Genomic DNA, 144179 nt, shown 5'->3' on the forward strand with positions numbered 1-144179 from the left:
TATTTTTTTGATAAAGTTATTGGTGAGAAAAATTCAAAAAGGAGGATTAAATCTCAATATCAAGTTATTATTTAACGTCTTTTGGCTCAGTCACTTGTTTCTATACTATTCTTTTATAAAAATTTGTACAAAATTATGGTCGTTAAGTATTTTTCCCATTTCTTTTAAAAAATAGAAAATGATAGGTCGGTTCTGAAATGTTTAAAACTTCATTTATCTGATTGATTTTTTAAATCCTGTATTTTTTTAGGCCGTAATTATATATATATATATATATATATATATATATATATATATATATATATATATATATATATATATATATATATATATATACTTACTTTTGAAGAATATTCTATTAGAGCAAGAAAAAAAGCTTCTCGCTTCGCATGCAAGTCGGTATTTTCGTTACTAATCAGTCCCTTAAAAATAATCCTTGCGCCGCTGTACCGATCATATGATGTTATCTTATTCCAGTCCCGTGAAAACCTGAAAAGTTGTATGTTGTAAATATAAAAAACATCCGTAAAATATAAAAAACTTCTCCGCCTGTGGTAAAAACTAGATGAGAGACTTAGGAAGTTTTTTCGATCGTAGCGATTTAGGAATAAATTACTTTCGCTGGTAAAATTAACCGAACGTAACGATTAACGTTATCAATTAAATTGTAATTCTGACTAGTAACAATATTAGTTATTTGAAGTTCCGTCTAGTAACTCAATCAGTTTATTCGCAACTTCAAGTAATTTGCTCGAAAGGTCCGTCATAACTAACGAAATCAATTAATTTCCTCGAATTTTCCGCTAAAAACTGCGACAGCCATCATTTAATTTATTACGATCTTTTCCCGTTAAATTTTCAAAAAATTTTGAATTACTTTCAAATATTTGAACTATTTTCAATTTTGATCTCTTTTGGGTCATTATCATTCCAGTTTGTGAAAAGACCCTCTTTGAGCTAGATGATGTGGGCGGAGTGCACAAGAATGCACATACCAGACTAGCAAGCAATGGTAGATGCTTCTCATTTGATATCCACCAGTCCAGAGGGCCAACCCCAAGAAAACTTTTGCAGAATTTTAAATGTAAACTTTAAAAAAGGGGGAAAGCAAGCACATGTTATCACAAGTTTCTGTCTGAAATTAATTTTTATGCTCGAGCGATTATACTATCATCAACAGTTACTGACAAAATGTTATATACTCACGGTGGTTTAATTTTAAGCATTTGTGGACATTTATAATGCGCATGCGTTACTTTAATATTTAAAAAAAAGATGGTTTTAACTTTGTAAAAAAAAAAAATTATTAGTTTATTAGTTTAAACTTTTATAAGTTTAAAAATTTTGTACATTAAATCTTATATATTAGCAATAAAAAAACACCTAAAAATGACTGAGAATCATGAAACAAAACTAAAAACATTATGTGGAACATGTGGAGAAAGTCTAGATAACGGCAGTGTTCTTTTAACGAAACATATTTTTAGAATAGAATTTCAATATTAAGAAATATTGAAAAAGGTTCAAACACTGCACTAAAATTAAGATCTTGGCCTGAAAATTGCAATGTGACTGAATGTGTTTGCTTTAAAGCCAGTATAGAAAGAAAAAGAAAAAGAAAAAGATAAGGTTATTCAAAGTGCCACTTGTTTAGGTGCTTTTTTTTTTTTCATTATTCACGTTATTTTGATTTTATTTGTCAGGCATTTGTCGCAAAATCACATGAATAGTCGTAAACTAAATAATACAATATTGTTTACAATTTATAAATTATAAATAATATTGTATTATATCGTGAACGAATTGAGAAGGGTAAATATATATTTTCTCAGTTGAGAATTAGTGATAAAATATATTAATTTATTTTATCACTATTTCTCAACTGAGAAAATAAATATTTACACTTCTCAATTCGTTCCAGGACTTTTTCATACGCGATATTAATAATGGCAGAAATTCGCTTGAACTGGTGAATTATTGTAATAAAAACTAGACGTCATCGCGTGGTTAAATAAATGTTTACAACATATCCAAATGCATTCTTAAGATTTCATCAATATCCTTTTCTTGGTTTTTTAGCTCAGCATTAACATCGTTGTTCTTGTTGTCAAGGTGATCATGGTAAGCTTTTGTTGAAGTTTATTTTTCAATAATCTTTTTCACCAGTGCATCTCTTTCATTGTTGATGATCATGCTCTTGTCCTCATATTGTTTCTTGAAGTTTGCCTTTTTAGAAATGAACCTCTAAACAGGGGGTCAAATAAGTTTCCCATGGCGTAAGCTTCTGTTTTGATGCCTTCCTCTGGGAATCTCTTGTCAAGGTTCTCTTTGAGAGCATTGCGCCATCGGACAATCAGGATCCGCAATCTTTGCCTGTTCAACCTTTCGTCTAAGGAAGCTGATGTAGAGTTGTATTTTGTGAATACGAACGTTTTTGTCCGTTGAGAGATCCTCTGACTTTTTCCTTAAACATGACAGGACCATTAGCATTTTTTTAGAAGGTTGAACTCATCAGCAATTAGCACATTCTCTCGTCCAAGAGTGCTTTGTTTCAACTGTTTCAGTGGTTCCCGCACCTGTGTGGCTCTAGAGATCATTAACTGATGACTGTTCTAACGGGTATCAGCCAGTACAGGGATAACCATGTATTTGCCTTAAGGAAAAATACTTACTTCAATCAATTTCGTAGTGTTATTTTTTTGTTAAAGTTATCAAACTATTTCAAATAAAAATATAAGAAGAACAAAAATGATTGTGGAAAAAAGTATCCGGACAGTTACTTTCTGCTAATTTTTGGTCAAGATTTTCAATTCAGTTCATGATAAAAGATCTTATAAATATCCAAATAGCTGAGGATAATATAAGTAAAAATGATAAAAACCATAATTTCTAATTCTCTAACATTAAGAATCCATTGACGACTGTTACCATTGTGAAAAGTAAAGAATTGACAGAAGTTGCTAGGAAAGAGATTGAAGTGCTCTCAAAAGAAGGCAAAACGGTTCGAGATATAGCACAACAGCTTGGTATGTCCAAATCAACTGTTCAAGATACTCCGGGGAGAATTAAAAAGCATGGAGTACTCAAACGTTTGCCAAGATCTGGACGAAAACGAAAAACAAATCCACGGATTAATCGAAATTATCGATTAATCGAAAAATCCTCACTTTGGCTGTGAATTCTGTGAGACCAAACGCAACAGACATTGCAAATCAACTCAGAGAACTCGAGTTAGTCAATATCATTCCTCGAACTGTTAGAAACAGGCTGCATGAGTATGATTTACATGGTAGAGCACTTGCCACTACTAGGATTTGGGAGTTCTGGGACAAAACTTTTTTTGAGCATAAATTGAGCATGAAATTTTAAATTGCGTCATAAAGTGGAATTAGAAGTTTTAATTTTTGTAAAGGTAATATTTCTTGCATTTTGTCTTGTTTAATGTTCTTCGTCTTGTTTTTTCTTTTCCTGGATATTTTTTAAGATTTCATTGAAGTTCAAATTTGGTTGTGGTGAATGACGTCTTTTCATTTTGTCTGTGATGAAGAAGACGTGAGTGACCATTTTGTTTAATTGAGGATCAAATTTTTGAATGGAAATAGTTTTTGGTGAGACGGTGCAACAACTCATTGTTTTTAAATGTGCTAAGAATTTCTTTAAGCCAAAATTTTCACAAAATTAAATTTAAAAAGAGGATGCTTGAGAATGGGGAGTTGGGTCCGAAAAGCAATCCGGAGCCCATAGATTAGTATCCTTTTCCGCTTTTTACATAAACTCCATCTCTGACTGAACTTCCTTTCACCCATGGTGTTAAAAACAGTTCGTCACCTCTCAGAGTTTTCATTTTCATTCCATTTCCATATCTTTTGACGTAAACGACGCCTCTTCCTGAAATTTTGTCGATCACAGTGGACCCAATCGAAGAGGAAGCGCCGCCGAGCAAACCAGTGGCAAGTACTGGAGCTGCTTGCGCTGCAAGCATGCCGATTAAAGGCAAAAGAGCTCCAATAAATCCTCCTTCAACTTCCGAATTGTATTCCAACTGAGTTTTGCTCATTTTAATGGTCACTTCAACGCCTTGACGGAGAGCTTTCGCAATTTTTTGATATTGTCTTTCCGTCACAAACAAAACGTCTTTTCCGTTAAAATCTTCTTTTGAAAGCCTGATGCTCACTGGCTTGCCTTCCATCATGGATTTTTTTATTTTGTCGGCTTGTCCCTGAGACACATTTACTTTAACACTGAAATATCTGCTCATTTTATTAACGTCGGAAAAATATTTTTTTCACTTCTCGAATGTGATATCGGGTCGCGATGTCTTCCCCTCGAAAGTCGATTAAATTTCCATTCTGATCAATGATGCGAGGGATCATAGTGGAAATTTCGCTCAATTTGACAGGGAGATAAACCAAATGGGTGGGCCTCTCAATGATTTTAAAACCTGGACCCACGTCTAATTAAAAGGATTAAATGCAATTTAACTGGGAACCATTGATGTATGCCGACCCGATGACGTTGTTGACAATTCTGATTCAGTTTTTACGCTTGAAATTCTGTGGATCCCAAAACTGACGCGATGCTGTTTTCCACGTTCAAGTCCATTAAATAATTCAAACCCAGTTTGATGGTTGATTTTAAAGTTTTTTGATTAGATCCGATTTTGATGTTTTCCGGTGAGTAGCTGATTTTATTTGCAGCGACGTAACTCGCACTTTGAGACGCGTAACTTTTTATTGTGTTTGAGACGGACTTTTGCAAAAAATGGTTAATGTTGATGATGTCGTAACTCCCTTCTGGAATGACGATGTTTTCTCAATTGACTCCATTGTTCATGCTGTACTTGAAAGAATTGTTTTTGCTGGTGATGTTTGGAAAGCTGTTGTACGTCTCCAGACCGAGAAAAGCCATTTCGTAATTTTTCCCTTTTTCAAAGACAAATTGTCCAAAGAATTCGTTATGATTACGTTGAAATTTCCATCCACGTCAATGATTATGCCATACATTTTTAATACGCGCCATTTTTTTTAAAATCATTTTCGGATTCCCAGAAAATTCGAAGAATTTTTAAAATTGTCTCTTTTGGAAAATAAAAAGCGTCAAACCGCTCCGATATTTTCCATCCTCATTTTTGGAGGACAAGTCAATCACCACAAATCCATGAGGTTGAGACCAGCAATGTCTGCAAAACTCTGTAAACTCTTCTTTTTTCATGTCGGTCGAAACATGGTTTGGATAAATGTGAGCATATTTGTGTCCGTTTGAGGAACGACAAAAAGCAAGTTTGTTCCTTCGCATGGGTCATTTCAAAAAGGGGGAGACTTGGTGGAATCGATCAACAAATTTTCCAAAAAAATCAAACTCCCTTGGGCTAAATTCCCAGGAGAAATGCACATTCCAGGCATGAATTTTGCTGGGCCTGGCACAAACTTAGACAAGAGGCTCACTTACACCGACATGTATCAGGAGTGGAGCAAGCCATTCGACAGGATGGACAACGCAGCATACCATCACGACCTTGCTTACAAATATTTCAGCGACAGGCAAAATAGAAATTTGGCAGATTAAATGATGTTTGAAGAAATGAACTCAATTCCAAACCCAACTCAAAAAGAAATTAACGAAAGAAAACTTATCACTCCCATCATCACCGCCAAAGCCAAATTCGGACTGGGTGTTGGGAAAAAAAAAAATTCCAACGATGAACCTGAAATGGACAGATCAGCTTGCAGAGGAAGTTCACAAACCAGTGATTAATCATTTTAAAGGAAGAAAATTTTTTGTGAATGACGTCGATGAAATATGGGCTGCAGACTTAGTCGACATGCGCTCTTTTTCAAAATTCAACAACGAGATAAAATACTTGCTTATGGTCATTGACGTGTTTTCAAAGTATCGATGGATCACGTCTTTAAAAGCAAAACGGGCCTTGATTCGGCTGAAGCTTTCAGTAAAATCTTCGATAAAAGAAAGTGCACCAAAATATGGGTGGACAAATGAAAAGAATTTTACAACAAGCACGTGAATGCGCTGGGCGTGCAATTATATTCCACTGAAAACGAAGAAAAAAGTTTCGTCGTCGAACTATGGAACAGAACGATGAAAGAAAAAATGTTCTAATTCTTTTCAGCAAACAACACCAAAAAATACATTGATGTTTTAGATGAAATGGTAAACAATTACAACAACATAAAACACTCTTCAGTCATAATGACTCCAGTTGAAGCCAGCGATGAAAAGAACAAAAGTAAGGTCTGGATGAACCTGGATGGAAAGGTGCAAACAAAAAGACCCAAACCAAAATTTTCCATTGTCGACAAAGTGAGGATCACAAAAAAGAAGTCTAATTTTGAAAATGGGTACACACCGAGAAGTCATCGACGCCAACGGTGAAGAAATTCAAGGCACTTTTGACATATTCAGAATTGAAAAAATAATTCAAAAAACAAAGAGCAAATCATTAGTCAAGTTGCAAGGATATCCAGACTCGTTCAACTCGTGTGTGGACCATAAAGAATTGATCCGTTTGAAAAAATGATTAAAAAAAAAATTTTTTTTATAAAAAGATGAATTTTGTTATGATTGAAAATTTTGACGAGAGCAAATCATCGGTTAGAGAAATTTTTTCAGCAACAAAACCAATTCAGTACCAAAAGATTCCGCTATTTTATGATTACCCCTCTGGAAAAGGTCCTGTCATTTTGAGGACTCCCGTTTTGTTTTCGCTGGATGCGTTTGAAAGTCGCAGTTTTGAAACGAAAGAACTGAATGGTTATTCCATATCTTTTCTTGGTTTTAACGAAAGAAATGGAATGAACGAAGAAGAAAGAAAGTCCATCGAAGTAACTGAAAAAATATCAAAATTTCTTCGAAAACAAGTCAAGGAAATGATGCCCACTTTGAAAAATGGAGGAAGAGCAAAAAAAAGTCATGACGGAAGATTTGTCTATTTTGAAAAACAAATCTGAAAATCCAAACTCAGCTCCAATTTTTTTCGGAAAGTCGTTTACAAAGAAAAACGGAAAAAACATTGAAGTGACTTCTTCGTTTTTCAAAAAGAAAACAAAAAACGAAAAGTGAGTCAATGAAAATAAAATGCCCGTGAAAACAAATCCTTTGGAATACATTCAACAAAAGTGCTTCGCCATCGCTTCTTTGAAAATTGAAGGTGTTTTTATCGGAGCGCAGATCGAGTCCATCCAAGTCAAACTTCCAGAAGTTTTCATCACAAAAACTGCACCTTCTTTTCAAAGCATCATGGGTGACAATTTGGATATGGGGGAAGTGGAATCTGACTTGTGAAATTACATAAAATTCATGAAAATAAAATGATTTAATGAATTTTCTTTTCATATAAAAAATGTACGCCCCTCCTAAGTTGTTTAAAAACAGCGCCTCAGCAGAAGTCCACAGCTTGGATTTGCATTTGGAACATTTGGAGGAAAGAATTATAGAGTTGGAACGAAAAAATCCGAAAAACATTGTGGTCAATAAAAAATTGAATCATCCCACCTATTTCAATGTCAACGGACAGCAATCTCATGCTGTCCAACAAGACATTAAATTTCTTCCTTTATCACACAAGCAGATATCGTTGTCAAACGGACTGAATTTGGAAAAGGTAATTGCTGTCGTCACTTTGATGAACAAAACTAGTGATCACTTAAATTATTTCAAAAACGATGTTATTCTTTCAGAGTCTGTGGATGACGTTGTCATGGTTATACACAATTACAGCAACCAAGACGTCGTAGTCAAAAAAGGTGAAAAACTTTGTAAAATTAATCATATTAATTCGGATTAAAAAAAACATGACTTGTTTAAAAAGATGGAAATATTAAAAAACACGGAAAAAATTTACCCAGTTCTTCTAAAAACACCGTTGGATAAAGGACACAATAATCGACTTCAGAAGATCAGCGAGATCCAAAAAGAAATTGAATTGGAAAAGGAGAAAAGGATGTCGCTCAGTAAAAAGTACCATCGAGCAGCGAAGATTATTCATTACACATATGATGGATTGCAAGCAGCGTGTCTTGCTCTTGGTGCAGTCGGAGTTGGGTTCTTGTCAACCATCGCGGCCGCTCCCGTGGCGATTGTGTGTCAGAGCGTCGCTTTGGGAGCAGGTTTTTTATCGATCGTTGGAGGGCAAGTCAACAAAAAACTGATACTAAAGTCTGAAAAGCACGAGAAATTGAAAGTTCTTGCAGAGTCAAAATTAAACGACACTAGTGACTACATTTCAAAAGCTTTAATGGACGGTGTTATAAGTGATTCCGAGTACGAGTTTATTTTAAAAGAGCGTCTAAAGTTCAAGTCCCCTGGAAAACAAAATCAGAACAAAGATCAAAACAAGCATTGATGAAATCACAAAAGAGTCGTTGATAAACGAAGGAAGGAAAAAAAATTGATTTTCCTCTCAACACAAACGCAAACGAGTTTGTGTTTTTGTTTAAGATTTTTTTCTACGTATTTTAAAAATGTCTTTTTTTAAAATACAAGACCCGAAAAAGAGGGACGAGATTGTTAAAAACTACATGGCTAACAGAGAAAAGCTTTACAATGACAGCATCAACAACAACATTTCAGATACAAATTATAAGGCTGTTTTGAGCAAGTTTTTCAAGCCTCTGATCGAAAGCAATGAAAAGGTGAAAAACGAGCTGAAGAGCATTGCTTACAGAGCGGTTGAAAACAATCCACTGGCTTTAACTTATCCAGAAAGCGAGACGTCTTTTAAAAGTTAAGAGACTTCTGAAAAGCCTCCTGAAAAAAAATGAATGTTGGAAATATTGCTATGTACTATTTGTCCAATTACGCGTCCGACCGATTTTCTTCAGACAGAGTGTTTGGAAATCACGCAAAAGATGGAAAAATGTACATTAGAAAAGAAGAAATTCAGAGCGATCACTTTTGAGATTGATTGTCAGTCTGTGCAGACACTTTCGTCAGAGGCTTACGTCGTTGTCGAAGGAGTCTTAAAAAAAGTGACAGAACTGCTTACACAGCAACAGACAGCATTGCCTACGTGAACAACGCGATAATGCATTTGTTCAGCGACATCTTTTATGACTCATTAGGACACAAGTGGAAAGAGTCATGTATCCAGGTCAAGGAACAACCATGCTTGGAATGTTGAAATACCCTTATGGTTTTCAGTTTTCAGATGGTTTGAAGCAAATGTGTTACAAAGACACTTCAAACGCTACTGAAAATTCAGGATTCAACGTCAGATGAGACCACTTGTTTGCAAACACAAATTCCATTGGAGCTTTTTCGTTTAGGATACCTTTAAAGCACATTTTTGGTTTTTGTGAAACTTATGACAAAGTTGTTTATGGATTCAGACACACCATCAACTTTACAAAGAAAGAATATGACGACGCTATTTATAGATCGGGATTAAAGCTGCAGGAATGATCGACCTTAAAAAGTTCATGCTTTTTATCCCAAGAAGTGCTCTAGATGTTTTGAGGAAAGCCGATTTCACGAGTTTCATGACGAAAAGATTTTCCGTTCTTGTGGCATATAAGGCAAACTAAGTCGAAAGGCAAGCCATTCCAGCTGGTATTATAGAACTTACCTGGACTCTCGGAAGAGTCACGGACAAAAGCGTTCCGAGATATGTCATATTCGGACATCAGACAAATAGACCTTCCAGTCAAACTGCAACTTCGTCCATATTCGATCATTGCGATATTAACAATTTTTACATGACCGTCAATGGAATAAAGTATCCAAACTACAATTACGACGTGAATCTTGGAGAAAAGAAAATTGTCATGGCTCATTCTTGTTTGACAAAAAATATTACGGCACAAACGAGCTTGTTTGTCAATCTGGTTTGTCTCTGCTTGAAGATAAAAATTTGTATCCATTGTTCTTTTTTGACATCAGCAAGCAAAAAGAAAGAGTTGTTTCGGAAACGGCTGAATTGTTTGTGAACCTTAAATTCCGAACAGCAACGCTAGAGAACACCGTTATATTCGCAGTGATCACTTCCGACAAAATGATTAAATTTGTTTCAGACGGAATCAACATGAATGCTGTTTATTAAGATCCGCATGAATAAATCTTGACAAAAATGAATTAAACAAAATTTTTTACTTTTCAAAATAAAAACATGAGATTCACAAAAAAATTTTCTGAAATAATTGTTGAGAGAAAATGGAGTCACAAAAACTTCAAACAATTTGTTGACTTTGATGATGATTGCGGTTGAGAACAATCTGATCAGCAAAGATTTGCTTTTGGAAGGTGCGAAAGAAGACAGACCTGTAGGTCGACCAAAAAAAGAGGGAAAGAGTGAAAAGGTAAAGACGAAAAAAGTGAAGCCAGAAAAGGTGAAAAAACCGATCGACCCAAACTACGAGCGACTTGGTTTGATTTTAAAAAAACTGAACTTGTGAGTGCTCTTCAACCTGTCGTTGCAAGACCAGTGTCTGCTCCGCGTCAAATTGTTCAAAAACCTGTCATCGCGCCGAAACCGTCCACAATTCCACCGAGACCTGTCATCGCATCAAGGCAATCTCTCATGTGGAAACCAGCTCTTGCTCCAAAGCCGGTCCACTTGCAAAATCCTGTCATAGCGACGAGATCTGTTCCAGAGCCATCGCATCACCTCATTGACGTTCCTGTTCCAGATTCGTCTCCTGCGTTAACTCCTGGACTGTTTTCAAGGTTGACGACGGCTGTGAGAAATGTGGTTGCCAACAGCTTTAACAGCGTGATTGCGTCCATTGATCCGTACGTTCCAGATGTTGTGAAAAAAAGATTAAAAAATACAAAAAGAGAATTAAAAAAATAATATTGTCTCTCGAATCACTCGTGTTCGAAAGACCGCAAACTAATCTTCAATTGGCCGATCACGCGCTGAGACTTGTTGCCAAACAATTTTCGCATCAAGTCGAAGGAATTCATCATGACGCTTTTGCCTTTTTAGACTTGGCAAATGACGTTGCGATGAAAATATTTCAAGAAAATAAAAATAAAAAAGCGTACATTGTTTTAACGTGCGAGATGATGTGCGTGAGCATTACGACCGGAGAGGAGACAACTCGAACTGTTCTTTTTTCGTCGCACTCTGAAATTGTTTTGGAGCCGACTGATTTGGAAGAATTTTACGACACAGCAAAAGAGGAAATCCTGGAAAACATGACCAAGTACAACAAGATGGGTTCAAATTGCAGAGTGTCTGCCATTTTGAGGATGGACATCAACTTGATTGATTACAATCCAATCAGCGCAAAGTCGTACCTTTCTCTCAATGATTTTCTGGCGAGCAAAAAAGCAATCATCAACATGGTCAACGAAGACAACGAATGATTCAAATGGTGCGTATCCAGGGCGTTAAACATGAAGGAAAAACACGGTGAAAGAATTGACAAAGGCTTGATTGAAAAATTGAAAGAGTTTAATTGGGAAGGGATTGAATTTCCAGTCAAACTCGATCAAATCAAAAAATTTGAAAAAAGTATTCCAGACATCAGCGTCAACGTTTTTGGATGTGAAAACAAGTCAATTTATCCTTTGAGAATATCCAAATGTTTGAACAGAAAACATGAATTAGATTTGCTGCTCATTTAAGACGAAAAAACAAATCATTATTGTCTGATCAAAAGTCTAAGCCGATTGATCTCCTCGCAATCATCCACGCATCACGGCAAAAAATATTTTTGCAGAAATTGCTTGCAGGGAATGAACAGCGAGGAAGATCTTTCCAAACATTCAACTTATTGCAAAGAGCACAGCTCGGTCCGAATCGAACTTCCCGAAAAAAATTCGTCCATGAAACTTGAGCACAAAGAAAGGTCGATGAGAGTTCCGTTTGTCGTTTACGCAGACTTTGAAAGTTCCATCACGCCGATTAACACTTGCGTCCCTAACACAAAACAGTCTTACACAAAACAGTACCAAAAACACACTCCCAGTTCTTTCTGTTATTTCATCAAATGCTTCGACGAAACCGTTTATGAAAAAAAGCTGGTGACGTTTACCGCGACGAGCGAAACAGACGTTGCAAAAATATTTGTGGAGATGCTTGAAAAAGACATCAAGGAAGTTTGCGAGATGACAAAATTCAAAAAAGAGATTGTCATGACCCATGAAGATAAAAAAAATTTCAATTCTGCAACCGTGTGCCACATTTGCGAGGAAAGTCTCGGAAATGACATAGTGCGCGACCACTGCCATTTGACTAGAAAGTACCCGAGGAGCTGCGCACAACACTTGCAACACAAAATACAAATTTCCAAAATTCTTCCCTGTTTTGTTTACAATTTGTCAGGTTACGACAGCCACTTGTTCATCAAGAAATTGTCCGATGGAAAATTAAGCTGCATTTCAAACAACGAGGAAAAGTACATCAGTTTCACCAAAGAAATCAAAGTGGGAGAATTTGAAAAAGAGCGAAAGGTTGTTGAAATTAAAAAAGAGTTGAGATTTATTGACAGTTTCAAATTCATTTCTTCCAGTTTAGACTCTCTGTCCAAAAATTTGACCAAAGACCAGTGCAAAAACATCGCCAAATATTATTCCGTAAAAAGTTGGATTTGCTTCTCAGAAAAGGTGTTTACCCTTATGATTGGATGGACTCGATCGAAAAGTTTTCTGAAAAGAAATTGCCTCCCAAAGAATCGTTTTTCTCCAAACTCAACGACGATGAAATAAGCGACGAAAATTATTTGCACGCCAAAACGGTTTCGGATGAGTTTCAATACAAAACGTTCAGAGACTACCACGATTTGTACAACGTGTCGGACGTTTTGATGCTGGCGGATGTCTTTGAAAGTTTCAGAGACGTTTGCGTAAAAAATTACAATTTCGACCCTGCTTGGTATTGCACATCCCCCGGATTGGAACTGACTTGGAACCTCAAACAATAAATACATGGGACATTCGTTTAATCGGAGCAAAGAGTCAACCTTCATGCAGTACTTGTACGCCAACAACCTGTACGGATGGGCCATGAGCAAACCTCTTCCCACTAACGGTTTTAAATGGATGACTGACGACGAGCTTTCCGATTGGAAATCGATTCCGTGCATTTTAGAAGTCGATTTGGATTAACCAGAAAACCTCCACGATGAGCACAACGATTACCCTTTGGCGCCGTAAAGAATGACCATTAAAAAAGTAGACAAACTCGTTCCAAAATTGAACGACAAAAAGAATTACGTACTTCACAGAGAAAACCTGAAACTGTATGAACGATTGGGAATTAAAATTGTAAAAGTGCACAGAGGAATCAAATTTGAGGAACGAGATTGATTGAAAGAGTACATTGACCTCAACACCAATTTAAGAACAAAAGCCACAAACGACTTTGAAAAGGATTTTTTCAAGCTGATGAACAATTCGGTTTTTGGAAAAACCATGGAAAACATTGAAAAGCGAGTGGACGTGAGACTTGTGACGAAAAGGGAAGAAGCCGCTAAATTGTTGTCCAAACCCAACTACGATCGACACACGATTTTCGATGAAAATTTGATCGCCGTTCACATGAAAGGAGCAAAACTGGTTTACAACAAACCAATTTTTTGGGAATGTGCATGTTGGATTTAAGCAAGACTTTGATGTTTGAATTCCATTACGACTACATCAAGAAAACGTATTCAGATCGGGCAAAATTGCTGATGACAGACACGGACTTGTTGATTTAAAAAATCAAAACGGACGATTTTTACAAAGACATTGGTGAGGATGTGGAAAGCAAATTCGACACGAGCGAATTTTAGGTTTAAGGTTGGAGCAAACAAAAATGTCATCGGAATGTTCGAAGACGAAATTGCAGGAAATCAGATTGAAGAATTTGTCGGCCTGCGGTCTAAATTGTACTCTTACAAACTCCATGAAAAAGAACACAAAAGATGCAAAGGAGTCAAAAGAAATGTGGTTCAAAAAAGCATCACAAACGAAGACTACAAAAACTGCTTGAAAAACAAAAAAGAAAAGGTAAGTAAAATAAACGTCATCCAATCCCATTTGCACGAAATTTACACGGAAGAAATAAACAAAGTCTCGCTCAGCGCTGACGACGATAAAAAGGTCATTTTGGAAGATGGAATTCGTACGTTGGCTTATGACCAATACAAAAACAGATTTTAAAAATTTAACAAAATAAAAAAATGAGCAACAAAAGAATAAATGTGGAAGAAATTGTTTTGCCAAACGAGGCTTTGACAAATTTTCAATTGATAAAAGCAGCAAAAAAACCAAAAATAAAAAAACTTTAGGGGAGTTTTTGTCAGAGACGAATTGCCAAAAAATCCAAGGAAAAAAGAATGCGGGATTGCCAACACTGGGGATTCGAGCACGGACGGATTTCATTGGGTGTGTTGGTCAAGGACGGTGACAAAAAATTCAGTTTTGACTCTTACGCCCAACCTCCTCTTGTCGAGCTCGTCAAATATTTTAAAAGTTCCGTCTTTTACAACAGCGAAAGAGTTCAAAGTAGTACAAAAATGAGAGTTCTAGCGCATCGGTACTTTTTCCATACTTAAGCATGCTAATTTTGTGATTCGTGCTAATTTTTTGATTCGTGCTAATTTTTATAGAGATGAGAGTTCTGACGCATTGATGTACATTTCCGTATTATTTTAAGGCAACGAATAAATTTTTCAATAATTAGAAAAATTGATTTAAATAAAATAATTTTTAAGATAAAAAAAATGTTTCTAGCGAGAACAAAGCATGCAAGTGAGTTGAAAGCTATATTCGATCTTTTGTTTTATAATATGAAGATGGTGAGTTTGAATATCAGCAAAAAAGGGATTCATTTAAAAGCAAAGACGACTATTAATCTAATGTTTGAAGTTGATCTTTTAGCTGATAAGTTTGAAGAGTACGTGTTTAATTTTGAGGAGCCATTGTATATCGGCATTGAGAGTTACATTAGCAAGGCTTTTAAAACAATGAAAGGTGAGAGCATGGTGACTTTATCGATTTTTAGTCCAGGAAGCTTGACAATTGATGTAAAATCTTCTGAAAATTTTGAGTACAGCATTTAGGTGTTAACAGAGAGTGTTCAAAATGTGTTTTTTCTTGATTGTTTTTCGTATGATGCAGAGTCTAAAAGATGAATTTCATTTTCGAGATTTAGCGACATGTGTAGGATGATTAAGCCTACTTCTGAATTTAGCGTTACAAGGGAAAAAGGGTTGTTTATTTTTTCAATGGACACACAAGATATTTTTTCAGAGAGTTATAAATTTGGACTAGAGGGTTTGTCAGATGAGATGAAAGTTCACAACGTGTATCGTTTAGAGCAGTTGTATCGAATTTCAAAGATTGTTTTATTTTCGAGCGTGTTGGATGTTTTTGTGGAGAAGGATAATCCGCTTATGCTTTTGTCTACTGGTAAAATTGGAGTAGTAAAAGTGTATTTTCATTAAAAACGTTAAAAAACGTTTTAAAAGAAGTTTATAAAATTGCTCCTAAGAATGTAATGCTTGAGAAGGGTGAATCAAAGCAGCAAACCAGAGCCAATAGGTTCATATCCTTTTCCTTTTTTAATAAAGAGCCCATCTCCGTAAATGGGTTTGTTTTTAGTCCAAGGTCTTAAGTATAAACCAGAACCGGCAGCGGCGAGTTTTACTCCTTTTCCATTTTTGCTCATGTATACAGTTCCTCGTCCTGCAATTTTGTCAACCATAGCTGAACCGGCAGAAGAGCCAACACCTGCAAGCAGACCAGTGGCAAGAACTGGAACAACCCTTGTGGCGATGGTGCTTCCAATCATTCCTAATAAGGGAGTAATGCACCGATAAATCCTCCTTCCACTTTAGAGTTGTATGCAATTTGTCTTTTGCTGAGTTTAAGTGTGACTCCTTTTCCATTGCTGTATGCTTTTTTAATTTTGTTGAGTTGAGATGTTGTAACAGCGAGAACATGATCTCCATTTAAGTCTTGATGAGTGAGTTTAATGCTAGCGTCAGTTTTATCTTGAACAGCTTTTTTAATTTTATCAGCTTGATCCTGTAAGATGTTAATTTTGATATTTTGATAACTGCTCATTTTTTAAAAGAAAAGAAAAAAAAATTCACATGTAAAATTTATCGATCGACAGCGTTGCTTGTATATAGATCTTGCAATACAGAAGATATTCGTTCTCTGACATGAAATCAATGATGTTTTCTCCTCTTAAGTCGATTAAATCTCCATGTTGATCAATAAGTTGCGTTTCCATTCTTGATATTTTGTTTACGACAATGGGCAAGTAGATGAGATGAAAAGGTTTTTTACTGATTTTGTATCCAGGAGGAGCGTCAGGGTAAAAAGAGTAAATATCGTTTGTCGTTTTTCCATCTAAATAGGAAGAGCCGATACTGTCGTTGGTGACTCTAATGACTGCAAGTTCTTCAATTCTTACAATGCTTTCCGATTCGTAGTAGTCAATAACGCTAGTGACTTTATCAGGGTCAGCAGGATCTTCTTTTTTCTCAACGTAAGTGTATTCTTTTTTATCAAATCCAAGAAGTGAGGCTAAGCTGTTATTAATGTTAAAGTCGACCCAATATTGAGTGTTCGCTCCAGGTTTTCCAAAAGTGAGAGTAGATCTTGAAGTAGTATTGCTTGTTCCAAGAATGACTCCGTCTGCTCTGTAAAGAGATCCGACTTGTTTTTTCATTTCTTTTTGCAAGTAATCGTTAATTTCATTTATTTCGTAAGCCCCTTCTTCAATATAAATGGTGTAACTGGTTGATCCTAAATTAGGACTATATCTGAAAACGTTATTTTTTGAGGTGATGTTGGGGTAGTTGCGATAAGTTTCTAGCCTGACTAAGGCCATTTCGTATTTTTCGCCATCGCCAAGATCGATGGGTACGTCAAAGTAGGTTCTAATGACACTGCTTTCAACCGTTGAAGTTTCTTTTTTCGATTTAACGATAAAATAAAATCCGGACATCTTGTTATTTACGCAAGAAAATTTTTTAAGCCATTTTAAAAAAATTTTTTTTACGAGCTTGGAAAATAAAAACGCTAAACCCGCTTTGGTATTTTCCCTGGTTCTTTTTAGAAGACAAATCAATGACAGCAAACCCATGAGGTTGAGACCAGCTGTACTTGCAGAAGTCTTGAGGAAAGAGACAAATAAAATCTTTTAGAGTCTTGAGGAAAGAGACAAATAAAATTAGCATTTTCTCTGATGGTTTGTCTAGGGAGCATGAAATAGTTTTGAGCGAGATAAAAGCAGTCAACGTTATAGTGTCTTCCTCGGATGTAATAGTTTTCGCATTTGTTTTGTTTGGTTGCTTGCAAGTCGTCAAAGATCATTAAATTGTTTTTGGTAGAGTCTAAGGATTCAGGTTCAGGAACGTCTTCTTCAGTTTCAAAGAATTGGCATTTAAAGTTTATTTTTCCTTCCCAATTTTTAGAAATTTCTTCAATGACACATTCAGGACTTGAGTTTAATTCTTCAATTTTGTTTTGAATGTTGAAAATTTCGAGTATGATTTCTTTAGGTAATTTTTTTTTTGAAGGACCTTTTGAGTATTTTGTATTCAGGTTGAAAAAGGGATTTTCCAAACACTTGCAATCGGTTGTAATCGAGCCATCCTGGTCTAAGCAATAAACTGAGAAGCAACGTTGTTTTTCCGCATCCAGCCTTTCCAACGATGATACCTCGAATGCTTCTCGGGAAAAGCTTGTTGTTGTTTCTTTTTGTTTTACCGACGTTCCACGATAAGTCAATAACTTCCATTTTTATATATTAAAAAAAAATTTCTTTATATATTTAAAATGTATTGCGTCAAGTGTAAAAGAGAAACAGAAACCATTCACATGAGAAACGAGATGACAAAAAATAATCGAAATATGTTAAAAGGGACCTGCGACTCTTGCGGAACGACCAAATGCAAGTTTATTCCATCGACAACGAAAGGAGGTGATTTGGTAGAGTCGATTAATAAACTGTCAAGCAAAGTCAAACTTCCATGGGCCAAGTTTCCAGGAAAAATGCATATTCCCGGGATGAACTTTGCAGGTCCAGGAACGAATTTAGACAAGAGATTGACTTCCACGGACATGTATCAGGAGTGGAGCAAGCCGGTGGACAGAGTGGACAATGCAGCGTACCATCACGATGTGGTTTATAAATATTTTAGTGACAAATAAAATAGGAATTTGGCAGATCAAATGATGCTTAAGGAGATGGATTCTATACGCAACCGTACTCAAAAAGAAATCAACGAAAGAAAACTGATTACTCCTGTGATTAAAGCAAAAGCTAAATTCGTATTGGTTGTTGGTAAAAAAAAGTTTCCGGAAGAGTCGTCTGAAATGGACAGATCAGCTTTTAGAAGAGCTTCATAAACCGGTAATTCGCCATTTTAAAAGAAGAAGGGTGATTGTGAACGACGTCAATGAAATATGGGCTGCAGATTTGGTAGACATGCAATCGTTTTCAAAATTCAACAATGGTGTAAAAAATTTGCTTATGGTGATTGACGGGTTTTCAAAGTATGGAGGGACTGTTCCTTTAAAAAGCAAATGATGTGGCTGAAGCGTTGAAAAAATATTTAAAGAAAGAAAGTGTTCCAAATTGTGGGTAGACAAACGAAAAGAATTTTATAACAAGCATGTGAAAGCGCTGGGTGTGCAATTGTATTCTACTGAAAAAGAGAAAAGTTGTGTCGTCGAGCGATGGAACAGAACGATGAAAGAGAAAATGTTTAAAAACTTTTCAGCTAACAACACCGATAAAATCATTGACGTTTTAGATGAAATGGTTAAAAATTACAACAGCAGAAACCACTCTTTCATAAAAATGACACCAATTGAAGCCAGCGAAGAAAAGAGCAAGGTTTGGATGAATCTGTATGGAAAGACGCAAACAGAAAGAAAAGATCCAAAATTTATTATGGGTGACAAAGTGCGAATTACTAAAAGGAAGTCTAATTTTGAAAAAGGGTATACGCCGAGATGGACTGAGGAGGTTTTCACAGTGTCAAAAGTTCAGTATGCAGATCCACCTACGTATAAAATCACTGACGCTAATGGTGAAGAAATTCAAGGTACTTTTTATAAGCAGGAAATGCAAAAGACGCATCAAGACATATTTAGAATTGAAAAAATCATTCACAAAACAAAGAGCAAATCACTGGTTAAATGGTTGGGATATCCAGACTCGTTTAACTCATGGCTGGATAATGAAGAATTGATACGTTTGAAAAAATGAGTTAAAGGATTTGGTTTCCTGTATAAAAAATAATTTTGATGAGAGTAAATTATCGGTGGGGGAGATTTGTTCGGCAACAAATCCAGTTCAGTTTCAAAAGATTCCGTTGTATAATGAGTATCCTTTAGGCAAAGGTCCAGTTGTTTTGCGCACTCCTGTTTTGCATTCTCTTGGAGTGTTTAAGAGTTTGAATTTGGAGACTAAGGAGCTGAAAGGTTATTCGATGTCTCTTCTTGGCAAAGAGGAAAGTAAATTTGTAGAGGTGACTGAAAAAATATCGAAATATCTTTGCGAACAGGTCAAGGAGTTGAGTCCTTTGTTGAAAAAAGGTGGAAGATCGAAGAAGATTATAACGGAGGATTTGTCTATTTTAAAATCAAAGCCAAATAGCTCTCCCATTCTTTTTGGTAAATTGTTTACAAAGAAAAACGGAGAAAACATTGAAGTGAGTTCAGTGTTTTATTCAAAGAAGGAAGGTAAAATGGAAGTGGATAAAAACCCTTTGGAGTACGTTCATCAAAATTGTGAGGCGATTGCTTCTTTAAAAATTGAGGGTCTGTTTATTGGTTCAAAGGTAGAGTCTATTTAAGTGAGTGTTCCAGAAGTGCTGATCGTAAAGACTTCTTCTTCTCATTTTAAAAGCGTCATGTCTGATTTAGAAGATTTTTAATTTTTAAACGAATATAATAATGATAAACGTGGAAGGAATTGTTTTACCTAATGAGGCTTTGACCAACTTTCAACTGATAGTCAGCAAAAAAACTAAAAATTAAAAACTTTTGAGGTGTTTTCGTGAGAGACGAGTTGCCGAAAAAGCCAAATAGAAAAGAATGTGGAATTGTGAATACGGGAGATTCGAGCACTGGCGGTTTTCATTTGGTGTGCTGGTACAAAGAAGGTAATAAGAAGTTTAGCTTTGACTCTTATGCTCAGCCTCCTCTTGTGGAGCTTGTGAATTATTTGAAAAGTTCTGTCCTTTATAACAGCGAAAGGGTGCAGTTTAGAGACACGTCTTATTGCGGTCACTTGTGTCTTTACGTTTTAAAAAATTTGGATGAAGGGTTAGACTTTCAAAGCGTCGTCAATACTTTGTGGTGATGAAGCTGCAAGAAAAAAAAAATCTACAGTTAATTGGGGAAGTATTTATAGACAGAATTGGGGAAGTATTTATATAACCCTTATTTGGTGACATCAAGTGAGCTCTATGTCAGAACAGATAGAAATAGCACCATCACTGCAGACATTGATTTTGACTCTCAAAAAATCATTAATCTGGCAGAACCAACCAACTCACACGACGCCGCTACGAAAAACTAGGTGGACACGCATTTGTCGGGAGGAACTTCAGTGGGAACAGCGGACTTGGATTTAAATTTTCACAAAGCGATCAATTTGAACGAACCAACAAATCTTCATTACGCAGCTACAAAAAATTACGTGGACGTCAGCTCGAGCATACGCATCAAAACGGACGGGTCAAGCACGATCACTGGAGACTTGGGTTTAAATTCTCACAAATTGCTCAACGTTACTGATCCGACTACTCTTCACGACGCTGCGACAAAAGGGTATGTGGACACTCGAGTGGCATACGCCAATATCTTTTACACAGATATTAAAATGACGTCGCACAAATTGACTAATCTGGCCGAGCCCACTTCAGCCTCAGATTCAGCCACAAAAAATTATGTGGAAACGCATGCTTCACCTTCGGTGGGAACTGCAGACTTGGATTTAAATTCCCATAAATTGATCAATATGTTTGATCCGTCAAACGCGCAAGACGCTGCAACAAAAAGTTATGTGGATGCTTCATTGCAAAAATCTAACTTTTTAGGACTTGTTCCAAATTCAAGCTTTTCATCCTTGGGGTTAAAGTCACAAACTGTGGCAGGATTGACCACCGCACCAGTCATTAGCTATTCAGACGGTTCTAGAGTTCTGAGAAGTTTATGGCTGGCTCTTAATGGAAACGGAACAAGCTTTCTTGGACAAGTCTTTCTTCGGATATTGGCAGACGGAGAAATTAGAGTTGGGAATTATTCAACAACCACTGAAGGATTAGGAGTGGACGCCACTGCCCTTGCTTGCGACTTGCTCTTTTCCCCTTTCGGAGGAACGTTTTACGCCAACTCTTTGCAAAGATGCAACGTTTACAGCTCCACTTCCTTGGGAGGATATTTTACCGTCGACTTGCCGTTTAAAGCAAACTTAACCATCCAGTTGGTCAGTAATTATGCTGCAGCAATCACTTACTGGATTCAACCCTTCATTTCCACATTCACCTCTATCCCTCCTCTTCTATCCTCCGTTAAATTGTACGCTAGGACGTTCAGATATCTCAACACAACTTATGGAAACGAATATGTTTTGCTAAACACCAATGGAAAAGGAAATGGTGTTTTTCGGAAATACATTAGAATGCACGTCATTGGCTCTTCTGGAAACTGGTGGGAGTCTAGAGTCAGAATGTACGATGGAAATTTACCTCCAGGCAACGGCACTGTCCTCAGCCCCTGGACCTCTTACAGTGCAAACAATTACAACACTTTTCCTGGGTATGACGGCGACAGCAAATGCATCTTTTTCTCGTCTGGAATGGAAGATTTTTACTTGTCTTTGTGAAACGGATCAAACTTAACCTCGTTTAACAACAAATCGTCAGGGCTGTTGTACCAATCCACCGCCTCCATCGGCTCCACCACCACTATTTCCTTTTACAGAAATTTTGCAGAGGCGGACTCCATGCCCAGCGTCGCAGCTGGCAGAAGACTCGTTGTCACGCTCAACTCTGGCGACGCGCAAGTCGGTAAATCCGGAAGCTTTTACCTTCTCGGACAAGCGTATTATTACGCCTAATTCTTATGGTGCATTGAAGAGATCTCGCCAGAAAAAATGCAAAAAAAAAAAAATTTTTTTAAAACAAAAAGATGCAGTGTGTAAGAAGGGTTCATTACGATCGAAAGAAAGAGTGGAAAAAATGCACTATTATTTTTGACAAGTATTTAAAGCATCCTCCGTTAAAAGTGGGTGATAGATTTGAGATATTTGCTCAGAGAGATATTCATTTGCTTCGTCTGTCTAAACAAAAGATTCTTTTCATGTTTGGAATTGAGAAGGGGATAGCGTTGGTAAATTTGAGACATGGTCTTAATGTAAAGTTGAATTATTTTAATCACACTATGATGATTTCAGAGCCTGTAGATCAGATCTTTATGGATGTTTACAACAAAAGCGACAAGGACGTCATTATTAAAAAAGGCGAAAGTTTGTGCTTGGTAAATTTTCTTTAAAAAATAAATTTTTTTAAATTTATTTTTTTGTCTTAATAAAAATGGATTACAAAAGTTATAAAGAAATACATCCGAATCTTCCTACGGCTCCAATCGAAGAAGAAGGTCACGCTAACCGACTTCAGAAAATAAGCGAGATTCAAAAAGAGATGGACAACGAAAGGAAAAAGAGAGTTCATCTAAGCAAAAAGTATCATCGCGCTTTCAGAATTATATCCAATGTAGACAATACTATGCAAGTTTTATGCATTGCTTTAGGAACTGTTAAAATTAGTCTTTTGAGCACGATTGTTGCCAATCCTGCGGCGATTGCGTGTGAAGCCGTGGCTATTGGAATGGGTTTTTTATCTATTGTTGGAGGTCAAGTGAACAAAAAGCTAACGTTAAAAGCGGAGAAGCATGAAAAGATAAAAGTTTTAGCAGAGTTTAAAATGAATACGATCAGCGACCACATTTCGAAAGCGTTGACGGATGGAAATATAAGCAATTCTGAGTTTCAATTGGTTTTGGAGGAGATTCAAAAGTTTAAAGCCATGACGGAGGAGATAAGATCGAAAGCTAAAAGCGGAATAGATTAATTGACTAAAGAGTCTTTGATCCAAAAAGGCTGAGAAGACGCGATTCAAGCGTTTAACAACCTATTTAAAAAGAATTGAAAATTTTTTTCCACGTATTTTAAAAAAATGATCTTTTATAAAATACAAGACCCGAATAAACGGGATGTCGAGAAGAAATAAAATTTATCAAGATAGTGCGAATGAAAACATGATGGATTCTCAATTTCAGACAGATGTGAGCAAACTGTTTAAACCGATCATCGAGAGCAATAAAAAAGTGATTAATAGTATTCAGTCTGAGATTAAATCTGAGCTTAAATCTGAACCAGTGATCGAGTCTATGTTTGAGGAGAATCCTTTGGGCAATATGTCGGTAACGTATTTGATTCTTCAGAATAAGGTCAAAAAAGGAAAGAGAAATTTTAAGAACAAGTTTGAATTGAGTAGAAACGATGGTCAATATACGATTGGAAAAATGAGTGTTTTGTTTGAAGGAGATGACATAATTGTAGGTGGTGAAAAGTATGAAGGAACAAGAGGTCTTTGGGAGCTGATGGCCAATCCAAGCATTTCGAAGAACTTTGACGTGACGGAAGAAGATGTGGCTAATTACTCGAAAATTTTATCAGAGAGTGGAGCTTTAAAGCCAGATATAAGAATGAACAAACCCAAACCTGCAGAGGTTGAGAAATACAATCAATTCATCATACCTATTGAAAACGCTCTTAAAGGAAAAAAAGGTCATGGATTAATCGTTCTTCCGAGCGATCCGAATGCGTTGGTGGAAAAGTTTTAATTGAGTATTGCTTCTTGTCATGCTGAAAACACGGCTTCAAGAAACGAGGCTGTTGCTATTTGCGACGAGCTGCTCAGACAAAAGGTAATTAGCAAAGACGAGTACAAATCGATTCAGAGATGCATTGCAAAATAACTTTTTTGCTTATAAAAAATGATCGTTTACAGAAAAAGATATGTGAAAAAACACATTATTGGTGGAAGCGGTAAATTTGACACGTTTAAAAACGTCATGCAAAGAGCGGCCGCGTCAAGCGCCTCGAGAGCAGCATCGACTTTGGCTCAGAAAATGGCGAGAAGCGAATTGGGACGAGAGGCGATCACAGCTGCAAAATTAGCAGGTAAAGAGCTAGCTTCTTCGGCGATTGCAACTGCTAAAGACGTGGCTATTGATAAAGGCAAGAAAGCGATTGAAAAGGTGTATGTCAAGACTGGAACACCAAAGCCGACAATGGCTTAGAAAAGCAAAGACATTATTTCAGAGCTGGTTAAATCTCCAGCCTCATCAGGTTTTGTGGAAGAATATTCTATGATGGGCGGTTCTTTGAATCGGAAAAACGCCATTCGAATCCAAGACCTTGTTAAAATGGGTAATGGTGTTAAAATAATCTGAACTTTGGAACTTCGGAACTTCGGAGCCCCCAAAAATTTTTTTTTATTTATAAAAAAATGGCAAATTCTGAGATTTTAAATTTTACAGAAGAAACATGGGTTGATGAAGGAATCGAAAGATTTGAATTTCATGAGTATGAACCCGTGAGCACCAATTTAAACAACACTGGAGAAATAAGAATCAACATTGAGCAGCAGGACTTGTTTACTCTTCCATGCGAATCTTACCTTTTGGTCGAAGGAAGTCTGACAAAAGCAGACGGTGCGGCTCATGCAAGCACAGATGTGGTTACTTTTGCAAACAATGTTATCATGCATCTGTTTAGCCAAATTTCTTATTATTTGTCGAATCAAGAGGTGGAAACCATATATAGTCCTGGTCAATCCAACACTATGTTTGGTTATCTTAAATATCCGGTAGAGTTTCAAATATCTGAGGGAATGAATCAACTGTGGCAGCGAGACACGACCGTGGATGCTGATCTTGCTAATAACACTGGATTTATCAACAGACACGCTTACATCATCAAGCAGCCCGCTGATAAAGGAATCTTTTCGTTCTGCATTCCTTTGAAGCACATTTTTGGTTTTTGCGACGATTATGACAAAGTTCTTTATGGTTTTAAGCACACCGTTACCCTTGTGAGAAAGAGCGACACCGATGCGATTTTTAAAGCCAATGCAACAGGCACAGGAAAATTCGATTGGACTAAACTGTCTTTGTTTATGCCTCATGTCACTCCCTCTCTTTTGGAGAGCAATAATCTTTACAAAATCATCGAGTCCAAAGTAGACGTTCCCTTAGCGTTCAAGTCTAGACAGTGCGACACCATTTCCGTTCCCGTGGCAAACACATTCAGTTGGAGACTGAGTGCGAGATCTGCTAGCGAAAGACCGAGGTACGTAGTGGTTGGATTCCAGACCAACAGAGACGGAAGTCAAGACCGAAATCCATCCATCTTTGATCACTGCGACATTAAAAACATGTACGTCACCTTAAACAGCGAAAGGTACCCTGCTGTGGATTACAACTTGGACTTTAAAAACAACACATTCTCAAGGGCTTACAGAGATGCGTGCAAGTTTGACAATAGGCTTTACGGAATCGACGACATTGTGGCTCAGCCTAATATGACCGGCTTGAATTACAGATACATTTGCCCGCTTTTTGTTTTTGATGTGAGCAAGCAGGCGGAGAGGTTAAAATCGACAGTGCTCGAAGTTCAAATCAAGGCCACCTTTAATGCAAACGTTCCTGCAGGCACTCAAGCCTTTGCCGTGGTGATCTCTGACAAAATGCTCAGGATTAAATCCGACGGGAAAAGCGCTGTTTATTGATAAATAATATTTACGCGTTAAAAAATGAGGTATACGAAAAAGGATTTGAAAAAGCTGCTGAGAGATAACAGAATTACTCAAACGTCGAAAAGCAAAATTTCTTTGTTGATGCTGGCGGTGGAGAACCATCTGATTGACAAAAGCGAATGGATGAAAGACGTTATGGAAGAAAGACTTGTAGGACGACCTAAAAAAGATTCTGGAGAGTTATGAAAAAATTAAATTTGAGTTAAACAAAATATTTCATATTAAAAAATGGAGGATTATAATTCGTTGGAAGAAACAATTAGGATAATTATTAGATCAAGTGAAGAAAGATTGATAAGATTAAGAGAAAACAGGAGACTGAGTGAAGAAAAATTGATAAGATTGAGAGAAGGAAGGAGATTGAAGGGTTTGTTGGACTTCGACCTAAGCTCTACTCTTACAAGATCCTTGAAGAAAAAGAGCACAAAAAGTGCAAAGGGGTAAAGAAAAGCGTTGTTGATAAAAAAAAATAGAGCATCGAGACTACAAAGACTGCTTAATGAATAAAAAATAAAAGTTTGCTAAAACAAACATTATCCGATCTCATAAGCACGATATTTACACGGAAGAGATTAACAAAGTTGCACTCAGCGCTGAAGATGATAAAAGAAAAATTTTGGAAGACGGAATTCGCACTCTGGCTGTAGGACATTATAAAAACAGATTTAGTTTGATCAACTACTGGAAGTTTTTCGGTCCGGATGATAAGGGTTCATCTGATCTGTAGACTTTTATATAGTAGCTTATGATCATTATAAAGCAATTAATAAACATGAATATCACTTCATTAAACGAAAAAATTTTAAAGCAGTTTGACATTGAAGCTGCAAAAGACACGGAAAACTTTAAAAAAGTAAAAACTGAAAAAGCTTTCTTTATTGCAAAAACTATTCATCTTGTTCAAAGGTATGAAGACATTTTACAAACAAAACTTCCCTTTGAAGAAATTTAAAAATTTAATGTAGAAAAAGAAGACATTCAAAGACAATACTTTCAAACAGCGTCAAACCTTGCCGACTCTAAAAAGTGGACTCATTAAAATTGAGCAAAAACCAATCTACTTGTACAAATGTAAATACTGCTCAAATGAAAACCTCAACAACTTTGAAATGGATCAGTGCGGAAAAATTTTTGCATAAAATGTTCTTGCCAACAAGAAACTCTAGAAATTAAAATAGGTTACTATCACTTCAACACAAACAACAAAATACAACGGAAAACAAAAATGCAAAGTTCAAAAGGAGATCTTTGAAAAACTAAAAAGCAAATTTCAAGCTTCAAACCTTCTCGTCAACTCCATCAACATTCCAACAGCATCAAATATTCCAAAATTACCAAAGAACATATACTCATCTTCTTAAAGCAACTTGGGTTTACCAATCACTATGAAAATGCTAACTACATTTGTTTCGTGCTGACTGGAAAAAGAATAGATGACATTGAATACTTGGAAGAACAGCTCATCAAGGACTATATAGAATTCTCTTCTCTCTATGACATTTATTACGGAAGAGACAAGTCGAAAGAAATTAAAAGGAAAAGCTTCATTAACGCGCAGTATATTTTGTTTCAACTTTTAAGGAACAGAAATTATCCATGCAAAATTGAAAACTTTTCTTTTCTAAAAACGATTGATAAAAAAAAGCTGCATGATGAAATTTGCTCTCACCTATTTCAAAAACTTGGATGGACTTTTACACCCACTTTCTAACTATTGAAAAATTTAGTCGTTGCCTTAAAATAAGACGGAAATGTACATTAATGTCCTAGAACTCTCATTTTCCTAAAAGGTAACACGAATATCAAAAATTAGCACGAATCAAAAAATTATACTCAATTTTAAACGAAAAAGTCGTTTTGTCTCAGAACCGGCATTTTCCTACTACTTACATTTAAAGTGAACGAAATCTTAGTTTTCTAAGAAATTTTTACACACTTGTGTTTCCGATCTGCATGTCTTGTATTTTTTAATGTTTTCATATTTGATTTGTCTGATAACGTAATGAACTTTAAGATCTCTGTCTAAATATGTTTGGTTAAAACCAAGTAGCTTCGTATGCTGCTATATCTTAGTGAATGTTTCTTTTGGATTTTCTTCACGAGCTTACGTTTCATACTCATACTTGTTTCATATTCATAAAGGACAAATCAAAGAATGAGCCCTTTTTCTCCTCTTTATGAAGGTTTTATGAAAAAAACCGCTACTCCGAAAAAACCGCTACTCCGAAACAGTAGAACTATTTTTAAAGATTTTTTTTTCTAATATTGTAATCATTATAATTTTTTTTTTTAATTTCAAAGGAAATTTTAGTAGATTAATGCTGTTCAAAGTAAATTTTAGTAATTAATGATTTACTGATGCTAAAACAAAGCCTCGCTTTTGTGAATTTGTTTGAAAACGAGGTAACAAGTATGTAAACACTAAAACAGATCAACAAATGATTTTTTCAAAGCATATTTATGTCATAAAGACATTTTCCATTCAATTATGAATGCTTTCTGGCATGCAAAATATTATATAAACCTTTGTCCGCAAAAAGTTGTCCTGGTGGAATTTGACCTCAAAAGTCGCTCAAGATTTAACTGAAAATAACACGTGGCGTGGTTTATGAAAAGGTACCCAGCGGTGAAAATGGAGTTAACAGTTTTTGTTTTTGTTTTGTCAATAAACTGAGGAGTTTAGTAGGTAAATAAAAATTGCGAAAAATATCTGCAGTTGTTGCAAAAAAAATCATTTTCCTTCGCAGGAGTTTGAATTTCATCATTTTTATGAGAGTACTTTCTTACCCTTACTGCTTGATGACGTCAGAAACTGAATATAAAGACTTTTAGAAGTGGTTAAAAAATGCTAAACCGTAGAATTTGTAAAACTGTAGAATAGTAGGTTGTTTTTATAGTTTATATAACATACGTTTTTATAGTTTATATAATATTACTGAATTGCAGTACAGCGATCCGTTTTATTAAAAGAGTTTTCTTAAATATGTTATAAAAAGTATTATCAATTCTAGAAGCCGAAGTCACCCCGTGAAATATTTCTGGATTTCCAAACCAAAAGTACAACAAACCTTTTAAAGTTTTGACAATTTTTAGACTGATGTTTGTTTTCATTAATTTCCTTTTAATAGATAGTTATAGTTAATATTTAATCTTACTTAGAAATAGTTTCTTAAAGAAAATGATTATCTATTGATATATAAAAATTCTAACATTCTACTTTTTCGCCTTCTCCCCCCCCCCCCACCCACCCACCCCCACCCCCACCCACCCGTGAAGTAACGTCTGAAGAATTATAAAGTGTGAAGAATTTTGCATAATGATTGAGAGTGAGAATTTTTCTCTGCGCGAAATAAAAGAAAACACAGCCGCTATAAAACTACCTACACCTACTATAAAACCCCAAATTATTAATGTAAAGGATGATCAGTTTGTCAAAGTCAATTACCAACGCAGTCCCTTTTAAAAGCCTCAAAAGCAACATTTAAAAGACTAATGTTAACTAAAAATGTTAACAAAAATAAAATAAATCTTTTCCTAAACATCTGAGATACGTTTTTTACATTTCGGTTGATTTTTTTCGTTTTTTTTTTTACCCAAAAAATTCATCTTTTGACGCCTGAAATTTTAATTCCAAAAATACTCAATTATCATTTATTATTACAACTATTGTCTGTCACAATCCCTCTTTCTCCTTTGACATCAGTCGAGTAAGATAAACAGCTTATAGGTTGCTTTTGTCACTGCAGTTAAAAAATTTCTTTTTTGAAGTTTATTAAAGGTTCTAGACTTTGTTGCACTATGGACATCCTCAGGTCCAAGAAGCAATCTCTGATTACAAAGGATTAAATAAGAGCTAATGTTTCAAGGCGCAAAAGATTCATGGATTCCTTTGGGACTAGTCTTGCCTTAAAGATTACTGCAATTGAGCATTGTTTTAGTTTACAGCTAGATTTATAGTCTTAATGCATATTTTATTCTTATCAAAAAAAATTATGAGTTTATCTTCATTAATCATTCAAAAATTTTCATTCCATTTTTTCAAAGAAATTTCCTTGAAAAACTCTTGAGGTTACCAAGATTTAGCCACAACGCTGAAGTCATTAAACTTTGTTTTGTTTAAAAAATTTCATCCCTCCAAAAGCTTAAAAATAAACAAAAAGAATATATTTGAAAATTGCGAATGTCCGGTGGCCAAATCGTCCGTTGTTCGGAACAACGCAGCATAATTCACGACAATACGTCCGGGTTCAAATTCACTTACGGCATGATTCACGACCGTACGTTCGTGTTCATTTTTCGCCACAAACCAGCTTTGGGACATTACTATTCATCAAGTAAATTAGCAATAAAAATTACAGAGTTCAACAATAAAGAATAACTCATTTATAAGAAGTAATCGATTTTTCAGAATATCTTCGAATATAACTTCACACAATTTAATTAGATAATAAAATCGTTTAATACTCAATCAACCTTGATATATTTTGATATTCGTCACGAAGCTTAAAACTTTTTCATCGCAGTGAACAATAAGATTAACTTAAAAATAATCACAAAAAAAATCCCTTGATAATTGGTTAATAAAAAAGCAAAAGTGAGAAAATTAACTTTAACTTGTAATCATTCTGTTAGCCACTGTCTAAATTAGTATCTTACGCGAAGCAAATCAACCCCCTGAGAGAAGTTAAAATTCTTTTATCTTAATGGTTCAGTTCGAAGTTTAATGGAAACGATTTGTTTAATTCCAAGAACCAAATATTTTCCGTCTTTTGAAAGAAAGCGAAGCGAAGGAAGTGCAAAGAGAAAAGGAAACGAGAATCAGGTGAGCAAACGTTTGTTAAACTTGTGAAAATCTGTTTTTAATTTTCTAATGATTGTTAATGATAATTTATAATATTGAACATTACAAACATAAAAAGGTATGTTTTGCTAACTTCCTTAGAAAAACAAGCTTCTTAGAAAAAAGCTTTCCTGACAAATTGAAGCAACAACAAATCATATCTATAACAATTTTAACTGATCGATATTCTAAAATATTGGTGTTTACACTTGTCTAAGGGGGTCAAGGAAACACGGGCATGGTACTAAACAGATTAGAAATGTAATATTTATCATATGCTTTTTTGTATTTTGTATCATATGCTATTTTGTATTTACTTTTAAATGTAAAAACTTAAAAAATTTCGAACCTTATTAATGTGAATACTGCAAAAAAAAACAAACCAAAAACAAACAAGCAAATAATAGACAGCAACAACCGATAAAAAGTTTTCAAATGACCCTCAATAATTTCGGCTGAGCTCGACACGGTGCGGTGAAATGGAGTTTATTCACATGTAACTTAATAGTTTTTCGTCACGGAGTTCATTTTTATGAAAATCAAACTAAGGTTCGGAGAAAACTTTAAACCACAATGATTTAAAAATTTTAGACATACATTGAGAAGTAACAAATATATAATTGTAAGCATTTGTTAAATTTGCTCATTATTATTTGCCTATTATATTTCAATCAAGTTTAATCTACCCCCTAAAACTAATAAAAACTTCAGCCAATGAAAATTCGCACAACGTTTCAGTTCTAAGAACTTTACGCAAACTCAAATAATTTTTGAAGTTTTAATTAGCGTAGAAAGACGAAGAAGAAGAAAAGAAAGTGAGTAAATTTGTAAAAATCATTTTCTAACTTTTGATGAACGAAGGTATCTTCCTTAAATATTCACATGCAAGTTCCAAATAATTTTCTAACACCTTCTTAGTGAACACTCTAAATATTTGAAATTTCAATAACATATCGAGATTGCATAACCTCGTTTTCAAGCATTGATAAACATGTGATAAACATTTTTTATCTTCGACTCACATCTTTATAAATTATTGGTTTTAAAAAAACAAAAAACAACATCAACAGTTTTAAAAAAGAAATCATCAAAAAGTAAAGTTTGCTAAAATTGTTAACCGCTTAGAATGCGTTGGTTCAACAACATAAAACTATGGCCCTGCTGAAATTAGAACTAAAAAAATACATTTTAAAAGTACTAACTTAATAATCGTACCAAGTACTGACAACATACTGTCATAAACACGATATGCATGATCACTATATCTGCTAAATTCTTAAATCAAACTTCAAATTTAAACTTAATTACTTACGTCCCATGATAAAATAATTTAATACAATGACGTTTTTCGTTTTGGTAATCAGGGACCAATGCTATAAACATAAAAAACGAAGTTTTTTCCGTAAAACACGAAGTTTTCACCGTAAAAAGCGAAGAAAAAAAAAGTCTATTGCTATAAACATTCAAAAAATTCCGTTTTTATGATAAAAACTTTGCTATTAAATCCAATGCTATGAACCAGGGAATCGCCTTTTCAGATAAAAAAAAAAATGTGTTTTTTCGAAAAAAACTTCAGAAAAATTTTTGATCTAAATTTTAAATATTTTCTTCGTGATTTTTAGCGGCCATTTTCGGAACAACGTTAGCGCTTCAAAATCATTGAACATTCTTTGTTTGTGTTTTTATGTAGATATTTTGTAGATAAAACTGAAAAGGATTTTGGTAGCTCCATAATAAACTAATTACTTAAAATCTGCATTTAATCGATTATTCAGTTCCTTGTTGTGTTTCGTTAACAATACATGCATGAATTTAACATTTCATGCTTATTTATGTAGGTTTTCGATAGTTATTTTGGTTTAACAAATTTTTCATAGTGTTTGACTAAAGAAAAGTATAAATAGTCGACAAATATGCCATATAATACACAAATACACAACAAAATAAAATGCTGTCTAAAGAACTTAAAATGTTACTAGCAATAAAGATCAGAGAAAACAAAGAGGTTCTTCTTGGGAATCTTAGTACGTTTTAATTAGCAAACTATTTAAATAAAAATATGTATAATTACATGTATGTATATATATATATATGTATATATATATATATATATATATATATATATATATATATATATATATATATATATATATATATATATATATATATATATATATATATATATATATATATATGTATATTAGGCCGGATCATAACTTAAAAAAATTTGGAAAATTTCTTCGGGAATTTCCAGTAATTGGCTCTCAAATACGATGAATGCAATGCTGCAAACCGTTTTTCGCTAGTACTTTGCTATACTTTGTATTTTTACCTTTGAAGTTTTCAAATAAATTAACTTAAAAACACTCATTTGTTACATAATTTATTGATTGAATTTATAATAAAATTCAAATTATTTGAACAGTCAAAACAATATATCATTAGCAAACGTTGATTAGAAAATATACTTAAATGTTCTTAAATTCAGATTTTGTGTCAAAGTGAGGCATCAACTTGCGGCGCTCCAGTTGAACGCAAATATAGCCATCACGATTTTCATGACCATAAACTTTAGATGCTGATTCAGTCACAATTTTAATCACACGTTCAACACTTTGATTGTGACATGGAAATGGCTCAATGTCAATAACTATGTCTTTGTGGGGAATTATTTATACTTTCCCTGAGACACTAAAGAGTCACTTTTTGAACTTGATAATATATTTTACATCTGACTGCGAATCGATTATTTTACAAAATACACACTCTTTTTATACACTTTTACAATCGCGTCATTTTCACACATTTTATGCATTAACAATTAAATACCTTAACACCTAAAAATATTAACACCTTCAAACACGCCTTCACACAAACACACCTTCAAACACGCCTTCACACACCTTCAATTACGTCTTGAAGACTTTATTCACGACACCCTCCCCCGATTAAAGCTGAGACTTCGGCTTTAATCAGCTATCTTCCATCTCGTCTTCCTTGATGTAATTGATCTTTTGTCTTGCATCCAATTTCGCCAGTCTCGTTTCTCTTTTCAAGGTATCCTCTTCGGCTCTGGTTTCCAAATTCTCGTCCGATTCGATTTCGCTTTCTGCCCCACAACTCATTTCCAAGTCACACACCAACTGAATTGGTCGTTCAATTACATAACCATTTCCCAGTCGTATTTTAAAGCCACGAATAACTCCATCTTTCCCTTTAACGTTGTTTTCAATTCGACCGATGTTGAGAAGTGCCTCGTCCTTCACATCGTCTTTAATGAGAACCATGCTTCCAACACCTGGGAGTTTTGCATTACCTCTCTTTTCCTTTGCTTGTTGTCGTTCTTCCATTGCGTGCACGTACTCGTTCATCCATCTTTTCCTTAAGTGATTCTTACAAGTTTTCACAAACTTGACTCTCCGGAGTGCACAATCGCCCCTTGTTATTAAATCAATATCTTCTTCAAGCAAGATTGCAGGTCTCCCCCTCATTAATACATTTGGCGTCAATACTTGATTATCGAATTGGTCACCTTGGTAACATAGTGGCCTATTGTTCATAGCACATTCCACATCCAACAATACTTCTTCCAATTCAAAGAAGCTCAGGATGCCTTTACCGATTGTTTTTGACAAACTTTTCTTCATTATTCCAATTAATCTTTCAAACAAACCTCCCCACCACGGCGCTCTTTATAAATTGAACCTCCATTTTATGGCTGTAGTAGCAAGATAGTTTGCAAGATTTTCATCCTTCTTAAGTGTTAGTAACCACTTCCCTGTTGCCACAAATGTCCTTGCGTTATCACTAATCATCATTTGTGGTGGTCCTTTTCTCGCAACAAACTCCTTTAAAATTCTCTGAAATTCTCCTGCCGACAGATCATGACAAAGCCTAAGGTAGACAGCTCTTGTACATGCGCATGTAAAGAGTGCAACATAACATTTTTCAACCAACTTTTGTGGCGTTTTATATTTTAGCGGACCAGCAAAATCAACACCTGTAACCGTAAACGGTTCGATATCTTCAGTTCTAAAGCGTGGCAACATTGCTCTCGTTGGCGGTAAAAGCGGCTTCACTCTATATCTCTTACATAGATTACATTCACGAATGACCTTTTTTACGGCAACTCTCAAATTCGGTATCCAAAATCTTTCTCTTATGCTACTCATTGTATCTCCTACTCCCCCGTGTAGCGTTTTTGCGTGATGATGCTCAATAATTCTTAGAGTTAGTTGGAATCCTTTTGGTACAAATATCGGATTATACCCAGAGACTTTTCCGTGACATCTCCAAAGCTGTTTCTCATCCTGTTTAACTTCCACATCGGACTTTATTGCAACAGCTTCTTGTAGTAACTTAATGTTCATTAACTCCGCTTCCATCATCTCCTCAGCTTTTAGCGGTCCTGTTATTTTTACTTCATTTCGACAATTGTATATAAACCTTTTTATAAAGGATGATATTCTTATGATCTTCCAATACTTGTGTTTACTCAATATTTCTTTAAATATATTATGTCCCTTTATTTCTTAAGTTGCCATACCGACGTTCTCTTTCACACTAATAGTTTCACATGATGCATTCGGCGCTTCGATTATTTCTGGTTGGATTGGCCAATTTTCCTTGTGTTTCAACCATATAGGTCCATTTAGCCACAAGCTTGATAATTTCTCAGGACTCACTCCTCTTGTTCCAAGATCACTTGGGTTTTCTTTTGTTGGGACATATAGCCATTTTACTTCTCCATTCAATAAGATCTGCTGAACTCGGTTCCTGACAAACTGTGACCAACTGCCCCTTTCTTTTAACCAGTAAAGTACCACAGTACTGTCAACCCAATAATATACTTCAATGACATTATACTTGGTTAATGTCTTCCTAACATGATTCATTAACTTGCTCAAGGTGTGCGCTGCTACCAGCTCAAGTCTTGGAATACTATGATCCCTCGGTGCAATCCGTGCTTTTGCTACAAGTAAGTTGCTTGTTTTTGAATATTGATGACTCACTGCAACGTAGACGCATGCACATACTGCTGATTTACTTGCGTCTGAAAATCCATGGAGCTCCATTTCAATGATTCTTCCAGACACGACACTCCGCGGAATTGAAATAGTTCTCTTGATGTTTATTGCCTTGATCCAGGTTTTCCATTCTTCTAAAAGTTCATTTGGAATTTGTTGATCCCAACCGAGTTTTAACAAGCATATTCGACTGTATAGTAATTTTTTAGTGATTAATACAGGTGCACTAAATCCCAATATGTCAAAGACACTATTGAGAGCTGATAGCATTTTCCTTTTTGTTATTGCTCCTTTATTTCCGATAGTGATGCATGCCGTATAGTCGATCGATAGTTGATCCGATTCTTTGTTCCAAGGAATCCCAAGTATTTTTGTTGATTTAGCCTCAGCGTCGCTTTCCAGATTGCTGACGTTGCTATGCCATTTGTGCAGCTGGAACCCAGCTTCCATTAAGATTTGCGTTGATTCATTTTTAAACCTGATAAGTTCTTCTTCTGTTTCTCCACCTGCCTGTATATCATCGACATAAGTATCTTCTTCCAAAGCAAGCACCGTTTTTGGATAAATGTCCTTGTATTTTGACATATGCTTTTTAATCGTGGCGCCAAGAATGTAAGGACTTGAACTTGAACCAAAAATTACCCTTGTAAATCGTAACTCCGTTAATTCCATTTTCTTTAAGTCCTTATACCAAATTAAGCGTTGTGCGTCTCTATCCATTTCGTGTATTCTAATTTGTAGAAACGCCTTCTTCACGTCAGCTAACACGCAGAGTTTATTCATCCGATTTCGTATGAGTATGTCAAATATCAAAGGTTGCAGCGATGGTCCCACTTCTAGACAGTCATTTAATGAAGGTGATTGAGCGTCTTTCCTAGCTGAACAGTCATAAACTATTCTCATTTTCGTTGACTCAGCATTTTCTTTGATTACTGCTTGATGAGGAACGTAGTGAATAATTTCTCCCGTAGGTTTTTCTGGTGCCATTTCCAATATTCCCTCATTGATTTGTTCCATCATTATATCATTATACTGTTCTAGTTTTTTAAGTTTTTTCAATCGAGTTGTTACACTTCCCAATCTTTTAAGAGCCAGATTTCTGTTGTTTGGCAGTTGAACAATACCCTTTTCTACGGCATTCTGGTTTCATAGTAACCTTCGTCGGTTTGATGCAGTTTTTCGCTGAAGTCTTGGTGGAACATTGACTCACTGTTTGTGTCTGATAATCCAAGTACTTCTAAACTACACATTTGCTCAAACTCATCACGACCAGTGTTCAATACGAAACTTTTCTCAATACCAGAACTCAATTGTGTTCGTCTCCCAGAAAGAGTCCATCCCAACATAGTTAATTCTGCTCCTGGATCTTTATCCGGATTTTTTCCGAGAACTACCGGTTCCGTGGTTTTTATACGTTGATAATCAGCAGCACCGAGTATAATTTGAACAGGTTGAAGTTCGTCACTCCCTTCATCATCGCTAAATTTCAGTCTCCTTAGTCTTGCAAAATGCTTCTTAACATCCTTAATCATCGGATTGGGTAAAAAGGTGAGTGTTTCTTTTTCTGCGTTGGTGCATTCAACCTTAATTCGAAATTCCGGTATCGTTGTTGATTCTATCGTAACGTTATAGATTTCCACACGCTTGTCCACCGTTCCATAGAGCTGTTCAATACTTTTATATTCCTTTCGTGTAGGTTTCAGATTTAGTTTCGTAATCAAGTTTGTACATATATAGGAACTTCCAGCACCCGTATCCAACATTATCCTTGCTTTTTCACCATTTACTTTTGCAATCACTGTCGGGTGAATAGTTGTACTTGCATTTAGCACCGCTCCCATGGTTTCTTTTTTGTTTTCCATTTTACCATCCATCGTTGCGTTCCCATCTTGACAAATGGACGTGTGATGTTTTTTGTTGCACTTTCTGCATCCTCTTGATTTACAATTTGCCGCCGAGTGTCCGTAACCAACGCAGTTGTAACATAATCTTTTGCTTGTTAAAATCTCCCTGCGTCTTGCAACAGTTAGCACTTTTGTGCAATCCTCGCTTTTGTGATTTTGTAACCCACAGTAGATACATCCATGCTTACCACTAGTTGCCATGATTTCTTTGTCATAAAGACCGCCATTGTACTGTTTGAATGTAGTGCTTCGATGTTCATAGGACCTTAACTGCACGTTTGTGTTCTTTTTATCGCCCTTTGTTTGTTCGTCGCTTGGGTTAAAAGCTGAGTTCAACGGATTCCTTTTAATGTACTTTTGCAACTTTTCGACAAGTTGCTCCAGTCCCCATTCTTCCCATCCATCATCGTTTTGTGTGAGTATTTCACGAACTGGTCCAAGTTTATCCATCAATGAATACACGAATGATTGAGCCGTTTGAAGTTTCTGCATAGTTTTCAATGTTCGTACAGTTCTCGCAAGCTTGTTGTAAACGTCGTGAACTTCTTTGATTTTGTGCGTGCTGTGTTTAGCCGTCAATCCTTCCAAATCTTTAATCAATGCTTTGTGAACCCAAATATCTTTTCCGTAAGTTTCTTGTAGTATGCGTTTAGCTTCATCGTATCCCTCCAACGAATGTGGTAAACCAAGTATGTCCTCTCTGGGCTTTCCTTCGACGAGTTCCAGTAAGTAATTGAATTTGCTGATGTTTGATATGTTTGAGTTGTCGACTTCTACCGTGAATTGATTCCAAAATCGCAACCAGTCCTTATAATCGCCATTAAATTTTGTGATTGTGTACTTTTGTAGCTTGACGGATTGCTGAGTAGCTTCGTTTTCGTTTCCAAGTGATTTACGCATTGTTTCTTTCATTTTTAGTTTCTTTAGATACCATTCTTCTTCGCTTTGAAGTTTTCTCAATGAGGCTTGTTCTGCTTCTTTTTTAATCGTTAACTGCTGTTCCATGATTTGTTTTTCATACTCGAATTTTCTGACGCATTCGTTTTTGTTTATCGAATCCAACTTGTCCACCATTTTGTTTTTGATTTCAATCACTGCTTCTACTTCCATTACTGGTTTCGAAAGCCATTCTTCTACCGAATCGATGTTTTCGCCGTCGTCGAGCATTTTTCTGGTCAGCTCATCCTTTGCCATTTCAAATCTTCCCAATAAATTCGTTATTTTGTCCAGCGCTAAGATTATGCTTGATTTGTCGCCATTAATCGTGTTGCGTTCTATGCCTTTAATGTTTATTCTTATCATGTTGATTTCTCTCTGGTAAATTTGCTCTTGGTCCATTCTTCGCTAACTCGTAGGTTTCGTTCGTCCTGGCAGTAGTCGCCACCAAATAGTGTGGGGAATTATTTATACTTTCCCTGAGACACTAAAGAGTCACTTTTTGAACTTGATAATATATTTTACATCTGACTGCGAATCGATTATTTTACAAAATACACACTCTTTTTATACACTTTTACAATCACGTCATTTTCACACATTTTATGCATTAATAATTAAATACCTTAACACCTAAAAATATTAACACCTTCAAACACGCCTTCACACAAACACACCTTCAAACACGCCTTCACACAAACACACCTTCAAACACGCCTTCACACACCTTCAATTACGTCTTGAAGACTTTATTCACGACATCTTCAGAAAACTATCGTTTTCAGAAACATCTCGGTTAAAAAAGCAACCATTAAACTAAAATGAAATTGAAAAATAAAACAAAAATATGAAAGCCATGCCAATATTTTTACAGTTGGAATATGTTTTGTCAGAGCAGGTTCCAAGCGGGGCTGTGTTTGCCAGTCAATCAGTAGTCGCTTGAAATCGTATCTCAGGGAGTTGAAATTTTCGATTTGGTATGTCATCTTCACGAGCACGAAGAATTCTCTTCAACGCAAGCTTACGGATCACTTGACGGTTGTCTTTGAGCATAGCCAGAATAATGCTCTCGATATGAGCCGGGTAGCTATTGCGCTTCAAAACTTGCTGAACAATTATTCGATAACGCACAGGAAGAAATCGTGATGTTTCTATCATTTTATAATAGTGTGGAGCAGCATTCCAGCAGTTTGAATGTTTTTTAATGTCAAACCAAACAACCGCATATGAATTCACAATAAATTTAGCAAAAAGTATTAGTTCATTTGATGGATCTTCAGTAGATATATAGAGGTGTAGAACACGGTTTGCTAGTGTCAACCACCTTGCATGGTTTAGTCGCCCAGGTGTTCTAGAATTAAATCTATCTGGTACAACACCTGTCTTCACCGCATTAACAATTTCGAAAAAGTACAGTTGATCACTGCTTAACAACTGCTCATTGCATATAATAGGTTCACCAACAAGTATGGCAAAGCTGACTATGGGTTTCTTAACAGACATTGAAACAGACTTGCCAATTGGTCAATTAAATGAATGGGGTCCAGTTGTTGCACCATCTAAGGAGTGAAAAAGATGTCGCAAAGGAAGCTCGTTCAGATGTAAAAGACAAATGGACCAGTGCAGTGGTCGACCAAGTTCAATTTCCATTCTGCGTATAACTCCATTGTTTAAACCAGTATTAACGTTAGTTGAATCAGAACCAATACAAACAAGGTTCGTGCAGTCAACAGTATCAATTATTGAATCTGCAATGGATTTGGCTGATCCACTTGTTGGCGTACAATGATCAACATACTTTGAATTTGGCTCTGATAAAATGGAAATATGTTCCTCAGAAATCACAGTCTGCCTATCCCCCTCAAGTTTTAAAGTCTGATCTTTCCTTCCATCAAAATACAATCCAGTAATTCTACAATCAGCATTTTTACAGTATGTTCTCAGTAGTTTTCGTTCTCTGCGAATTTTATTCCGATCCACTGGCCCCATATGTTCTATACCAAAATCAACCAGAGTTGCTGATACAATCGCGGCAACTGCTCTATCTGATATGCCAAAACCATCTGCTTGTAGAGCAATATTTTTTAAACAGCGGTTTTTCAGACGAGTAGATGTGACTTCGGTATCGACATCTGATACGGAAGGGGAATAAGTTTCGGTGTCAGAATTGTTGTCTGTTTCATTATCTGATTTATTATCAGATGCTTCAACGACTCTGGCACACTTAACTGCAGTCTCTTCCTTTGATAATGAAACAGATTTTCGTTTTAAACGCCTCTCAGCACGTGCGGATTCCTTCTTGTCGATTCCAGCTATTCTGCCAACACGTATAGTGCGTTGATCAGTTAGGAAGTCATGCTCAATTGCTGGCACCTTCAGAACCATTGGACAGCAACAAGACGAAAGTTCTTTGCATTTACACGAACAAATGTCAAACAATGTGTCAAGATCTTTTTCTATTTCATCTTGTTTGACTGTTGCAGACTTTGATCGAATCATTTTCTGAACATTGCCTATGTACTTCTCCAGCTGTAATTCTATGCCTCGAAGACTTATAGTAGGAACTGATGCTTTAATCCATATCTGAGAAAGTTTCTCTGCTAGTCTCTTACAAACAGACCGTAGTGGTTCAGTTTCATAATTCTTCTCAGACAAGTAAGCTTTGCCTACTTGCTTGTGGGTTGGCAAGCAAAAATTGGGTAATTCACGACCTTCTCCAAAAAGTATATGACGATTCTTTGAAGCTTTAGATCTTGAAATCATTATTGTTTTACAATTTTATAACATATCAGAATTTCAGTTAATTTCTAAAAATACAAGATGAGACGGATAAATTCTGCAATCAGTTGATAAAAGCAGAAATTAATAAACAATCATATAAAAATAGAATAATATAATAATATAAAGTTATAATAGCGTTGGAGTTAATCATATCATTAGGGTTAATTTAGTTAGGTAGGTATAGGTTTGGTTCAATTTCATAACCTTGGGATTATATCTAGTATTAGGGTTAAATGCATGCTTCAGTTAATGCATGTACTAAAGTAAATATACTTAGCATATAAAACCTTAAAACTTAAAAATGCAAAGTATAATCAATTCTTTAGAAATATTTTTTTTGTAAATATTAAACAACACTATATCACGCCACTTTTCACAAATTCTAAAAAAAATTAATTTTTATGATCCAGCCTAATGTATATATATACAAATGTTTTAGTATAAGTATGTAATATATAGTATATATTAACATAATATAAGTATGTAATCAATTAATCATATATTTCTAAATAAAGATTTTACATTCAAGTTTACACACAAATAGTTATAAACTAATGTGAAGTAAACTACTAATAGTGCTAATGATATATAACAAAGGTAATAATAATTGCAATTTAATCATTATATTCAAAAACAGTAGCAACAGCAGAGATATATTACAATATTTAAAATTAACAATGATAAAATGAGGTAATGTATAGTATATATCAATTTTGTGTGTATATATATATATATATATATATATATATACTTTCAATAGTTTTATTAACTTAATACACTAAAATTATATACACTAACATTTTATACACTATACTGTGTATAAAACGATAAATTGTGTTGGTAGAGATTCCATGACAGTCTCTGAGAACATGAAAAAAAACATTTGTGCCGATAAAATGAAGAAAGACCATTATCTGGAAACGTACTGAAATGCTTTTATTTCGCTTAGTATAATGTTGCAAATCATCTTTAAGCCTAGTTTCTTAAAATCTAATAAAACTCTTGGGACTCGATACTGCTCTCGAAAATCGTTTTCAGAAACATCTCGGTTAAAAAAGCAACCATTAAACTAAAATGAAATTGAAAAACAAAACAAAAATATGATTTCTGCGCCTATTTAGTATGATTTCTGATATTGTTCGATAAAAAGTCATTAAAAAAACATCAAAATTTAGCAATTTTAAGTAATGTTTTAAACACCAACCTCTCAAGGCAATCGGTGGCGAAGCTCATTTTCTGCAACTTCGAAATCTAAGTTTTCATCCGAAAAAATTAAATCATGTTCCTATTTTAATTTTAATACTAGAATGTAAAAACATTTATAAAAATAGAATAGGCAGCACAGCCTACTTAATTACTAATAAATTTTATTAAGTAGGCCTACTAAATAAAAATTAAAATAAAAATTGCTATTAATGACGGATAAAAAAGTCCGTGAATTTTAGTGACGTATATGTTTTATGCTTTATAGCTATGGCTGAAAAAAATACAAACACCGATAAATTCTTCGAGTTTACGCATTTTTTTACGAAAAAATAATTTACTTAAAAAATTGCGTTTTTACGAAAGATTTTTTTTCTCGAAAAAAAATTCGAATTGTTTATAGCATTGGCCCCAGGTTTACAATGAACACCGCATGTGTAAAGATGAGTTTCTACTCATCCGTTTTAGCTACGCGAAAGGGAACGGGATGGGAAAAGTAATCACTTGACCATGCGCAGTAATTAATTTTCAAATTAAATTACAAGCTGCGCATGCTCATGTGATTAATTTTCCCATTCCTTTCCCTTTCCCGTACCTAAAACAGATGAGTGGAAACTCACCTTAAAGGAGAAGGTTTTAAAGAAATTAGCTTTTGGTTAATTTTTTTTAAATTAATGTTTTCAGTTAGAATGCAATCCATGGTTCTATTATATAAAGAATAATAGGACATATAGGAATATATATAGAGTGTTGGGATGAATAAAAATGAATAGGCGCAAGAAAAAGATTTAACATTTTGTTGATTGTTTTAAAACTTTTTACAGTAAGACATGTACCAGAAAAAATCTGCGCGGACATTATAAAGGATATTTATCTAATTATTGTATTTCGATATTGAATGTTATGTATAGTTTGAAAGTGCATATACTAATATTTTTAAATTTCACTTAAGAAAGTATATGAAGTTTTGTACGTGAGAACGCACGCACTTTGGGTTTTACACTCGACATCAGCTTTTGCACAATCTTCGGTTGAACTTTCTTAGTAGCTCTCATCCATTTATTTTTGAAGTCTTTAATGTTTTTGGCTTCTTTTATATTGAACCTTAGTTTTCTTTTGACAAGAGCCCAATATCTTTCGATAGGACGTAGTTCGGGACAATTTGGTGGATTGCAGTGTTTTTCAACGAAATCTACTTTATGTTCTCTAAGCCAGTTTAAAGTTGTCCCAGAGTAGTGACATGATGCTAAATCGGGCCAAAATAACGGGCTACCCGTGTGTGTTCTTAAAAACGGCAAAAGACGTTTCTTGAGGCATTCTTTTATGTATATTTTGGTGTTAATTGTTCCCGTAGTCACAAAACAAGAGCTTCTTTTACCAAATTCACAAATTGCTTGCCAAACTAAAAATTTTTTAGCGAATTTTTGCATTCCAATGCATTTATATTTGGAATTCAGTTTCTTGCGATTAATTGCTGAATAATATTGTTGTCTTGGAAGAGATCGGAAATATACAGCACAATAGGTTTCATCTTCAATAATCAAACAAGATTTTTTAGCACATAATTTTTTATAGAGCAGCTTTGAACATCGAATTGCGACATTTTCTTGCTTTTCTTCACGACGAGGAACTTTTTTCTTTTTATAAGATTTATTACAACAATTTCTCTTTACGTTTTGTATAGTGGAAGCACTTGTCTTAAATTTATTCGCTAATGTTCGAACAGAAACCTCTGGTTTTCTGTCTAAGGCATCTTTTACCTTTTTACCAAGATCTCGTCTAACAAAACATTTTTTTCTTCCACTTCCTGATTTTCTTATGATTGTACCAGTGTCCTTAAATCGTTTCACAACGCTCTGCACTGTCCTCAAAGCAATCTGCAGCTCTTTAGAAATTGTTTTGTTTGATACACCAGGATTTTCAACAAGAAAATGCAAAATATTTTCTCGCTTCTTATCTTGATTTGATGACATTTCAATTAAAGCTAATTGTTTTAATAACAGAGTTGTTTAAATTTTGAACAACATTAATACAATCACATTTTAAAACAATTAGCTAGTTTAAATGATGTACGGTTTCCGTAAACACCACATCAGATCACGCGCAGATTTTTTCTGGTAAACGTCTTATTTTTCCTTTTTCAGAATCAACTTGTTTTATAGCATAACCTTGAACAATGGACGATAAAGAACTGGCTGACCTTCTTCAAGGTACATTCACCCTCATTTTATTTTAAAAAAGGAATTTAAAAGAATATGAGTTCTTAAAAAATTTAAAAAACGAGGAAATTTGAAAAAAAAAAAAATGATTCTCTCACTGTGTTGTTATTGCTGCTTTCTTGCTTACACAGAGAAATTCGTTTACTTAAATGTCTGACAAGAAACCGAACGTTTTTGCATAATATTATAGGCTTGAGTTTGTCGACATGTCCAAATTTAAGTTGCAAGGACACTAAATGCTTTGTTTGTCACGAACAGTGTTCTAAATGCAAGAGAGACTGCAAGTGCAATACATTTTTACCAGTTGATAGTGATATTCGACAACCAGGTATATTTTTTCACACTTACGATAAGTTAAATGTAAATATTTCTGGACCAGACGATGTGCGTTTACCTGACCCAATTGGAAGCTTTCAGGATCTGAAAGAGTTACCTCCATCAATAATTAATAATAAGTCATTTTACAAGAAACCAACACCGATTCAAAAATATGGTATTCCGGTCATGATGGCAGGTTTAGATCTCGTGGCTTGTGCTCAAACAGGCTCAGGGAAAACGGTAAACATAAGATCTATAAAGAATTTTATTGACTTTATTATTTTTATTTAGTTAATAAAAAAAAATGAATTTTAATAAAATTTTAAAGTTTATTTCTAATTAATAAAATTTTACAGGCAGCTTTTTTATTACCAATCTTTGCAAAGATTTTATCAAGAAGCAAAAATGAGGGACCTTATGCTCTTATACTTACACCAACTCGCGAGCTTGCAATTCAAATTTATCGCGACATCAAACAATTAACCGAAGAAACTAGTATTAGGTGTTGTTGCGTGTACGGTGGAACGGGTGTAGAAAAAAACCGGCGTGACGTTAATCTTGGCTTCGACATACTAGTTGGTACACCGGGTCGAGTTTTGCATTTTCTTGAACTGGATGAGGTATGAATCTAATTTATTTTTTCAACCAAACCAAATATTTACGTTATCCAAGGTTTTAATTTCTAACAGAATTACGATGTTAAGTAGCTTTGTTTGACCTGTTTTACACTGTAAAACTGTGTTATTAGCTGTTATAAAAATATAATATATTAGCGAGCCAGTAATGTAGAATATTTATGTCGTAGCTTTTAAATTCTTAAAGTATTTTAAAACTTTTTAAACTTGAACATAGGATTTGTTATCCACTATCAAAGTATTAGTTTTGGATGAGGGAGACCTAATGCTGGGAAGTAGCTTCATTTCTGAGCTTAAAGAGCTATTTAAGTTTTTACCATCTGCAAAAGAAAGACAGACAGCTTTATTTTGTGCTACGTTACCTGAAAAGGTGACCGACCTCCGCGATGCTGTAAAAAATAAACCAGAAAAAAGTAAAAGAACAGCTTTTATAGGAATCCTCAAGAAATTTATCAAAGCTAACTTTATTTTCATCTGTGTGGGCAAAGTTGATGGATCCTCCAGTTTGATTGATCAGCATTTTATCAAAGTTCAGCAGAACCTGCCAAAGATAAAAATGCTTGTTGACATTTTAGTCGAAGAAGTAAAAGAAAAGAGTAAAACAATTGTATTTGTGGAAACAATAACTGAAACAAGAAGTTTGTCAAAGTTTTTGTGCCGGTGCGGCTTTCCGGTGACTGTATTTCACAAGTATTGATTGTATTGTTTATATTTATCAAAAGTTGTGTTTCTTAATCATGTTTGGTTGCTAGTTGATGAAGTTTTTGTTTGGTGTATTGTTTGCTGTATTTTTTTTTTTTTTTTTGTATTTTTTGGATTAAATACGAGATCTTCGTTTTTAATTAAAAAAAATGACAGGTTTTAAACATTACAGTCTTAACAAAAATCTGATCCTTTAAAACTACTTTAGAGATCGAAGTCAAACGGACCGAGAGTACGGATTGCATCAGTTTAACACTGGTATAAAGCCCATAATGGTGTGCACAAGCGTGTCAGCACGAGGTCTAGATATTGTTGAAGTAAAAGCCGTAATCAATTATGATTTACCTTGCGATGTATCAACTTATATATATAGAATTGGACGAACGGGAAGAGCTGGTAACAGAGGAAAGTCGATATCCTTCTTTGTTGAGGGCCGAGATGATGATATTGCAAGAGGATTAGTAAAAACCTTATCTGTGGTAAGTTTCTTAGTTTTCTGTGAAAATCTCGCATTTTATTACGTTTACTTTTTTCACTAAGAATTGTGTTTGCATTTAACACAAAAGTTTAATTATTAGTCAGAGCAGATAGTTCCAGAATGGCTCGAAGAAATTGCAGAGAAAGCTCTAGGAACAGAATACGGGCCTAGAGCAGGAAAGTTTGCAGCCAAAGATACCAGAAAAAAGGTATAACAACTTTTTTGTTTTAATTTTATCTTCGAAAAAAGGGTTTTAACTATGCAGCTTTTTTAGATTTCATTAATTTTCCCTTTAGGTGTCAACCAAAACTTTCGAGTGCGTTCTTTCTGAATAAAGTTAGACGAATCGCTTTCAATGGCTTTTTTTTTCTAATGAGTATGGATCTGTATTCTTTTTAAAAAGTGCAATTAAAAACCTGCACTTTATTTAAGTCTAGGAATTATTTAGGCCTATCCTAAGTCAATTTCTTCCCCCCCCCCCCCCTCTCCTTTCAATTGTGTCCTACCACTCCATCAACATGTTCTGATAAAATAATTTTAAAACCCCTAGAACTTTTTAATCTGATACTTCTTCGATCTCGTTCAAGCTAAAAGACAAACCGAATTATTGGATAGGTTACTCCAAGAATGGAACCTTTTAGCACCTAATACTCCGATATATTCGTTTCTTCATAGACAATATCAATTAGGATGGGTTATTCAATTACCTTTCAAAATAAAGTTTTTTCTTCTTAAATTAAAAAATTGTATTTTTTATTTTTTTGTTTTTTTTTTCATAAAAAAAAGAAAAAAAACATCATGGTTTATGTCGATGTTGATGATGAGGAGCAAAAAAAAGTGGCAACACATTTTAAAATGAGTTCGTTACTTATTTTAAGTTTTTTCTCCACTTTGAACAGCACGTTCTTTCTCTATCTCCACCTTGAACAGCATGTTTAACATGTTGGAGTCGTTAATATCAAGGGTTCTTTCAAATTAAGTTCCATACATTTGCATGAAAGATTCACCTTGAAATGTTTACAAAAAAGACGAAATTGCTTAAAACATCATAAGGGTTTACTAAAATTCTTCCAATCATCATTTGGTCTGTCATTCCACTGGTTCAAGTTCTTATAGCATTATTTGCAAAACAAAAAAGCTGTGTACTTGTCATAGTTCCAAACTATTAAAGACCATCAGCTTACATAAAATAAATTTCAATAAAAAAGGGTTTTAGTAGTAAAATATTTTTGGACAATTAAAATCTGCATTTTTTTGAATCATCATACTTTTACTTTATGTTATGAGGAGCTATTTTTTTACACATTAGTAATGTAGTAACCAACAATTCGTGTCTCAATTACATGTGTCTCCATTAAAAATTGTAATACAAAAAATCAAATTAGAGCATCAGGGCGCCTTAAAACGCGCCCTTCAAACGGTGTTTATTCAAAATAATTTAAACAAAAAGTTTAAATTTATATTTAAATTTTGGTGTAAAATTATACACTCTTAAGGTATGTTTTTTTTTATCAAAATGGTATAAAATATTTTTATTCACAACACCGTTTCAAAAATCTGTAAAAAGTTTAATATTGTAAAATTTTTCTACCTTTACACCTTTTTAAAAAATGGTCTAAATCGGTGTAAAGTTATTTTACAGCTTTTTATAAAATGATAATTTACAAGATTACATCTTTTTTAAAAAACGGTGTTTTATACAAAATCTTATACAAAATGGTGTAAAGTTACTTTACATCGTTATTGTAACGGTGTCCGACAGTTTTAGATTGTTTTGTAAGACATTTTAACAGACGCTGTTAGGAATCGTCCATAAAGTAATTCAGTAAAGAAATAGAAAGTTCTCCTTTTCCGAAATTTGCTTTGTAACCAATAAAAAAAAAAATTAGTTTTCCGACTTAAGATTCCAATTTACCTACATAAATATTTGAGGGTGGGGTGGGGGTCAGGATAGTCTTGCCCCATGCACCCTACATCGCCGGTTATCAGTAAACTAATAAATCATCAAAAAGTTGGTGATATTATTTACATGTTTTTTTTCTCTCCATATTTTTTTTTTTTTTTTTTCAAAACTTTTCAAGATCATTATAAAGTATAAAATTAATCTTGGAATGTCTTCATATTTCAATTTTAAATTAATTAGCACAACAAGGTTGTCTTAAAAGCAATTGGTTCAATACAACAATGTGCTTTTTTAAACAATGTGTTCTTATAAAAAATGGCTTTAATGCACCGATGTTGTCTTATAAACTTGGGTAACAAGCTTACTCAAATTTGTTACCCAAGTTTAAAAAGCCAAAAAGCCAAAGTTCGAAAGTGTCTTTAAACTTCAGTTATAAAAATATCTATTTTTGAAATTATTGTACAACATTTATTTTAAAATAATTATTTATAGTTTTTTTTAAACTTTATAATGTAAAGATAAACACTACAAGCAAATTGAAAACTGAACACCCTCGTTTCGTTTTCGGCTAGTGGTACCAGCACCTGGATTTTATAAAGCCATGGCAGTAAACTACCTAAGATGAACCATAAAAGGGAAATAAAAGTTTTTACAGAGAATTCCACTCCAATCAATATTTTTAATTCATAAAAGAAAAGGGGGGGGTGGGGGAGGAAGGGGATTTGATCAAAAGCGTACGTACTATTTAGGGGATGGGGTTTTCAAAAAGTACGTATTGTCAGAGAGGGGGTGTTGCGTTAAAAAAGTTAGTCGATAAAAAAGTTAACAAATAGTTCTGCGCATGCGTTACGCATGCGCATTGTGGTTAAAAAGCGTTCGTTAGTGAATGAAATTAGACGTTAAAAAAGTTGTATTGTTTTATTAGGGTATGTAAAATGATAAAAAGTAGTTTATACTTTACATTAAAAATAGCTGTCCATGTTTACTCAATTGATGAAATTATTTTATACTTTATATTAAAAATGGCTGTCCATGTTGCTGAGTTCATAAGCTTTACTACTGATATATGGACCAGTAGTTCAAATGAAAGCTTCATGAGCCTGACACGTCACTGTTTAGACAAAACATTTAATCAGAAAACTTGTACTTAGAGTAGCTCTATTTCCTGAGCGGCATACAGCAGCAAATATTGCTGAATTGATTGATGATTTTATGGCTGTATTTAAAATATCACCTTCAAAAATTCATTAAATAGCTGGAGAAAATGGTGCAAATATTGTTAAGGCTATTAAAGATAGCCCATACGATAGTATGCCTTGTTTTTTACACACACTGCAACTAGTAATTAATGAGTTTATTTTTGAACAAACAGTAGTCAAGAATTTTATTACAAACTGCCATTCAATTGTTGGGCATTTCAGCCATTCTCCCCAAGCCTGCCATAAATTTAAGCTCTTCAAAAAGCAAACAATGTTCCTAAGCACAAATTTATTCAAAATGTTCCAACAAGGTGGAATAGTACCTATCATATGTTAGAACAAATTTATGAACAAAGAAAACCTCTAACCATATATGCACTTGAAACTGGTAAGCTTCCTTCATTAAATGCAAACAAATGGATAATAACTAGACAATTTAGTGATTTGCTAAAAAATTTCCAAACAACAACAGTTTTCTTGAGTGAAAGAGATTCTATTGTCTCAGATATTATACCACAGGTACAGTTTTTGAAACATTTCATTAATAAAGCTTCAATTGATGATAACTGATTTAACTAATTCAATTGAGAATAAATTCAAACAATATATTGATAACTATAACATCATCTTGTAAGCATTTCTTGATCCCAGATTCAAATCAAAAATGTTCAAAAATGAAAACACCTTCTCAGCTGCTAAAACAAGTATTGAGAACATAACCATTCAACTTATTAAAACCCATAAAAATATAAAAAATATCAAAGTTACTGAAAATGATCGGTCTGCAGCTTGTGACATTGAAAATATTGACTCAGAATATGCAAATAATGCTACAGTACTAAATGAATACAAAAATATAGTAGAAATGGGTTTTGACAATTGCTTTGAAGAGCTTGTAGGATTTAATTCTAAACAAATCTGCCAACCACAAACATTAATTTCAAATGAAACTATTAAACGAAATTCAACTCTACTCAAATAAAGACCTTATTGACAAAGAAAGCAATCCTTTGTTGTGGTGGAAATCACAGAAAACCAAAATGCCACTATTAGCAAAGCTTGCTTTAAAGTATTTAAGCTGCCTACCGTCTTCTGTGAAGAGTGAAAGACGTTTAAGTATTGGTGGAAATGTATATACTGCAAAGAGAAATAGCTTAACAGGAGCTAATGGTGAAATGTTAATGTTTCTGAACTATAATATGAGAAATTAAAAATATTTGATTTTGTCTCTTCAGCCTATTTTTTATATAAACAAATTTTAAAATAAAAAAATATTCCATGTTTTTGTCTTTGAGAGAACTGGTTAAAGTATCAGTTTCAGTATAATTCTTTTAGAAGTGAGTATCTATGTTCTATTTTTTCATGAAATATAGTTTATATAGGAGTTTAAAAGCTTTGATAATATGATGAGGTCAAATGAAAAAAAAAAATGTTTTAAAAAAAGTTTAACTTTGTAGAATTAGAAAATTGCGGGAAAAAAAATTTGGGAAAAATAATTGAAACTCTGTTTTTGAGCTATAGCTCAAAAATAAAAAAAGAACGTCTCCCAATGCCTTAATCAAAATTTCAAAGCATATTCTGTTGTGGATTTGAGGTTTGCGCAAATAAAAGAGTATTGTCAACCGGGGTAACTTTGGTCAGTTTTGGCAGTTTTTCTTAAACATCTCTGAATCTTATTAACTTTATTACAGTTTTCTCTTTTGGTAATAACATTATAGGTCTTGGCTATAGGGCTATATATTTATTTTTTTTCATTTTTTTATTACAATTATTTTTAACCGCCGAAAAGTGACCAATGTTACCCCAGGTTTTTATTATGTTTGATCAATAATACTCCTGCTATGGGGTAACATTGGTCACTTTGGAGTTTTAAAAAATTATCAGTCCTTAGAGAAGCATGAAAAAAACATTTAAGTGGACAGAAAATTTTGCAACTAGATCCCTGTTATTGTGCAAAAGTCATAAAAAGTCATTTTCTAGTAGGTCATCATCGTCATCTAAGGATGATGACACTTGTTCAACTATTACTCTTTTCTTGTTATTCTTGGTGTTATTGTTATTCTTTGATGTGGTAGGAGTTGTGTTATTCACCAGATCTTGCGGTGTTATCGCTTTGCCAGGTGTGATCTTTTTTCCTCTGGTGCGCTTTGTTTTCCCATCCTGTCCACAATGTTTCACTAATAGACCTGCTATAGCTTCATTGAATACTTCCTTAACAGTACTACCGGTACCTCCTCCAATGTCTTTGTTAACCTGTGGCAAACGTTTCATGACCATTTCTTTATCGAAGGGAAATATTTTACTAGCCTTGAATTCAGATCTCAAATTATCAATTTTCAATTAACGTTGCAGTAGAGCAAGAAGACCGGGGAACTGATTTTTTGGTATTGATTCTTTGATGCGCGTTTCTATCTTTAGCGGACGGAAAACAGCAACGTCCAGCGGTTGAAGCAAATGGGAAACGTATATTCCGAACTGTCGACTAGACTTTCTCACGCTCATTCTTCCAGTTAAACATTCTTTCATAGCATTAGACAACGTTTCTTGACTGTATGTAATTGCATATGCTGTTGAACCAGGCTTTCGCTTATATTTCCTCGGCATTTTCATCGGCTAAGAATAAAAATGGCTCAATAAATGTATCAGAAATATCAAAAAACGCCAAAATAAACTCAATGTAGTCTACGAAGTAACTGTACTATATTCACAAAAACTGTTGATATACCAAAATTGTTGAAATAGTAGTTTACATATATTTTTGGTATCTCTAACAAAATTAAAACATGTTATCTTTGTTAAATTTTATGAATTTAAAAAAAAATCAACAGTTGACCAAAGTCACCCCGGCGACCAAAGTTACCCCGGTTGACGGTACCATTTTGAATACTTTTTTAACAGGAAAACTTTTTTAACGCCTTATGGCGTTAAAAAAGTTGTTTTTATTTTGCGCATGCGCAGATTTCACAGTTAATAAACTTTTTTAACGACTTTTTTAACGCAACAGGGGAAGTCAAAATTCTAAATTTATTTGCGTACGTACCTAATGGATGACCTTTTAGTGTATTTTAGTGTTTTTCTAATAAGTGGTTCGCACGTGACTAAATTACTGTTTATAATAAATGAAATAGAATAAAAATTTTAATTAAAAATGCCTGTTTTTTCTGTGTATTCAACATTTACATCTTATATATATATATAGTTTATATATCATAATTATAACTTAATTTATAATATAAAATAATAACTATAAAGTATTTTTTGTAAGCTAATGCTAATGTTGTAGCTGTGTTATTTTTTAACAATAACTTTTGACTTCATACTTCAGAATTTGTTCCAGATTTTATTCAGGACCATAGCTCTTCTCCTGGACTATTGCAAGTTAAATACTTGAAGTAAATGATATTTTGATAAACACATATACACATAAACATATGATAAAAAGCATTTCATTAAAAAAAAAAAAAAATTTTATTGACAATAAGGTTATTTTAAACATAAGTTATTTATAACTTCTAAATGATCTACCAATGCACTACTGCATTTTCAAGGGCATAAATGAGAGGAAAATTAGCAGTCATATTTATCACATCCATCTTATGCAAAAATGTAAATGCCATGTTTGCTTCCAGCAATTTTCATGTTATAGCTAATAATATCAATGCAACTAAAAGTCAAAATATGGAAGAGAAAGTTAAGTTTTTCAACTATGTAATGCTCCTTTGTGACTTGAAGTTGAAATATGCTTTAAGTAAATTTGTTCCTGAAAGCACACTCAATGAACTTGATGAATGATGAACAGTGAACAGTGACTTATGCATGGTAAAAGATTTCAATGAGATCATGGGTTTATCTATTATAATATGTTCAGTTAATCCAAATTATAAATCTTTGTTAAAATAAATGAGTTTTCTTAGATAAAACTTGAATAAGTTTTTCTATCGAATTCAGAAAAACATTTATGTTCCAATCAAAGAAAATCTTAACAAATGTTTTTCTTCAGCTAATATGATTGAGCAGTTAGAGTTTTTTGCAGTAATGAATACAAATTCAATGACAAATCCTCTAAAAATCCATGGAATTTTAGTGCATGAAAAGTGGAATAATTTTTTTGCTAAGCATCTAGAAAGTATAGGACTTATTATCAAATAATTTTGGATCCAATTCAAACCATTTGTGGCAACACACTCAAAAAAAAACAAACAAACAAGACATTCTCCCTTTATTTTTCTATTATAAATTTGCATAAAAAAGTATAGAAATCAGTTAAATCTTATTTTGTTATCTTCAGCAACACACATCACAGAATTCAGCCTTCCTGCTATTCTTAAAGTATTCAGAGATGACCTGAATGATTTACAATAAATGGTGTAGATATCCAAGAAAAACTTTATCCTGTATGTTTTGTTAGCTTTCTTGGAGATAACTTAGGATCTCATCTCATTGGGGGTTTACACACAGTTTAAATTCCTCTAGACCATGTTGTTACTGCATGATAACTAAACCCAGGTTGAAAACATTAAAATGCATTAAAAGATAATGTGTTACAAACTGTCAGTAATCGCAATTCTATTGTAGAAAAGGTTTAGGAAGATCTTTCTTTGAGCTTATAGCATTGTCTATTGTTCATCACTTTAAAATTTCCAAAATTTTCACCCTTATCTTTTTGCTTCCTCTCGATATTATGTATGATTTTCTTGAAAGATGTTCAAAGAAGATGAAGCTGAAGATGAAGCTGATATTAAGTTGTGTGGCAGATAGCAGGTTCTTGGAAACAGATTAATAATTTGTTGAAGGAATTCCAATTCAAGGGTGCAGCTAAGTCAAATAAACCTAGACTTGTTATGAAAAAACTTTTTAGGGCAAAGCAGTTCAAATATGGTTTTTTTATGAGATTGTTTGGCATTCTGTTTGCTGATCATTTTCCCAAAAATGACAAAGTCTGGAGTACATAAGTTTTACACAGATATAATTTTTGCAACAGTGTTGAAAAAACAAGTTCTGTATCATCGAAACAACATTACACAAAACATAATCCTTATCTTCTTGAGCAGCATGAACTCCTCAGTGTAGCTTCTTGTTTGTGTTTTGAAGGAGTCTATCAGGTGCAGAAGCAATTTGCATCAAACTTGAAGAACTTTTAAAATATTCAATACACAATGGCATGTAAATTTCAGAAAAGGGCTGCTTATGATTGAACTAGAATTGATTTTGTTGAGGAAGAAATTATTCTTAAAGCAACTGATGTGTTTTTTCTCCCATTTATTGCTAAGCAAGCCTTTAACACTAACTATCCTAACATTACCAAAGCAATTGCTGCTAAATCTGCAAGATATAATTCTATTTTGTACCAAATTGGTGGCTGCATTCATTTCTATAAATTGTTGTGATTTTGTAAATCTGCATTCCTTAATACAAATGTTATAGTTTTTTAAATCAAAAACTTTGTGTTAAATATTAAATAAAGGTAGTTTATGTTATTCTTTTTTTTTTTCTGTATTGTGTGCTATTTTTTTCAGTGAAGCTGATATCCCCAGAACACAATCTTATGCTACTTCTATTTGATAACAGGCGACTACAATTTGACTAAAATTTTGAAAAATAGTTTCAGTATAGAGAGGAGGATATAGCCCTGGGGTCCTTCATCTTAAAGGAATCCAGCACCCAGAAAAAAATATTAATTTTATAGAAGTATACTTTACTTAAGTTATCTCCTGTTCTTAAGAGTAGTATGTGTGTACAGGCTTGGTTTTTTTTTTTTTTTGTAATTGTCTCTCATCGGTCCAATAATCTTTTGCGTTTTTTTTTTTTTTTGAAATGCTCTTAAAACAACTAAAAAAATCTGGCCAGTTTTTTACAACTAAATATTATCTCAGTGGTAAGTTTTCGAGAGCGATCGCTCTCGTTTCCCGACCAAGCCTCTGCGTATATTTATTTTTGTGTTTGGCAACTTTAGCACATTTTTTGTGTGTATATTAGCAAAATTTGCTACACATGAAATTCTCTATATATCTAAATACTCTTATGGAAGTACTGATTACGTTGGAATCCAAACAATAATGTAATTTTAGTAATTTGAAAACAAATTTAGATTAAATGGAATAATTATTTTTGGGCTATGTTTTGTTTGTTAGAGCTCAATGGGAGTTTTTTTATAAGCCCCAATTGAAGTTCTTGTTTGATCAGAGTCTAAGTTTCTTCCTGCATAATTAGCTTTTTATGTTAATCTAGTTATTAACTCAGCATCTTTTTTTTTTTTTGTAGTGCAATTGAGGCTGGAAACACATGCAGTGCAATATTTTTATCTACTTCATCACCATTGGTTTCTTTGACTACTAAAATATCACCACATATTCCTTCAACCCAATTTTCTAAAAAACCATAATATTTTAAGATTTATTTTTTCTAAAAAGGTATCTTTACCCTGAAGATCTAAAGGCATTAGGTAAAGTGCTTTTACAGTATCCTACCCTCACAGACATCAATGGAGATGGTTCAATGTGGCTTAGGTTTCCTACAAAAAATTAAAGAACTTTAGGAGGAGCCTGTCACCTGCAAAACACTGCAAAAGCTTTTCAGTGAAAGTAAGTAATATATAAAAAATTTAATTATGACTAATAGAAAACTCTTTTAAGATAAAAACTTTATTAAGTGTGTGTGTTATATAGGAACATATAACAAATTGTTATATATTTCTATATAACACACACACAGTAGTAAAGTTTTATATTTTTTTTATATTTGATGCAAAATTGAACGCTCTTTCTGATGATGCTATTCATTTTTTATATACGTTTTAATTTTCTCTGTTTTTTTAGCCAAATATTATACAATGTCAGTGGGTGATTTTTGGTCAATTTTCTTGTATAAGTTTAAATTAGGACAAATTACTGCCGAGGCGGCTAGAAAAATTGTCCAGGCATTTGAGGTCAATAGTGTCAGTGAACGCACCATTTAGCGTTGGTTTACGAAATTTCGTTCTAGAGGATTAAGCTTTCATGGTGAGCCCCATAGTGGTCGGTCTACATTAATCCAGGGCGAGGATCTGAGGACCCTGGTGGAAGCCAACCCTTCCCAAATGGTTCGGGGGATCGCGGAAGAGCTGGGAGTGAGTCATCAAGTTGTTTCACAAAGGTGAAACACCTCGAAAAGTGGGTGCCCATGACTTGAACAATCTGCAGAAGTTGTCACGTTTTGAGGGTTGTTTTTCCTTGCTTCTGCACAAACAAAACGACCCTTTCTTGGATCGAATCGTAACGTTTGATGAGAAGTGGATTCTGTATGATAACCGGAGACGTTCAGGACATTGTTTAGACGTCATTGAGTCCCCTAGGCACTTCCCATTGCTGTTTTGTTGTTTTTTTTATGCATTTAACTTGTAGTTTTCTTCAAGTTCAAGATTATTCTGGGAAATGTTGGTGTTTTAAAAAAAATCTTCCTTTATCAATAAAGGCAAATCAACTCAAAATCTTTGTATGTAACTGTACAGTAAAGACCTTTTTAAGACAGAATTCTTTTTTTAGTGAGTAGAACATAACCAGAACATACCATTTTATGTGCTATGTAAATAGATGATGAGCTACGCAAATGTACTGAAGTTGTTATTAGTTACTTTTTGTTTTACACTTTTTAGAGATGTGAGTTGTTTAAAACTGCTGCACACCTTTTTGATGCAAGTTAAGTGTATTTTTAACTTTATAATCTAAATATAAATAATAATAATAATATAAAGCCAGATGTAAATTAACACTGAAAAGGTGTGCAGCATGAAAAAAACACCAAAACGGTGTAAATTAACACCATTTCGGTGTTTTTCAAGCTGCACACTTTTTTTTGAGTAATTTAACAACTTTTAATTTAAGAGTTAAACTTTGTTAACTTATTTAAAAAGTTTAGTTGTTGATTTATTCATCGTTATTTATTATTCAAGTAAAAATTGGTGTTAACAATTAAGAGTATTGAATCCGTTAAAAGTATACAGTTTCTTAGAACATTCTCGAAAAAAATTTCGCGTAATTTTATTAGATAATAAATTCACTCATTACCCAACCAACCCAGATAAACTATGAATTTAGTCACGGAATTAACTTTTTGTTCATTTAGATTAGTTTTAGATTAATATTGCAGTGAACAACAATATTAATCTAAAACTAATCTAAAAAATCCCTTGATATTTAGTTAATGAAAAAGCGATTAAAAGTAAGAGAAATAACTATTACCTGTATTCATCCTGTCAGCCATTGTCTATATTAGTATCTTGGTCAAAACAAATCAACCCCCTGAGAGGAGTTAAAGCTCTTCAATTTTTAATGGTATTCGACTCCAAATTTAATGGAATTTGTATTGTATGTGCGTAATTCCTAAAATAAAAAGGTATTTTTTGTTAACTTCCTCAGAGATGTAGCAACAATAAATCAGATCTATAACAGCTTTAATCAATAATTTGAAGCATCAGTATTTACAGTTTATCTAAACAGAGCAATAACTCAAAACATCACTACAACTTAAGCCATTCAGCTTTAATAATCAAATGTAATCACATTAAATCTGGCAAAGTGTTTCAAAATTTAAAAAAAAAACTTCATTTAACGCTTAACCATCGATGCAGACCTAGAAAAGGTGACTTTTGGATTTAGCTGCTGCATCCAAGAAAAGCTGAAATGCATAGTGGATCAAATGTTACGTTGTTAATGCTTTACATTAACTAGAACATTAATTATAATTTCAATGTTCTGCTGTTCTTTTCAGCTTCGATTAATATTTTCGGACTCTAAGGCCCGAAGCTAAGTAGTGTCTCAGAAAATATGGGGTTTTGCTTGCATGTTCATAATTCCCTGGTACTTTTATGTATTTTATACTTTTAAATATGAAAACTTTAAAAAAACATTGTTAATGTGAATTAAAAATTGACTGCGAAAAAAATCAAACAGCAACAACCAATAAATTTTTGTTTCAACTTTTTAAATAACACCTAAATCTTATTTCCGCTTGGCGCTGCATTATGCGGTGAAACGAAAACTTACGTGTAACGTAAATAGTTTTTCGTCAAGGCGTTCATTTTTAAAGTTCCATAGTAAGGAAAATCAAACTAAGGTTCAGAGAATTTCACTTTAAACCATGATAATTTAATACTTTTAGCCTAATATTAGGCAGTAAAAAATATATAATTGTAAGGATTTATCGCATCCTTTTATAGGATATTTATTGCACCAGCCGATTGTTAGTTTCAAAACTTGTTTGAGATATCACAAATAAATTTAAACAACCCCTAAACCGAATAAAAAGCTTCAGCCAATCAAATTCCGCTCAACGTTTGCGTTTTTGAACTTTAAATTACGATAACTCGAAGTAAATATTAGTTAATTACTAACATTAATTTTTTTAAAAGATAAAAGAGTTTTTGAAGTTTTAATTAGCCAAGAAAGTATATGCATATATGATCATGGATTTATCATGTATATCATGTGCTATGACGAAAAAGCTTGGAAAAGTTAGCTGTTTATCAACTTTTGCACGCTACTGTATATAGAGTCGGACGAACGGAGCTAGTAACAGAACGGAAGGAACTGATAACAGAACGGAAGGAGCTGGTAACAGAGGAAATTCAGTATCCTCTTAACTACCTATCTTGAACAACAAAATTACAGGGCACTCCCCTAAAATATGTGATTTCATCCTAGGCTCCCACAAAAAAAAAAAAGTGTCTTTCACATTTTTTAAATGAGGAAATGTTTTTTGATAATAATCAAAAAAAAAAACTTTCTGGGGATGTGTTGCAAGGTCTTAGAGCATGCTCCTATGCACCGTGTATTTTTAGATGCTTCAATATAATAGTATTTTAAGAAATGATGACGTAGACGGTTTATTGAAAAACTGCATGTAAAAAAAGTCAAACGTATATTTTTACATCAAGTTATAGTTTTATTTGTTGTTATAATTATTTTGTTATTACTATAATTAACATATTTTTAATGATTCCTTTAAATAGATATCCTCTAAACATATATGAATCTAATCGAAACGAAGTAATTCACGACCGAACATTCTTTTTAGTTTTCGGCATATTTAGTTTTCGGTTTTGCGCATCCGTAGTGTTAAACTTTGTTTACCTTATTTAAAAACCTTAGTTGTTGATTTATTATTCATCAAATAAATTGCTGTTAACAACTAAGAATATTTAATGCGTTAAAAATAATTGATTTCTTAGAATATCCTCGAAAACAATTTCACGTAATTTAATTAGATAATAAGTTCACTTGATATTCAACCAACCTTGATATTTTTTGAGTTTCATCACGGAAATAACTTTTAGCTTATTTATCGCTGTGAACAACGGTATTAATCTAAGAACTTATCTAAAAATTCCTTTGTTATTTGATTGATGAAAAAGCGATTAAAAGGGAGAGAAATAACTATTACCTGTATTCATTCAGTCAGCCAATATGTATATTAGTAGCTTGGTCAAAACAAATCAAACCTCTGAAAGGAGTTAAAACTCTTCAATTTTCAACGGTATTCGACTCCAAATTTAATGGAATTTGTGTAGTGTAATTACTAAATTAAAAAGGTATTTTTGTAAACTTCCTCAGAAATGTAGCAACAACAAATCAGGTCTATAACAGCTTTAATTGATAATTTGAGGTATCAGTATTCACGTTTTGTTTAAACAGAGCAATAATCCAAAATATCACTATATCTTAAGCTATTCAGCTTTTATAATCCAATGCATTCACATTAAATCTGGCAAAGTTTTTCTAAATTTAATATTAAAAAAATTTCATTTAACGCTTAACCATCGATGCAGAGCTAGAAAAGGTGACTTTTGGATTTAGCTGCTGCATCCAAGAACAGCTGAAATGCATAGTAAATCAAATTCTATAGCTTGCGATATCTCAAAGATGTTTAAATTATCCCCTAAAACGAATGAAATCCTTAAGCCAATGAAAATCCGTTGATATGGAATTCTTAGAATTTTATTTTACGCTATAACATTTTAGGCTATAACAGTTTTAGAATTCTTAGAATTTTGTCTTACGCTTAATGTAAATATTTATTATTATCATTAATCTTTAAAACTGGTATTAAAGATTTTTTTAAGTTTTAGTTAAGAAAAGAGAGACGAGGAAGAGGAAAGAAAGTAAGTTGGTTGATCAATAAAATTTTAAAAAATCATTTTGTAACAGTTCGATGAATTTAACAAAGGTATCTTCGTTAATATTTAAAAACTCTAAATAATTTTCTAATACCTTTTTAGTTAACAGCATTATAAACAAATTTGTTATTTTTGTTGTATTTCTTCAATAGACATTTTTTAAATTGTTTAATAAACTCAAAAACGACAGCGTTTTTAAAAATGAACCGTCAAAAAGTAATACATATTAAATGAATGCGTTGGTACAACAAAATAAAACTATAGCTTTCTAAAGTTAGAACTAAAAAAATACATTTTTAGTTTATGTGCTAACTAAAGTGATCATACACATGTTGATAATATATTGCCATCAACACGGTGTGCATGATGACTATATTTGCTGAATTCTTTTACTAAAGTTCTACACTGTAGTTTCAAATGTAATGATTAATTGATCAGCTATCCAAAAGTAGTCTTGCTCCAGTTCCAGCTTCTCAACGCGTCTTCGACTTTTAAACAAAAATTTTAAGTTCAAATCAAACTCCAAATTTAAAGTTAATCACTTACATCTTGTGATTAAATCATTTAACACAGTGACGCGTTTCGTTTTGGCTCTCAGGTTTGTAATGAACACCACGCGTTTAAACAAATTGTTTTCAAATAAGTTTTCTTTAATTTGAATTTTCAGTAAGACTGTAACCCATAATCATATTGTATATGATGTATATTGTATATTGTATATGATTTATATTGTATATTGTATATGTATTTATAGTGTAAAAGAAACATTAAGCTTTAACATTTTGTTGATTGATTTAAGATTTTTTTACATTATTTTTTTCCTTCTTTAGAATCAACGTGTCTCACAGAGTTGAACCTTGAACAATGGATGAGAATGATTTAGCTGACCTTCTTAAAGGTACATTTACCCCCTCTTGCTTGTAAATTTTTTTTTAAACAGATGTTTAAAATAATGAGTTCTTGAAAAATTCAAGGATGCTTTTAAAATTAGACACCAGGAATATTTGAAAAAGAAAAAGGAATGTTTTTCTTCCTGTGTTGCTATGTTACTGCGTTCTTGCTTACGTTGAGAAACTCGTTTACTAAAATATGTCTCACGAGAACCGAACGTTTTTGCATAATATTTTAGGATTGAGTTTGTCGACATGTCCAAATTTAAGTTGCAAGGACACTAAATGCTTTGTTTGTCACGAACGGTGTTCTAAATGCATGAGAGACTGCAAGTGCAATAAATCATTACCAGACGATAGGTATATTCGACAACCAGGTATGTTTTTTCACACTTACAATAAGTTAGATGTATATATTTCTAAACCAGACGATGTACGTTTACCTGATCCAATCGGAAGCTTTCAGGATCTAAAAGAGTTACCTCCTTCGATAATTGATAAGTCATTTTACAAGAAACCAACACCGGTTCAAAAACATGCCATTCCGTTCATGATGGCAGATTTAGATCTCGTGGCTTGTGCTCAAACAGGCTCAGGGAAAACGGTAAACATTAGAACAATAAAAAAAAATTTATAAATTTTATTTTGTGTAATCACAAAGGAAACGTTAACAAAGTTTTTAAATAGTAGCTTTTCATCAACGTTTCTTTACAGGCAGCTTTTTTATTACCAATCTTTGCAAAGATTTTATCAAGAAGCAAAAATGAAGGACCTTACGCTCTTATACTTACACCAACTCGTGAGCTTGCAATTCAAATTTATCAAGACATCAAACAATTAGCCAAAGAAACCAGTATTAAGTGTTGTTGCGTGTACGGTGGAACGAATGTAAAAAAAAACCGACGTGACGTTAATCTTGGCTTCGACATACTAGTTGGTACACCGGGTCGAGTTTTGCATTTACTTAAACTGAATAAGGTATGAATTGAATGAATTTTTTTAACAAAATAATATTTTAAAACTGTGTTGAAAGTTGTTAATAAATGTTATATATTATTAAACTAGTAAATTAAGATATATTTATCGTAGTTTGTTGTTCCTAAAATAATTTAACATCTACTTAAACTTGACCATAGACTTTGTTATCCACTATCAAAATATTAGTTTTGGATGAGGGAGACCATATGCTGGGAAGTAACTTCATTTTTGACCTTACAGAGATAAACGAGCTTTTACCATCTAAAGAAGAAAGACAGACGGTTTTATTTTGTGCTACGTTACCTGAAGAGGTGATCGATCTCCGCGCTGCTGTAAACAATAAACATAGAAAAAGTAAGAGAATAAAATTTACACAAATCCTCGAGGAATTTATGAATAACTTTGTTTTTCTCTGTGTGGGCAAAGTTGATGGATCCTCCGGTTTGATTGATCAGCGTTTGATAAAAGTTCAGCAGAATTCGCCAAAGATAAAAATGCTTATTGACATTTTAGTCGAAGAAGTAAAAGAAAAGAGTAAAACAATTGTATTTGTGGAAACGAAAAAAGAAACAAGACGTTTGTCAAAGTTTTTGTGCCAATGCGGCTTCCAAGTGACCGTATTTCACAAGTATTGATTGTATTTTTCAAAAGTTGTGTTTCTTAATCATGTTTGGTTGCTAGTTGATGACGTTTTTGTTTGGCGTATTGATTACTAGCAGATAGTTTGCTGTTTTGTTTTTTTTTGGATTAAATACGAGATCTTCGTTTTTAATCCAAAAGACTGACGGGTTTTAAACATTGCAGTCTTAACAAAAATCTGATCCTTTAAAACTACTTTAGAGATCGAAGTCAAACGGATCGAGAGTACGGATTGCATCAGTTTAACTCTGGTATAAAGCCTATAATGGTGTGCACAAGCGTGTCAGCACGAGGTCTAGATATTGAAGAAGTGAAAACCGTAATCAATTACGATTTGCCTCGCGATGTATCAACTTACATATATAGAGTCGGACGAACGGGAAGAGCTGGTAACAGAGGAAAGTCGATATCCTTCTTTGTTGAGGGCCGAGATGATGATATTGCAAGAGGATTAGTAAAAACCTTATCTGTGGTAAGTTTGTTAGTTTTCTGTGAAAATCTCTCATTTTACTATGTTTACTTATTTCACTTAGACTTGTGTTTGCATTTAACACAAAAGTTTAATTATTAGTCAGAGCAAGATGTTCCAGAATGGCTCGAAGAAATTGCAGAGAAATGTCTAGGAACGGAATACGGGCCTAGAGCGGGAATATTTGCGGCAAAAGATACCAGAAAAAAGGTATAATAACTTTTTTAATTAAATTTATTTTTGTAGGGAAGGGAAGGCTTTAGCTAATCAAGTTTGAAGAACATATTTTTTTTCCCTAGGTGTCTAGGCAAATCTATCCAAATGGACCTTCCTGATTGATCGACATCAATGTCAGGTGAATCGTCGACAAATTGTTTTCGAAGACTTTTTTTAAATGAGTGTGATGCTGTATTCTTTTTTAAAATTATAATGAAAAACTGTATGAATGTAAAATTATATGAAGTTGTACTAAAAAGTCTAAGGACTATTTAGGTCTCACTTAAGCCTATTGGATTGTAACTAAGTCTCGAATCATTTTCTCCTGGCCCTTAATTGTTAATCAAATGTTAATTAATGTTCAGAGGGGATCTCATTCATGAGGTTCCACATTTTTTTGCGACTTTTCTAAATAAAAAGATTTTTAAAAAAAACACACAAAAAATGCAAAACAAATTAAAAGGGAAAGGGGAACGCGAGACTCGTTTTTGTTGAAAAAATCATCTTCGCATTACTAGAGAAACCCTAGGCAATAAAACATGTTTATTTTTCGTCGGTCAAATTTGTAAACTTGTTTTTTCCATATGTACTTAGATGAGGGTTGACACTCAAAAACCACCCACTCAAAGACTTCAAAAGCAAATTTCTTCAAAATATTTGAAAACAAGTTCTTTAACCTTTACGTCCTAATATAAACCAATGACATTTTAAAACCTTTGACATTCTGAAATATGAGAAACAACATTACGTCATTGATCTTTTAAGTCATTTCTCAAGTTCATCATAGCCACACGTGATCACATTTAACTTTGTTCTAATCAAACTCCTCAACAAGCTTTGACAAAAGTATTTGTTTATATAAAGACGGTCAGTGAGTGTGGCCAGAGCATGGGCAGTATATGCATAAATATTTTTGGTGTGGACGTTCTTGTTAAAGAAGATGTATTTCAGTACAGAGAAATGTTTAGCTTCACGTTCGATTAACTTTTTATAAAATGGTTTTGGAAAGAATGATTTTGAAGGCATTTTTGTATTAAGTGTCTATAAAAAACTCCTATAAAATTATATTCGAACTTCTATAGAAAACTTCTATAAAAAAGTTTCTTTAGAAATTTTTTTTCTAATGAAAATGGACTCAAAAGTGACACAATAAACTGCAGTTTTTACTCTGATATCTTTATGTCGTCGCAGACACAGATAACTTGTTTAATACTTTAAAATGGAGGATGACTTTTTTTAATGTAACCTAACTTTTTATTTTTATTTCATTATTAAATTTTTTTAATGTAATGTTTATAGTTTAATGCACTTCAGCAATTAGCATGTTCTCAACGTTTGGCGACTTTTTATCGACTCTTCCACTAGCAGCTTAAAAGCTGTTTTATTGCATTAAAGAAGTTTTATTTTCATCAAAACAAGTTTTAAATTCTGTTCATATGAAAGAAAGTTACGACAAAATGACTAGACATTTTAAGCTCGATTCGTCTTTACCTCGTTCTAGTTTCCTTGACAACGTCAGTAATGGATATGGAAAACGGTTCCATCAAAACTTCGGTATGATGGAGTGACGTTAAGGACGAAACAGTGTAACCATGCTTGCTTGTTACAATTGGATGCTTTAATGCGATACACATCATGCTTCTAGTTTTCTATTTGCTCCACTAATTCTATTAATGAACTTTCTCAATATTCATTTTCTCCTGCTTTCCCACAACTTCATTAATACGCTCCCCATCATCCTACATAGTTCTTAATTGGTACACTTTTTGATTTAATCTAATTTTAGTGCTTTAAATCCACTAAGAAATCTTTTTAGTCCACTAAGCAATCTTTTAATGCGGATATTTTATTCTTGCATTCTCCTAATCAATGTCTTAATAGCTTACTTTCTTCGGAATTTGCAATACTCTCAGTATCTCGATCAATCGTAGATATATTGTCTGCAACATGTTCCCTAGTTACATCGATATTTTCTATTGAAATATCTTCTATACGCTGTATTTTTGCTTGCTATGCTTTTCTGTTTAGAGGTTCAGCGGTCCTTTTTTGATTGTAATTTCTACCGTATTCATATCTTTAGCTGAAATGTTAAGTTTTACACCCACTGAAAACTTTACTCCCACAATTTATATAAAACTTTTCGGAAACTTTCTTAATGCGAGAAAAACTGCGCCCCTTTGGCGTGCTAGTACTTGCATTTCTAGTTTTACTCCAAATGTTTTGCATGCAAACTTTTCAAGTATAAAACTACAATGAGGTGTTGTACGATCTACTGATGTTTTTAACAAGACATTTCGATATATTAGCCAACTAATTACAATACTCTCTGGATCTAGCTTTAATCCACGTAATTTTATGCTTCTGAGCAATAGCTTCTTGAGACTTTTATCTTGAATGTTTGATGGTTTTTGAGCTTCCTCTGTTTCATTGATTTAGCCCTCAAGGGGTGTTAATTGGTAAAACAGTGAAAGATCAAGAACCATCTCATCTCTATTCCATAACCAACTTCAGCCATAGTAGAAATAACTGCTCGTAACTTTTAGAGCACTAATTTTAAGCTCTAATACACCTTGGTAAAATGGCTTCAAACTTTCAACATATGGTACTAAAGTATAGTAAGCCTATCGCAATCAATTGTGACTCCGCATGACTTTAAGAGGGAGTGTCAAGTCATCACCCTCTCTCAAAACCAAATTAGCGTTCCTACACCACCTGGCCAGACACTCTTGATTAGCTCCCAAACTCTAGAATAGATTTGTATTGTTTTTCCAGGTACTGTAGAGCTCTTGTACAATGTAACGCTCACACGTGGACTGATATGAACGCCAAATTTATTAACATCTCAGGCGAGGTGTTGAAGAAAAGCTGGGCGTACGCATGTAGGGCAGGAGATTTAGAGCCTTTGTTTGTATGTTAACTATTGGGGAGTTTGAGATAAGCACCTAATAAAATTACAAACGCTACTATGTCAAGGTTCCAACAGGATTTTAACAATCAAGCTAAGGTAGGAAATCTAATTCTGCTCCGGAGCAGTTCAAATACTCCGGCTTCTACTAGACTTAATTTCACCCTCGCCACAGTATTTAGCAAGAACCAATATCAATTTTGTATACCTGAAAATTTTCTTAATTAGCAGAGAACCCTTCTGTCACAGCTCATTTGGTTATCTACTTGAGTATGAGATTATCTTACTCTGATCGGTCACAGGTAATCATGAACACCGACAGCAGTGCAACACCAAACTGTTTACTTAATAATGTTACCTTGCAGTTTGAGATTGTGCGCACCTGTCAACTTGCTTCTAGCATAGCATTGGAAGCCACTAGAAAATGTGCCTTTCCCCCCCAAATGAATAGTCAGCCACCACCAAGTGAACCGTATATCTATGGCGGTGGAATGAAGCTCCGTAAATACGGTGACGGGCTGAGACTTCAGCAAATTTTTCCCTTAAATCTGGGACCATTGATATCGCAGTATTCATTGTGGTGGATGCTATCGCAGAGTTTGAGGTTGGTTAACTCGAAGGTGTCTCATGGTAAAATAAAATCTGTAAACCAGTGCTGAAACAGTCAACATCTTTTTGCCATTTAAAGTGAGAGTTGGCATCAGTAATAAAAAATTAGCAAACAATAATCCAATGTAGTAACAAACTATAGTCATAGTTATTAGCTAAAACTAATTGCGATTAATGGTTGACATGTGGTATAATAATGTGCATGCATTTTTTTTTAGAAACAGAAAACAATTGGTGCGCTTTTGGGTATGTAGGCAATGATTTTTCACTAACGCAGGTACAAGAGTTTGCACAGTCAACCGTTATTTGGGGAAGAAGGAAAGGGTGAGGGGGAAAGAGATAAGGGTTGACATCCAAAAGCAGAAGTCGTTGCAAAAATATTGGTGATGATAATCAAAAAGTAGTAAAACCATATGTGAAGTTCGGTTTTACCAAGCTAAGTCAAACTCTTGAAAAACAGGTGTTCTCAAAGCTCCAACAATCTTTTCTATTTCGTTTTAAACAAATTCGGACACTTGAAAACTACTTGATCGTAAACCGCTATATTACTGCTACTCGAAAACTAACTCGACAAATTATTTAGAATAATCACCGGTATTATTTAGAATAATCACCGGTGTTAAGACCTACTTTTGTAAATTCCAAAACTGTAGAAACTACATAATTTAGATTTCAACCGAAAACTTTTCTCATATTGAACTTGGATCTACACCAATTATGACCAACTTATTTTATTGCATAACCTAAATTGTTCAGAACAGATATATATCTAAGTTCAATTAACTATTTCTATTTTTAACCGACAGCATAATTAGTTAATTGTTGGTTAAATTAGTTAATTGTTGGTTAAATTAGTTAATTGTTGGTTAAATTTTACCAGCATTAGAAAGTAAAATTGCCAAATTTACTTATTTTTAATTATCTTTGTTTTGGAGTGATAAACTTGCAAACAAAAGCAAATTTAAAAAAAGTTAAACATTAAAAAGAATTACAGACCAGATATACTGCTTATACCTAAGAATGAGCTATAAAATATTTCGAAGAACTCGGGACATTAAATTATGCAATCTTTTGAAGTAAACCTTTCGAAGTGCTAAAAGGTGAACTTGTAGCAAAAAAGTGATAACTAAAACTAAAAACAAATTTGAAACTCGACAGCCAACTTTAGAAACGTATGTTTTCAAAACGGACTTACCGTAGCAGCCAACAAAGGGTGTCTCTATTGTACGTGGTTATAAAAAAAACTAAATTATGGCTAATGTTTCAAGGCGCCAATGGTTCGTGGGTCCCCTTAAAACAAGCTATAGATTTTCCCCTATAGCAACTAGATTGTTTTTAGATTACATCGATTTTTTTTTAACATAAACTCTTGAGATTAAAAAGGCGACCGTCGACCGTCGAAGTCATTAAACTTGGTTTCTTTTGTTTAAAGTTTTATCCCTCCAAAAATAAATAAACGTTCAAATTAAATTTGGAAGTTGCAAATGTTTGTTTGCCAAAATCCTTCAGCGCTTGGAACAACCCGGCATAGTTCATGACCGTATGTTCGGGCTCAGTTTTCGGCATATACCGGGTTTGGTGTTAAGCATTCTTTACTAAATTAAAGAGTTTAGTTGATTTATTATTCATCAAGTAAATTGGTGTTAACAATTAAGAATATCGAATCCGTTAAAAGTAATCGATTTCTTAGAACATTCTCGAAAAAAATTTCGCGTAATTTTATTAGATAATAAATTCACTCATTACCCAACCAAACCTGATATACTTTAAACTTAGTCACGGAATTGACTTTTTTTTCATCTCAGTGAACAACAATATAAATCTAAAACTAATCTAAAAAATCCCTTGATATTTAGTTAATGAAAAAGCGATTAAAAGTAAGAGAAATAACTATTACCTGTATTCAACCTGTCAGCCATTGTCTATATTAGTATCTTGGTCAAAACAAATCAACCCCCTGAGAGGAGTTAAAGCTCTTCAATTTTTAATGGTATTCGACTCCAAATTTAATGGAATTTGTATTGTATGTGTGTAATTCCTAATGTAAAAAGGTATTTCTAGTTAACTTCCTCAGAGATGTAGCAACAACAAATCAGAACTCAAACAGCTTTAATCGATAATTTGAAGCATCAGTATTTACATCTCTGAACAGGGAACAATAATTCAAAACAATACTATATTTTAAGCCATTCAGCTTTTATAATCAAATGCACTTATACTAAACCTGGCAAAGTGTTTCCAAACTTTTTTTTTTAAAAAAATACTTCATTTAATGCTTAACCATCGATGCAGAGCTAATAATTATGATATTTAGATTTAACTGCTGCATCCAAAAAAAAAAGATTAAGAACATAAAAAATCCAATGCTACCTTGTTAATGCTTTACATTAATTAAAAGTTTACTCATAAGTTCAATGTTCTGCTGTTCTTTTCAGCTTCAAATACCATTTTCGGACTCTAAGGCACGACGCTAGGCTTTGTCTCAGAAAAGAAAGGGTTATACTAGCATGCTCATAATACCCTGTTACTTTTATGCATTTTATACTTTTAAACATGAAAACTTTAAAAACTGCAAACATTCTTAATGTGAATTAAACGGCAAAAAAAATCAGTTAGAACCAACCAATAACAAATTATATTAAATCTTATTTCCACTTAACATTGTACAGTGCGGTGAAACGTTTAGAACAACACGGTGCAGTGCAAAGTTTAAGCGTAACGTAAATAAATTTCGTCACTGAATTCATTTTAAAAGTTTCATAGAAAGAAAAATCAAACTAAAATTCAGAGAAAAAACTCTGAACGAAAATAATTTAAAACTTTAGGACATTGAGAAGTAAAAAAGATAAGTAAGCATTTTTGTTGCATCGACCGATAATTGTTTTCCTATCTCAACCAAGCATTGACCCCCTAAAACGAATGAAAAGCTTCAGCCAATGAAATTCCGCTAAACGTTTGAGTTCTTAGAATTTTATTTTAAGCAGTATTTTTTTTTACTTCCGAATTTCTTAGAACTTTATTTTACACTGGTGTAGATTAATTACAAACATGATTTGTTTTTTAATTATATAGAAGATTTTATGAAACTTTAATTAACGAAGAAAGAGAGACGAGGAAGGGAAAAGAAAGTAAATGGATGTGTAAAATTTATAAGAAACATTTTCTTACTTCTTAATTATGTATGTATGTATGTATGTATGTATGTATGTATGTATGTATGTATGTATGTATGTATGTATGTATGTATGTATGTATGTATGTATGTATGTATGTATGTATGTATGTATGTATGTATGTATGTATGTAAGTATGTATGTATGTATGTATGCATGTATGTATGTATGTATGTATGTATGTATGTATGTATGTATGTATGTATGTATGTATGTATGTATGTATGTATGTATGTATGTATGTATGTATGTATGTAAGTATGTATGTATGTATGTATGTATGTATGTATGTATGTATGTATGTATGTATGTATGTATGTATGTATGTATGTATGTATGTATGTATGTAAGTATGTATGTATGTATGTATGTGTGTATGTATGTATGTATGTATGTATGTATGTATGTATGTATGTATGTATGTATGTATGTATGTATGTATGTATGTATGTAAGTATGTATGTATGTATGTATGTGTGTATGTATGTATGTATGTATGTATGTATGTATGTATGTATGTATGTATGTATGTATGTATGTATGTATGTATGTATGTATGTATGCATGTATGCATGTATGTATGTATGTATGTATGTATGTATGTATGTATGTATGTATGTATGTATGTATGTATGTATGTATGTATGTATGTACGCTTTACGAATTTAAACCGTTTAAGCAATCTCAACCAAATTTGGCAAGAGCCCTTCATTTTTTAAGGGGAAGGTTTTAGCGAAAGTATTGTACCAAAATTTTGACCCTGAGGAGTACCTTATTTAGTAAGGGTCTACCCCAGTTACTACAGTAAGTACCACAGGGAGTCAATATTTTGAAAAATTTCATGATTTGTTTTCAACTTTTTTTAACTTTTTTTCAAAAGTTTTCAACTTCAGGATTTGTTTTTAACTCAACTTTTTTTAACCTAATATTCCGGGCAACGCCGTGTAGTTCAGCATTCAACGCCGTGTAGTTTGTTGAGCATTCAACAAAAGAAGAAAATAAAGTCAGACGACATAAAACTATCGCTTGCTTATGTTAGAACTAAAACAAAACATATTCAGTTAAAAGGTGCTAAGTTAATTGATCATATAAATGTGGATAACTTATAGCTATCAGCACTATGTGCATGATCACTGTATCTGCTAAATTCTTTACTAAAATTCTACACTGTAGCTTTGAACATTCTTGCTGTGTCTTCAAAAATCGTGTCTTCGAAAAAAACGTGTCCTTCAAAAATCAAACATAAAATTTTTTCGATACTCAAAATTCAAGTTCGTTACCCTAAAAATTTATTGACCTGTTTTGAAACAAACACTAGATTTAAAGTAAATCACTTCTATCTCATGAATAAATGATCATCACTCATGAATAAATCATTTATGAGTGATGCGTTTTATTTTGGTTCTCAGGTTTACAATGAACACCGCACGTGTAAAAGTGAAACTTAAGATTTTTTAAAATTATTTTTCTTTCAGTTAGAATGCAGTCCATGATTATATATATATATATATATATATATATATATGTATATATATATATATATACGTTTTATTCACAGCAATTGATGTTAACTGATATTAATTTTTATGTTTTTATAAACATTATTGTTAAAAAGTATATTTTTAAAAAAATTATGAATTTTTTTTCAATTTTTCTCATGTTACTAACAATTTTGTTTAAAGTAGCCGGAAATTTACTGGGAAAAATAATAAATACGGTAATGATTAATCTTTATGTTTTCTTTAATTTTCAACTATTATTACTTTTCAAATCTTCAGCAACACCATTTAAAAAAACTTTAAATGGTGTTGCTGGAGATAAATGTAACAGCACGAACAATTAGAGGACGTTTAGTTGAAGCTAATTTGTTTTTCAAGATCACCTAGAAGTGTGCCTTTATTGAAAAAATGGCATAAAAGCCAGAAAAGAGTTTTGTCATAAATATTCTGCATAGAAAAATAAGAAATGGAGCACAGTTTTGTGGACAGATGAATCTAAATTTAATATCTTTGGATCAGATGGTTAGCAGTTTGTCCGTAGACCACCAAATAAAGAGTTTAACCCACATTACATTAAAAAAACACTTAAATTTGGTGGTGGAAGCATTATGGTGTGGGGATGTTTCTCGTCATCTGGTATTGGTCCTATCATTTTTAATAACAGACACTATGACAGCTAATATTTATACTAATACAATTGAAGAAATAATGCTTCCTTAGGATAACATGCCGCTGCTCTGAATATTTCAACAATATAACAATCCAAAACATACAGCTTCTATCACAAAGAGATGGTTCCAAAATAATGGTACAAGACAATTTGACTGGCCAGCGCAATCGCCAGATTTAAATCTAATAGAAAATTTATGGAAAATTGTAAAGGATGAGGTTGCAAAACAAAGCCTCGAAACAAAAGGGGTCTGTGATAGGCTGTGAAAACATCATGGTACGCTATTCCACTATCAACATGCCATAAATTGGTCAACAGCATGCCCAAAAGACTAATCGAAATTAAAAAAAAAAAAAAAGACATACAACACAATATTAGGCAATTTTTGTAAATATTATATTAAGTGATTGATAAACCTTTTTCAGAAAAAAAGAAAAGTTTGTTTTTGTTCTTAATTGTTTTTAATTACTTTTGTTAAATTTTTTTTTTTATAAACATTGAATTTTTTTGATTTTTTCAATTATACGACCAAATTAACCATTTCTGTATTTATTATTTTTTCCAGTAAATTTCGGCCTACTTTAATTGTAAGTAACATGAGAAAAAATTGAAAAACAATTACATAATTATTTTAAAAATATGATTTTTATCATTAAAGTTTATAAAAACATAAAAATTAATATCAGTTAACATCAACTGCTGTGAATAAAAAGCATTTTTCTAAATGTTTAGATAGTGTATTTATTATTTTTTCCACCACTGTATTATTTTTCCTTTTTTAGAATCAACTTGTCTTACAGCAAAACCTTGAAAAATGGATGATAAAGATTTAGCTCACCTTCTTAAAGGTACGTTTACCCCCTCTTGTTTGTAAATTTTGTTTTAAAAAGATATTAAAAGAATAAAAGTTCTTGAAAATATAAAGATGCTTTTAAAAATTAGACACAGGGAAACTTGAAAAAACAAAATGTTTCACTTACTGTCTTGCAATTATGCTTGCGCAGAGAAATTCGTTCGCTCAAACATGTCTGACGATAAACCAAACGTTTTTGCATTAATATTTAGGCTTGAAATTGTCGGAATGCCCAGATTTAAGTTGCGAGGACACTAACTGTTTTGTTTGTCAAGAATTGTGTTCTGAACTCAACGGAGACAATAAGTGCAATTTATTACCAGTTGATAGTTATATTCGACAACCAGGTATATTTTTTCACACTTATGATAAGTTAAACGTAAAAATGTCTGGACCAAACGATGTGCGTTTACCTGAACCAATCAGAAGCTTTCAGGATCTGAAAGAGTTACCTCCGTCAATAATTGATAATAAGTCATTTCACAAGAAACCAACACCGGTTCAAAAATATGCCATTCCGGTCATGATGGCAGGTTTAGATCTCGTGGCTTGTGCTCAAACAGGCTCAGGGAAAACGGTAAACATTAGAGCATTAGAAAATGAGAACTTTAGTGATTTTATTAATTTTATTTAGTTTAATGAATAAATAAGTTTTAATACAGTTATTATAATTTAATTTTAAAATTATTGTGAAGAGGGAGAATTAAATTAAAAACAACGATCGGAAAAGATGTACACAAGATGACACGTCAACCCTTCACATATATAAAACGAAAAGAAGAAAAGTTAAAAACAACGACCGGGAAAAGACGTCACACGACGTACACACGACGTCAAAGACGTAACAACGACCGGGAAAAGACGTCACACGACGATTCATCAACCTGTCGTGTAAGTAAATGATAAAGCAGAAAGAAGAAGAGTTAAAAACAATTGGAAAAGACCTAAACACGAAGACTCATCAACCTGCCATATAGATAAAAGATGAATAAGTATCGCAACCAAAAACTATAAAAATGCTCCAAGTAAAAGATTTTTGAGAAGACAGAAAGAGAGCGAGAAAGAGTTTTACAAGAGGAAGACGGAGTTTTAAAGAGATATAAAAGAGGTTTTAGAAGGATTTTAAAGAGAGAGAACTTTTGTAATTAAATAATGAATTCGGATAAACAAGAAGTTTTAAAAGTTTTGGCCGTTTCAAATAAACAAGAAGAAGAAGAAGAAGAAGAAGAAGAAGAAGAAGAAGAAGAAGAAGGAAAAGAAGAAGGAAAAGAAGAAGAAGAGATATTCCTTTAAAGAAAAAAAATAAAAGAGGAGTAATTGACAAAAACATTACTGAACACTACAAGTAGAGTAAGAGAGCATTATTTATATTTTATAAACTTAATGAATAAAAGAGTACTGACCATTACACACTGATAGACACATATAAATCTCGTACCCATGCCTCTCTAAACTTTAACCTTGCTACAAACAAACAGATAAACATTTACTTAAAAAAACTCCGCCCCCCACACTGGAGTTTCCAACCGATATTTACGTAATCACACATTTCTTCATAAATCAGTGAAATTTGATTATTAATCATTTTTTGAACAAATAAATTAATTATTTTCGAACAAATTAATTATTTTGAAACTGAATTTGAAACTGAATTTGAAACTGAATTGAAGAGAAAACATTTTTGTTTAAAAAGAAGAAGAAAATAGAAAGAAATTTTTCAAACGAGTGAAACCACATATTTAATAAACATTTAAAACAGTTTTATCAAATGGTATTCAGATCTCCAGCGATAGTAATCCTAATGTTATTCCACTTTTTTATTCAAAAACACCATCTGCACCCAACTGTGTTACACCCGACAACTGTGTTACACCCGACAACTGTGTTACACCCGACAACTGTGTTACACCCGACAACTGTGTTACACCCGACAACTGTGTTACACCCGACAACTGTGTTACACCCGACGACGATGTTTCGCAATTAGAATATTTTGATCGAGACTCTCTTGGAGATGAGGAATCGTCACGTGTTACTCTTTTCCCGGTCGTTGTTTTTAACTTCTCTTCTTTTCGCTTTATCATTCATTTATATGAAGGGGTGACGAGTCATCCAGTGTACTTCTTTTCCGGTTTTTATTTTTAATCTAATTCTCCCTTCTCACGTAAACATTTACAGGCAGCTTTTTTACTACCAATCTTTGCAAAGATTTTATCAAGAAGCAAAGATGAGGGACCATATGCTCTTATACTTACACCAACTCGTGAGCTCGCAATTCAAATTTATCGCGACATCAAACAATTAACCGAAGAAACCAGTATTAAGTGTTGTTGTGCATATGGTGGAACGAATGTAGGAAAAAATCTCAGTGATATAAGGGCTGGCTTCGACATACTTGTTGGTACACTGGGTCGGGTTTTGCATCTTGTTCAATTGAATGAGGTGCTTTTTTTCAATCAAATAATGTTTATAACGTTATCCATGGTTTTCATTTCTAACAAAATATAAATGCGATAGTAAATATCTGTTTTACACTATAAAATTATGCTACAAGTTGTTAAAGTATTTTTGTCGTAGTTTTACAATTCCTTAAGATCTACTTATATTTGAACGTAGACTTTGTTATCCACTATCAAAGTGTTGGTTTTGGATGAGGGAGACCATTTGTTGCTGGGAAGTAACTTCATTTCAGACCTTGAAGAGCTAAACAAGCATTTAAAAGAAGAAAGACAGACGGTTTTATTTTGTGCTACGTTACCTGAAAAGGTGACCGACTTCTACGATGCAGTAAACAATAAACCTGGAAAAAGTAAAAGAACAGATTTTGCAGAAATCCTCAAGAAATTTATTAAAATCAACTTTGTTTTTATCTGTGTGGGCAATGCTGATGGGCCCTCCAGTTTGATTGACCAGCGTTTTATAAAAGTTCAGCAGAATCCGCCAAAGATAAAAATGCTTATTGACATTTTAGTCGAAGAAGTAAAATAAAAGAGTAAAACAATTGTATTTGTGGAAACAATAACTGAAACAAGTAGTTTGTCAAAGTTTTTGTGCCGGTGCGGCTTTCCGGTGACTGTATTTCACAAATAATTGTTTATATTTATCAAAAGTTGTGTTTTTTAATCATGTTTGGTTGCTAGTTGATGACGTTCTTGTTTGGGGTATTGATTACAAGCAGATACTTTGCTGGTTTTTTTTGTTTTTTTTTTGGATTAAATACGAGATCTTCGTTTTTAATCCAAAAAGTCTTATCCTTTAAAACTACTTTAGAGATCGAAGTCAAACGGATCGAGAGTACGGATTGCATCAGTTTAACTCTGGTATAAAGCCTATAATGGTGTGCACAAGCGTGTCAGCACGAGGTCTAGATATTGTTGAAGTGAAAACCGTAATCAATTACAATTTGCCTCGCGATGTATCAACTTACATATATAGAATCGGACGAACGGGAAGAGCTGGTAACAAAGGAAAGTCGATATCCTTTTTTGTTAAGGGCCGAGATAATGGTATTGCAAGAGGATTAGTAAAAAACTTATCTGTAGTAAGTTTCTTAGTTTTCGATGAAAATCTCGCATTTTACTGTTTACTTATTTCACTTAGACTTGTGTTTGCATTTAACACAAAAATTTAATTATTAGTCCGAGCAAGATGTTCCAGAATGGCTCGAAGAAATTGCAGAGAAAGCTCTAGGAACAGATTACGGTCCTAGAGCAGGAGAATACGCGGCCAAAGACACCAGAAAAACTGTACACCAATTTGTTATTTTAGTTTTGTTTCGGGAAAAGGGAGGTAGGGGATGTTTAACTATGCAGTTTTTTAGATTTCATTAATTTTTTTAATTTTTCATAGGTGTCAGCCAATACTTTCGAGTGCATTCTTTTTGAATAATAGTCGACGAATCGTGTTCAAAGACCTTTCTATAATCATTTAGCTTTGTATTCTTCTTTAAAATCATAACGAAATTTTATATGAACTTTGGTTTTATTTAATTCTAGGGATTATCTAGGTCTCACTTAAGTCTTTTGGATTGTAATTAAGTCTCGAATCATTTTCTCCTAGCCCTAATTGTCAATTAATGTTCAGAGGAGATGTCTGTCATAAGGCTCCACATTTTATAACGGCAACTTCTCTAAATATAAACGGAAAATGGAACGCGAGACTCATTTTTCTTAAGAAAAGTTTCTTGGAATCGCTAGGGAATTATGGATCTAATATTCGTAAAAGTTGTCGGTCATGTTTGTCATCTTTTTTGTTCCATACGCCTTTTAATGAGGGTTTGCATTAAAAAGAATCCTGCTGAAATGTTTCAAATTATTTCTTACTCTTTAACCTTTAAGTACAAATTATATTGTAAAAACCTTTGACAACCTGAAACATAAAAAACAATATTACATTTATCAAATTTTTTAGCCAATTCTCATGTTCATTATCGCAAATATTCTTCGACCTAATTTTGGTCATAAACACAAAGATCCTGTTCCATACTTTGAGATGGGGACATTTTATTACAACGATGTTTTTGGTCTAATGGAATTCAGCAATGAATGCGTTGCCAACTATTGGCGACTTTTTATCAACTATTTCAAAAGCCGTTTAAAAACTATTTTATTGCATTACAAAAATTTTTATTTTTATTTAAAAGAAGATTATGACAATATGGCTTTACTTTGTATATCCCTCAAAATCTATAAGTTCTTTTCGCCTCTGGACCATTTCCTTGACAACCTAGGTTATGATAATGGAAAACGGCTCCATCAAGATATCGCCATGATGGAATGAAGCTGAGGACGGTGAGTTTGACCATGCTTGCTTGTTATTGTTAGATGCTTCAATTGACAACATGCCAATCATAGACTAAATTTGACTTTAAAGAAAATTGAGTTAAAAACATTAACTGTTTCGGCCTGAGAGAGACAAACAACTGCCCAATACAAAAACAATACATTAAAAGTCACCCAAAAAATGTTGAAATGTTTGAGAAAAAATTTTTTTACCGTTGTTAATGTTACTTGGTGATAAACTACTAAAAAAAGTAAAATTTAAATGTAGAAAAACTGTATTTTAAGATATAATCAGGGCTATCGGATAGAGATACGCCCCCCCCCCCCAACCACGATAACTATCCACATTTTTTATCAATCTCAGAATTTTCACAAATCTGAAATTAGAAACCACCAGCTCTCTGATATTTTTTTGTTATTTCTTTGTTATTTTTATTATTCTTTTTTTTTTTTTTGTTATTTCTTTGTTATTTTTATTAGTCTTTTTTTTTTGGTAATTTAAGATGCGATAACGTACGCGGTTCTATTGAAATACTTGCATGTAAAAAAAAAAGTCAAATTTATATTATATTCTTATTTTTAATTATAATTATTTTGCTATCATTATAACTAATATACTTTTAACTATTTCTTTAATCCGTGACAGCATAAAAAATCTCCCTAACTTTTAAGATTTACGTCGCTTGCTCGGCGTATCAAAGTGCCTCATGTCCTTTACAAAATATAATTGATCTATACCTGTTGTTAAAGAGTTGGATAAAATGCGACATTTTTCGAAATTTTGTCGACATTAGTGAAAAAGTTTGACAAAATTTATTCCATAAATGAATTCACTTTTCGCCCGGAATATGGGGCGTTACAAACACACAGAACAAACTGTGATTGAGAAAAAAGAAAAAAAAAATCGACTTGTTAAATTTCTTTGGAACGGTTATCACGCAACTAGTTTTAAAATTAAAAATTTTTTTTGAAAAGATGTTACTTTTAAAACCAACGTCTCATCTGCCAACTTTACAGGTAGTCAAAAATCACAGGTAGTTTAAAGTAAACGGTTCTCTCACGCTGAGTCTCCTTTCATCAACTTACCTGCACTAGGTAACTATTTACCGTTTATTGTTAACGTGTTTCGGAAAAAAATATTTGTTTTAAACCCCTTGAGTTTTTGACCCCGCGAGTCTTTCTAACGTTAAATAGGCTGATGAAACTTAAGAAAAATACTGAAATAGAAAAAAATTCAATGAAATTTCTTACAGAACTGTAGAATACGTAAGTTGCTTTTTTACGCGGATTTTCAAAAGAACACGTGGAAGAGCATTCCAACTACGGTAACATTCCAATCATACCAAAAACGCGCGCTTGATATTGGAAAAAAAATTCAGTTGTAGACGGTTTGTTTTTTGCGTTACTTACAAATTTGGCATTTATAACTTTGATAGATTGAGACGTAGAAAACCATTTTTAGTTAATTATGAGCTACTCAAGAAATTACAAACCGCCACATACTTACTTTGACCATTTCTTTGCATCCAGTTATGAAACGCATCCTGAAAACAGCTTTGGTTTTGATACAATCTCAAGTTGCCTAACGAATGATCAACTTCACAGCGACAACTGCACTCTGACGTATATTTGTCAGTTGCCTGTCAGTTCCTATGCCCATTCCTGTGATGAACGAGAAGAGACTACAAGGTTCACAAAGCAAGTTTTTCGCTTTACAAATCTCCGCGATGATCGAACCGAAAGTCACGTTGAAACAATCGTGACTCGTAGAGCTATCTATTATCGTCACAGAATATTTGTTGGTTCCCTTGACCATTTTGTAAGTATCAATTGCTAAGTGTGTTTCAGGGTTTGTAGTTTGTGTGCTTGGCATTGTTTTTCGAATTGTTTTATATACACTATGTTTACACTATCTTATTAAGAGTTAATGTAAACATAGTGTAAATATCGAAAACATCCTATTTTACGAAATGTAACTTACAAGCTGAATCCCCTTCTTTGTTTAGACCAACTCAAAAGAACTTGCAGAATTCTTTCAAAGGTTTGGAGAAGTTATCGAAGCTAAAGTAATCTTTAATCCAGAAGGCTTTTCTAGACGGTCAGTATCTTTGCTTTATTATTACGAACCTTTCATGTTTACAGCAAAAGCCCTTTATTCTTCTTTTTTTTTTCCCCTAGATATGGGTTTGTATCTTTTAGCTCACCGGATACTGTGACATATATTCTAAGCCAAGACGCTGTTTATATGGATGATAGAAAGTTAGTTGTGGCACCAGCGATTCGTAAAAAATAGACGAACAGTTTTGTTTTTGTTTCTTGATTCTATTTAGGTTTTGTTTTTGTTTATTGAAAGAAGTTATGTTTACTCTTTGTCGTCGTTTTATTATTTTTTTTTTTTTTGTATGCGGTCCCTTGAAACCCACATTGATTCTAATAAACGCTAAGTGAACATAACCTCCGTTTTCTTACTTTTGAAGGTGTTTTTCGCCTTAAGGTTCATCGGATTTTTATTGGAAGAAAGAAAAGTAATACCACTCTAAAGTTTGTGGATCAAATAAGCTGCGCTTTTTTTTCTTTTTTTTTTAATTTCTTCGCCGTTTATTGTCTTCGCTATTCAGTTATTTTTTTTATGCGTTACTAAGAGAGGATTAATGGGACAGTATCGTTTGATTTTTCTTTAAAAAGCTTTTGATAAAAGTCCTTAATTCTTCTAAATTTTACTGGATTTTTATTTTTACATTCGTTCTGGGTGCTTCAGAGTTCGCATTTTATTTATTTTAATGAGTCCTTTGAAATGTTCACATAATTTTGACCTTTGACTTTTTCTAAAAGAATCACGGCGCCTTTTGTTATGAGAACTTTACACAAACCATTTTCGTTCTAAGAATTTCAAACAAACCACCAGTTGGCGTCTAAATGAATTCTAGCCACGTCACAATTTCAAAGTGACACAATTTTCCTCGTGCGCCATTGGTGCTTATTAGTTTGACAAAAAGCAACTTTTTAGTGATAAAAGTTTTCTTTTTTTTTTTATAAAAGTAACAGAAAATCTTTTTTATTTTGGTTATTGCTATTTCGTTTATCATTTTTTTCTTTTTGGATTTGGCATCCACAAAAACATGTCAGCTTATAATTAGTTTGCCGGGGAATAAAATGGCAAAATGCAGTTGTTAAGTATTTTGACAAAAAAAAATTGTTTTTCTTTATTTTCTTGGCTTCTTTTGAAGTCCTGTTTTTAAACATTGGCTACGTAAAATTTGAGCATTTTTTAAAGGGAAATTTTTAAAGTAAAACATCAAATCTAAAATTTCGGTTTATGTCTTAAAGCAATTTGTCTTCGCTATTGAAAAAGTAAAACATTTCAAAAGAAATTTTTTTGTATTTTTTAAAATGCCGTCGAAAAAAGAAAACGTTCGCGAAGAAGTTGTGCACAAATTTATTTCGATTCCAAGCGCTTCACATTCTTCAATCGCAAAGGCAACCAAAGTACCTCGACCAACAGTCCAACGTGTAATTTCTAAAACTTTTAAATTCTAGATTCCGGGAGTTTGGAGCAAAGCTATTCAACGAAAGAAACAAGGATTCCTTGATAAGAAATTAGTTGAGAACTTAAAGCGATCATTTGAGCAAAATCCCAGCCTATCGAACTGAATTCGAGTTCAATGATACGGAACTTCAAGATCATTCGTGATGTAAATTCTGTAATTTGAAGTTTTTTAAAGTCAAGAAAGTACCTAATTGCAATGAGAAATAGAATTAGGCTACCAAAAAGCGAGTAAGAAAATTATTTGATTAGGTGATGACAAATCAAAATGGCTGCCTTATTAACAATGAAACTTATGTCAAAACTGACTTAAAGCAGATCCCAGGTCGCCAATTTTATGTTTCAAACAAGCGATTTGGTGTTCACGACAAGTTTAAGTTTCAAAAGTGAGACAAGTTCTGCAAAAGTTTATGATATGGCAAGTGATATGCAGTTGTGGCCGTAAATTAAAAGCGTTTGTCACTTCTCAGACAAAGACCAAGGAACTTAACGTCTCTGAGTGCTTGCAAAAACTTCGTTACCTTTTATCAAGTCCCATAATGGTCCCACCATCTCGCAAATGTCAGAAAAAAACAAAACCGCGCAACTCATAATTTTACTTTAAAAATCAATAATAAAAATAGAATATTACTTAAAATTATAGTTTCAAAGTATTCTAAGAATGTAAACTAGTAAATTCCTGTAGAAAATATGGTAGTTGAACCTTTTCAAACAAATAGACATTGTAATTACAAAAAGTTTATTTTACGGTTAAAAACTTTTACAGGAAATGTTAGAAAATGAATTTAACTTATGCATCATATATCAATGGAAAATTTAACAGGCAGAAAAAAATAACCACAAAAAGCACTAACAAGAATAATGATTCAATAAAGCAATAAGATCATTAAAATGAGGTCACTCTTCATAATCACTCTCAAGCACACTTTCGGAAAGGTTAAGTACAGGTGTTTGTAAAAGATGTGCGATTTCAGGTAGGGGTGGGAGTTAAGGTTAGTTTTAGTCTAACTAAATTTAGTCGACTAACTTTTTAGTCTAACTAAAATTAGTCGACTAAAACAAGATTTAGTGCTAAAAAAACTGAATAACCTACAGTAGCGTAGCTAAAGGTTTCGGGCTCATAGGCAAGATCCCCTGAGGGGCCCCCTTAAGGTAAATTTACTTTATAAAAAAAGTAAATTCAGTAAATATATTATAAATTCAGTAGTTTATTATTATTACAGAAAAGAACACAGTATGAAAAACACTTACAAAGTACATAATATTAAAAAACTTTTTTTCTAACTTTTGCATTTGCAAAGATATTCACAACTTATTTAACATCCATTGCTGATGCTGTTTTATGCTCTATGGCTAGTAATGCAAGATGATGTAGTCTGCTTTGAGTGGTTGCTTTTCTTTTGTAATCTTTAATTATTTTTAATTTATTAAAACTTCTTTCCACACTTGCAACCGTTACGGGTTATGTAAAAAATAAAAGAGCTGTCATGTAAATTTCGGAAAAATCACTTTCCAATACACTATATTTGGTTGTCATTATTTCAGCTAGCTGTTTAATTGTCGTTGTGTGGTTTAAATCTAATTTTAATAATGTGGTAAGTTGGACAAATTGATTAGCCAGGTTGAATGTAAATACTTCTGGATATTTGCTGCAAAGTGTATCACAAGCTTTTACCATATTTTGTTGCGACATCGTTAATATATTCTTAGGTTCAAGAAATGCAAAATAATGGTTGATAGTTTGCGCCATTTTTCGATGGGCCCTTAGGCTGTCCCTACTCTTGCTATAGGGTAGCTACGCATCTGATAACCTATACCATTGAACGCGTGCTATAGGGTAGCTACGCGTCTGATAACCTATACCATGAAATTATATGAACATAATATGAATTATGACAAATAAATCAACTTAAAGACTTTCATCAAAATTTATTGTTTTTAAGAAATTTAAAATACGTAATATAATTTGTGACAATTAGGTAATAAAGTTCTTTTGTTTGTATCTAGTATTGCCCCAAATTTTCTTTTATTGAATTGAATAAAAATTGGTTTTTTTGTAGAACAACTCCGTCAAAAACAGCAACAAAAACATTTTATACCGAAAACATAATTAGTTATTAGCATTTTAATAATAATTTTTAAAAGAAAAACAAAATTGAGAGTTGAACAAGATATATGTTCAATGACACAATATAGAAAGAATAAAAAACGTTAATTGCCTAACTGTTTCAATCTTATTGTTGTCATTGTAAGTATCTGCGTTTTTATGAGTGTAGAGCGAAATAAATTAGGTATTACCAAAAAGAATTATTGCAGGTATTATATAAAGGAAATCCGAAAATGCTTCTGCACATAACACACCTTTCAAAAACATGGCACCATTTTTTTTTATAAATTGATTTCACATGTTTTATAATTTGTAATTCACTTTAATTTGAAACTGAAAAAATCTAGATCTGAACCGCTTTTCATTGAAATTTAAAACAAGTACTTAATAATAACGGGGGACTAATTAGATAAATTTTATTACAAGTTTCCAGGTGTATATGTCGCAAACCTTTTCTCATGAACCTTGAAACAGATGCCCTGCAGATGTAAATTGTAATTTACAGCAATTTGTAGTTAAAAACATGGCGCTCAAACCACTTCACAACAAACGCATAAATATATTTTGAAAAAGTATTTTTTGGGTAACAGTAACAATATATTTTTCGCAAATTAAAAATTTAGTAAACTAAATTTAATTAAACTAAAAAGTTAGTCGACAAAATTCAGTTGACCACAAAGTTAGTTGACTAACTTTAGTTATACTAAAAATGTAGTCGACAAACTTTAGTTATACTAAAAATGTAGTCGACTAATTTTAGTCAGACTAAATTTTTTGTCAACTAATTTTAGTTAGACTAAAAAGTTAGTCGACTAAATATAGTTACGGTATTTTTAGTTAAGTTAGTTACAATTTTTAGTTTTGGTCACAACACTAATTTCAGGTGGCAATGGCTTTTTTTGACTAAACAATTACATTATATAAATTTTTAAAATACAATTCGTTTGTGATTTTAGTATTTGTCTTGCTTTATCCCTACAATTCAACAGCTGCAGAGTTACGCGAAATTTTGTACTCAATTGAATTTATCTTCTTGCCCATTAATAAAGATATCTTTTAAAGTCGGACAAACCTGGACATTAAAACTTTAAATTATTGAATTTAACATCATAATTATTCAATAATTGGTGACACTTTTAGACAATTTAAGAAAATTATGAATGAAAATTGGCTGTATTTCCTAAAAAATAGTTATTTAGTTGCCGAGAAGAAATCATTTTTTGGTTGATGATAAAATTGGAAATATATTATGAAGTATTATTATATTTCAATTACACATTTATGTATTAGAGTTTTAAGCATTTTCATTATATGTTTTATATTAAAAAATCCTAGTTTTCTAGACTGGTCCTAAAGCTCGTACTTTGTATGGAAGTTTTTTTCTCTTCTGGTTTTATCAACTTAGTATTGAATTTCTTTTAAAAAATTATTTTAGGTGTAAGGTATGGTAATTTTTACTTAATATTTTATTAACATAAACTATTAGCTTTAAGTAAAATGCACAAATTTAAATAATAAAGTTAATTTTTATTGTTTTATTGTTGCGCAATTTTAGGTAAAACTGACCATTGTGGGGGGAGGGAGAAGGTGATGTCTCGAATAGGTATGGCATTTGAATCGCAATTTTATTTTGTAACGTTTTAGTGACAGTGTTATTAAAAGCAGATATTGGTTCCCTTAAGGTGGTACCAGGGTAAATGCAACTTTTTAACAAAAAATTTAAAACTATTAATAGACTTTAGCTCTTTTCTATTAATGAACAAAAAAAATATAAAACAGTACAAAAAAATAGAATAAATAATTGATGACGTCATTAGTTATGCGCATAATTAGTGTCATTTTACCCCCAAAACTGCATATTCTTTCATCTATTATAACTAACTTAAAAAGTGTCAAAACTGTTTGAAAATTTGAATTCTTTAACGTGTTTGGAATGTTGTCTATGAAACAGAATTTTTTTAAACATTTTTGATTTTACATTCGAACTTTAAGATGTAAAAATTAAGGGAAGTTTGGGACCAAAGCATGATAAAAATGAGTTTTAAAAAATAAAACAAAAAAACTTTTCTTCATAGACAACATTCATAATATGTTCATCTTTAAACCTGCAAAATTTCAGCCCACTATCTATTCTCTATGAAAAGTTATTTTTTCTGAGAAATTGAGATTTAGCGAGAGAAAAAAAAGTTGCAGAAAAGCTAAAACAAGTTCAAAAAAGCAATATATTGTAATTATATGGTAACAAACTACTTAATAATGGCCATAACCATATGTCTCTCCCTCTTCAAATTTATCTTTATCATTATACCCTTTTTTCATGGCTCTGAGCTTTCGATTCCAAAGAAGATTTTAATTTTTTACCTTTAGGGGACTTATACCTGCTCGCAGAACCCATTTATAAATAAAAACACTAAAAAATCTTTAATTATACCCCAATTTAAACTGAAGGAAGACTTACAGAAAGTTGACTACCGTCCTTCAGGAGCTCTATTTTAAGAACAATTTTAGTGGTTTCAACGTACAGCTTATAGCTTAAAATAATATTTAAGGAAAAGTTAAACGTCTTGAGCATGGTTTAGCAAAAATTTGAAGTTGATCGCTCTTCTGGTTTAGGAAATATTGGAGAAAAAGCGTTGCTAAGGTCGTTGCTGTGAAGCAAGAACCAAACTAAACTTTAAAAAAAGGGCAAATTTGATTAAAATTAAGAAGATTTTTGACTTTTTGAAAAACGCATATTGAAATAGGTAGATTTAAGAATTCAAAACATTAGTTTGGTATTTTTCAAAATTTTATCAAAAATAGCCGTTTTTTACTCTAATATCACCTTAAGCTTTAGGAAATAATTTCCAGTAAATTTAAAAAAAATCCACCTGTTTAAATATTTTGTACTCTAAACCTTGGATATTCCGCTAACCTATCTAACTAACGAGTTAATAATATCAGCAGTTATTCTATTTTCTGTGTTTAGATATTATAATGACATAATGGCACCCTTTATAAGTTACATAAATAGTTTGTAATTACTTCCAATTGTGACAACATGAACCACAGAATTCAAAAAGTTTTAAATAATCTATCATCAGAATGGAAAGAGTTTGCTTATGGCACTGGTTTAAATCCTAATATTGTAGAAAGTATTGATCTTGATGATCGAAGTGATGAATTCAAATTAAAATCATTTCTTGAAGAACTCATTAAAAGTAATCCTTCAAATTTTATGACTTTAGTTGAAAAGTCTCTGGCGGTCATTGGGAACTTAGACATTTTGAACAGAATACATTTAATTCGTAAGTAATGAGCAATCTTTTTACATTTAAGTTTTAAAATTCACTTTATTTTAAAAAGCTATTTTGATTTTGTAAACATAATTTTATATATCCAATATGTTAATATATCATAATTATACAAACATAACTTTTGTATGGGTATCTTGCTATAGCATCAGAACTTGTACCATTACTGAAACATGATATCTTTAAATTATCTGAGTTATCTAAAAAGTTATCTGAGTTTAATTTTTTGGCTAATTTAAAAGCATGCTGAGCTAAAGTTCCATTCGCTAAATAATTGTTGTCAAATTATTGAGGCCAATCCAATACAAAAGAAACATACGAAAAGCAGTTTCTGCAACTTTTTACATTAGAGGACGATAACAGTACCCATATTCAAATTGTATTCATAACAATTGTACTAGGATGGCCTCGAATTGGTCCTCCCTCCCCCCTCCCTGTTTAGTATTGATAGGAAATAAATCCCCTCAAAATAATGACCCAATGTTTTTTTTCTTAACTTAAATATTAGAAAAAGCAAAAGACTTAGAGCATGTCTTTATCTCTAATTCATTTAGACCAAATTATGGATAATTAAAAACCCAAAAAAAATCAATCAAGAAAAATAAATAAAAATGAAGAGATAGATAAAAATACATTATATACATTCAAGTATAATATCTGCTAAAAATTATATAACTTAAAGCTAACCATTTTAAGTATGTAAGTGCATGAAGTATGTAAGTGCATGATTACTATTTATCAAGTATGTAAGTGCATGATTATTATTTATCAAGTATGTAAATGCATGAAGAATTATTCAAAAAATGTAGTTTACCATTTATTAAAATACATCAAATAGCTAACTAACCATTAAATACAGTAATGAAAAAATAACTGATAAAGAAGATTCAAAGAAAGAAGAAATCTCTGTCATTAAAAATGTCTGCATTTAAGTTTATAAATGCAAATTACACCTAATTGGTAACTTGATATATGATAATACAAGAATGTTAATTGTAACAACATAAAAATATCAATTAAAAACTATACAGTTAAAAATTCACCATCAACAAAAATAAAAGAATTTAAAAGAACTATACACAACATTTTAATATCTTTTAGCTGTATTCACCTTGGCTTATAGTTAGTTCATATTTAACAGTGAGCACTATTTAAAAGTTAGCCAAAATAAAATAATTAAGATAAAATAATTAAAAATAATTCACGTTTTGTTTATGTCCTCAGTTAATACAGTTTTTTTGATATCTTTATTTCCAATAAGTTTCATGACAAAGTTCTTAAACCTATTAAGCGTTTCAAAAAAGATTTGAAGATTTTCACTCTCCTTTTTGTTTTAGAGACTGCAAGTTTCCTGCTGCATGTTAAAATTTTAGTTTTTTAATGATAGTGGCTTAAATTGTTCAAATTTAGAAAATGAAGTTTATCTGTTAGTAAAAGATTTTAAAAGCTGTGAAGAAAATTTTGTCATTGTTTTTTAACTTTACTATTCTCAATTTTAATTTAAGTGAAATTTAACAGCTCAAAAAAGTTGAAGTTAAACTGATACCGATTCTGTGTTCTATTCTAAACAACTTAAAAAATCATAAAAAACTTTCATTTACCAATAATTAAGTATTGGATTCTAACCTTTTCTAATAATTAGTTCTACATTATTTTTTTTTTAAGTATAAGAATATGAATGGATTTGTGATGTGTACAGGCATGCTGTTTAGTTGTTCTAATAATAGCTGAAATAAAGTAACTAAAATAGCTGAAATAAAGTTAACAAGTTTTAATGAGTGATTTTTTTACTTAATGAAAATTTTTTCTGTTTTAAACTCTATAGTCTTTTAATTCAGTCTTTTTTTTTGTTTTTGTTATATGGTTCTTTAAAAAGATAATCCAGGGGTCACTACTATAAAACTCATTCTGATCAGAATTTAAAAAATTGTAAACCCAATGAATTTCTTTGGATTCGACAAAATAGGCGTAAACCCGATAATCCCAAATAGCCTCTACTATAAAGATTTTTTTTCGTATCGTAAAAACTTCCCAACGAAAATATTAGCAGGTTCATAAAAAAAAACAAAAAGATATTATCTAGTTAATCAATTGTTTTTTTACATTTTGTTTTGTTTATATTATGGACAGTTATGCAAACTTTCAACTAAATGCCACAAGAAAAACAAATTTCAAAAAAGAAATGTAAGTAAACACAATATCCTTATCTTAAATATACATTATACTTATTTCCAATTACGAATCTTTCTGTGAAATTACCACAGTCCTACGTTCATATGTTTTAGGAGTTTAAGACATTCTTTATCAATTTACGAGGCCAGCTAATCAATGTTTTATCAAAAGATTAAAACCATTAAATAGTTATAAGTTATTTTTTCACTGTAATTTTCCTATGTTATAGACATACCACAAAGGCAATAATTATATGTCATAGAACTTCTAATTAAAAAAAAAAATTTTTCTAAGGCATAACAAAGACAGACACACAGCTACAATTAAACAGTAATTTTAAAGTAAAATTATTATCATGTTAAATAATTTTCATCACATTACATCAAAGTTATTCTTTATTGTTATTGTTGCCTGTTTGTGTCGACCCTATACATAATACTATTCTCACACTTAGTTCATTATATTTAATGTCCTTTAATGTTTTTTATCTAAGGGGACAGAAAAAAGATGCCTACATAGCTCTAGTGTCATTTAGTTTGTCACAAAATTTTGGCAGACCGGATTAAACAATTCAAAGATGTTTTAATGAGAAGATTTGGTGAAAAGTCACAGATGGCTCAAAAACACCAAAGGTTACCAATCTTGAAAAAAACCTGGGCATCTGAGGCTATCTATTCTAAAGCAGTTGCAAATGGACTCCCTATTCCAAACATCTACTACCTAAGACATGTAATAATTTTTTACATTTCCAAAAGTATTCTAAACCTAGTTTAAAATTAGATTACCAAGTTTTATTCACATTAGATGTTAGTTTGGTTTGTTAGAAGCAGGATCCATTTTGACCAGACAAAATGTATTGGTTCTAAATGCAACTTATTATAAGCCCTTAAAAGGAAGCCTTCGACACTTCTACTACACTATAAATAACAATAAATACCTTTAAAAAGCATCGAAAAATATCCTAAAGGTTGTTTTAGCAAACTAAAATTGGGCAATTCAATTCCATTTATTTAAAATTTTTTTTAGGAGAAATTAAAGTAATAATCAAGCTTGCTCTGACCAATTGAAAACTTTATTTGTTATCTCCTGAAAAGTTTAATTCTCTTTTTAATTATTTAGTGAAAGTCAGTGGTTATCACATTCTTGATAATTTTTCATTTATAAAAAGTATTGCTTTAGTATCACCTGTCTATGTTGACCCTTAGATGCCATTTACACATTATATGTTAAAATATGTCAGGTAACTGAAACTGATGCCTGGCAATTTATTTACAAAATAAAAATTGCCAGGCATCAGTTTTAATTACCTGACAATATTTTAACATAGCAAAAGTGACCTATTGCCCAAGGTATAAATGGTTCCTAGACGGTGCAAAATACTGCAAAATAGAGTTTGGTCTGAAAAAAGTAAGAAATTTATTCATGCCCAAATTCATATTTTAAATTTCTTACCCACTGTTGATTATCTGTTGTCGAGGTGGACAGTGAAAAATGAAATGTGGAAATTATTATTCTAATTTTGTCAATGAGAAATGTTAGAAATTGAGTTTGATTTTTGTTTTTGTTTTCAAAACAAGAATCTGTTAAAAAAAAAAAAAAGCTAGCTCAAATTATCAAATTTACGATTTCTGCTACACAAAGATCGCGTAAATTTTAATTGGGTTTTTACGCTGAAATTAGCGGAAATTACAAAAAAAATATGTTTATAGTAACAATCCGCTCATTTCAGCAGGTTTCAGATGAAATTGTCGTGAATTCCGATCGAAATGAGTTTTATAGTAGTGACCCCAGGCCCCTTTACATTTCCTAAGTCTTGGATCACTAAATACATGACTGTATTTTTATGCTGTGACAGATTAATAAAATTTTAAAGTTGATAATCTAATGTTTTATTTCACACAAAATAAAAAGACAAGGATGTGAAATGAATTAGAGATAAACACATGTTCTAGTTCTTTTGCATTTTCTAATACTTAAGTTAAGAATAAAAGACATTAGGTCAATATTTTGAGGGGATTTATTTCCTATTTATACTAAACAGGAGGGTGGGGGGAGGACAAGCATGACAACACAATGTCAGTTATTAGTAAGTAAACAGTGGTTGATTACCTCTTAAGTTTACAACATTGACTTAAAGGTTAGCACCTAATATATTATTCTAGCTGCGTAGTCCAAAGTTATTTGATTATTAGGGATATTAGTTTAAAAAATAAAAACTTACCATTTTAAAAATTCATATTCTGTTTTTTTGTTTTTATTTTTTTTTGACAAAGAAATTCATTTTTGTTTTTTAGAAGCCAATGAGCTGCTCAAATCCTATTACATAAAGTCTTATGCTGACATGCTGCAGCTTGGACAACATCAGGCAAATACTGATGTCAATCTTGTGATGAGAACTGTTGAATTAACTAGTATTGAAGCAACTGATACCTTTGACAAGAATCATAATGAATGGGAATATTTTCTTCAAAAATTCAACAAGTATAAAATTACCAGTCTCAATGATGTTTTTTCAAAACAACTACAAATCTTGTTACTTTCCATTATAGATAATCGTGGGAGGACTAATTTTCTTCAAAAATGTCTATTTTTTTGGGCAAAAGGTTTGCTATGGAAAAATGCAGATCTTGTTTTGTATTTCAAGTTCAAAAAGTTGAATGAATTTTGCCAAATTTCAAGCATAAGAAAACTTATAAACAAGTTCTACAAAAACATTCTGAAAGGACTGGACATACTGCTTTTACAAGCACCTACAATTTTTATCATAGATGGTTTGGATGAATTTATTTACTTAAATCAATTATATAATCACAACAGTCCTAATAACCTTCCCATAATAAAAACACTTGTACAAATCCTCAGTTCAAAAAATAGTCAATGTATTCTTGGAGGAAAAGTGGAAGCCATGTTAAGGTGCTGTGGCTTAGTTAGAGAATTTGAAAATATTATGTATATCCAGATCATGGACTTCAGCAACTTCGGATTAAGAAATTTTTTTGGGAGTAGTTTACTGTGTGAAATTTTGAGGAATGGTTTGGAAAATCTCATTACATTTCCACCTGTTGCAAAGGCTATGCTGTCTGTTGCTTTTAATTTAACTGCTGTGTGCTCTGCATTTTCTTTATCAACTTGTAGTTATTTGTTGAAAACCATGACTGAACTGCAGACATTGATCTTTTTACATTTGTTGCAACAGAGTTGCAACACAGAAAAACCATTGTATCAACTTATGCAAATAAACAAGCCACATATTTTAAAAGTATGTAAAGTTGCCTACAATTTATTAAAAGAAAATAAGATAATGGCTTCCCAAGCTGAACTGGCTGCAGTTCTTGACGAAAATGGTATTGAACTATTTGGTTTTATAAAGCCTGACTTGAATCATCAATACCAATTTATTCATCCCATTTTAATGAATTTCTGTGCTTCCATTCATTTATATTTTTACAAAAATCCACAAAAGGTATTTGAACACGAGACATTACGCTACTGTTTACCTGTTGCATGTGGATTACTATACAACAATGGTAGAAATTTTGTAAGTTTAGTCAGCCAGTTACAAGTACCCTGTCACAAAGGCAAGTTGTGTCTCAGAGGAATCTGTGGTAAGTGTAGTCTGTTAGTTTAATGTCTGTATATGCTTCAGTTAAAAAAATTTTGCTTTTATGTGAGAAGAAATTGCCAAATTTTTTTAGAGTTTTAATGTGCACAGGGTTATATATGGTTAAGTATGGTCAAAGGTTTTTTTCATCATGATGTTATTTTTAACATAAGTGATGTTGACCAGTTGTTTGTAAAAGAACTCAGTATACAAGTTAATGAATAACAGCTTCATTGGTGACGCATGAGGTGCATGATACATGAGATGACTAAAGAACCTTTCTCTTTTCCTTGTCTCAGTTTTAGTACTCAGTTACAATTAATGACCAAATTAATGTCCATGATTGATAAAATATAATGGTCTCTTTTACAAAAGGAGTCAGTATAGGCAATACCACCCAATTAGCATTTTATTTCATGTTCGCATAGAATCAACAAGTTTAAGGAAAAAATTTTACAGAGTTTTAGCCATATGATTAACATACAACTTTTAAATAGATTAAAGTGAAAAAAGAACCTAAAACTTAAATAATGATTATTGGCCTGTAAACTCTTTGTACAAAATGGAATCAAGATTTCGTAGAGATTTTAAACTTTAATAAAATGGTGGTAGTGGTGGTGAGGGTAGAGTCAATATAAGATAAATTTTAACAAATTAATTACAAAATAAGGAAGTGGAAATTAAATTAAAAGTTGTAAGAGTAAACAAATTATTGCTCTAATATCAACACTTAACTCTTTGTGTTGATTTTAAGAATTTAAAGGGATTTTAAAGTAATTTACTTATTATACTTAAATATATTTACTTAAAGACTTTAAGTAATTTACTTAAAATATCTGTCTTTTTATATTTTAATATTTTTAGCTCAAAATGATGTTTAAAAAAACTGTATTAAATTTAAAGACAAATAAGATGAAAAAGTTTTCAAAAAGGACAATATTTGAGTTAAAAATTTCTTAAAATTATATATAAGTCTTATATCTTTTTAGTTCAGTCTCAAAAATTTTTTAAATGCCAGTTTGGTATATTTGCAGGATTATACTATTTCAGTGTACATTTAATATTTTTGGAGGGTCAATAGTTTTGCACTTTTTCTATGTAATGTGACAGTGCAAGGTCAGGCAAGAATATTGTATAGTGTTTGTATGAGTTTTTCAAACCATTTTAAAATTCTACATACAATTTTTTAAGTATCTTTATTAATTGCTTGCCCTAATGGAACACTAATCGAACAATGTATTGGTGAGTGTTTCCTTTAGTGCAGGACACAATCCAAATGATGTTCAATCCAAATGATGTTAATTGTAGTTTCAGCCAAGTTGTTTCTTTTGTTTTTAATCTAACATAATTGATGCTAATTGATGCTAATTTGTCTGAAAAATAGCGTTTAATGTTTCTACAAAGCCCAAACTTTTTATTCTACTGCTGAAATTAAAATCTATAAATAAATAAACTCCATATAGATAAGATCCATCATCAATGGTTATAAGTCCTGGAGTGTTAAAGCCTTTTTTCTTCATTTGGGGCACAAAGATAATTTTTCTTCATTTGGGGGCACAAAGATATTTACAGTGATAAGCACCTGTTTTATCAATTTTTTATTTACAGTGATAAGCACTTGTTTTATGAATTATGTCATGTATTGAATAGCATTAAAGGTTTTCTCTAACCTGTAAAAATTTACATGTACAACTTTGTTTCTGAAGTATTTAATTAGCTATATGCATCCTTGCTTTCTCTAATAATTAGTTGATCTTAGTGAATTCTCCATCTGAAAATCATTTACAGCAAATCATTATTTACACCCTTTTTTCAATTAATACAAAGTTTGTTTTTATTGCAATCTGTTTTTTTTTTTGAGGTGAAATCTCTATTATCATAAAATTTTTGTTTTCAAAGCAAGTTTGCATAAGCATGATTTTTTTTTTTTTATAGATATTTTGCCAAAAGATTATCTTAGGTTTAGTAAGTACATTATTTAATATTACTTTAAATTATCTGCAGACTTTTTTTATGTAGATAGCTACAAAGTAATTAAAAATGCATGCTTCTGTGGATATTTTGTGACTTGTTTAGTTGATACAAATTTATTATTGTACTATAGTTGGATAAATCTTTCAAAAATAAAAAATAAAAAAAAAGCTCCCCAATAAGTTTTGTTTTGGTTGCTCTTAACAATCCAAAAATCATTAGTGAACACTGTGAACCAAAGAGACCGCTAGGTTTTATGTTGTGTTAGTTGTTCAAAATCTTTATTATTAGTTTTTTATTTGACTCATAAGAAATATTTATAAAATCTGGCTTGCATGGTAAAGTTTTAAAATCATTTGTTGGTTTCTAAACTATTTTAAGATTCTATTGTAGGTATTACTATTAGCAACCTTTTCAGTACAGTGTGAAAATGCTTTTCAAAAAAAATAACAGGAACAAACTAATTTTTTTTTTTTAACTTGCATATATGGCTCCCCTTACTTTTTGTATAACCCCTTAAAAAAGGGGTTAGAATTAGGTTAAAGTTAGGGGAAAAGAAAAATGGTAGTTTTGAAAATAATCATTTTAACAGAATTATAGTAACTAACCTGGACCTTCTGACTTCTTTTTGTTTCTAGGGAAGCATGTCAAAATTAATGCTAAGTTAAACTCTTCTTAAATTTAAATTAACTACAGAAGATAGCAATCATTCTCCATGTTGAGCCCTTTTCATATTTAAATCTCATCCATATAGGTTTAAATTTTAAATTGCCTTTACACACTGTTCAGCAAACTTAGATAGGCCACAGTTATGGTATTCAACAAAATGTGAAACTTCATACTTACTGAAAATTTTTTTCCAAAAACCTGTGCAAGATCTTGGGTAAATAGGAAAGAGTTTTTTAATTCTGCAAATGCAAACTTATACTCTGGCTCAAGAGTTTGACAAAAACAAGAATCCTTTACTTAAAAAGTCTTTCGTACATTGAACTATAGGTCTAAATAAAGGAACCTGAGATGTTGCTACTTTATAAAGTTCATCCAAATTTTTCAAGATGTCATTGGAATTATTCTCATCCCATCTCATTATTTGTGAATAGTGGGAATTTAAAGATAAAGGTTAAAAAAAGTTTTACATTTGCTGTGATAACATTTAGATGATCATGCTTTGTCAACAAATGCAACAATGCAACAAATGACTTTCCAAGCATTCTATAAATTCCTGAGAGAATCAGTTAAGATTATCTGCACCCATTCTGTATACTTTAAAATTTTTTTGGCTACCACAGATTTTAAAATCCCACTATTCATGTAAATTACAGGCTTTGTACTTACATTCGCATCAAAGACATCAATTAAAACTTTTAAGATGGATCCTCCAACATCAATAGAAATTTGTACAATAGCAGAATGGAGATTTTTTAAATCCAGTATGAACGATGATGTCTTTTGAACATAAAAAAGATCCTTTGAAACTTCTCCCACTTCACTGTCTAGAAAATCCATCTGTAAGAATATTTAAATAATTATCATTATTTTTTTAGGCACCAAAAAATATTCTTCACATTCAACAACTTGTTGAAGCATGTCCAAATTGGGAAAACATAGGGGTTGAAGTATTAATACAAAAAATTTTAATGTAAATTATACAAAATAGATAAAAAATAAATTTTTATTCACACAATAATCATATTTAAACTAGCTGCACTATTTTTAAAGAAATATTGTATAACTACTAATGGTTACACATATAGCTACAGTATGTGATGCATATAGTAGTTATATGTGTAGCCATTACAAATTCTGCCATAATACTTTAATCATAGAAGATCTCTCTCTCTCTCTTTACATACATCCACTTTTGCAATTGATATTTGTAAATGGCCTTTTCTACATGATAATAATAGTGGTATGGATTCTTCAAGATTATTTAATATGCCTAAATAGTTCTACAGCTGTCTTATTTCCTGATCCTTTCTGAAGGGTAGGTTAACGGTTTGGTTTTGTTACTAGAAAGTTCCAATATGACTTGAAGTTCTTTTGTAACCCGTAAGGATACTCGTTGTAATGATCTTCGATTTGCCTTGTTAGTGGGACATTCAACAGTTACAACCATTGGGTTTCCACCAAATGATAAAGAAAAAGTTGCCCTTTTTGAAATTCAATCACTAATCATTTTTTTAAAAAGAAAGTTCAAGTTTAAAGCAATTAAAGAACAGATGCTGGGATTTCTAAGTGCTAACATTGAGCAGCATTTTCTTCAGAACTTTGAGTTGTCTGGTGAAGAAGATTTGATTGGTTTGGTTTCATTAAAATGGAGAATTGATGTTGAAATCCTAATCAGCATTTTCCATTCAGACTTTAGTGAAATTTCAATACATAATTTTATTAATATAAATGTTTCATCGTAGTTTATGATTTGATATAAAGAGTATTAGTATATTTTTTTTAAGTAATAAGGTTAAAGAACACATCAATATAGAGATTAATAGACTTACTTTATGATGACACTTAAAAAAATTGATATGTTTAAAAAATAGCTATACTCTACATGAGAACTACCTTTGATGTGCCTCTGGACGTATTACCCGACTTCATTAAGTAAAGGTTTCTACAATCAGATCAAACTACAGTTGGGTGATTTCAAACTTCAAAGAAATACCCAAGATATATATGCAGCTTCATTAGACCTTCCATTGTTGAAGTTACTGGGGATAAAGAATTGGACCTTGCTCCAAAACATATTATATCCATTTTAATTAATTAAACTCAAAGTGAACAAAATCTCCAAATAACATGGTTGTTTTGCGGCTAATAATATACTAATAATAATAAAAACTAAACTAATAATAAAGGTTTTGAGTGACACGATATAACTTCTGGTTCCTCTCTGGTTTATTCTGGTTTCTCTCTGGTTCATTGTAAGTTTTGTAAATGCTTTACAAAATCTTTTGTCAGTTTTTAAAATACGCTGTAATAAAAGCCATTGAAATGCCATACTTCTATTATTATGTTTCCTTATCATTCTTATGCTGAAGCTTTCAATTTTTTTTTCTACCGGTTGAAGCATTATGTTTGAAAACAGCATATTTTTATTGGTTGAAAAATGTTTACAGATAGCGTGTGGTAAACAGTTTTATTTTTTAAAAGTTGCTTTCAGTTTCCTTGCGATGATTCACGAAAATCTCTTTAGTATTTGTTAAGTTAACTTGTTAAATTTGTTAATTGAATTTGTTAATTAAATTAATGTTAAAGAAACAAAAAGTAAATGTCGAATGAGTTTTGATCACTTCCGTTATTTTATTGCCTCCGGTTGACGTCATGCTATCCACTTACCACCAAATTCAGTAGAATTTCATTATTTTAAAACATTAAAACATAAAAATGTTACAAAAAAAGGTATTTTTTATTCTTCTCAGATGATAATGATCAAAAGCTGTTCGTAGAGTGTTTCTTTGAAGCGCAGGCTTCAATTACAGAACAATTGAAAAAATCAATCGACGAGCGATGTTGGGAGATTGTGATACGCGATGGAAAAACAGCCCATGAGGTTTCCCGAGAAAAATATTTCTTTGAGAAATCCATCGACGCAGGAATCAAGTTGTATGAGTTGGTCGTTCGTAAAAATGTTTTATCTGAGGATGAGAAAAATCTTGTCATCAAATGTTCGAGTAACGTTCGTTTTGTTTATCTTTATTATCCGTTAAAGATCGACGGATGGAGTCCAAAGCATCAGATTGAAGTGGTGGAGATAGATACCAGAGAAACGTTTGTATCGAAGAACGAATTTGAAGGTTTCCTCCCATGGATTAGACTTGCTAAAAAACTTTATCTTGAACTTCACAACGATACCAACTACACAGATGACATTTGTGAATGGCTTCTTGATTTAAACTTAGAGCTGTTAGAAATCACTTACCGTGGAGAATATTTTAACATTGAAGAGTTGAGAAACTTCAAGTGAGAAACACTTTATTCTTAAAATTTTTAAATGTTTAATATCTTTGTACATGTAAATGAATATGTAAAAAAAAAAAAAATTATACTTGTAGGCAATAATAGCCCAAAATGGGACGCTGCCCATGATCGAACAGAGCTGGACAAGACATTTTCGTTTATCATTTAGTGTTGCGTCAATTATAACTACGCATGGTGACGTTTGTAAATAAATAGATGTGAAATGACGTTCTATATTGCGTCAGTAAAAAATTAGGTACATTTATAAATTTTATATTATCTCCTTTATATTTTTATATTTTAAAGTAAAGCATTACTGTTGTACAACACGAGATATTTTTTTATGACAGATATGTATTCTCTAACATTGGCTTGTGTGACTTTGTGGCTGCCGTTTGAGCTATAATACCTTCCGCAATTCGTTTCTGAAAATGCTGCGTAAGATGGAGGAGACGAGGTGCACAAGACAGAACATGTTTCATGAAAGAATCCGAAATCACAATACATTTTGATATGTCTAATTATTCTTTCTAATTGTAAATTGCAATACTAAAAATCCTGTTAAGATTGCGGGACTCTTAATGAAACCCCCGGAGTTAAAACGGCGATTTGATTTTCTGTAAACGTCAATATGATTATTTGGTACCAGAATAGGATATTTATGAAGGCAACAAGTGCGATCCGAATGTAGAATAATTGTATCTGAATAATCCGAATATAGAATAATTTCGATTAGATCAATTTGTCGAAATATCAAGACAATAAGACGAAAGAATGCGATTTCAAAATGTTCAATTTTGAAATCAAGAAAGATTTGTCTCTCCGGTAGTCTCGTTTAAATATAAGTTGGACTACCCTGGTTTTCGATTGTTATTAGTTATTTCTTTCATCGATTGTTATTAGTTATTTCTTATATCTTCTCGCTTAAAACATAATTTCCAAAGTAGCGTTTTATTACTATTTTTTGGGCAAAAATAGCTTGAAAAATTCAGAAATGCAACTGCCATTATTTCTCATGTCGGTCTTTATTTACCTGAATTGACGTCATTATAAAAAAATAAAAATTTTCAAATGCATCAACGGTTAAATTTGATAAATATCCCACATGAACATTAAGGTGAGTTTCCACTCATCCTTTTTAGCTACGGGAAAGGGAAAGGGATGGGAAAATTAATCACGTGAGCACGTGCAGTTTGTAATTTAATTTCGAAAACTACTCACTGCGCATGCTCACATGATTAATTTTCCCATCCCTTTCCCGTAGCTAAAACGGATGAGTGGAATCTCACCTTTAGTTTCGCCACGGAAATTTAAGTATCTCAAGTTTGGGGAATGAGCTGAAAAGGTTAGGAACCAGTGGACTAAAATAATTTTCTTGATCTCAAATCATCAGTTTAATTTAGGAGCTTAAAAAAAACTTAGAGCACTATTAATTTTTAAGTTTCGCACCAATTTGTGGACTTCAAATAATTGACCTAATTTTCATTTGCAATGACGAAAAAGAATACACACGACTTATATATACAAATTTGGAAATAATACATTATGTTGTCAGTAATAATCAAGCAAAAATTATGTCAATGATCGTTAATTATTGACGATCACTGACATGATTTTTTTTTTTTCATTATCAGTTTAGTGTTATATATTAAAGAATTATTTGAACTTTCTAAAATTTTAATATAAATTTCTGAAATATTAATGTAAATTAACTGAAAAAAAGAAAAATTCAGAAAATGTTAATTTAATTTTATTCAAGGTTAAGAAAATTTGTTGAAAAGAGTTCACGGATTGACAATGTGAAAAAATGTTTATCTGCATATCCTTTATCTTTTTAAACAGTACTAAACCTTTGGGCGTATTGTTGACCATGTTTTGGGAATTTGATACCGGAATAGTATACCATGCTGTTTTACAACCTGACACAGATCTTCAAGTTCCGAGGCTTCTTGTTTTATTAAATCATCTTTCACATATTTTCATTAACTTTCTATAGGATTTTGTGCTGGTTCAACTGTCTTATTACATAACATGCATGTTTGTATGTATGTATGGCCGCCGAGAGGGGGGTGTGGACGGGAAAAATTCCCGGGGCCCCGTGTGTGTACAAATGATTTTTTTAAATAATTTTTAAAAGATTTAAATAGTTTTGACTTTTAAAAGATTTAATTAACTTTTATTTTTAATTTTCAATGACCAAAGCACGCTTCTATTAGTCTTGGGTATATAATTGATCGTTATGAGGGCCCCTTAAGAAAACTTCCCCAGGGCCCGAAATTACTCTCGGCCGCTATGTATGTATGTATGTATGTATGTATGTATGTATGTATGTATGTATGTATGTATGTATGTATGTATGTATGTATGTATGTATGTATGTATGTATGTATGTAATGAAAAGAAAGATAATGCTTTTGTATCTACGCATTATTTATAATTCAGGTTTGACGTGATTTTACGTTGAATAATGCAAATTTTTCTTGTTTTACTATATTTGCTTGAAGTTTATTTTTAATATTTGTTCTGTCAATTACTTGCAGCTAGTCTTAAAATCCATATCTAGTACATTATTTGTCATTTAATTAAACACATACATGGGTAAGAACATGCTGTGTTTTAACAATTGAACAACATGGGAAAACAATTTGAACCATGGAGTAAAAACTGGGACTCTTGAGGTAACAACTGGGACCCATGGGATAACCATGAAACCCATGTATAAAAAATAGCCCATGAATAGGAAACATAGGAACTCAAGGCTCAACCATGTTGTCCCATAGATTTCCATTGGGTTTAAATGTAGTTTTAAAGATTACTCGTTGAATTCCCATGGAGTATTTCCGTAAGGGTAGGGCCCAGAAAACAAACTATTGGTTGAATTACCTGTAAAAAACCTCTGTGAAGAATTAAAACTTATCAACTTAAGCAAATAGGATGAAATCTGATACAAAATTTTGATATAATAACAATGATTAATAATAAGTAATAGCTGCTAAAAAACTAATCCAGTTAAAACCATTTCGTTAAAAAAACGAAAACTTCAATTTAACCGTCAAAATAGATTTGAAATTTAGCATGGCTCTTGGCAGTAAGGAAAATTCTTGCTCCATCAATGCTTCCCCAATTTCCTGCTTTAGTAGGGTAAGCACAACTATTGTTTCCATAATACATATTTTGAAAAGTTTCCTTTTCATTACTTACGCGAGCATTGCACCAGGCGCCAAATATATTCCAATCAAAAGGTATGGATGCCATTAAGTTTAGAACTTTGTTACCATATTGATAATGAACAACACCAACTGCGCCAGTAGCAGTCCCTCTTGTTTTTTCCCATACAAACATTCCTGTTTTTCCTGGAGGGATATCAGGCAAAACTGTTGCTAGGCTTCCTGATTTCGGGGTGGTTCCTAAAGCAACAAGTGTTTTATCAGACCTGTTTACTAACGCGCATCTCCAATGTCTCAAAACATGTCCTTTCCAATTTCTACAAATTTCATTCAAACCCTCTTCCAAATTATCTGCTGCTAATGCGCTATTGAGTGCCATTGCTGATAATGGTAGAAAAAAGTTTTATTAACTAAAATTCTCTATTCCGTTTAACATTTCATGAACTTATCAAATTTAAACACAAGTAAAAATTGTATTCATAAATTTTAAACATTTATGACAACTATTTATGACCATTTATTTCAGAGCCGTCTTAACACTTTCGTAGGCGCTGGGGACACGCAATGAATTACCCAGATTTTTTTCGAGAGAGAACCAAAAACTTTTTTTCTGCAGTTGTCACTTTAATGTCACATGGTGATGTTCATTAAGGGCTAAATTATGTTAATAATAGTAATCGTTTTTACCTTCCTTAAAAAGGTTTTTACACAACGTAGTGACGAAAATATTTGTTCACCGATTGTAAAAGATACCTGTGGTATAAAGATATTGCTTCTTAATGTTTTGATTACACAATCTTTAGTGTTTGTTTACATCTGTTGCTGGAGTTGAAAATTTAATACCTGATTTGTATTTAATTAGTTTCTTTTCTTCTTTATTTGTACATATTTTTTATCGTAGGTTACCAGAAACGTCGTGGGGCTTTAAAAGCTTTGTATGCCTTAGGCATAGTGCCTATTGGACAAGACGGATCTGATTTAATAATACAACCATAAATTTATGAGTAGTTTCTTTAAGGTAAATTTGATTTTGCTGCAATTTAAAATTTAACAGACTCACTAAAAACAACAAGCTAACTGACTTACATGTTTAGGTTCAAATTATAGAAGCGCAATGTAATCTAAAGATAGCGATTGAAAATGTTTGATGTATGAGTTATGCTTACACTTGTGAAGGTCATATGATTTTTATTGAACTTTTTTTGCAATTCAAATATCATTGCGTTCAGCAAACATGTCAAGAAGAGCTGGTTAAACATGTAAATAAACATCACAAAAATAAATATAAAAAAGAAGCCGTTAACATCTATTAAGCTTGCGATAAATAATGCGCAAACAGGAAGTTGTAAAAGACGTCAACCCCAGAAAATGGTAAAAAGAAACGAATGAAGGACGAAAGCGCAGAGATGAAGGCCTAAAGCATGGCGAATAGAGATGCAAATTGCTCTGCTCAAAATCACTCGCAGACTTCAGTCTCCAAAGATACCAACGTACTAAAACACTGACTTTCTTAAGCATTAGGGCTCAAGCTCCACAGGCTATTCTACCGGAATACGATATAGTAAATTAGACACTGATAATTCTACCATTACAATGTCAAAAATATAGAATAAATATTGAAAGAAGAGGAAGGATGAATTGAAAAACTATTTTATGCTTAAAACTAGGTTTTATAATAAATGCTATTGGTGAAAGTGATGGCAAGCAAACATTATATACACAATGTAAATGTGTAAATCAAAGATGAAATGAATTTAACTGTGTGCAAATGTGATTCCAAAAATCTAATGAGAGCGGATGTCAAGAATATTTTTAGGTACTATCAGTATTAGAAAAATTTTAGCTAATTGCAGATTAGAAGATAATCGACAATTTTGTACGCCATTCTATTGGCGCTTTGTCTAAATCAGTCTAGCCACAAACCATTCTTTTACTTGAATCGAGACTAATTGTAGTTTACGAAATGAGGATAATTTTATCATGGTTTCTATTGGCTCAAAAAAAAAAAAAAAAAGAATACGAAAGGAGGGTATGTAATAGATATTACCAAAAATAGTAAATGGAAACAACATCTTGATGAAAGCGACGCGTTAGGGATAGATTAGCATAATCGTTAAATAAATTTAATCCTTTGATTCAACTTAGACAACTTAATTTTCCTTTGAGACAAAATAAATAAAAATAGAAAACGTTGGATTTTTTTGTTTGTTTTAATATAAATTGTTTAGATCTATTAAGTTGCTGGATACACTACTAAATTATGTAAACGGTAATTAATTCCGTGAAAGTAATTAAAAAGAACTTAAGCATAAAAAAAAAATTAATTAATTTTTAAAAAATAATTTAATTTTTAAAAAATAATTTAATTTTTAAAAAATAATTTAGTTTTTCTTTATCTAAATTTAAGGTTTCTCGCATTCTAAACTAAATTTTTTACGTCAAATTGAAAGCGTGTCACTTTGAATTTAAAAAAGTTTCTTTTTTTAATAAAGATGTATTACCTAAATACATACATACCTGCATATATATAGAAACCCAAGGGTGATAGCTTTTTCATGGAAAAGCCCTGACCTATGATGGCCCAAACAGCGTTCAATAAATGAACTTAATGGAGAAAAAAAACAACTTATCAGCCTGAATAAGTGCATTAGTCTACTTGCATTCTAAAAAATACTCTTAAATTATAAATAAATACGTAATTACGACGTAAACAAGACAGGAAGACTCATCGCTCCATTTGAAAGACAGTTAATTAGACTGATTTGGTAAAAAGTTTAATAAGCTTACTGATGTGGCCCATGTAGATTGTGACAGACAACAAAATGGCACGGAATGAAATGGTACTAAATGGTAGGAAAAAGGGATAACGCTACAAATCAATCTAATGAGTGGGAAAATTTAGAATTTAAAGAGTATGAACCAAAAAAAGGCAACTGAAGTTAAAAAAAATATACTGAGACTGCATTGGTTGAAAAAGTTTCAGATTCAAGGCCTACAGTATAGTTCTAATGTAGAAAGACACTTTGGTAACGAGTCCAAAGGTGGTAAGAGAAAATATTTGAGCGAATTGATTACGCATTGTTATCGGTGTTAATATATTATTTTGTATTCCCAAATGTTAAAAGAATATTTGTAAAGAATAAAAGAATATTTTCATGAGAGAAAAAGTTGAGAATATTTATTTAAGTAATCTAAGTAAGGAAAGAAAAACCAGCGGTAAGTTTGGAAATATTTCGATGTAGACGTTATTATACCTTGCTGCATGATTTTTTTTTTACTAACCAAAAAAATAAATAATACTTAAAAAGCGAAATAAAGAGACACCTGTATTTTATTTTTTAAAAAAATATATTTTTCATGTTGAAAAAATGATAAATTATTTTGTTATACATTTTGTTACACATATATGGCACGCTATGCAGTTAAGGTAATAAAAAAAAAGGATAAATTATATTTTGGATCACACATGATCCACTATGATCACACATGATCCACTATGCGGTAAGAGGGGTTGTTGTTCTTACTTCATGGATTAACATTTGAAAAATTTTAGCAACACCTTTACACTTTTCTCCACGCTAAACAAACAACCGCGCACACATGATCGCCGCACTCCCATCTTTCGTGCGCATAGAAAACCCCGCCCTCACAGTGTTAATATTGGTACTTCATCCCAAATCTTACCTTAAAATAATGGAGTTTTTTCTGTAATGTTTACAGATGTTATACGAAAGAATTATTCAATTTAAATATTCACATAATTTCTCGAACATATATTCAAAAATGTTTTAACGATATTGTCGAATAGTAATGTCAACCATGCTTTCTAATAAATCTCTTTTGTTTTAGTTGCAATTTTTTTCTGGTTTTTAATTCTTGGTTTTTAAATGAAAGAATTTGAAGAGCTCATAAAGAGAATGGGTTAACTCATATGAGACGTCACCCAGGGTTCTCAAACAGTTCAGGTTAATGACCTTGTGCAATGAGATGGAACGGAAAGAGGAAAGAAGGAAGCAGCTGTGCTTCTACTGGTTAAAAGTAATTTCAAGTTTCAGAAACAAGTTTTTTTCTTTTTTATAAGCAACTTTTCATACTTTTTGCACTGAACTAAGTATCCTGAAATCTTTGATAAATATCTCGTTTCAATCATCTGATGCACTTTCCTTCTGCTCATTATCAAAACCTCTCTTAAAACTTCAGCATTAAAAGATTCAGCATTGCCAAGGTTTGAAATCCTTAAGTTGACTGAGAGGTGTGGGATTCTGAATCCACGAAATAGCTTGTGAGATTGTAACTATGTAAACGTCAGGTAAATTATTGATTTCTTTCAAAAACTTTAAGAAGCCTATTTAAAAAATTTGAAAACACAATAAAAATTGGCTAAAAATAGAAGATGTAAAAGAATGATTAAAAAAAACTTAATTAAGAATACAAGAATATTAAATTGTATTGTGTGGACGATTTACCTTCGATTTTCCACGTATATGAAGAATGATCAAAAAATGCTCCGTGTCCAAAGGCAGTAAACGGCTGTTTTCTATCTTTGTAAAACTTTATGAAGTTATCCATGAATAGTCTGTAAACTGAATCTGAGTCTTCGTCAATTAGACTTCTAAAACACGCATCGAAGTAAGAGCACGTGTATGAGGTTGTTCCATCGTCCCATTGGTTTAAAGGTACTTCCCACATGCCGGGATAAGAATCTAAGAATTTTTACTTCGAAGTATTTTTGAAGTTTCTAAGTATAACTCAAAAGCATTTGACTTTCGTCAAACCTCTTGAATGTTAATAAAATGAAGATAAAAATAAAACATTGTAAGCTTACTTTTTGGACAATTTTACTTTATTTTTGGACATTGTTACTTACTTTTTGGACAATTGGGGCAAAGATCTGGAAGATTTTTATTTAGATAATCCAGCGTGTAAGGCCACCATCTTTGACCCTTTTGAAGAGAAATTGAACTTGTGTATAGGAAACCATTATCTCCCAGGACTTTGTAAGTATTTTCTCCGATGGCAAGGTAAGGGCTTCTCCATCCTTTGACGCCTGAAATACCACTTCTTTCGATGTTTTGCTTTTGGCCGATTATTTCTAATTCAAGGTCTTCATAAGTCGACTAAAAAATGATTACAGTGATTTATTTAACAACATTTTTTGCGTCAGTGCATTCTTGTTATCTGATTGCTGATGAATGTTAATCTTTATAACTTTTAGAATTTTTATACACTTGCCGTTTTCCACCAAGTATCAGGCGTTCTGTCGGTGATCGAATGATCTGCTATCTCATGACCTAAAAACATTGTAAAATCATTCTACCATATGTGAATTTATCAAAATAGTTCTCTAAAAAAGAAGAGATGTTACCTTTGTTACTCAGATCTTTGACATTGTCATAAAACGTATTTGCATGTGTAACGAAGAATGTAGCTTTAATAGGACAACCATTAGGGTTTTTATAAACAGGATCTAGAAGTTGCTTGTATATGAGATAGTTGCTCTCTCTAACACCTCCATCAAATGTAAGAAGCACTATTTGAGGAGTTTGATTTAGAGATAGCCCTCCTGGTATGTCTTCGCCACCGCATCTGCATTTAGGTAGAAGACATTTTGAATAGTCGCAAAATGCTGCTGCATCTACCAAATCAAAACCATTTTTTTTTTAAAAAAAAAAAAAAAAAAACACAAAACGCCTATTGTTTTTACATATATTTTACACTTAGTTTTTACTATCTACTTACAATAGAATTATTTAAAAAGTCAGAACAAAGCCAGTTTTATATATACCTACCGTAAAATCTTTTTACTGGAACAAAAGGAGTGGAAGTTGAAGTTGGCGTGGTAACCGCTAAACAAAAACAAAAGACGTCTTTTTTTAAAAAAAAACACCGTTTTAGTGGTTTCTTTTTTGTTTTACAACTTGCCAGAAGAAAATAATTTGAAACTACATTTAGGATAGTTTGAATAAATATCAAATTTAAAAATATTCTAACTCGATAGCGATAAATTTCCTCCTTTTGTCGTGGTCAATTTTGTGGTTGTGGGGATTGTAGTTGTGGCTATTGTAAATGCTGACGCTGTAGTCTGAAAAGCTAGTATAAAAAGTTATATAAATCTGTACAATCCGAAATATTCGCTAAACATCTGCCTCGATTAACAAAAATCAAAGAATTCATTTACTAATTACTTCGTTATAATACCCTTGTTTACTTAACGAAAATGGTTCGTTCGGTAAATACTAGAATTCTTATCTATTTTTAAAAATAAACTTTTTTTTTTTCGGTTACTTTGGCACCCAGCTGATTCCTTCCAGTCGCATATATGGAGCTTTGCGTTCCAATGAAGAGGTGATGGGCAACTAATCACATACGCAATATCCAAAAGGCAAGTAACAAATTTGTCACATTGATTAGGATCAGGATGAGGATTCTGAATACCCTTACCGATGCAAAAATCTAAATAAAGTCTGTTTATGAGTTTATCAAGAATTACTGTATTTTTTTTTTCTTTTTTTTTTTTTTTAATTTTTTTAAACTTATAAATTACTGAAGAAAAGCTCTTTAATTTACCTGATTGAACTTCTTGGCTCGATACAAGTTGAAAAAAAATTGATAGCAAGGTAATAAACATGGTAATGTCATTTGGTCTTAGTAAACGTTTCGTTTGCTTTTACCAGTTCATATTGAGTGTGAGTTTAACACGTTACTTTGACCGTTCGACCTGAAGAGAAAGCGGTCGTCATCTCTGTCGACGGTTTGTTGTGTAACTTGATTTGTAAATGAATAGTTGTGATAGAAACGTTAATTGCTGAAAATTATTTTAACGGAAGTAAAAAGATTTAACTGTAAAAAAATTATGTAATGTTTAAAGTATGGATAGTTTGTAGATATGAAATTAATCATCAGTAATATTTAATTTGAATTTTATTATTTATTTATATTTGTTATTTATTTATATTACTATTTTATATTATCTACGAATATTTTTAAAATATTTATAGTCGTCAATTATAATTTAGTAATACTATTATTTTTTGATATACAATATTATTTATTATTGTTTTCTTTTATTTTTTAGTAATATTTATTATACCTTGTTATAACTTTTTAGTAATATTATTTATAACTTTTTACAATTTTTTCAGTGATCCGCATCTGATTAAACTTATTCATCAATTATTTAAATGTTTTGGAGATTTCACTTTTCACACTTTTTGTTCATTTCTTGTTATAAAACGTTGTAACAAGTTTTATTTATACTGAGTTTGCATGAAGTTAAAAGTAAAAAAATATATTTCTTTTGATGATTTAAAGAAGTGCACGCCATCATCTTGCTGCTGTTGGTGACGTTCGTAATTATTTTACGCGTGTTGGTATTTTACGCGCGTTGGTATTTTACGCGTGTTGGTATTTTTACAAAAACGTGCTCTCGCTTTTTAAACATGTCCGATCATTTCGCTACAAAATAGACTCTAATCCATCTTATAATAAATTTTTAAATTTGAGATGACACAGTCTATTGGCTTTATAAATTCCAGTTTTAACTTTTACAGTTTTACTTTTACAATTTTTTACAATTCTAACATATTCAACATTAGCTTATCATTTCGGCCAATGCCACTGTGTTTGTTGCGTAAAAAATCTTTCACTGCTGTTCCTCTAGTGAATAATCTTTCCTTGTAGTTAATTAATCAGGTAAATTAATCTTTGTTGTTGTGTACCTTCATTGTTTTACCTCTGTTTACGAATTAATCGTGAGCGGTTGACAACAAATAGTTTCAATTTTTAACAGTTTTCTGGTCAACCATAGCACATTTAAGCTATCGCATCATACGATATAATCGTATGATGCGATAGCTTAATTCAACTTAATCGTAACTCAAATTTCAAGACTTTAGTTGTCCTCTCTCCATATTTTCAAGCCATGTAACTTAAGGCTTGAAATACTGGTGCTTTTTAACGGACTCTTGCTTTTTGTCAAAGTGATTCGACGTGCCGTTTAAAAGTTGTTGGAAAGTAACAAACTCTTACGCTTCACTAGCATCTGTGAAAATGCAAATAGATTTATTCTTTATGTTTAGCAATTCCTAAAAACATTTATCATAGGGGTTTCTTCTAGTCTCTGAAATAATGCTTCCACCTGGTTAACATGTTGGAGCGGAATTTTATCAACTAAGATGACGTATTTGAATGTTTGATAGAAAGATTAAGATCATTGATATAGATAATAAAGAGAAGAGGACTTAATATGGATCCCTGAGGAATACCAATGCAAACGTTTTTAATATCTGAGAAGATGCCATTTAAAATAAAAAAACTGTTGACAATTGAAAAGGTTTGATCTAAACCATTGCAACAACTGTATGCCTCATACAGTTAATAATATTAAAGTTTTGATAGGAGAATGTCATGGTCTATGGAGTCAAAAACTTTTTGTAAATCAAATAAAAACCCTCAGGCAATGTTTCCATTATCAAGAGCAACTCTTATACTTTCTGTAAGAGCGTAAGCTGTAGAATGCTTTTTATTAAAACTAAACTGGTGTTTATATAAGCATTGATTTTGGTTTAGGAAGTTGTATAATTTATTATGCTAAACTTTTTCAAAGATTTTGCTTAATTTAGAAAGAAAAGAAACCGGACGTTAGTTGGTGTAGTCAAACATAGATCTGACTGGAATACCTTAGGCAATACTTTGAATACCTTGATGCTTACAGGCATCAAGAAATATTCCTTTGCAGAATGAATTATTTAAAATGATATGTAGTGATTTACATAGAATTTCTGACGCTAGTCAGAGAAGTTTTGTTGGAAGGCTGTTTGGTCCAACAATCTTACTTTCTATTATAGTGAAACTTATTTAACCAAGGGTTTCCTCTTTCGTTATTGATTGAATATAAATAGAGCTGTTATTAGGATTTGGTCGAATTTGGAATTCCGTTCGATAAAATATTGAACCAATCGTAGTAAAGAAATTATTAAAAACGATTGGAGGTTTGAAATTAGTTTCAAGATTGGTGTTGATGAGTCGGCGAAACTTTTATTTGACTCTATATTTATCAATTCGTTTATACCTTTCTTAAATATTTTTTTATAATAATAAATGGCAAGAAGTGGCTAAGAAAATTTGTGTAATATCTGTAAACTTTAGAAGAAGAAGCTTACACTTTTATGATTTTGTTTAAACTTTAAAAAAACTTTTCATTCAACAGTTTTTTGATTTTAAACATTTTTTAGGAAGTTTATTTTTGTTTCTTTTTCGCTTATTCAAGAAGAAGTCCTCTTTCTCCTTCATTTTCGCTTATTCAAGAAGTCCTCACTAACTCTATTTTTGAGGTTTTGTAATTCTCCATTATTATTTGTTTCGTTGCTATATCTATTTATCATTAATTTACTTAACGGGTAAATAAGTCTCTGGGTGTACGTCTTTTCTTAATCGTTATTTTTAATTTTTTCTTCATTGAGTTTTATCATCTTCGTGTTTATTTACCTGAAAAGGTGAAAAATCTCTGTGTGTACGTATTTCTTAATCGTTGTTTTTAACTTTTCATTCCGCTTTATCATTTGTTTACATGACAGGTTGAGTCTTCGTGCGTACGTCTTTTCCCATCGTCGTTTTTAACTTAATTTTCCCTCCTCACAATATGGAGATAATTTTCCCTCCTTACAATATGGAGATGATTTTCCCTCCTCACTATATGGAGATAACTTACAGAATTTCAGGAGAAATCATCGTACCTAGGAACATCTACATATTTGCAGTTGATTGAAGTGTAAGATAAGTCATTGAGGTTTCCAAAAAGGTTCTTCAAGTTTGCATCAGATAGATTACCAGGTTAAAGTTCAGTACTTTTCCTACAAGTGTGGTATTTTTTTATCTCAAAATCAGAAATATTAGAGAAAGGAAGAAATCTTTTTGTACAGATTAGGCAGTGCCAAGTATTTAAAGTTTTGACTTTTTCATATCAGTTTGTTCACTCGATCACATTTTATGTGTATCCACTTGTCACATAGGTCACATTGGATTGCTGAGAAACTTTCAGCTACCGCTTTAAGGCATATGCTTCAAGTTTGTAACAAAAAAAGAACTGTAAGAAAAAGTATATCCAAAAGATTGTAAAAAAATATTCCCAAAAGAAGCGGAAAAATCGAAGTGACTTACAGAAGAAAGAAATCTAGAAGAAAGAATATGTATAATAAGTACATATAAGTATACTATCAAAGAATAAAAATAATATATTAACTTGAGTCTTCTAACTTATTATTGATTTATTAGTGTTAAAACATAATCTTAGTTAACATTAAAATCTTTTGATAAAAACTTTTCATACTTCGAATTTCTTTTTCATTAACAGCATTTTTTTTTTATTTTAACAGTTTTTGTGTTTTCTTGTATTGGTTTGTTTAATTATTAACTTGAAAATGATATTGATTTTTACTTTTTCTTTCTTTATCTTTAGTTTTAAAATCAACTTTATCTTTTGACTTTCAATAGTAATATTTTTTTACGATTTTCACAAAAGTTTTTTTAAGGGGGCACAACCCCATAAATAAAAAAATCTTTAATTTTGATATTTAAATAATTTTTTCTATTTATTAAGTAAATTCATAATAAAATTAAGATTAAAAAAAAAAAAAAAAAAAATTAAAAAAAAAGAAAGGGTTGCTCTGTGGACCAATTTTTAGGGGGCAAAAACTTAAGAATTGACCATTTTGTGGCAAAAATATTTCAAAATGCAGAAGGTCACATAGAATAAAATTTGGCATTTAACTAGCTTGATGTTAGAGGTATGCAATGAACCTCAAAAACTTAACAACTTACTTATTCCTTGGGGTCGTGCTTTATTTGTTTGAAGGATACAAAAAAAAAATGATATTTTTATCCCCCATAATGACCGAAAAATCGTTATATTTTATTTTTAACACATATATTCTTATAATTTTGAGGTTTATTGCACAACCTTGTACATAATAAACAATCTGTCAAAATATGAGAAGTTTTAATCAAACCGTTTTTGAAATATCTTTGCCACAGTCAGGCAAATTTAGGAAAATGTGGAAATCTTAGAAAAAAAGGTTTAAAAAAAAAATTATGTTAACTCTATTGTTAATAATAATTATATTTATCTGGAGCCTTTTTATCTATTAAGTATTGCACTGTAGACTATATTCAAACAATAGATGTACTTTATTTATCAAAAGTCTTATATAATAACCCTTTTCTACTCGCGAATGAATAAAAAGCTAAAATGGTAAAAAAAATTTACTTTTCCCTGTTAAATGCCATGTTCATATAAACTGCAAGTATTACAAAACAAGAATGATAAAACTAATTTGATATAAACATTAAAAACTTCCTGCTCCATATGACAAACCCTCATTATCTTTATTTTCACTTCCCTTACTCTTTTTCGCTCCACGCAGAAACTTGCGACGCATCCTATACTTCTCACCATTTTTTCAACTTGCATTTTTTAATCGTGAACAATTTCTGTCTTTGCAACCAAGCTCAGTGTAGCTGCCACTCTCATCTGCATTTTATCATATTATTTAGCCAAAATCAACTTTGAAAAAAGGGCTTAAAAAGATGAAAAACAACATTTAAAAACGGTTGCTATGCGCGTTGCTAGGGTAATTTAAATAATGAACATCTAAATAAATGAAATTTTGACCAATATCAGCATAGATAGCAAAAATTTAAAAATCAGCAATAGTTTCTACGATAAATTTGAGTTAAAATAAGTGTATTTTTGAAAAATTAATTTTTTCAATAATTTACACTTTTTTAATAGGGTTGTGCCCCCTTAACCGAAAAATCTTTTTGAAATGCCTTATTTACTCTTTTTACTTTTTTGTTTTTCTTTTCTCCTTACTCGATCTTTTCTTTTACAAAATTTTTTGCTTTTTTTTTTTGCTTTTCATTTAAAACTCAACAAGTTTCTATTTAGTTTTTCAATTTTCTTCGCTGCTAAAAAAAAATGTCCGCCATTTGCGAAGACGCTGAGAAGGTCATCTTTCTCGTCTCTAAGATCTGCCCAAAAAGCATAAATAACATCATTGATGGTAATCCAAAATTATCACATACAACTTCCTCAGTTAAGTCATTTAGTTTTAACCAATCAGATTAGAGCCTGGCTAAATTGCCAGCTTTAGTAAGCTTTTTTCTCCATGAGTTAGTAGAGAAAATATACTGAAAATATAATTTAAATTAGCTAAAATATAAAAAAAAAGGAAAGCTCTTTAAATTCTTATTTGATGTTGAAAATATTTTCATACTCTTTTAGACAAAAAAATGTTTAGCGTTAAATAAATTATTTCCAAATAATCGAAATATCCAAAAATGAATTAGTAGTATAGTATTTCCATTAGATTTTGTATCCACATTAGAAATGGTATCCCAATCAAGTATGGCACCCAAAAAAATCTCCTTTGGGTGTGTTTGAATACAACTTCTCCAATAAATATTCAGTAAATAAACCAAGTCTTTACAACTATTAATGATTAAAACGATTGTGTAAATATTTTTACGCATAATAATATTTATAAGATTTTCCTTTTTCCATGAAAAAAAAACAACAACGTAAATGAATAAACATTCAAAGGAATTTTAATTGTTGATTCTAACAATGAAATTTTACCAGCAAAAATAATGTTTCGATATTAAGATGCAAATAAAATATTTTGATAACCTGGGCTCACGTTTTGATGAAAAAAAATTTCAAATATTCTTTCATCTTCAGCCTTCTTTTGTTCCTAATGTTTTTTAAAAAAACTCACCAAAAAATATTCATTTTGAAGCCCATCTAAATTATGCAAATGAGTTTTTAAATAAATCGCATTTTCAAATAAAATATTACATTTTAGATGATATTTCACAATGTCGATAGCTGAATCACAAATACATTTCATTTGTCATCAAAATGCAAAGTTGGAAATCCCCAAGTATTTTTTAAGATATCCCAACCAGTGAGTTTCTTCGGGTCTTACTGGTTTTTTTGGATTTTATTGGGTTCATGATGGAAAAAATGAGTTTTTTGCGCAAAGATTGTTAATTCCGAAGAAGAAATGAAAACCGCAGATAATCTCTTCAAAATCCTCAATGAAGCAATTGTAGAGATAAAAACTTAATATGAAAAAGATGTGCTTGCTATCTGCGCAGATAATGAGGCCTAAATGGCTGCACCATGAGAGAGCTGTAAAGTAATACATAAATACTTTTTCATAAAAAAGAATGCATTGAACGGTTACAGAGTTGATTTAAACTTTAAAAATATTTGTGTTTATAATATTATTGGTTTAAACCTGCAAAAAAACAAAAACAAAAAAACAACCAAAAAAAAAAAACAGTAATTAGGGTTTAAAGGTAAGAAAAGTTTGTTTTTTGTAGCAAAAAAAACTCTTGAACCTGCCAACCCTTCTCAAAAAAAAAAACTCTTTTTGGTGGTTTCTATTTAAGCGGGTTTTTAATGGGCAGGCTTTGTTGAGTGGGTATTTTTAAGTGAGTTTTTTAATGCCAACCCTGTCAAAATGTACTCAAACTAGTAAAACCTGATGCGCGACGTTTTAAAATGAAATAAATGTTTCTGTAGTTTTTTTTTTTTTTTTAAAAAAAAAAACTACAGAAAAAATTATTTATAAAAAAAAAAAAAAAAAAAAAAACTACAGAAACACTTTTGTCATTTTTTTTTTAAAAAAAAACAAAAACTACTGAACTTTAGTCGTTTTTTTTTTTTAAAAAAAAAAAAAAACGACAAAAGTGTCTGAGATCTTGTTTTACAAAGTAAAAAATTCAATTAAAAATGTTAAATTTAGTTTAAAAAGTTTAACTATAGTAATTTTATGACTTAGTAAATTTAATTCGAAAATAAATTAAAGTGGGGAGAAAAAAGTTAGAACATTTAAACCAACGCAATCCAAAAAAAAAGTAAAAAATTCGAATAGTAATCCACGTTATTGTGCATTAAAAAATGACGGAGATATGGTGCGTGTAAAAAGGGGGTCACAACAGAAAAATTGGAGAAAATTAATTATGTAGTAATTTAAGGAAAATAACAACAGAATTTTTAATTTCTTTTAAAACGATTTTTTTTTTTTTTTTTTTTTTTTTAATTTAAATTAGATGTAATTTTGCTTCGTAATTTGTTAAAGTTTATTTTAAAAAAATTCTATGAATTTGTTTTTTCGACTTAAAAAGTATCTATTAACCATTTCTTTAGAAAAATTTTTGTCAAAACAATAACATCCATTTTTAATAAATCCAGCGCTATCATTCGAGGGGTTAATTTTATGATCGAAGGAGGATTCGCTAAAATGATAAATTTGTATTCAAAAATTTACTTTAATTTCTGTCGGAAGTCAAAAAAATAAAAATTCTATAATCTGATTTGAAAAATGTTTCTGCAAAAATATTTCAAAATAAAACTTGTGCTCTCCACTTCTAGTAACACTGCGACACCCGGAGCAAGGGAGAAGACCTTCTCTAAGAATCAGACGGTACTAACAACTTTCGCTAATTATTTACCAAATAGTTTTTATTTATAATATTTTAATAATGAAAAATGTATGATGCATTTTTAATGATGCTCGAGTGGTGATTAGAAGGGATCGTCTTGAATCATTACAAAATCACCAGCGATATTCTCATTGGGTGCCAGAATAAAATAAGCCATTGATTTTATAACTTTCTTGAATTAACTATTGCTTATTAGAATTAAAAATATGTTGAAGTTACATAACTTTGTTTATGTTCAATTTTTAGGGATAAATGATCAGGTCGAATTTTTTGACGTTCGATTTGACAATTAAACCCGAATATGAAAAAAAAGTCAATCAATTCTGACCCAAAATTGGTTATCTGGTGGCTACTAACGCAGTGATGTGGAAATGTAGATAGAACAAAGCCAAGACCTCATAAATAGCATAGAGGTCTGTGTGTTTTCTACATATCTTAGCATTACAAAAAAATGAAATAGTTGCAATAAAAACAAAAGTTTGCCCTTCTCGGAGCGTATTAATGCAACACTCGCTTTCACTAGAAAAATCTTTATTTCAACAAAAAAGTTAAACATGTAGTCAAATATACTGCCTTATTTTCTATTGTGTTCTGATCACATACCTGGTTTTAGGGATTCAAAACTCGGAAAGTTAATAACTAAAAGTTCTTTTACGCTATTATGCTTTATTACAAAGTGGTAATGCAAAACGATTAATTCAGAAAAGCAACTTTTATCAAGAAAAGTAACATTCTACAAATAAATGACAATTATTGATTAAAGTTTTGAAATACAACTAAATCATTTATCAAGCTTGTCCAACTTTTTGACATTAAAATTCACGAAATAAGATAAGAAATGGGAAACATAATCTGATATATTAAACCTAAACAGTTTGGTTTTAAACCCATATTTTTATTTAAACTTGCTCTTAACGGATTTTTCTTACATAACTCAATATTTTGATGATAAACCTGAATATGATGGAGCGTGTATTCCCATATTTCATTCAATCCTCCCTTTTTAAATGGATTTTATTTTAAAAGCAACGTGCCAACTTACTCTTTAAGGTGTTTCTAAATTTTGGATTCATTATCGAATAAATGAAGAAATCCAGTGTGCTATTAAAATATGCGAACAACATTGCCCAAAAACTAAACTCTTCGGATGCTCTCTTTTTAAAAATCCCTTCATAATAAATAATGATGGCGTAAGGTAAGAAGCATGTGAAAAAGCATCCTACAACAACCAAAAGCATGATGGTTAAGCGTTTTTCCTGCAACTTTTTGATATGACATACAATGGTACTTATACGTTTATGCGAGCGTATTGTGCAGCTCATGATCTGATAGTAGCAGAAGCATACGATTGTTAACGGAATTGTAAACGCAAGAAATTGAAGAAACAAAAGATAACTAATACTGTATTCCCATTCAACCATGCAATGTCCACGAATCGGATTATAACTTATATTTCCCCACCCCAACAATGCTGGTAAAGCTATAATTACGACTGCCACGTACGTTATAAAGATAAAAAAGCTCAGATTTACTTTGGAAAATAGTAGGTGGTGTAGCTTCGGTTTTACAATTAGCAAATAGCGAAACATTGCAATTAAACACAAATTAAAGTTAGATACTAAAAACGTGAGAAGAATAAATGCACCGTGCAGTTTGCAGAAAAAACCCACCGTGACAGGACCATTTTCGGACAATAAGTTAATTGATTGAATTGGTATTCCTACAATTACGACTAAGATGTCAGATATCGCCAAGTTTATCAAAAGAAGATTACTTTTTGACCGATTATTTTTGCATGAGTAAATGACGAAAATGATTAGAGCGTTGCTGAAAAAAGAAGCAACGCCAATTACACCGAACACTGCAACTTGGATCATTGGATCAACATTTCTGTTATAATTTGTGGTATCATTTGGCATCTCAGATGCTACGCAATTATACTTGCTTTAATTTATCTCTAAAAAAAAAAAATACAGCTAAAAACCTCCTTCATCGAAGTCCCATTAGCTTACGATATATGTACAGGCGTGATAAGATATTCCAAACAACCTATATAGTCTGTAAGTCTAGTGTGCCCCTCTTTGATAATTCAACCCAAAAAGATTTCTTTGGTTAAATCTTTTGCGTTAAAAAAAATATTTTTTTATTTCCATTTGAAGTAGGGAAATCTCCATTCATCATCTTAGCCCATGTTCCCCTTGTTTTATAAATAACTGTCATCTTACCTCATGTTCCCCTTGTTTTGTAAATAACTATTTCCTTTTTTTATCATCAACTACTCTTTATTATTTTTATTTAGTACAAAATAACAAATAAATGACAAAAAAAAAGTTCAAAATAAAATTGAATAGTTTGAGTAGCACGAGCGAAACCGAAATGAAAAAATGAAAGTGAAAAATAAAGTTGAAAGTGAAAAATAAAGTTGAAAGTGAAAAATAAAGTTGAAAGTGAAAAATAAAGTTGAAAGTGAAGGAAACGAAATAAATAGAAATAAAATTAAGAGAATCAGACCAATTATCTTGCTATCGTACTTATAAAAAAAATTGTTATAAAGGTTCGAGTAATAAAACTTATTGAAGAAGCAATTATTAAATTTGGAGTTGAGGTGAGAAAATTGTATTAAATTAAAATAATATTCAAAACAAATTTAAATAGGTAAAAATTAGTTACCGTATGAAGTCACCGTAAAGTTCATAGATTTTTTGTTAAACTTGAGCCAAAAAAACCCCCAAAATCTAAAAAGATTCCCGAGATAAAGGATGAATATCAAGCCCTGGAGAGATTATGTTGTTAAAAAACCTTAGTTTTAACTGCTCTTGGCATCGAGAATCATTTTTCAGTCCAAGAGATTTATCAATGAAAAAGGTTCTTTTTTTATCATAAAAATGATTTCAAAAATGACAATTTCAAAACTTAGTTATGCGCAGATTGCTGCAGCCATTAATGTTTTATCAACTAGCAGGAAAAATTACACTTCGCGTTAAAGATTCAGCTCTATAAAGTATAAAATTATTGCGATCTCTGCCTTGTAAATAAGATATAAACTTAAAATAAAATTGTTAAACTATATAAATCATAAATTCAGAGTAACCTGGAATAAGTCTGGAATCAAATTATTCAATAACCAAAACCCACATCTGCTGTATTCGCTTTTTATTGCAACTCTTAAAGTTCGCGCTACGTTATCACTAACAGTGAAACTAGTTGGAAAGATTCAACTCATAAAAAATAAAATAAGATAAGCTGAGTTATTATTTAGTTATTATTTAAAAAAAAAAAAACACTAAATATTTTTAATCGGACGTTTTTTTTTTTTATTCAGATGATCTTTACAGTCCGTGGAAATTCAGCAAAAAGTCTTTTGTTATCTTATAAAAAACAAAGGACTTTTGTTATCGAATAAAAAAAACAAGTAAATATTTCAAAGCAAAATGGAGATTTTTTTATGTAGTTTAGCTAAATAAACTGCCGACAATTTATATATTCAGTATCTCTATCAAACTTTTAAGTTAGATATAAATGACCAATATAAAAAGTAAAAGAAGGTGGGGGAGAGGGGGGGGGTGGAAGTTAAATAAAATAATCTCATTTCTGTGATAGGTTCTTATCTCCTCAAAATTGAGCAGCTAATTTTCTCGGAAAGTTTTTTTTATTGGAATAATCAACATCTAAAGCTTTTCAAAATAATTTAATTTCTTTTAATAAGTTGAATTTTTAGTGACTTTTTTTACTTTGTGAATTTGTTCATGATTTTACTTCTTCACCATCAAGATGAAATTTAGGAAATGAGGTATTAGCACATTTCTATAGATTTTTTAAAATGAAAGTTTTTGCAACAAAAGTTTAATTCGCAATAATGGAGATAAAAAAGAATTGTTATATTTGGTTGGTCCAATTACTTTGACAAAATCACAAATTTGCAGTTTGTATCCTCTACAAAATGCTGTAAAAGCAAAATTAACACAAAAAGACAGAATGTTCATTTGAACAGAAATTCAGCAGAGGCCAACATTTATCTATTTTTAAGGTATCTTCTCCAAAAAAGGTATCTTCTCCAAAAAAGAAGTGTAATCCTGCTCACACAAAACGGCAATCATCGCAATTATCACATCATCACATCACCAGATACATTCTAATTCATTAAGAAACCAGCAGCTAAGAAGGCCTCGCTCAATAAGAAACCAGCAGCTAAGAAGGCCTCGCTCAATAAAAATGCTTCAAGTGCAAAACAAAAATCAAAAGAGCAAAAAGGTGAAAATAAAGCAATCAAATTAAAAATAAATAAGTCCTTATTTCTCGCTTATCCAAATCAAGCAAGTAAAATTGGTGGTTAACAACTAAAAATAATTGAGATGAAGACTTACGTAGTTTATGCACAGCTATTTGAAACGAAGCTAATGAGATTAGATTTTAAGTTTGAGTTCAATCGACATGTGAGTTTTTCCATAAAAAAAAACTCACTTTACAAATTTTTGGTGTTAAGTTACTCATTCATTTTCACAATATCAACTTAAAATAAATAAAATATAAAATTCTTTCATATGAACAAAAAATAACAAAATATAAAATTACTTTAACTTACAGTTACAATAAAAATAACGAACATTTTACTCAAATTCTTGAGTAGAAAGCTCCACCTGATTTCTGAGAAAATCGTTTTTATAAAAAAAAAAACTTCGATAAACTTCGCTCTAAATCAACAGAGATAATTGATGGATGTTTGAAAGGTCTCTGCAATAGTATATCCTTGTGTAGCCATATTCCGTTATTTAATACTCCAGACAACAAATGAACCAAATCTTCTCCAAGTTGCGAATATCTCACAGAACTTGTTATCTTCTCAATTAAAAAATAATATTTAATTTACTAAACCTAAAATATTACATATTTTACTAATATAACACCAGTATTTATGAGGTAGTTGATAAATAAGTTTTAATAATAAATAAAAATGATAAACAGTTTTAATAATGATAAAAAATAATAAATAAATTTTTATCATAAACAAAAATGTTTAGATTAATCAATTTACAAATTTTTTTAAAAGTATTTTCTGATAAAAAAAGGAAATTAAAAAAGGGAAAATAAACTCTAACCTAAACATCAAATCACTAAACAATTTTTATACGAAAAGTAATAAAAAGAGTAATAAAAACCATTAAAAAATAATTCATGTAAAACAAAATTTTTTGCTTAATATTCTATAAAAAATATGGCTTTATGCTAAAAATGCATAAATATGTAAAAATATGCAAAAATATACACTCAAAGTAAAATTAGCAAAAATATGCTAATATAAATAAAGTTTACCACTTTTACGTCTCACCAGTATTGACTTTACATAAATGTTTAATAATATAAGAAAATGTCCATCCCTCAGTCCGTTTGTTTGTTCTTTATGTAAATCCACACCTATGTACCAATCTGCACCAAAATTTGCACTTGGGATATTTTCTTCCAGAGTTTTAGACCAGGTTCCAACCACCCCGGACTCCAAGTATTCTGTACAATGATTTATATAACCATTTGATGCTACTATGCATTATACTATGGATCGACTTCCTGGGCTTTGGGTTGTAATGTAGATTCACTTTTCATTCCACGTCACAATTCCATGCAAAAAATCCTTCTGGTTTTGACTTTACAGCAGCTGCTCACATAAAAAAAACTTCTGCATATTCAAAATAAGAAAATTGGAGTGCATACCGAACGCAACTCCTTTGCTTTTGGACCCATATATTTCCAAGGTTTCAGCGAACTCTACTTGAGTTTGACATAAATCTTGATCTTTCGAATCCTTCGACTCAACATTTTCAAACATAACTGGCCCCTCCTCACATTTTTTTCGCTGTCAAATTTGCCATTATAAAACGCCACAACCAGAACTCACACTTTAAACCAAATTAACATATTACGAGCGGCTAGATTAGGAAATCGGACAGTGCTACGTAGCGGGCCAATTTGCCAACTAAGCAAAATATATGCGAGTGAAAGTAAACTTGATAGACGTAAAGTAATGGTTAGATTTTTGCTAAATTTGGTAAATTTGGGTCTTATCTAAATTTGGGTCTTATCTGGAACTATATTTTATATACATTAATTTATATTTTTATATTTGATAAGTGTATTTCAGAAATCCGTGAGATTATGCAGGACTCAGTTGTTTTATAAAAACACAATATTACTGGTCGATTTTCTTATGAACAAAATTATACAAAAAAAAAAACAATACAATAAACAATTCAAAAATATAAAGCTATTAGAATTATAGCCCGTTGTTCCCAATTCTACGGGCGCTAAATTAAATAGTCCGATAATATATACATATGTAAAAATAGTATGCAACCAAATATACAGTTTATTTGATTGCGTAAAATAGTTACAAATATATACTCTCTCTCTCTCTCTCTCTCTCTCTCTCTCTCTCTCTCTCTCTCTCTCTCTCTCTCTCTCTCTCTCTCTCTCTCTCTCTACATATATATATATATATATATATATATATATTCATATATATATATATATATATATATATATATATATATATATATATATATATATATATATATATATATCTATATATATATATGAATATATATATATATATATATATATATATATATATATATATATCGCCGTTAGCGCTTAATTGTATAGGATATTATAGGACATATATACCCATTATCATAAGGGTAATAAACAAATCATCATAATAAACGAAGTTCGGAAATATAAACCTAGTATAAATGAAATTTGAAAGACAAGTAAACAAATTTTGTTATGATGACTGCATGTGATGTGGATTGCGTTCCTGGTAAAAATACACCAATCCATATATTTGATAAAACATTATTTATCCCTTGCGTCACTTAAAATCACTTTTTTTAAACGGGAACTAATATCTGTCCTGCTTTTAAACGGCAATGTGCGGAAAGGGTACTAGTACCTGCCCCGCTTATAAGTGGCAATCCTCGGAACGGTTACAAATACCCGCCCCGCTCATAATGTATCACAAAAATGCAGCGCTTTCCGCAAATTGCTTTTCGTTGGTAAAAAGAATGACGCGGTTAAAGAAAGTATATTGTTTACATTTCAGCAACATGACACGTATGACACACTGAATTTTATTGGGAAATGATGACACTTCAACTTGAACATAGTTCCAAGATGATCCAATACGATTTTATGTTAGTTACATCATCTTTTGTAAATCCCTCAAAAGTCATTAGTACCCTCAATATTAACGATTAAGGATTAAAAATTTCGTAAAAACCTCACTCCATCAAGGTGCGTGGAAAAAGTTTAAGCCAAACGCATTACAACAATTAATGTGGGATTCAAAAATTTTCCATCCAAATTTTTTCGGTCACTTTTATGCTGCTTTATTACGCGTGGATAATATTTTTAATTTAAATGTGTAACGCTTTTCTGTTATATTTTAAGAATCTTTAATTTTTCAAAAGTCAATTTGTTGCTTATTGTAAAGAATAAAAAAAAAAAAAAAAAAAAAAAGGTGGCGGAGGCTGAAAATGCGAAAATGTGAAAGAGACCACTTTTTGTTAAATTTTTTTGTTTTGGAAAGCAACTAAAATTAAACTTCAACTAGAGTTTTATCTTATGTTAAATTTTTGTACAGAAGCAAAACGAATATACTCCGTTAAAGTCGCTTATTAAAACGCATTCGATGGGAACCTGCGTTCTTTTTTGCTACCAGTTACATTTATTTCGATTGCAGGTGGCGCCATTAAACTCTCCTCGTGTTGTTTAATTACCTTCAATTAACACCAGCGCCCTAAATCCGATTATTTGCGGCTGCTTTTAAAGGCGCATTTGAAGCGCTGGAACAAACTCAACACACTGTTGGTGCATCTTCTGTGCACCAACGTTTTGTTGTATTGAGCCTATACTTATATCTAACATCATTCTGATTAATTTGTGTAAGGTAAATGCTAAATAGCAATAACAATAAATTTATCCATTTTACTAAACTAAATTTCCTCATGTTAGTTTGTTCCATTTTTAACATGACAAATGAATAGTATTAGCTATTACTTGTAGCATAAAACTACATGTTTATATTTTATCCTGTAGTCTCTTCAAAAAGTTCTTTTCCATTAGCTAATCATCAGTCGGAATAGTTGCGAGTTATTTCTAATAATCAGTCGGAATAGTTGCGAGATGTTTTTTCTAGGAATTTAAAAAATGTGGAAAATGCTTCCGAAGAAGCGCGTTATTTAAATTCAAGACGCCAATGTAGATATTTTTTTTATTCTTCGTATATATTTTCTTCAGTATATATGATTTATTCTTCATGAGGGTTACTTTAGTCAATAGAGATTTCATGAATGAGGAAAACAGAAACCAAGGTTGTTACGTGATAAAGCTCAAAAAGATTGTGACAGGTTGTGGCAGGTTTAAAACTCACCAAATTAAAAAAAAAAAAAAAAAAAAAAAAAAAAAAAAATGTTGATAGACAGTCACCAAGTAAGTAATTTATTTTGTATCAAATTTAAAGTCTAAATTTCTTATTTGATGCTGAAAAGACTTACAAATCAAACAACAGCTGCCAAAGAAAGTTACAATTTTTAAAAAAGAAAACCAAGCAATTTAACCAAATTAAAACCCCCAACATTCAAAGGACAACTTGTTTGCGACAAAAGAGAAACTTCCAGTCATAAAGTCAAAGTAAATTTTTTTTTACATATTAGTAAGTTCCCCATGTGAGTTTTTGTAAAATTTTATTATAAATAAGGCTCTTTCTTTTTCTTTAATTTAAATTTGATAACATTTTTTTTTAAGAAAATATTTTATTGTTGATAATTTTTTTGGAGAGGTTTAAGGCTTAAGATTTGTTAAATTTCTTTTTGGCTTTTTTTTGTCGATGACCAATAAACTAAAAAGCGAGTGCTTTCTATTTTGATTATATATATATTTTGATTATATATATATTTTAATTATATATATTTTGATTATATATATACTTTGTGAATATTTCAAATTTCAGTCTTTTTTCAAGTAAATAAAAAAGTCTGTTTGATGCCATAGGCTGTTCTAACCAATTTTTAAATCTTACAAGTTGTTAAGAGAGCCATACTACCACACTCAGTTATAACTTTGCTTACATTTCTATTTTCAGAATATTTGTAAAAGGTCATAATGAGCCACAGTTCTGCTCCATTTAATTTTAAAGAATTTTACAGGAATGTAAGTATCCTTTTTATTGGATATAAGAAAGAAATTTTTTTATAAAATGTCTTATTTAAATTTTATTTAAATACAACTCAAAGCACTTTAAAAAAAAAAAAAAAAAAACATAGTTTGGTAATTTTTATATTTTACATTATCTATATTTTTTATATTTTGATAGATGTTAAAAAATCCTGAGAACAAGGTGTAAAACAATCCTGGAGAGAATCTTTGAGAAGAAATCTGATCAATCCATAAGAAGCTCCAGAGTTAAAAAAGTTTTTTTTTTTATTGATTTTTTTTTGGCAAATAAAAAGATTTTGTGTCCAATGCTTTAATGAAGTTTGAGGGATGTGAGTTTCTAGCTTGTGAAAAATGGTTTTATCTATATTCATTACAATTTTTAAAATTAATCTTCTTGCCAATTGTGTCCCTTTAGTATAGCTTCAGGAATTTTTTTTTTTCAATTATTTTATGTTATAAAAAACTGTTTAAGTTAAAAAAAAAAAGAAAAAGTGTATGTGTGGATAAATTTTTATTATGAAATTGGTATTTCATGATCAATAAAAAAAGTGGATTTATTTTCTTCATAATGTCAAAATAAGTTTCTAACAAAAAATTTAAACTTAATACCTGAAAAGTTTTAGTTATTGACAGCATCTTTCAACAAAGGTTTCATTTAAGGTGTCATTATTTTTAAAAAGTTTTCTATCTCTTTATTTTATTCTTAAATCTCATATTTTTACTTTTTTTTTTTTTGTTCATGAAAAATAATAGAAAAGGTTTGTTCGAGATAAAATTATAGTCTTGCATTAAATCCAGGATGAAGCTTGTTTCAAAATCAGATTAGTTCAAGAACTGGAAAATATTGTGTAATATTTTATTATTTTCATTTGAAATAAATACAAGAAAAAAGCATGTATATAAACAAATCAGATTTTTTTGCTTTTTCTGTTTTTTACTTTCAAAAGATTCAATGAAAAATTGTTTTTTAAATATTTCAAAATAATGTTGCATGATTGTTGTATTCATAGCAAGTTGCAAAGAAATTGACAAAGTTTTAAAAATGCCGATACAGGCACTTCAATGGACAGATTTCAAATTATGCCCTGTGTGCCAGCATGAATTTAAATCAGAACTGAAAGTACCAATAAGTTTAGGTTGTGGACACACAGTTTGTAGGTCATGTCTTTTAAAACTCTCTAAGCAGTCCTGCCCTATTGATGGAACAGAAATAAAAAATGACATTACAAAGCTTCCTATAAACAATGCATTACTTAGTTTGTGTGGTGAGACTACTCCGATATATTTTGAAGTGGATATTCCTGAATTAAAAAATAATCGCAGAGAATTTGATGCTGCTCAAAAAGCTCTTGAGGCCTTAGCTGAATGTTTGCAGGATATTCTAATAACTAATTGCAACAACACAAATAATAATAAGGTCTTAAGTAAGCCAATGCACCAAAAGATAGTGTCAATTTTAAATTGTCAGTTAGCAGAATCTGAAGGACGAACTCGTGCAATGAGAGCTGCTCGAAGCATTGGGGAAAGAGCTGTAAAAGAACTTGTTTTAATGCATCAAAGTTCACAGGGTCTATCGAGATTACTTAGAGCAGTTCTGAAACAGCATGGTTGTCAGTTTTTGGGACCTGGCACACAAGAAATAGTATTAAAGTAAATGTTAAACTTTTAAGTAATTCTTTTTTTATGCCTTTGAAAAAAATTTTTTTGTAATCACAAAGTATATTTATGTTGTTTTAAATAATAATTTAAGTTATATATAAGTAATAAATAGCGATGATTATATTAAGTTATGTATAAGTAATATAAATAATAATTTAAGTTATGCTTTATTTTGATGATTTAGGTTAATACATTTGTCACTTGAGGATGGAATTTGTTTACCTCGAAAAACTCTGGTTTCACTAGTGATTCAACATTTAGAGGAGAAGTTTATGCAAGCATCAAAAACAAGTATTGGAAGTGTTGTACAGTTGCTTTATCGAGCTTCTTGTTTTAAGGTAAGCATTTCCTGAGGTAGTAGATATTCAATTAAGTTAGAAAACTGGAGGCAACAAATCTAAATACTGATAGAAATTATAAATTTAGATCCATGTTTAAATTTCATGTAAAATCCCTGAAATTTTAACATGGAGCTGTATAAGCATTTGTATCAAATAATATGTATTAATTACTTGTATTTGTATAGTTCTTAATGTTCAACTTGCATACTCTTTATGAAAATGTAGTTGCTAAAGTGACAAATTATAGGTAACAAAAAGAGATAGTGATTCATCTTTGCTTCAACTACATGAGAAGGTTTTTTTTTTTTTAATTCTAAATTTTTTTTTTCCTGTTATCTTAAAAAAATCTTGATCATTTTATTTTCAATGCCAACAATATTTTTCAGTATCAAGATTATTCTGAACTGCAAAAAGAACATGATGGTCAAATAGTGCAAATTGCAATTCAAACCGGACTTCATATTTCTCCAGAACAGTGGTCATATCTTTTGTATGCTGATAGTGGCCATAAATCTCATATGCAGTCTGTAATTGACAAGGTTTGTTTACAAAAAACTTATTTTTCTTAAAGAAATAGTTAAGATTTTTAAATGTACTCTAATGTTCATGAAATTTTAGTTAATTAAAAAGAGCAAATTTTTAGCTGCAAATTCCAGTTTCATTTGCATCAAGTATACAAGAATTCATTATTGTACTGCAACGATCTGATGATCCACATAACTTGCAAGACCTTTTACCGCATTTAGAAAAGTTAGCCAGCATTGATCCAAATCCTGAAGGTAAACCACATTCATGGAATGATATCAAGGAATGTTTGACTTCTCTTCTTGCTGTGGTGTCTGGTCTGAGGAAGATTATAAAGGTTTTTTTTTTTTTTTAAAAAAAAAAAAAAAACGCTATTGAATGTAAAGTGAATAAATGAAATAAAGAAAAATAAAAATAAAAAATTCTTTTGAATATGAAGTGAAAAGCTTACATGTTTTTAAATAATAGAAAAACTTTTAAACAAAAACTTCATTTTCCATATAACAATTTAAAATGTTTACAAAGGTTCATTTATTATAGTTAATAACATTATTGTTATTATTATTTTAATTAATATTCCTATTGTTGTTTTTGTTGTTGTTGTTGTTGTTGTTGTTGTTGTTATAATGATTAGTTTTATTAACTTTATAATAATAATAATAATAATAATAATTATTATTATTATTATTATTATTATTATTATTATTATTATTATTATTATTAATATTATTATTATTATTATTATTATTATTATTAATATTATTATTAATATTACTATAATAATTTTTATTATAATTAACAACAACAACAACAACAATACTAATAATAGTAATAATAATAATAATAGTAATAATAATAATAATAATAATAATAATAATAATAATAATAATAATAATAATAATAATAATAATAATAATAATAATAATAATAATAATAATAATAATAATAATAATAATAATGATAATAAAAATAAAAATAATAATAATAATAATGATAATAAAAATAATAATAATAATGATAATAATAATAATAATAATAATAATAATAATAATAATAATAATAATAATAATAATAATAATAATAATAATAATAATAATAATAATAATAGTAATAATAATAGTAATATAAATAATAATAGTAATAATAATAATACAAATATAAATAATAATAGTAATAATAATAAGAATAATAATAATAATAATAATAATAATATTAATAATAATAATAATAATAATAATAATAATAATAATAATAATAGCAACAACAACAACAACAACAACAACAGTAGTAGTAATAATAATAATAATAATAATAATAATAATAATAATAATAATAATAATAATAATAATAATAATAATAATAATAATAATAATAATAATAATAATAATAATAATAATAATAATAATAATAATAGTAATAATGATAATAATAATAATAATAATAATAATAATAATAATAATAATAATAATAATAATAATAATAATAATAGTAATAATAATAATAATAATAATAATGATAATATAAATAATATTGATAATAGTAATAATAATAATAATAATAATAATAATAATAATAATAATAATAATAATAATAATAATAATAATAATAATAATAATAATAATAATAATGATAATATAAATAATATTGATAATAGTAATAATAATAATATAAACAATAATAACAATAATAATAATAATAGTAATAATAATAATAATAATAATAATAATAATAATAATAATAATAATAATAATAATAATAATAATAATAATACTAATACTAATGATAATAAAAATGATAATAATAATAATAATAGTAATAATAAAGATAATTTTTATTATTATAAATAATAACAATCTCTTAATGCATCGTTATTATTTTGTAAAATAATAACAATTTATTGTTTGTGTTTTTTATTGCATACAGTCTCTTCAAATTCTATTTTAAATTTTTGTTTTTAGAATACAAATAAAATCAAATCAAACATAGAAGATGCTCATGTAAGTTGTTTATACATACATACATACATACATACATACATACATACATACATACATACATACATACACATACATGTATGCATGCATGCATGCATATATGTAAGTATGTATTTATACATCAGTGGTTCTCAACCTTTATGTTGCCGCAACCCTTTTAATACAACCCCTATGATATAGCAACCCTAACTGTAAAATTATTTACGCTCATAGGCCTAAGTAACTGTACTTTTGCTACTGTTGTAATATAAAATTATATATCGCAATATAAACTTCCGCATTATACAGGAAATGTTTTCATCGTGAAAAGCTGAACATAGCTAAAGTTTTATGTTTAATCACAAAACAATATGTAATTAAATTTTGTTCAAAATTTCTAATTATAATTAAATTACAAGTAAGTGAATTTTATCTTTATGACTTGCATTTATATTTACTTCTCTATATCACGTATTCACCATATTCATGTTGCATACTTATGTGAAAATTTTAAAAGCATGAGGTATTATGGATAACAGTCTCATTTACAATACACTGCTAATGACTATATTCCTACAATATTCTTGCGACAGTATGTGCATAAAATATCAACGTCAGTGCGAAGGATTTTTGTTAAAATTGGAATGTGATTGGTTAACTTTAAACATGATAATTGCGTGGTGTTTTATAAAAAAACATTTTGTGTCCGGACAAACAGACGAGAAAGCAAGTTAAGAAAAATGTGGTAAAAATAGTAATTACTATCGTACCTCATACTCGCGAGGGTGCCCACCAAGAAGTTGATATTTATAGATTGTGAATTTTTAACACTTTTATTGAAATCTTTCTTATAATTCTCCATCCCCTCAAGAATTCTTTCATATTTATATTTTGAATAATCGGGTCTAGTTATATATAGATCTCTTAACTATTTTCTTTCAAGTATGATTGTATTAATTAGCCTCCTCATGATTATATTATTCAGTATTAGCCTATTCAATCAGTCCCATTACGTTTGTCGAGTGAGTATTTTCGACAAATACCACTGAAAAAATTTATACAATAACATCATGCTTTAAGTATTAGAATAGAGACAAAAATCCCCATATTTCGAAAGTCTAAGGCAACCACTGGCATATCGCCATTCGACCCCTGGCGGGGTCGTAACCCACAGGTTGAGAACCACTGTTATACATACTTACATATATGCATGCATACATGTATGTGTATGTATGTGTATGTATATGTAATATCTTTATTTTATTTATTATTATAATTAAAAAAAAAGTATTAATAATAGAAATATGTATGTATAACAAAAATAATAATGATAACAATATTGATAATAGTAATATGTATGTATATTAACAATAATAATAACAATGATAATAATAGAATTATTAATAACCATAATAAGAATAATAATAAGAATTAGAGTAATATTAATACTAATATTGAAAATAATGATTTATTAAAATAATAATAGTAATGATGATGATGATGATGATGATGATGATGATGATGATGATGATGATGATGATGATGATGATGATGATGATGATGATGATGATGATGATGATGATGATGATGATGATGATGATGATGATGATGATGATGATGATGATGATGATGATGATGATGATGATGATGATGATGATGATGATGATGATGATGATGATGATGATGATGATGATGATGATGATGATGATGATGATGATGATGATGATGATGATGATGATGATGATGATGATGATGATGATGATGATGATGATGATGATGATGATGATGATGATGATGATGATGATGATGATGATGATGATGATGATGATGATGATGATGATGATGATGATGATGATGATGATGATGATGATGATGATGATGATGATGATGATGATGATGATGATAGTTATAACAATAATAATAATAATAATAATAATAATAATAATAATAATAATAATAATAATAATAATAATAATAATAATAATAATAATAAAAGTAACAATAATAATAATAATAATAATAATAATAGTAATAATAATAATAATAATAATAATAATAATAATAATAATAATAATAATAATAATAATAATAATAATAATAATAATAGTAGTAGTAATAATAATAGTAATAATATTAATAGTAATAATAATAATAGTAATAATAATAATAATAATAATAATAATAATAATAATAATAATAATAATAATAATAATAATAATAATAATAATAATAATAATAATAAAGATAATAGTAATAAAAACAGTAACAAAAACAATAATAAAAACAATAATAAAAAATAATTATAAGGTTATTTTTTTGATGAAAAATTTTACAATAAAGATAAATAATTTGAACAATAATAATGATGATAATAATTTTATATTATTATTATTACTACTAAAAAGAGAAAAACTGCATTGAAACACATGAATAAAGTTATAGTAAAGAAGATAAGAAATGAAATTGAACAACAAATAATAATAAATAATAATAAAAAAAAATATTATTATTTATTATTATTACAATATAATTATTATCTCTAAAGAGAAAAATAAAACTCTGACGCTTATTCAAAAGATCCAATTTCACAATCTAATAGAAGATTGCATAGCCAACGCTGGCACAACCCATGCTTTAAGATTGATTTTGCAATCTTAAACAATTGCACATCTAATTACAAAGCTTGAGTTGTTAACACGAAAATAATATTATTGTTATTATCAATTTTTTTATTATTATTTTTATTATTATCTTTTTCTTAATGTTGTTATTTTGTTTTTTTCATTGTTGTTGATTTTTTTATTATATATGTATTTTTTTATGTTTTCTATTTTAATTATTAGTAATTGTATTTTATAACTTAGAGTTGGAGGTAAGTCATGTTACTTTTGGCACTTTTTATAATTTTATATAATTTTAAAAAATTAAAACCTTTTAAATTATAAAACTCTAAGAAAACATAATAATGTACAATAAAACAAATATAATAAAACTCTAATCAATACAATTTCCAGTGTACACTAATTTACTCTCATTTTTAAATTTATACTTTATGTAGTGTGGTTGAGTATTATTATAATAACAATAATAAAAAGTAATATAGTAGTAGTATAATAGTAATAATTAATAGAAATAATGATAATGATAAAAGTAATAATAAAGAAAATTTTATAATAATTAATATGAAATAATAACTTTAGTAATAGTAGTAATATAATAATAATATTAATAATAGAAATAATAATAACAAAGATAAATTATATAAATAATAATAACAATAAAAAAAAATAATAATAAAAAAAATGAAAATGATAAAGACAAATTATATAAATAATAATAACAATAATAATAAAAATAGTAATAAAAATAATAATAAAAATAATAAAAATAATAAGTTACTATTATATTCATATTATTATACTGTTTTTATTATTTCTATTACTAATACTATTTTTATTTAATAATAATTAATAAGGTGTTTTACTATTATTATGAGTTTTGTTATTTTTATTATTTGTTACTATATTGTTTGTGTTTTTGTTATTTGTATATTAGTTTATATTTTATTTATCAGCTTTTCATTGCTAACTTTAAATTATTTATAAACATAATGTCTTTAGTTTTGATTTTTATTAGATAGAGTCTCTTTAGACTCTTTTAAAAATATTTGTTTTTAGGATACAACTAAAATGAAATCAAACTTAGAAGATCCTCATGTAAGCTGTTTATACATACATATATACATACATACATACATACATACATACATACATACATACATACATACATACATACATACATACATACATACATACATACATACATACATACATACATACATACATACATACATACATACATACATACATACATACATATATACATGCATGCATGCATGTATGTATGTATGTATTAATGATGAGTTTTTGAATATTTCCCAAAAAAAAAACAAAAAAATGGACTCCTGCTTTTTTTTTTTTTTTTTTCTTTCAAAAAAACAACCAAAAAGACCAAAAAATAAGAACCAAAAAATGCGTCACACCTCTATACATGTATGTTTATATGTATATATTATTAAAATTATTATTTTTTTTTTTATGTTATTATTTTTTCCATTATTATTATTATTAACATTACTATTTTTAATGTTATCATTATTACTTTTTGTGCTAATATCATTGTTTTTATAAGTATTATTGTTATTATTATTACTATTATTATTATTATAATTATTATTATTGTTATTATTATTATTGGTATTATTATTATTGTTATTATTATTATTATTATTATTATTGTTATTACTATTTTTATTATTGTTATTATTATTATTATTATTATTATTGTTATTATTATTATTATTATTACTGTTGTTGTTGTTGTTGTTGTTGTTGTTGTTGTTGTTGTTGTTGTTGTTGATGTTGTTATTATTATTATTATTATTATTATTATTGTTTTTATTTTTATCATCATTATTAATATTAGTATTATTATCATTATTGTTGTTATTTTTTTTAAATAAATCTTATCTTTTTTTATTTTTGTTATTGTTATTATCATTATCATTTTTATTATTATTACTATTTTTTTGTTAATATTATTATTCTTTTTTTTTCTTAATTATAGGATTATTATTTTTACTGTTATCATTATTTTATTATTTTTATATTTTTTTATGTTTTCTTTTTTATTTTAATTATTAATAACATTCTGTTTTTTTAATATCATGAGTTTTGTTATTGTTTTTATTATTTATATTTGTGTTTTTGCATTTTTTCTAACTTTAAGTTATTTTTAAACATAACATCTTTTAGTTCTGCTTTTTATTAGATACACAGTCTTTTTAGATTTATCTTTAAAAATATTTGTTTTTAGGATACAACTAAAATGAAATCAAACTTAGAAGATCCTCATGTAAGTTGTCTATACATATATAGATACACACATACATACATACATACATACATACATACATACATACATACATACATACATACATACATACATACATACATACATACATACATACATACATACATACATACATACATACATACATACATACATACATCTTTTATTTATTCTACATAAATGTTTATCTTTGTTTTGTATGTCATCTCTTTAGTTCAGTTTTTTACTTAGAATAAATCTAAGAATCATTTTTAAAATTATTGGTTTTTAGGATACAACTAAAAATATATCAAACATAGAAGATTCTTGTGTAAGTTGTTTTAATATATATATATATATATATATATATATATATATATATATATATATATATATATATATATATATATATATATATATATATATGTATATATTTGTTACATAACTGATTGTATTTATTTTTTATATATCTAAGTTCAGTTTTGGTTTTAGAATAATATACTTTGTTTTTTTTTATAGATGACTAATACAAGTTATGCATGTCCATGTGGAGCAATCTTTGACTTTGCACATTTGGAAAAGTAAGATTGATTTTAAAAAAGTGTATTAAAAAATGATTTACTGTAGGTTTTGTAATGAGATAAAGATTTTTCACTCACACTGGTAAACAAAGCAAGCATGTTGTTGAGTTTTCAACTTTTTAAATTCAAATTTATTCATATTTTAAGGAATTACAAGCATATGAGCATACCAGATGGTCAATTATTTACTGGAAATATTACATTTTATCAACCAAAATCTCAAGCAAATTCATGCAATTCTATAGATTCACATGAAAGGATTCTTGTTGATAAATTCAAAAAAAGTAATCAAATTTCTAATGATCCAAGTTCATCAATAATTCAGCAAGGTATTTTTTTTTTAATTTTTTCGGAACAAATAGTTGAGTAAATTTTACAGATTTATTTCTATATACCTATTCAGGAACCCCACATCATAGACTAATAATCCCTGTGTCTAGACTAGACACATTTTCCCCTGTGTATTGCCCCTTTCTAAAAATGGTAACCATGATTTATATCTTTTTTTTTTTTTTGTAGAAGAAGTGATTAACAGTTTGATAATTTGTGATTAGTTATAAGGCTTTTTTGATTGTCTTTTGATTAGTTTTTATTTTATTTGGTGCATTTAATATTATTACAAACTTTTTTCACTTGAAAGTCGCATTTTTTTAATAAAAGGAAAACGTTAAGGAAATTTCATTAAAAATATTCATTGAAAAAAAAATATTTGGAAGAGTTATTACTTTCCTCCACCTCTTTGATGGATTCTGCAGCAAAATAAATATTTTTCTTTTGATGCAAAAACATTTATCTGTTTTTCAACAAGTGCTTTTTCATCAAGTAAAATAAGAACAATATTGTGCAGTGAGTACAGCAGATGGAACAAAACATCCCATCAAAGTGCTTCCAATATGTCTGCAAAATAGCTAGCAAAATGTAGTTGTAAGTCTGTTAAAAAAATGTTATAATTTCAGAAACTACTTGCACTGGTCATTTAGTTATGGCACATAAGGGTATGATAATAAGGGTATATAATATAACCTTAATCAAAAGTGGTTTCTTCATAATGAAAGTTTTTTTTTTCAAAAGTTTTTCAAAAACATTGGTTTAGTTTAACACTTTTATTTATGTTAAGTTTTTGTGATTTGTGAAAAGTTTTTGTTTTTTGCAATTAAGGTAAACTATTTCTCAGCTTAACTTATTTAATCCTCACTGCAACTCGTTAAACTTGCTTAAACTCGTTCAACTAATTAAAAATAAAATAAATCTGTTTTAAGATATGTATACCATTATTAACCTAATAATGGTCCATTTCAATTACACAGTGTTAATCTGCTGGAATATTTAAAAAAAGATCACTAATAAATATGTAAAAAAAAAAAAAAATTCCTGAAGAAATATTAGTAACCCTTTCCAAACCTTACCTCAAATAGTCTTTAATATGGCTTGGTTACTAGTGGAAATTGACGAATTATTTTGAGAGATGACTATTCCATTATGCATTTCTGTGTCTCTATAGCTATTTAAAAGTAATTTCAAAGGAAAAAATCAACTTATGTAGAGTTAGAAGACTCTCAGTTCAAGTTTCACTATCATCAAGGGTATTGCCAAACTACACATTCACAACAGTGTTAAGTGTTCTCATTGTGAATAAAAAGAACAGCATGAAGGAATAAATGCTTCTAAAGAGAGCTTATGAAAAACAGAAATTCTTGAAACAAACATTTCAAAAATGAAATATTTTTCATAAGCTTCCTTCTCTCATTTTAAAACAGATGTCCACTGTGGAAGATATCATTGCCTTCACAATGTTGCCAAAGTTTCATCGTTGCCCTAAACAATGGGTAAATGAGCCATATCTAAAAAAGCTTTTTTAAGCTTTGTTCCTACAGCTTTAAACTCTTACAGTTACATTAAATTGACCTGAAGGTTTTAGGTATTCCACATTTAGAATGGTCTTTTTATGCAACCATATATGTGCAAGGATGTGTATCTGAGTGTCTGGAGACCTAAAATTATTTATTACTTTCAAATCATAATACAAAGCATTTTTATATATGAAATATTTTCTTATCATTTGAAACTTTAATCAATTTCAACAATTTAATTATTCACATGAAAAAGAACTGATATTAGTTTTTTTTTGTTATGCTTTTTTATGATCTTTATATTTTTTATTCTTTACATGTAGTAGATATTTCATTATTAAATATCCTTTATTAAAAAGACAAAAAACAAAGAGGAGCCTAAGTGATTATAATTAATAAAAGAAAAAACAGTTTGAAATATTTCTTAAAAAATCTAACCTTGAAAAACTAAACGTAAAATACCTCTTTGTTTTATTTTAACATTTCACCTATGAACTGTTTTGGCATGCAAAACCTATTAACTTTAAAAATGAAAATAATTAAACTTTTCCTTGCATTTCCTTGCATTCTTTTCTAACACTAATATTGAGGTTTATGTGGCAGAATATTGTTACTTTGCTGTTTTTTCAATTAAACTGCTGTATTATTATTGCAAAAACATAATTTACTATATCATTATTTTATAATTTGTTATTATATCATTCAGGAAATAGAACATTATTTTAGAAGTTTAGAAAATCACAGATTAATAAATTATTTTGAGTACTGTTCTTCCATATCTAAAATAATCTAAGTATCTTTAATAAATTTAGTGAGAAAAAAAATTTGTTTTGCTAAACACTTTTTCCGTTAACTTTTTTTTTTTTTATATCTCCTTTTAGGAAAAGATTTTGTCAATGATTCTGCTGCATCGTTTAAATCTCAAACAATTTCTATACATCCCAGCCCACCTTTATATCACTTAGGTCCTTACATTACCCAAAAGAACCCACATTATCAAATTTTTAGTGAATTAAGGGAACATCAGATTCAACCAGCTATACACTTGCAGAATAACCGACGTGCAATTTTTAAAAATCCCATTGTTTATCAACAACAGCCAGCTATCTCACAAACTTATCAATATCAACAAGATTATACTGATTATCCAGGAATGTATGTTCAACCATTTTCTGCACATTGTTCAACTACCAAGACTGCACTTGCGACTGGAAATTTAAATATGTTGTTAAAAAATAATTGTGATTTAAATGTGGGTTATGTTCTTGCTTTAATTCTTTAATTCTTGTAGTTACTGTTAATTGTCTATTTTTCATATTAATCCTCAAGTTCTTTAATTTCTTTACAGGTAAACATTTCCCCATTTCAAGAATTAAAAGACGATTGGAAGCTAAGCAGACCGTCTCGTTTAGATTCTTTTGATACATGTTCACCTCAATCAAATGGACTCCAATCAAATGAAGATGTCTGGGGCAAATCTGAAATATGGGGTCCCCCCTCTTTTGACTTGTTGAAAAAACCAGTATGAACAGCAAATTTTTTTTATTGTTTTGTTAAAGTTTTGTTTGACTTTTTAACTTGGGTTTGAAGGTTTTTTTCTTTTGTTTTATTTGTTTTACACTGTCAGTCTTTAAATTGTGATCATTTAAATTATCAATATTGTTAATATTTCAATTAATAAGATTTAAATTTTTCACATTTTTAGAGCAATTGGTCATGGAAAGATTTAAAGGATTGCAGGTAAAAAGTTTTTGACATTTTAGACATCCAAGCATGTCAATAAGTTGTGACCAATCTAGACTTCTGCATGTTATTAACTTAAGCATGTTGTATCGGTCTATTCATGTATTCATCTTTAGAGTATCAGAATATTCCTTTAAATAAATTGTGAATGTTTAGGGTCTCTGATAACGAGGAACAAAGTGTATCAAGTGATTTTGTAGGAAAAAAACGTGTATGTTTTAATGTTATTTTTGAAAAAAATTTCAGTCAAAAATTTTTTGCTTTTCTTTTAGTTCTTTTTATTCATTTATTTTTAAGTTTTTCTTAAATGTTACGTTATTTTAGTTTCAACTTTTTTTTTTAGACACCTGGTGAAAGATTTTTCCTAACACAAAAATGGGTCAATGACTTGAACAACAATTATTCAAATACCCAGGAACTATTTGCAAGATCTAAATCAGCAGGCGTTCGCCCGCCACCTGGTTTCAAACTGCTTTCTGATGATTAAAGAAGTATTGTTTTGTAAGTCAACCTCAAATTTTTTTGAGTTGCTTCAGGGCTTCATGAAATCTTGAATAAAAATGTATTTAAATTTTTTTATTATTTATTATTGATATTATTATTGATATTATTATTATTATTATTATTATTATTATTATTATTATTATTATTATTATTATTATTATTATTATTATTATTATTATTATTATTATTACTACTATTATTATTATTACTATTATTATTATTACTATTATTATTACTATTATTATTATTATTATTTTTATTATTATTTTTATTATTATTATTATTATTATTATTATTATTATTATTATTATTATTATTATTATTATTATTATTATTATTATTATTGTTATTGTTATTATTATTCAAACAATTGAACTTTTTTTTTTTTTTACATTTTTAAATCAGTTTTCTTCCTAAAATTAAAATTGCTAAACGCGCACCAATTTATTATACAAACGAAAAATATAAAAAATTATAAGTTTTTATTGCTGTTAACTATTACAACTTATTATATTTACATATAAAATTATATTTACTATAGTCATATATTTTCTTTCATTTTTATTAGCGAAATTGGTCGAATGCAAAGTCGAAAAATTAGAAAATACTTAACCTGACCTTTTTGTTGGCGCACTTTTTTTAAAGAATTTTTATTACATTTTGATTTATTTGGGTAGCTGACCATATCCCTTGTTCAGTTTTGTACTTCAAGTTTGACACTTTGAAGCATGCGTCCAGCTTTTTTTCTCAATCTTTTACTACAAACAATAGTTCGTTTTTTTTTTCTGTTAAACCTTTGTTTTCAACAATAATTCCTTTAACTTTGAATAGTTGCGCTTATGTTGATATTTTACTTTTTTTAAAAGTGGATCGAACGATTTTTAATTATAAAGTGGTAAGTATCTTGTTTTTACACACTTTACTTATAAGATTTAAGGCTCATCGCATATTGTATATGTAAATTCACTGGATTTAAATTTGAAAACTTTTGAGTGATGAAAAAAACTTTAGTTGATGTGGCTTTAAAAGAAACTTTTCTTAACTTTTTGTAATTTTAAAAGATTTTTTTTTTTCTTTCATTTTAATTTTTTTTAAATGCTTTTTGCATTTTTAACATTTTTAAAATATTTTTATTTTTCTATTCATCTGTTTTCAGATTCAGTTAAAGATCTATTTTAGTTATTTAAATAGCAACTATTTAAGATAAAAATCAATTTTAACGATGTTTAGTTTCGATTTTAACGATATTTGGTTTCGATTTAACAGAAAATCTTCGTCAGTTCGTTTAAGAGGCGTAGATGTTAATGGCTGTTTATGTTATGCGAAAACTAGAATTACAAAACTGAAATTCTCTTTTTTAACGATTTAGCTTTAACTAAGCAACATCGTTTAAAAAATGAATTACAGCCGCGCGTTTCCAAAAAAAAACGACATGTTTATACTTACTTTAACAAATATGAAGGTCAGAGTTTGTAATTAGTTTTTAAATATTTATAGAAGCCTATATAATATTTAAGACAGTTGAAATTTATAGAAACTTTTTATTATTTGGATGAATACTTGAAATCTTATTAAATCGAAAAGCTTGACGTTTTGCCTTTTTCGCAAAGCGCCAAACTTTTCAGTTTTACGCGAGGAAAGAATATCCATCGTAATGTGAGGAAGCAATATCTATAGTAATTCCGTAGCAAATTCTTTGGCTTAATGCTAAAGGGGCCAATGTCGGAAATAAATGAATTTGAGTTATTGCCTCTACAAGACTCAAGAAGATATTTTGCAGACTTTTTATACTACATAAAAAGGCCAATATTCAGCTCTTGTATTTACTGGTATACGGATTCATTAAAAGCCCAAACATCATATTTCTGTTTGAAGGTGAAGAAAGGCCAATCTTTTTTAGACAAACAAATTTCAAAATAAGCGCTCTAAATGCACCTATCGTTACAAAGCGAGTTGCTGTCTCAATCGAGTTTGGTCCTAACTTCAGAATTTTCAAATTTTATTGAGAAATAAAGAAAATATATTTTTATAGTAATTAAAATGAAAATGAAACTTTCTGTATCTTAATTGATAGACTTTTTAAAAATACTATTACATCAAACTTCTGTTTTAATTATGCAAATAATTAAAACAGAAATTAAACTCATTTTATGCAATAAAACTTTTACACAATTTAGATTCAATTGATGCACAAACAAAAAAAGGAAATAGCTTCGTTGACTTTTAAAACGTTAAATTTCAAAGTTGGTTTTAAAAAGTTAGCTAACATATTTTAGGATTTTCTAATCTAGCCGTTGCCACCTTTTCTTAGAAAAACCGTTTCAAGAAAATAGAACGGAATCACCTTTGAAAGTAAAGAGCTCAACTTGGTTGCCACTTTTTACTGAACTCGTAGTAACTCTCACGCTGAGAAGTTAGTAGTCCTTTATTAGCATGGAAACATAATCTTTCTAAAACTTTTACAGTTCTGTAACAGGCCAAGTAAAACTTTACTGGACTTTTTCAGCAATGAGTAACAATTGTTTGACATGAGTAAAACGATTTTAAGCGTTAAAGATTGTCCAATACCGAAAAGTAAAGAGCCCGTCACATTGGATTAAAGAAGCTCTATATCTTTTGAACCGGTTATCCGTTACATATAAATCTCACAAACCTGGTACTGTAACTGTATAAGAGAAACCGATGATTATGTACTAAGTGTGTTATTAAATAAGTAAACGCAACATTAGAATAAATCAATGTTAAACCACAACCAGAAAGTTTACTAAAATGAAGATAATAGTTGTGGCAAAAACTAAAATTCTTCGCTATAACACACATATATATATATATGTACATATATGTTGCATAACATATACATATATGTTAAATAATTTTACAGTGGGACCGAAATCTTTTATGTACTTGAGTTAAAACAATGGGGGCACGAAGCAAAAGTGGAGTTTAAACGGAGAAACATTACATTAGTAAGTGCACTGTTATCTGATAAATTAGTCTTAAACTTTTGAGAAAAATGAAAGCTAAGCTTTTTGGGGAAAATGTTTCAAATATTTTCCCAACTTATAGGCAAAGGCTTCTAAGTAATATTTTGAAAATTTAAATAGACCCTTAATGCTGGTTAGAAAAGACACTTGTCAACAAAATATAAATTTCTCTTCGAAAATTATCTTTAAATCAAACAAAATCATAATACTTACAAGTAAAAAAATAGTTAAAAAAGCAATTAAACAAGATTACAAATATTAGTAACAACAGACCGGCTATAATAATCTTCACCGCTGGCTTAAAGCGAAAACCAACATTTTTATGAACTTTTTAAAGTTCTCTAAGCTTCACTTTGAGTCCACAGGACGGTGATTCGCTCATCTTTTTATTCCCTTTGATGTTTCTGGGAAGAAAATAGGGAATGTCAAATTTTAAATATTATTCTTATTTTTTTAAAATAAATGCCTAATACCTAATAATGTTAACATAAAAAAGAAAGCTTTTTTTGTAATAAAGCAACCATCTTATGGTGTTTTGCAGAAATTTCCTTTCATGATTTTAAAGCACTCACAGTGTTGGCTGCCTTGGCAGTAGCACAGACTCGTTGACAATAATTTTCATAGGTAGTAACTTGTTTAAAAACTCTTTCAAATTAATAAATATATATGACAGACAAATTATATTCATTCCTTGAACCAATAATATAGAAGCATTTTCTTTTAAATTCTTTTAATTGTTTTTTTTAAGTATACAATTACATATTAGGGTGGTCTGTAAAGCAATTTTAGTAGATAATTCCACCAGAACCATTTTTGTACAGTACCTAAAA

The 144179-nt window shown here is 30.8% G+C and overlaps 8 protein-coding genes and 2 pseudogenes across 12 annotated transcripts; 6 read left to right on the forward strand and 4 right to left on the reverse strand.

The window, feature by feature from the left end:
- The first annotated feature begins 24351 nt into the window (after positions 1-24351).
- On the forward strand, positions 24352-25769 carry LOC149877226 (uncharacterized). Its single transcript, XM_090074294.1, has 2 exons — positions 24352-24409; positions 24520-25769. The coding sequence occupies exons 1-2, from the start codon at positions 24352-24354 to the stop codon at positions 25767-25769; spliced, it is 1308 nt and encodes a 435-aa protein (XP_089930420.1).
- A 6702-nt stretch (positions 25770-32471) lies between these two features.
- LOC149877227 (uncharacterized) lies at positions 32472-64519 on the forward strand. The gene is made up of 15 exons (XM_090074295.1): positions 32472-32660; positions 44897-45264; positions 45381-45644; positions 45877-46349; positions 46570-46840; positions 46940-47047; positions 47136-47172; positions 50577-50836; positions 61955-61988; positions 62220-62584; positions 62695-62958; positions 63117-63586; positions 63799-64069; positions 64169-64276; positions 64366-64519. The coding sequence occupies exons 1-15, from the start codon at positions 32585-32587 to the stop codon at positions 64399-64401; spliced, it is 3405 nt and encodes a 1134-aa protein (XP_089930421.1). The 5' UTR covers positions 32472-32584; the 3' UTR covers positions 64402-64519.
- Positions 39428-40492, reverse strand: LOC149877228 (uncharacterized; annotated as a pseudogene).
- Positions 64520-70806: 6287 nt separating the features above from the next.
- LOC149877229 (putative ATP-dependent RNA helicase DDX4) lies at positions 70807-77875 on the forward strand (annotated as a pseudogene). Its single transcript, XR_016448065.1, has 8 exons — positions 70807-70924; positions 73921-73986; positions 74204-74568; positions 76170-76433; positions 76608-77083; positions 77262-77532; positions 77630-77780; positions 77841-77875. The product of XR_016448065.1 is annotated as a putative ATP-dependent RNA helicase DDX4 (transcript).
- A 2064-nt stretch (positions 77876-79939) lies between these two features.
- Positions 79940-81142, forward strand: LOC149877230 (uncharacterized). The gene is made up of 3 exons (XM_090074212.1): positions 79940-80591; positions 80779-80870; positions 80951-81142. Exons 1-3 carry the CDS (start codon positions 80241-80243, stop codon positions 81063-81065), a joined length of 558 nt encoding a protein of 185 aa, XP_089930338.1. The 5' UTR covers positions 79940-80240; the 3' UTR covers positions 81066-81142.
- A 5851-nt stretch (positions 81143-86993) lies between these two features.
- LOC145181881 (uncharacterized) lies at positions 86994-99984 on the forward strand. Of its 3 annotated transcripts, none has more exons than XM_090074179.1 (6): positions 86994-87710; positions 92183-93493; positions 95425-95454; positions 98880-99420; positions 99513-99673; positions 99768-99984. In XM_090074179.1, the coding sequence occupies exons 1-5, from the start codon at positions 87464-87466 to the stop codon at positions 99517-99519; spliced, it is 2136 nt and encodes a 711-aa protein (XP_089930305.1). In that variant the 5' UTR covers positions 86994-87463; the 3' UTR covers positions 99520-99673; positions 99768-99984. The 3 variants fall into 3 exon arrangements, with proteins under 3 accessions (XP_089930305.1, XP_089930307.1, XP_089930306.1); XM_090074180.1 differs by lacking the exon at positions 86994-87710 and adding an exon at positions 90493-90617; XM_090074181.1 differs by lacking the exons at positions 86994-87710; positions 98880-99420; positions 99513-99673; positions 99768-99984 and adding exons at positions 89778-89900; positions 90382-90617 and having other exon boundaries at positions 95425-95630.
- Positions 99985-102316: 2332 nt separating this feature from the next.
- On the reverse strand, positions 102317-103789 carry LOC145181672 (hydra actinoporin-like toxin 5). The gene is made up of 2 exons (XM_090074182.1): positions 103671-103789; positions 102317-102965 (listed from the first exon to the last, which is right to left on the reverse strand). Exon 2 carries the CDS (start codon positions 102961-102963, stop codon positions 102463-102465), a length of 501 nt encoding a protein of 166 aa, XP_089930308.1. The 5' UTR covers positions 102964-102965; positions 103671-103789; the 3' UTR covers positions 102317-102462.
- A 2844-nt stretch (positions 103790-106633) lies between these two features.
- LOC149877231 (chitin deacetylase 7-like) lies at positions 106634-109366 on the reverse strand. Of its 2 annotated transcripts, none has more exons than XM_090074079.1 (9): positions 109152-109366; positions 108870-109037; positions 108576-108674; positions 108374-108430; positions 107950-108213; positions 107817-107875; positions 107452-107701; positions 107051-107287; positions 106634-106929 (listed from the first exon to the last, which is right to left on the reverse strand). In XM_090074079.1, the coding sequence occupies exons 1-9, from the start codon at positions 109210-109212 to the stop codon at positions 106796-106798; spliced, it is 1329 nt and encodes a 442-aa protein (XP_089930205.1). In that variant the 5' UTR covers positions 109213-109366; the 3' UTR covers positions 106634-106795. The 2 variants fall into 2 exon arrangements, with proteins under 2 accessions (XP_089930205.1, XP_089930204.1); XM_090074078.1 differs by having other exon boundaries at positions 107950-108219; positions 109152-109360.
- Positions 109367-118007: 8641 nt separating this feature from the next.
- On the reverse strand, positions 118008-119863 carry LOC149877232 (rhodopsin-like). The gene is made up of 2 exons (XM_090073921.1): positions 119763-119863; positions 118008-119049 (listed from the first exon to the last, which is right to left on the reverse strand). The coding sequence occupies exon 2, from the start codon at positions 119009-119011 to the stop codon at positions 118112-118114; it is 900 nt and encodes a 299-aa protein (XP_089930047.1). The 5' UTR covers positions 119012-119049; positions 119763-119863; the 3' UTR covers positions 118008-118111.
- A 5693-nt stretch (positions 119864-125556) lies between these two features.
- On the forward strand, positions 125557-141096 carry LOC149877233 (uncharacterized). The gene is made up of 19 exons (XM_090074298.1): positions 125557-125774; positions 126226-126293; positions 126457-127949; positions 128143-128296; positions 128547-128594; positions 128686-128838; positions 128943-129161; positions 130783-130821; positions 134475-134513; positions 135673-135711; positions 135980-136018; positions 136207-136268; positions 136416-136597; positions 139000-139370; positions 139467-139640; positions 139824-139858; positions 140018-140072; positions 140205-140362; positions 140934-141096. Exons 3-18 carry the CDS (start codon positions 127291-127293, stop codon positions 140346-140348), a joined length of 2412 nt encoding a protein of 803 aa, XP_089930424.1. The 5' UTR covers positions 125557-125774; positions 126226-126293; positions 126457-127290; the 3' UTR covers positions 140349-140362; positions 140934-141096.
- Positions 141097-144179: the final 3083 nt, after the last annotated feature.

Source organism: Hydra viridissima, unplaced genomic scaffold, assembly GCF_058129835.1.
Source record: "Hydra viridissima isolate aposymbiotic clone 2 unplaced genomic scaffold, HvirCarnegie_v1 scaffold_16, whole genome shotgun sequence".
Taxonomy (NCBI): Eukaryota; Metazoa; Cnidaria; class Hydrozoa; order Anthoathecata; family Hydridae; genus Hydra; species Hydra viridissima.

What these genes read in the sequence shown, in the direction of transcription:
- LOC145181672 (XM_090074182.1), bottom strand. Translation starts at nt 102,963, where the DNA reads ATGGCACTCAATAGCGCATTAGCAGCAGATAATTTGGAAGAGGGTTTG.
- LOC145181881 (XM_090074179.1), top strand. Translation starts at nt 87,464, where the DNA reads ATGAACCACAGAATTCAAAAAGTTTTAAATAATCTATCATCAGAATGG. An exon ending in GAACAGAATACATTTAATTC is followed by an intron (nt 87,711 to 92,182) that starts GTAAGTAATGAG and finishes TTTGTTTTTTAG; the next exon opens with AAGCCAATGAGCTGCTCAAA. An exon ending in AAAAGATTATCTTAGGTTTA is followed by an intron (nt 95,455 to 98,879) that starts GTAAGTACATTA and finishes TATTCTTCTCAG; the next exon opens with ATGATAATGATCAAAAGCTG.
- LOC149877233 (XM_090074298.1), top strand. Translation starts at nt 127,291, where the DNA reads ATGATTGTTGTATTCATAGCAAGTTGCAAAGAAATTGACAAAGTTTTA. An exon ending in ATCGAGCTTCTTGTTTTAAG is followed by an intron (nt 128,297 to 128,546) that starts GTAAGCATTTCC and finishes GACAAATTATAG; the next exon opens with GTAACAAAAAGAGATAGTGA. An exon ending in TGCAGTCTGTAATTGACAAG is followed by an intron (nt 128,839 to 128,942) that starts GTTTGTTTACAA and finishes GCAAATTTTTAG; the next exon opens with CTGCAAATTCCAGTTTCATT.
- LOC149877232 (XM_090073921.1), bottom strand. Translation starts at nt 119,011, where the DNA reads ATGCCAAATGATACCACAAATTATAACAGAAATGTTGATCCAATGATC.
- LOC149877230 (XM_090074212.1), top strand. Translation starts at nt 80,241, where the DNA reads ATGAGCTACTCAAGAAATTACAAACCGCCACATACTTACTTTGACCAT. An exon ending in TTGGTTCCCTTGACCATTTT is followed by an intron (nt 80,592 to 80,778) that starts GTAAGTATCAAT and finishes TTCTTTGTTTAG; the next exon opens with ACCAACTCAAAAGAACTTGC. An exon ending in CCAGAAGGCTTTTCTAGACG is followed by an intron (nt 80,871 to 80,950) that starts GTCAGTATCTTT and finishes TTTTTCCCCTAG; the next exon opens with ATATGGGTTTGTATCTTTTA.
- LOC149877231 (XM_090074078.1), bottom strand. Translation starts at nt 109,212, where the DNA reads ATGTTTATTACCTTGCTATCAATTTTTTTTCAACTTGTATCGAGCCAA. An exon ending in AGGAAATTTATCGCTATCGA is followed by an intron (nt 108,431 to 108,575) that starts GTTAGAATATTT and finishes GTTTTTGTTTAG; the next exon opens with CGGTTACCACGCCAACTTCA. An exon ending in TCCAGTAAAAAGATTTTACG is followed by an intron (nt 108,220 to 108,373) that starts GTAGGTATATAT and finishes TTGATTTGGTAG; the next exon opens with ATGCAGCAGCATTTTGCGAC.
- LOC149877226 (XM_090074294.1), top strand. Translation starts at nt 24,352, where the DNA reads ATGGGCGGTTCTTTGAATCGGAAAAACGCCATTCGAATCCAAGACCTT. An exon ending in CCAAGACCTTGTTAAAATGG is followed by an intron (nt 24,410 to 24,519) that starts GTAATGGTGTTA and finishes TAAATTTTACAG; the next exon opens with AAGAAACATGGGTTGATGAA.
- LOC149877227 (XM_090074295.1), top strand. Translation starts at nt 32,585, where the DNA reads ATGCTGTCTAAAGAACTTAAAATGTTACTAGCAATAAAGATCAGAGAA. An exon ending in GGTTCTTCTTGGGAATCTTA is followed by an intron (nt 32,661 to 44,896) that starts GTACGTTTTAAT and finishes ATAATATTATAG; the next exon opens with GCTTGAGTTTGTCGACATGT. An exon ending in CAAGTGACCGTATTTCACAA is followed by an intron (nt 63,587 to 63,798) that starts GTATTGATTGTA and finishes AAACTACTTTAG; the next exon opens with AGATCGAAGTCAAACGGATC.